Source organism: Mustelus asterias, chromosome 1, assembly GCF_964213995.1.
Source record: "Mustelus asterias chromosome 1, sMusAst1.hap1.1, whole genome shotgun sequence".
In the NCBI taxonomy this organism is placed as follows: Eukaryota; Metazoa; Chordata; class Chondrichthyes; order Carcharhiniformes; family Triakidae; genus Mustelus; species Mustelus asterias.
In genome coordinates, this window is record NC_135801.1 from 72,165,989 (window position 1) to 72,310,167 (window position 144,179).

At 44.9% G+C, this 144,179-nt stretch overlaps 1 protein-coding gene across 2 annotated transcripts; it reads right to left on the reverse strand.

Annotated features, from left to right (window-relative positions):
• Window positions 1-1,496: 1,496 nt before the first annotated feature.
• LOC144494019 (uncharacterized) lies at window positions 1,497-68,193 on the reverse strand. Of its 2 annotated transcripts, none has more exons than XM_078213698.1 (11): window positions 67,893-68,193; window positions 61,820-62,001; window positions 40,673-40,770; window positions 34,851-34,955; window positions 30,735-30,848; window positions 28,176-28,349; window positions 17,968-18,057; window positions 7,584-7,779; window positions 7,153-7,239; window positions 5,026-5,202; window positions 1,497-2,058 (listed from the first exon to the last, which is right to left on the reverse strand). In XM_078213698.1, exons 1-11 carry the CDS (start codon window positions 68,006-68,008, stop codon window positions 2,054-2,056), a joined length of 1,344 nt encoding a protein of 447 aa, XP_078069824.1. In that variant the 5' UTR covers window positions 68,009-68,193; the 3' UTR covers window positions 1,497-2,053. The 2 variants fall into 2 exon arrangements, with proteins under 2 accessions (XP_078069824.1, XP_078069753.1); XM_078213627.1 differs by having other exon boundaries at window positions 30,726-30,848; window positions 67,893-68,084.
• Between the last annotated feature and the right edge of the window lie 75,986 nt (window positions 68,194-144,179).

A 144,179-nucleotide genomic window follows, 5' to 3' on the forward strand; every position in this document is an offset into this window, starting at 1 on the left:
CTCTGTTAAAAGATAACCTTCCTCAGTTCCTCTCTTGGTCCATAGTTTGTTTCGTGGTATTTGCTGTGAATCAGTAAATTTTGACTTGTGCAAGTCATGTTAATTTTAACATGTGTTAGTAACTTTGAATAGTTTTTTTATATAGTCTTTACAATGTAATCAGAATTTTGATTTCACCTGAAAAATTACATGCTATAGTGAAAGCATAATTAAAAAAATAAAGTTATGGTTTCTATTTGCTAGATTTGTGTTCTTTCAAACAAAGAGAGTTCTTTCCATACTCAGTGAACGGGTTTTTAAATGGTCAGCTGCTGACCTTTAAATGGACCAGTGGACAGAAAGATCTGTCAAGGGGTTGAAAAAAAATCATGGAGCCTCAGAACTATACATTCCCTATAATGCAGGAAGAGGCCTTTTGGCTCATCAAAGTTGTACCAACTCCCCAAAAGAGCAGTGTACCCCCCCTCCCCCCCGCCCCCCCACCGCCCCCCCACCGCCCCCCCGCATCCTTGTAACCCTGCATATTTTCCAAGGTGAATCCACCTAAACTGCACATCTTGGGACACTGAGGGGCATGGTTAGTCTAAGGGGCATGTTCAATCCATCTAACCTGCACATCTTTGGACTATGGAAGAAACCGGAGCCACCAACACCCACGCTGACACGGGGAGAACGTGCAAACTCCACATAGACAGTTATCCAGGGCTAGAATCGAACCTGGATCCCTGCTGCTGTGAGGCAGCAATCTAACTATTGTGCCATGCTCATTAAAGAGTTTACATTCGGGTATGAGGGATATACAGAAATGCCTTCAGGATACACGATGGAACTTTTGAGAAGAGTTTGCGGTGCTGCATGGATGGAAATCATGGAATTTTAACTTGGAGAACAGATTGACTGGACAGCCAGCCTGCCTGCCAGCTGCTCTGGCTCCAATTGCAAAATACTCTGCCAAGCGATAAGCCACCCAGGTTGTCGTCTTCAGCATAGCCACTGTACCATTAAATTTCTTTTAGTCTTTCTGGTCTTCCTCTTTACCAACTTAGAAATATCACAAAATATTTCAAACCATAATAAACGTGAGTCTATAAATATAATTTAAAAAGCAATTTCCGGGATTGCTGTGTTCGTTTACTTACATTTTAGTAGTGAACGACAGATAGTTCATGAGGCTACTTGTTGCGCGGTGGATGAGAATTTCTACCTATTTTGGTAACTAAGATCACTGGTTTGTGGTAATTGGTCAAGTTACAATTTTATAACATGGGAGTCCAAAATATTTCATCTTAGAACAAAACTGAGTTGAATTAAGTGTGCTCCAGTCAAAAAGCAAGTCAAAACTCATGAGACATAATTTTAAGGAACTAAGACTTACGCAAATAGGGTGAATGTACTTAACTTTGGTGGTGGACCAGTAGAAAGCTTGGGAAAACAGTGTTTGTGAGGTTTTTCTAGACCAGTGGGAGAACCCCGAAGGAAATACACACACAGGTATTGTGACAATTTCATTGTATGATTTTTTTTTATAACAAACTTTCTGAATAGAACATATAGGCCGTGATTCTCCCATCAGCAGGCCAGTTCGCGGGGTTCGTGCATACATTCGCAAATAAAACTATGATAATACTTTCAAAGGAAGAAGTTTATTTTGTCCCATCTAACAATTATTTTAGATGTCATTACTTCTAAGTTTGGTTACATTTTTGCACTGCATAATTATGAAATAAACTGTTATAACAAAGTGTGCTTTACAAACTAAATATAGGAGTTACTCAACATTTAATATGAGTTAAAATCTGTGACCACAAAAACTGTTGGGTTATTTGTCATCAACTAAAACTTTTTTCCACTCTAAATAACAGTAATTATAGAAAAAGAGATTTATTCCATGTTCTAAGTCTGATAGCAGCATTTCTAGTTTTAAAAAAATCTCTACCACACATTAAATTGTATTGATAGTGTAAAGCATTGATGGAGGTGTTAGCCAGGTTTCGCACAGCAGTAACATATAATTGTGTAGCAATCTGTCCTTGCTCAGGTTGACTTGACAGCTTTATTCTGGAAAATAAAAATGATAAATAAACATCCACATTCCTTGATTGGCTTTTTAAAAAAAAAAGAGTAAATAAAAGTAGACTTTCCCAGCTGTTGGCCTCTTTCCTTTGAAAAATTGAATTGAATCCTACAGTGCAGAAAGAGGCCACTCATCCCATCAAGCCTGCACCAACAACGATCCCACCCAGGCCCTATCCCCATAACCCCACGCTTTTAACCTGCTAATCCCCCTGACATTAAAGGGCAATTTAGCATAGCCAATCAACCTAACCCACACATCTTTGGAGTGTGGGAAGAAACCGGAGCTCCCGGAAGAAACCCACGCAGACACGTGGAGAATGTGCAAACTCCACACAGACTGACCCGAAGCTGGAATTGAACCCAGGTCCCTAGCACTGTAAGGCAGCAGTGCTAATCACTGTGCCACCATGCCATTTCAAATCTTCATTCACAAACAAAATTGGACAATTGTGTTCATAAGTAACACTGCCTATCTCTTCCAAAAATTCTCCCCTGCATCCTCCACCCTTACTTCAGATTCTAGATTTGTGAACCTCATGGTCTACATTTTTTTAAATTGAGAGCTTCTGCCTATTTCCCTCTCCAATCCTCCAATCTGTCTTTTCTCTTATCCTTCACTCAATCAAACTCCATCTCCTTTCCCATACTGCTACTTCTCATTTTTCTTATCTTAGACCAGAAGATGTGGGAGCAGAATAAAGGCCATTTGGCCCATTGAAGTGATTCGTAATTCAATTAGATCATGACATATCTTTGAACGTGCCTTAAGGAATTATTTCTAAACTTTTTAAAGCTGTTGTCTAATCCCAACCCTCATCTCCTCAAGCAATACAGTCTAACAACTTCTTCAACACTTGCCAGCACCCAAATAATATTCGGGCCACACAAATGCCAGGCAATGACCATCACCAATAGGAGACACTAATCACCGCCCATTGACATTCAATGGTGTAACCATCGCTGAATCCCCTACTGTCAACATCCTTGGGGTTACTATTGACCAGAAATTCAACTGGACTCACCACATAAACACAAGAGCAGGTCAGAGGCTAGGAATACTGCGGCGAGTAACTCACCTCCTGACTCCCCAAAGCCTATTCATCAATTACAAGGCACAAGTCAGGAGTGTGATGGAATACTCCCCACTTGCCTGGATGGGTGAAGCTCCAACAGCACTCAAGAAGCTTTACACCATCCAGGAAAAGGCAGCCCGCTTGATTGGCACCACAGCTACAAACACTCAATTCCTCCACCACCGACGCTCAGTGTGTACTATCTGCAAGATGCACTGCAGCAATTTACCAAAGATCCTTAGACAGCATCTTCTAAACCCACACCCACTGCCATTTAGAAGGACAAGGGCAACAGACACATGGGAACATCACCACCTGCAAGTTCCCCTCCAAGCCACTCATCATCATGTCTTGGAAATATCTTGCCGTTCCTTCGCAGTTGCTGGGTCAAATTCCTAGAATTCCCTCCCTAACGGTATTGTGGGTCAACCCATAGAACATGGACTGCAGCGGTTCAAGAAGGCAGCTCACCATCACCTTCTCAAGGGCAACTAGGGATGGGCAACAAATGCTGGCCAGCCAGCGACGCCCATGTCCCACGAATGAATAAACAAAAACTGATGTTGACTCAATCAACCTTGCTGGCCTAACTTCAGTTTGCGTATAGCAGTCTGCAACATTGGATAGAAAGCATACCAAGAGTGTCACCATCTACTTCTGGACTGTTACCTCTGCATAGTCCCATCTCAACCTCTTTACTGCTGAACTTCTGTCATATGTCTTCATTTCCTTGATCAATTTGTCTTATATCATCCCACCTCTTCCCTTCACAAATTGCACACGATCCAGAATTCACAACCCGAGTTATGGTTTTGGATTTGAAGGGAATGTTTTTTCCACAGCTTAGAGCTGATAGATTTATTCATATCTTTGAGTCGTTTTTATTTATTCAAGCAGAATAATTCTTGTAATTTGCACTGCCGAGAATGCCAAATGCCCCAGATACAGGAGCATAAGCATGCAGATTGAGCAAATGGACCGCTCTAAAATTTGGAACACTTCAGTCAACCCATTGTCTATATAGGTCTTGAGTCCAACAGTATCATTCTCAACCTCATGATGAGAAGATAACTGAAAACATGACTGAAGGTGATTAAGCTGAGGACACTTCCCTGAGGAACAGCTGCAATGATGGCCTGGGCAATTCTCATGTTTGAGAGCTCTCCTCAATAGTATACATCAGTTGCTGGTGCAATCAGTGGTAGTTCTGTTTGACGTGTATCCCTAATGTTTCATTATTCTCCCAATCCTAATAATGGAAAACACTTAATTGCACTGTTAAAAATAATTCATCAAAATATTTTAAATATAGAAAACTCACTTCCACGAATGTGCAAACAAGTAGCAGGAGTAGGCCATTCGGCCCCTCGAACCTGCTCCACCATTTAATAAGATCATGGCTCATCTGACAGTAACCTCAAACTTACATCCCGCCTTCCCCCTGATAAGCTATGACCCACTTGCTTATTAAGAATCTATCTCACTCTACTTTTAAAATATTCAAAAACTCTACTTCCACTGCCTTTTAGGAAGACAGTTTCAAAGACTCTCAATCCTCTGAGAGAAAAAAATTGCCTCATCTCCATTTTAAACAGCCAACCCCTTATTTTTAAACAGTGACTCTTAGTTCTAGGTTTTCCCGATGGGGAAAACATTCTTTCCATATTCAGCCTGTCAAGTTTCCTCATGATCTTATACCTTGCAGTCAAGTCACCTTTCACCCTTCTGAAGTCCAGTAGATACAAGCCTAGCTATAGATTTAAAAACATATATAATTTTATACATAGTTCCTGAAATCTTATTTTTGTTCTTGGCAATAGTATTAACGAGTTTTCTTAAAATACAAAATATTTAATCATTGTTTCCTTGTTCTTACCTTGTAGTCCTAAAGCATTTATCATTTCTGTATAGGAGAATCTGTCATCATTATTTTCATCAAACTGTTTAATCTCTTCTTCGGTTGGCGCCCATTGTCCAAGATTGTTCACCAGGTCCCTATATGTCAGGTAACCACGCCCAGTCCAGTCTGCATCATAGAAGAAGGACTGGAGTGCTGTTAGAAAGCAAGGGTGGAGCACATTGATCAAAAATCTGTCTTTCTTATCATGAAGCAATCAAATAATCTCATAGTGATATTAAAAGCAAAAATATTAAAATAAACATAGAGGTCATAGAGTCATAGAGGTTTACATCATGGAAACAAGTCCTTTGGCCCAACTTGTTCATGCCATCCAGTTTTTACCATTAAGCTAGTCCCGATTGCCCGCATTTGGCCCATATCCCTCTATACCAATCTTACCCATGTAACTGTTTAAATGCTTTTTAAAAGGCAAAATTGTACCCACCTCTACTACTACTTCTGGCAGCTTGTTCCAGACACTCGCCACCCTCTGTGTGAAAAAGTTGCTCCTCTGGACCCTTTTGTATCTCTCCCCTCTCACCTTAAATCTATGCCCTCTAGTTTTAGACTCTCCTACCTTTGGGAAAAGATGTTGACTATCTACCTTATCTATGCTTCTCATTATTTTATAAACCTCTATAAGATCACCTCTAAACCACGGATGCTCCAGGGAAAAAAGTTCCAGTCTGTCCAGCCTCTCCTTATAACTTGAAACATCAAGTCCCGGTAGCATCCTAGTAAATCTTTTCTGCACTCTTTTTAGTTTAATAATATCCTTCTATAATAGGGCGACCAGAACTGTACACAGTATTCCAAGTGTGGCCTTACCAATACCTTGTACAACTTCAGCAAGACTTCCCAACTCCTGTATTCAATGTTCTGACCAATGAAACCGAGCATGCCAAATGCCTTCTTCACCACTCTGTCCACTTGTGACTCCACTTTCAAAGAGCGATCTCTTTGTTCTATAACTCTTCCCAATGCCCTACCATTAACTGAGTAAGTTCTACCATGCCTCCTAAATTCTCATCCAAATCATTAATATAAATGACAAATAACAGTGGACTCAGACCGATCCCTGAGGCACATCGCTGGTCACAGGCCTCCAATTTGAAATACAACCCTCTCCAACCACCTTCTTCTTCTGTCATTAAGCCAATTTTGTATCCAATTGGCTACCTCACCCTGGATCCTGTGAGATTTAACCTAATGCAACAACCTATCAAGCGGTACCTCCCATAACACCCTGGGTTACACTTCATCAGATCCCGGGGATTTAACGACCTTGACGCGCTTTAAGACTTCCAGCACCTCCTTCTCTATAACATGTACACTCCCCAAGACATAATCTGAAATATATATTTGTATTTAAACAGTTAATGTTTCATAGAATCTCTACAGTGCGGAAGAGGCCATTCAGCCCATCAAGTCTGCCCCGACACTCTGACAGAGTATTTTACCCAGGCCCTTTCCCTCCATCCTATCCCCGTAATCCCACACCATGGCTAATCCCATCTAACCTACACACCTAGGGACACTAAGGGGTAATTTAGCATGTCCAATCCACCTAACCTGCACATCTTTGCAAATATTTTCACTGCAAAACACTTGAGCTTAAGAAAAACATTGCACCGGGGCTAATTCCCTGTAATTATGGATGAAGTGCTCACAATTTTCTGATGTGTGCTCCTGGAAACTAGAACTCTTCAATGGGAATATAAACTTTAGAATATGTTGTTAAATTCAAAAGATCAATTCTTAGAGTCATTTTGAATTATTTGAAACTATTGATCGTTTTATTGATATGCCAGTGGATCTCCCGTGGCCTTGCTCGCATAAAATGGAGTATTTTTTAGAACCAAGTGTACTATGTGACATATCGCACAATGTCGATGAGGCTCAATCATAACCAAACACAGGAACTTCTGTTTTTTTTACTGTATGGTATTCAGGGAATTATTGTAGTTGCCTGAGGAACAAATTTTCAGTTGCGTACTTGAATACAAGTTCTTACTCTGGTTTGAGACATAACACAATGGAAGTGCTGTGATTCCTAAAGGAGGGGTTATTTTAATCAGAATAAAATACAAATATATTTCTCACCTTTCAGATTTGTTACTGAAGAAATTGAAATGAAATTTTTGACCACAGGTTTATTCATGGTGCCCTCCCTATAAGGCGTCTGGACATCTGAAAATAAAATAATAGATTTCTAGTCTTTGCTGAAATGCAAATTTAAATTGCAATGGTCTGAACAATTAAACGTAAAATGAAAAATTATTTACCATACTGGCATCATGTGTTTTAACCCTTTCTAATATAAAAGTAAGCATTGTAAATTAGGTATGGCATTTGGCATTTAAATGTCATTAAAAACACCATTGGACTTTTATATATTATCCTGATTATTACCTGAAATAAATTTTAGATAATCCGATTATGAAGTGCTATAAGGCATTTTACTGGTGTATTGTCAAATTCTGCAACTCTTTATTATAAGGCAGTTTCTACCACATGCATCCATGAGTGGTTACCTAGTTTTCCATCATCCTCATGGCTCATTAGTGCTGTGACTTTGGTACTCCCCATCTGCTGTGGTGAGTATGGAGTACTATCAACTTGGAACTGTGCCACGGTTGCAGAAGGCTGGCTTGTGTGGTTCAATGCATCTTCTCTTTGATAAACCTCGTCCTTCAACTGGGAGATCTGTCGGTAATTGCTATCCAAATCCTACAAGAGATAACAAGGTGCTAAAAGCTTTGGAAACAAAGGCGATGCATTAATGGACCCAAGCTGCAACAGCAATCACGAGTTTGTATTAATTCACAGCACAAGAGGAATTTAAACAGTTTTCAGTCTAAAATGTCTGATAGTGGTGTAGCATCAGTACTCTGGAGAAATCCTAAGTATGTGCCTGGAGAGTCTTTACCAGATACACTGCTTCCTACTTTAGTTTCTGCAATAAACATAAGTGAGATATATCTATGCATGGGCTCTCCAAATCACCCACTAGAAATTCAACAGAGAGGCAGAAAGAACACTTCAGAAATTTGCCCTTCCCAATATACTTAAACATGGGTGAATGCTTGAATGCTTTAAGCCTATTATAAGGGGAAAACATGTTAGCACAAAGTAGAAGTCTCACTAGGGGTTGTGTTGTGGAACATTATTAGCTCCAGGAGAAAACATTCATGGATAAGTTTATGGAAGGCAATCAATTTCCAGAAACTTAGTGGTGTTTAACTTAGCTTGGATGAATTCATTCATTGCTATCTTACCACAGTGAAAACACTTCCAAATGCACTTGAAAGTGGCTGTAAAACACTATGGGATTCTACATAGCAACACTGATACATGATTGGCTGAGTGACAGGAAACAGAGAGTGGTGGTTAATGGGTGTTTTTGGGCTGGAAGAAGGTTTGTAGTGGTGTTTCTCTGGGTCAATGTTGGGACTGTTGCTCTTCCTGATAATATATTAATGATGTGGAGATGCCGGCGTTGGACTGGGGTAAACACAGTAAGAAGTTTAACAACACCAGGTTAAAGTCCAACAGGTTTATTTGGTAGCAAAAGCCACACAAGCTTTCGGAGCTCTTAGCCCCTTCCTCAGGTGAGCGGGAATTCTGTTCACAAACTGTTTGTGAACAGAATTCCCGCTCACCTGAGGAAGGGGCTAAGAGCTCCGAAAGCTTGTGTGGCTTTTGCTACCAAATAAACCTGTTGGACTTTAACCTGGTGTTGTTAAACTTCTTACTGAATATATTAATGACCTAGACCTTAATGTACAGGGTACAATTTCAAAGTTTGTGGATGATACAAAACATGGAGGGATTGTGAAGCTAGTGTCCCCTTCAAGAGGACATAAACAAGTTGGTGGAATGGCCGAACAGGTGGCAGGTGATGTTCAATGTGGAGAAATGAGAAGCGATTCATTTTGGTGGGAAAAACATAGAAAGACGTCAATGGAATGTGAGAGTTTAGGGAGATGAGTGAGATTTAAATATCTGCCTAAACTCTAACATTGTTTGTATTTAACTGCAAGTGCTGTTTAAATTCTAAGGGTGAGATCTTACCAGCCGTTCACCCCACGCTCCCACTGCAGTGAGGTCGGCGAATTTGGCGCCTAGCCAAATCTCAGTTTACTGCAGCGGGATGGGAAAATTCTGCCGGTGTGAATGGCCATAACATTCTGGCCTAAGACTCAACCAGAGGCCTAAGCAGGGAGATAATAGTTATCAACTGGCAGTAGCTGAAATAGTTAATTAAATAAATTGGCTTGAACTGGTCTTTGCTGTACATGGATTCAGACAGTCCCTTTGTTCTGAACGTATTGGCTCATAACTTCCTGGCTCCCCAACTTCGCAGTTGGGGGTATTTCAATGATGTGCTTGGGAATCCCTCTTGGAAGCGATGGCCTCGTGGTATTATTACTAGACAAGTAATCCTGAAATTCAGCTAACGTTCTGGGGACCCAGGTTTGAATCTCGCCATGGCAGACAATGGAATTTGAATTCAATAAAAGAAAATCTGGAATTAAGAATCTACTGATGACCATGAAACCATTGTCGATTGTCAGAAAAACCCATCTGGTTTACTAATGTCTTTTGGGGATGCAAATCTACCGTCTTTACCTGGTCTGGCCTACATGTGACTCCAGAGCTACAGCAATGTGGTTGACTCTCAATTGCCCCCTCCAAGCGCAACTAGGGATGGGCAATAAATGCTGGCTAGCCAGCAACACCATGTCCCACAAATGCATAAAAAAGGTAAGGGTTTACCCAGCAATTGTCTAGAAGCGCTAACTTCCTCTGGACAATTGCGCTGCATTGTAACCATCTGACAAAGCGATTTAAATTGCTAACTTTGAATGGTTCTTCCAGTTTTACCCTCATAGTTACTCTGAGAACAGCCCCCGGCCCGACACCCTGTACTCACAGCCCAGCCCGACATCAGACACCCAGCGCCCCCAGTCCGACACCCATACCCACTGCAGCCCTACATTTACATTTAGCTAGTGTGTAAAAAGGAGGCGTGTCCTCCTTCATTGCACTCCATGTACATGTCACTGCCGGAGCCTCAGAGCTGATTCACTGTCCCTGTCTCACCCGACCTGAGTGAGGAAGGGACTTTGGAATTCCAGCAAAGGTAAGTCCATAAATTCAGACATTGTCAATGCAACCAACACTGGAGTACGGCCTCAATGAAGTGTGAGAGTTTGGTGAGGTAAGGATTGGAGGGAGATAATGCTTTGCTTTTTCTAACTTTTTCACACTGTGGTTCTTGTTCTAGTCTTCAGCAGTCACGGGCATTCAGCCTTGGATCTTCAGGTAAGCGTTCTCCAAGGCGGCCTTCACGACACACGACAGCGCAGAGTCGCTGAGCAGAAACTGATAGCCAAGTTCCGCACACATGAGGACGGCCTAAACCGGGATGTTGGATTTATGTCACATTATCAGTAACCCCCACAGCTTGCCTCCTGGACTTGCAGAATTTCACTAGCTGTTCTGTCTGGAGACAATACACATCTCTTTAACCTGTGTTGAATGCTCCCTCCACCCACATTGTCTGTACCTTTAAGACCTGGCTGGCTGTAGAGATTTGCATTCTAATCAGTATTCTGTAATTTGATTTCTGTGTCTGTTTGCACTGTTTGAGAACAGATATCCACTCCATCTGACGAAGGAGCTGTGCTCCGAAAGCTTATGGTATTTGCTCCCAAATAAACCTGTTGGACTTTAACCTGGTGTTGTGCGACTTCTTACTGTTCTTGTTCTACTACAGGGGAAGGAGTGAGCTATTTGGTGGAGATCTGGTCAGGGTCTATTCTATTCCTCAGGCTTAGAAGAGTACAGGAATTTATGATAAGGTTAATAAATCTATAAAATAAATAATTGAATTAAGTAATTAATTAAAACACATGGGTCTGGCAGGACAGGTGATGTGTCATGACTGTAGCATGTGGGAGCTCCTGGATACCAATACATGTCTGAAGCTTGAGGAGCTTCGGCTCAGAGTCATTGAGCTGGAGGCTGATCTGCAGACACTGCGACATATGAGGGAGAATTACCTGGACACTTTATATATCTCTTAGGATAGGGTTCTTCTGATTTTAAAGGTGCCCAGGGGCTGGAGGGTATGGCTGCAGCTGAAGCAGGTAAGGGAACCCAGAGGGTAGGAGTGCAGAAGTGCCACCTCTGCAATTGTCCAACAGGTTTGAGGTTCTTCAGCTTGTTTGGATGAGAGTGGGGGCTGCAGGGTGATAAGCTAACTGACCGTGGTGCTGTGGTACAGGAAGCTATTCAAGTGGACGGAGCACAAAATAATGTAGCGGTAGTAGGGAACTGTATAGTGAGGGGAGTGATACTGTTCTCTGTAGCAAAGAGCGAGAGTCCAAATGGCTACATTGCCTGCGCGGTTTCAGGGTTTGGGATATTTGCTCAGGGCTGGAGAGCAACTTGCAGTGGAAGGGGGAGGATTCAGTTGTTATGGTCCATGTAGGCTCAGTGATGTAGACAGGACTAGAAAGGAGTTCTACATTGTCAGTATGAGGCGCAGGACACCAAATTAAGAAGCAGAGCTTCAAAGGTAATAATTTCCGGATTGACATAAAACAAATAAGATGAGAGAAATGAATGCATGGCTCAAAGACTGGTGTGAGAGAAGTGGGTTCTGATTCGTGGGGCAGTGGCACCAGTACTGGGGAAAGTAGGGGCTGTACCATTGGGACAGTCTACAACTGTGCTGGGGCTGATGTTCCAGTGAGCCGCTTAATGAGAAATGTAGAGAGGGTTTTAAATTGAATAGTGTGAGCAAGCAATCAAATCTGGGCAGATGTGGTAAACCAAAAAGTAGAGACAAGGGAAGAACAAAAGGTACTAATATAGGAAATGATAAAATGACATTGACAGGAAGGGACAGAGAGTACAAATCTAAGAGTAATCAGCAGCTTAGACTAGACACTACAAAAATGACAACAGGACAAAACCAAAGGCTCTGTATCTAAATGCACATAGCATTCGAAACAAAACAGGTGAACTGATAGTGCAGATAGAAATTAATAAGTACAGTCTGATAGCTATTACAGAGGTATGGCTACAGGATGACTTGGATTGGGACCTGAATATTGAAGGGTACATGACATTTAGGCAGGACAGGAAGGTGAAGGGATTAATTAACAGAGAGGGATGAGTTACGTTCAGGAAACCAGGATGTCGAAGCATTTTGGGTTGAGATTAAAAATGATAAAGTCAAAAAGTCACTTGTGGGGAGTGGTGCACAGGTCCTCGAATTGTAACTGCATGGTAGGATAGAGTATAATGGGAGCTTGTTCGAAGAATGCAGCAATAATCATTGGGGATTTTAATCTACTTATAGACTGGAAAAAACAGATGGGCAAAGGTAGCATAGATGAGGAGTTCATAAAATGTTTCTTGGATAGTTTCTTCGAACAGCATCTCATGGACCCAACCAAACAGCAGGCTACACTAGACCCGGTATTGCACAATGAGATAGGATTAATTGTTAACCTCATAGTGAAGGCACCCCTGGGAGTAGTGATCATATGATTGAATTTTACATTCAGTTTGAGGGAGAGAGGGGTGTTTCCAAGACTAGCCTTTCAATTTTAAATAAGGGCAATTATGAGGGCATGAAAGTGAAGCTAGCTAAAGTGAACTGGCAAATGAGATTCAGGGATAGGTTAATGGAAGGTCAGTGGCAGACATTTAAAAGGATATTTCAGAATACGCAGAACAGACACATTCCAATGATAAAGAAAAGTTCCAAGGAGAGGGCTCACCATCTGGGGTTAACTAAAAAAGTTAAGGCTTGTATTAAACTTAAAGAAAAGGCATACAATTGTACAAAGATGGTTGGTGGGTCAGAAGATTGGAAAGCATATAAAGAACAACAAAGAATGACAAAAAGATTAATAAGGAGGGAAAAATTGGAATACAAGAGAAAGGAAGCTGTGATATAAAGATGGATAGTAAGATTTTCTATAGATATTTAAATGTGAAAAGAGTTAACAAAGTGAGCATTTGTCCTGTAGAAAGTGTGTCTGGGGAATTGATAATGGAAAGTAGGGAGATGGCGGATGAATTGAACAAATACTTTGCATCAGTATTTCCATAGAGGACACAAGCAGTTTCCCAGAGATAGCTGTAAAACATGAAATGGAAGGGAGAGAGGAACTCAGGAAAATTACAACACCAGGGAAGTGGTATTCAGAAAATTGTTAGGGCTGTGGGCTACAAATCCTCACATCTTGATAGACTTCACCCTAAGATCTTGAAACAATTGCTTTTAATTTTCCAAGATGCCCTAGATTTGGGGAGTGTTCCATTAAATTGGAAAGTAGCAAATGTCGCTCCTTTATTCAAAAAGAGAGAGACAAAATGCAAGACACTACAGGCCAGTTAGTCCAACATCTGTCATAGGGAAAATGTTAGAAGCCATGAATAAAGATGTTATAGCAGGGCACTTCGAAAGATTCAAAACAATCAGGCAAAGTGACATGGTATTGTGAAAGGGAAATCACGTTTAACCAAGTTAGTGGAGTTATTTGAAAAAGTCACATGTGCTGTGGAGAAAGCGGAACCAGTGGATGGACTGTACTTAGATTTCCAGGAGGCATTTGATAAGGTGCCACATCAAAGATTATTGTAGAAAATAAAAACTCATGGAATAGGGCGGGGGGTGGGGAAGGTGTGGACCATGTTAACATGGATAGAAAATTGGCTAGCTGACAGTAAACACAGTTGCCATAAATGGGTCTTTTTTTGGTTGGCAAGATGTAATGAGTCATGTGTCACAGGGATCAATGCTGGGGCCTCAACATTTTACAATTTATATAACTGACTTGGATGAAGGGACTGAAGGGATGCTTATTAAATTTGCTGATGACATAAACATAGGTGGGAATGTAAGTTTTGAAGAGGTCACAAGGAGTCTGCAAACGGAAAGAGATAGGTTAAGTGAATGGGCAAAGATTTGGCAAATGGAGTATAATGTGGGCAAATATGAAATTCTCCATTATGGGCAGGGATAATGAAAAAGCTTATTATCTAAATGGTGAAAGATTGGAGGGGTATGAGATTCAGAGGGATCTGGGTATCCTAGTGCATGAATCACAAAAGGCTAGTATGCAGATACAGCAAGTAATTAGGAAAGCTAATAGAATGTTGTCATTTATTATGAGGGGAATAGATTACAGAGGTAGAGAGGTTATGCTTCAGTTGTGTAGCACATTGGCGAGATAACATCTGGAGCACTATCTAATGGTCTCCTTAATTAAGGAAAAATGTAAATGCGTTGGAAGCAGGTAAGAAAAGGTTTACTAGACTGATATTCGGAAGGGGCGGGTTGTCTTATGAGAAAAGGTTGAAGAGTTTGGATGGTATCCACTAGATTTTAGAAGAATAAGAGACAACTTGATCGAAAACTTGAAGATCCTGAAGGATCTTGATAGGGTGGATGTGAAGAGAATGTTTCCTTTTGTGGAAGAATCTAGAACTAGGGTTCACTCTTTAAAAACAAGGGGTTGCTCATTTAAGGCAGAGATGACGATTTGTTTTATCTCAGAGAGTCGTGAGTCTCTCAAACTTTCTTCTTCAAAAGGCAGTGGAAGCAGAGTCTCTGAATATTTTTAAGGTAGACCTTGATGGATTCTTGATCAACAAGGGGATGAAAGGTTATCAGAGTAAGCAGGAATGTAAGAGTTTATAATCAAATCAGCCAAGGACTTATAAAATATTAGAGCAGGCTCAAGGGGCCGAGTGGCCTACTCCTGCTCCTAATTTGTATGTTCGTTTGAGACAATATAAAATAAAGGTTACAAATACTGAAGGGGATACAGGCGTAGAGGGACCTGGATATACTGTGCATAAGTCATTGAAGGTGGCAGGACAGGTTGAGAGTGTTGTTAGTAAAGTGTACAGTGCCCTAGGCTTTATTAATAGGGACATAGAGTACAAAAGCAAGGCGATTATGTTAAACATTAGTTTGGACTAAGCTGGAGCACTGAATCCAATTCTGGCTGCCGCACATTAAGAAGAATTAAAGGCATTGGGAGGAGTGCAGTAAAGATTCACAAGAATGGTTCCTAGGATGAAGATAGATTGGAGAAGTTAGGACTATTTTCCTTGGAGGAAAAGAGGACTCAGTGGAAATTTGGTAGGGGTATTCAAAATCTTTGTGGACTGGATAGAATAGATAGGGAAAATTTGTTTTCACTCGTGAAAGGATCAAGAATGAGAGGGCACAGATTTAAAGGAACTGGCAAAGGAAGCAAAAGTGATTTGAGAAAAGAATTTCTCATGCAATGAGTGGTTGAAGTGTGGAATGCACTGCACTGTGGTGGAGGCAGGTTTAATCAAAGAGGAATTAGACTATTATCTGAAGAGAAAGAATATGTAGGTTTACCCGGAGAATACGGGAAGAATAGCACTAAGGGAATTGCTCATTGGCGATGGTCTGAATGGCCTCGTTCTGCACTGTAACAATTTTGTGATTCTATGATTCTGGGATGTGAATAGTGTTCTATCATTGCAAGTCTTTCTTTCTTTGATTTCTGCATCTAAAACATCATAACATGCATACAATTGGATAATCACCGAGCCTCTTGACATTATGCTTACATTACAAATGATGCTCTTTCCACAGCTATTTAAAGTTAAGGAACTTTTGTGGTTCTGTCCAACTGAACAAGATGGTTTAGAGAAAAATGGGAAGATTTTAAACTTTATTTGCGAAGAGGTTAAAAACAATGGATAAAGGAGGAGGCTAGAAAAACCAGAAGTAATCATGAGTTACTAAAGTAAAAAAGGGTCAAGATATGAGGCATACGTGCCCGGGTTGTGATTGAATATTATAACCACATGTGCATACCTAATGAAGTAATTTGGTTATGTGTATGTAAACAGACACAATTGGATAGAGATAAGAGAATAAGAATGTGTAACTTAGTGATTAGTAATTGCAAATAAACTATTATCTGTATAATGTATAAGATTGATATATCATAGTTAATCAGAGAGCTTATGCGCCATCTTGTATGGATATAACACCCTGCTTATGGTTGAATAAACAAAGAAGCCTGAGTCTCATCTGGTCTCCGCAGGATCGGAGGGCACTGGATCACCCCACCTTCTCACTTTCAACTTGTTTTTTTGTTATTTTAAGGATTGAAAACATACCTGAAAACCCCAAACCAATTGAAGTCTCTTATCAAATATCAGAACACATTCTCTTTTTCACACCACTCAGCTGTGGAAATTCAACAACTTCAGAGCAAGATTCCTTTTCAGAACCAAAGACTTTTCTGGCTTGACCGGATGGTTGATTCAAACTTCATCTTCTCCCAGCCTAGAGTTGTTTCCAGGAGATCTTCTCCACACATAGTCAATCCCAAATCAGCTCGACAATTTCCTTTTCCCCCTTTCACCTTTGATTCCATTGTTCTCAGTGCTACTTTGAATTTAACTTTTCCAAGATATAAAAATCTTTCGAGTCTTTCCAAAAGCCCCCACTTTTGGAATCAAATAAAATTTAAGAACATTCCCTTGTTTGCTTATGAGAGCTGTAAAAGCCTTTTATTTCCCTTTGAAATTTAACAGCTGAAAAAATGATCCCTATCTATCTCCTAATGCAAATTCATAAACTTTACTTCTTTACTTATAAAACCACTTGACCGTACTTTCATTACAAAGAACAAAGAACAGTACAGCACAGGAACAGGCCCTTCAGCCCTCCAAGCCTGCGCTGATCACATTGTCCTATCTAGACCAATCGCCTGTATCCCTCTATTCCCTGTCTGTTCATATGTCTATCCAGATAAGCTTTAAATGTTGCTAATGTGTCTGCCTCAACCTGTTGTTTATTTGTGACTGTCCCTAAAGTACTTTCATATAGCTCAGTGTGTTTTGTGTGACAATGGATGCTTTTTGATATTTCAGGTCTGCCTCACTTGGCAGTGCATTCCAGACCCCCACCACTCTCTGTGTAAAAAATGTCCCCTGCACATCTCCACTGAACCTTTCCTTCCTTATCTTGAACTTGTGCCCCCTTGTAATTGTCATTTCTGCCCTGGGAAAAAGCTTCCAACTGTTCACCCTATCGATACCCCTAATAATTATATAAACTTCTTTCAGGTCGCCCCTCAGCCTTCGGCTTTCCAGGGAGAACAATCCCAGTTTATTCAATCTCTCCTCATAGCTAATACCCTCCATACCAGGCAATATCCTGGTAAACCTTTTCTGTACTCTCTCCAAAGCCTCCACGTCTTTCTGATAGCGTGGTGACCAGAATTGGGCACAGTATTCCAAATGTGGCCTAACCAATGTTTAATAGAACTGTATATTACAAACATGTGCATTCCTTTTTGTTTAACTCTTCCAGGCGGCACGGTAGCACAGTGGTTAGCACTGCTCAGTGGTTAGCTGCTTCACCCAGGAACCTGGGTTCGATTCCCGGTTTGGGTCACTGTCTGTGTGCAGTTTGCACATTCTCCTCATGTCTGCGTGGGTTTCCTCCGGGTGCTCCGGTTTCCTCCCACAGTCCAAAGATGTGCAGGTTAGGTTGATTGGCCATACTAAAATTGCCCTTAGTGTCCTGAGATGCGTAAACTAGAGGGATTAGTGGGTAAATGTGTAGGGATATGTGGGTAGGGCCTGGGTGGGATTGTGGTCGGTGCAGACTCGATGGGCCGAATGGCCTCTTTCTGTACTGTCGGGATTCTATGATTCAGGCAAATGGTCTCCATCAACCTTTCTCCAGCTTAATTAAATAATTAAATCGTACATACACACACACATATACACAGACACACACATCCATTGTCACACAAACATTACACTGAGCTATCTGAAAGGATCTTAGGGACAGCCCCAAATAAACAACAGCCTGAGAACAATACAAACCTGCTCCAGTTGACTTTGGTGAGATTTCAAGTTTTCTGAGATGTTATGCATTCTTTCGAACGATTCTTCAAACTGGTCCAGTTCAGTAGCCTGAAAAAATAAGAGTGACATACCTTACTGCTTCTGAAAGAAACACAGCTACAGTCTTCTGAACCGTGATAGTATCTACCTCACTTGCACCTTTCACAATGTTATTTTATGTCCGTATGCAATTTTATTCTGTTCAGTTGACATTTTGGAAGTTTCCTGCAGGCTTCCCTGTATCAAGGAGTGATTAACAAGTTCTATGGAAATTGTACTCAGTGATGAGTAGAGGCAGAGTGCAGAGCCAGCCAAAGGTAAGCTAAAAGAATTAAAGATAGCAAATACCTGTATCTGATTTCATAGTTTCCATTACTGAACAAAAGGTAACTTGTATCAAATATCTCACTCCACTATTTTAATGACGGCTGTAATTGTTTTATTTTCTTTCTAACATAGTACTTATGGGATTAAAACCAGGATTATGCACAGAAAATGGCCATTTTTACAATATACAATTTCCCAAACATCGATGATATTTCTGGCGAGATATCTGATGGATAAATAAAAGCGCTTTATGGAAAAGCCTAGTTTCAATATCTCCAATCCAGATTCCACTCTTCTCACAGCACTGTTGATTGGAGCAGAGAAGACTGAGGGGTGACCTGATCAAGGTACACAAGATTATGAGGGACATGGACAGTGTGGATAAGGAGCAGCTGCTCTCCTGAGTTGAAGGGTCAGTCACGAGGGGACATAGGTTCAAGGTGAGGGGTATGTGAGGAAAATCTTTTACCCAGAGGGTGGTGATGGTCTGGAATGCACTGCCTGGGAGAGTGGTAGAGGCAGGTTGCCTCACATCCTTTAAAAAGTACCTGGATGAGCACTTGGCATGTCATAACATGCAAGGCTTCAGGCCAAGTGATGGTAGATGGGATTAGGTGGGAGTTCAGGGGTGGAATTCTCCTGTCCCGCCCAAAATGGGATTCGTAGTGGGTGGGACACGGGCCATGCAAAGGTTCATTTATCTCGGGCGAGATTTGCCGGTCTTGGGGTGAGCGCGGCCAGAAAATCTCGCCCCAGGTGTTTCTCGTGTGTAAGTACAGACTTGATGGGCCGAAGGGTCTCTTCTGCACTGCATGATTCTATGATTCTAAGATTGCCCTGGCCATGGTCAAAAATGACATCCTGTGTGACTGTGACCATCGCTCATTATTCCATTTTATCCTTCCTGAGTTCTCTGCAGCAACTGATTCAGATGACCAAGCCTTCCTTCTCCAACATCTCTCTTCCACAGTCAAACTTCATGAACTTGCCCTTGCATGGTTCTACTCCAATCTGTCTAAAGTAAGAAGTCTCGCAACACCAGGTTAAAATCCAACAGGTTTATTTGGAATCACGAGCTTTCAGAGCTGGTGAAGGAATAGTGCTCCGAGAACTTGTGATTCCAAATAAACCTGTTAGACTTTAACCCGGTGTTGTGAGACTTCTTACTGTGCCCATCCCAGTCCAACGCCAACATCTCCACATCAATCTGTCTAAACACAGCCAACCCATGAGTAGTAACAGCTTCCCCTCCTGCTCGTATTCCATCCTTCCAAAGATCTTTCCCTGATCCCTCCTCATCTTAATCTGTTTGTTGCCCTTGCTGACATCATCTACCAGGATGAACTCAATTTCCACATGTATGCTCAATACTCCAGCTCTACCCCTCCACCACTTCTCTCTGCTCTGTGATCACTCATGTGCTGACAGACTGCCTGGCCCAATATCAAAGCTTTGATAAATCACCACTTGTCTCGAACTGAGCTGGATTTTGTCTTTAATCCCTGATCAATACAAATTAGCTGTTAGACAGGTAGAGGCATGGAAATGAAGGCACAAATATACAAGAGGTTTGAAACACTGGGCTCCAGGAAAATGCCTGGAGTAAAAATCAAAAGAAAATAAGATGTGCATTAAGTAACTTAAAGTAAAATGCTAAGTATTATAGGATATCTTTGTTGAAAGTAATTTATACCCCAATTATGTTCCTTGGCTTGTAAGTATACTTTGTTGTAAATACAGGGGTAGAAATTCTGCATAGGTTCCTTAACTTCTTCTCCATAATTTGGTGGAAAATTGACAAAATCCCCGAAGAAATTGCATAAATGTGTTGGCAGAAATTGGGCAAGTATTCCTGCAGAAATCCTGGGTGGAAAGACTTCTTTATTTGATCAATGACAACTTGACGGTTTAAAGGTATGGTGTGAACGCACAATTATTTTTATCTCTGTTTCCTTTGCAAATGCGACTTATTTCTTACACTGGTCGATGGGTGCTCAAAACAGATCCGCTTGTCAGGAATGTCAGAGAGCTTTGGGTCTGGAATCCATCATACCCGAAATTATTCATTCATGATCACTGTGCCAGGACACACACAATGAAAGCAGTAATTTATTTATCATCAGACCTGATAAGAAATAGAAGCAGGAACAAAGTCATACAGTTCCTCAAGCCTGTTCCACCACTCAATAAGATCCCAGCTCATTTGTGGCAGAATTTTTTGAGATTTTTTCCAAGTGTCCAGCTAACATGAAAACGGGAGAGTTGCTGATCCGCTTTTCGGGCGAGTTTTCAGTCCCAATCATATGCGTTCAGTCTTTGAAAATATGGGCGAGACCATTTCTAGCTGCGAGAGGCAATGGGCGGGGCCTAATTCGTCAGACAGCCAGCAGGTCAGATCAGAGCCCCAAACTACACATGTGCAGGAAAAGTGGAAAAAAAACAGCTCTGATGACAGAACCCCCCCGGGCCAGATACAGCCTCCCCTTCCCTCGCACGGACATTGGAGACCCACCCCCAACATTACTGACCCCTTACCCCCCCTCCTCCACCCCACTCCACCCCCCTCACTCCCACCCAGCACATGGCCCTCTCATCACCTCCCCTGGTCCCGATGGCTGACTGACATGACCTTCTCTTCCCCCTACTCCCGATCATCACAAAGGCACAAATTCTGCCCCCCTCTCTCCATCAGCACATCTCCAAGTGCTGACTTGGCGTCCCCTTCATGGTAACAAGGCAAACTGTACTAAATTCGCTGGAATTCTCTAACGGGTGTGTGACTCACCCAAACTGCCCTAACAAGGGACAGCTCCATTAAATACCCAAGGTTGGACAGACAGGCAGGCAGTGCAGGAAGAAATGGCCTCCAGGAAGACAGCTCCCAGATTCTCTGAATCAGACCTGGACAGGTTGCTGGAGGTGGGAGAGGCAAGACGGGATAGTCTCTTCCCCCAAACAGGACATTGTCCCAGGGGAAGGACGGAAACACAGCCTGGGATGCTGTGGCCATGTGTCTCAGTGTCAGGGCATTGGCCCGGAGAACTGGGAAGCAGGGCCGGAAGAAAATTAATGACCTAATCCAGGCACGAAAGGAAGAGACAGATGGAGAGGTTAAAGAACTCTGCTCACCACCACCCCAGCAACACAGCCCCCCATTCCTCCCCACAGCCTCCCAGCAACACAGACCCCCATTCCTCCCCACAGTCCCCAGCAATACAGACCCCCATTCCTCCCCACAGCCCCCCAGCAATACAGACCCCCATTCCCCCGCACAGCCCCCCAGCAACACAGACTCCCATTCCCCCACACAGTCCCCCAGCAACACAGCCCCCCATTCCTCCCCACAGTCCCCAGCAATACAGACCCCCATTCCTCCCCACAGTCCCCAGCAATACAGACCCCCATTCCTCCCCACAGCCCCCCAGCAACACAGACCCCCATTCCCCCGCACAGCCCCCCAGCAATACAGAGCCCCATTCCTCCCCACAGCCCCCCAGCAACACAGACCCCCATTCCTCCCCACAGTCCCCAGCAATACAGACCCCCATTCCTCCCCACAGCCCCCCAGCAATACAGACCCCCATTCCTCCCCACAGTCCCCAGCAACACAGACCCCCATTCCTCCCCACAGTCCCCAGCAACACAGCCCCCCATTCCTCCCCACAGCCCCCCAGCAACACAGACCCCCATTCCTCCCCACAGCCCCCCAGCAACACAGACCCCCATTCCTCCCCACAGTCCCCAGCAATACAGACCCCCATTCCTCCCCACAGCCCCCCAGCAACACAGACCCCCATTCCCCCGCACAGCCCCCCAGCAATACAGAGCCCCATTCCTCCCCACAGCCCCCCAGCAATACAGACCCCCATTCCTCCCCACAGCCCCCCAGCAACACAGACTCCCATTCCCCCACACAGTCCCCCAGCAACACAGCCCCCCATTCCTCCCCACAGTCCCCAGCAACACAGACCCCCATTCCCCCCCACAGCCTCCCAGCAACACAGACCCCCATTCCCCCCCACAGTCCCCCAGCAACACAGAGCCTCCCCATTCCCCCACTCCACTAACACACACCCAGAATCCATTCAGTAGTGAGCACAGACACTGCTGCTGGACAAGTCCTGAGGCTGCAGCACTGCCATTTCAAAGAGTTTTCAGCACATCCCCCACCTGCAACAGTGCTTGCTGCTGCCTGCACTAGGACCCATAGACATCTCTAAGATCTGAGATCAGCGTTCAGACCCGGGTCTGTGCTGAGAGTCTGAGTTTGGACCCCATGATGAACAACAGCCCCCCACACACTTGCAGCACCCACCCCCCCCCCCGACCTGAAACGCAACATGGCCGCCACGAAACAATGGGGCAGTTTAAACGCGGAGACTTACCTCCTCTCTCACCCACACTGATCAAGTGCCTGAATCCGACTTTTATAAAGGAGGTCTTTTCCACGTCGATCCGGCTGCAGCGAGTGAGGTGGTTACGGAAAGGTGAGCTGGGACGATTAGGAGTGAAGCTCACTAATGACATTGTGATGAATGCAAAAAAATGCAAATTTTTCCTCTGTTTTGGACGGGCTCCCAATTGTGCCGATTTTTTTTGGTAAAATGGGAATGGGTGCAAAAACGGGCACCATTCCCGCTAGTCCCCTCGCGCCCGATTTTACGACATTTTCCTGCTGCAAACGGGCACGAGGAGGTCATAAAATTCCATCCTTGATCTTGGCTTCTACTCCACTTGCCTGCCTGTTCCCAATAACCTTTGACTATCCCCCTTATGATGCAATGTTAATGCGGAAACTAACAAGGTTTGTTAGTTTAATGATGTATCACTGTAACATTGGATTTTAATATATTATGGTATAACCAGTGGTGTTATCCCTCATGAACCTAACAAGAGTAATTTCCACCACCTACAACTGTCGATGCAGCCAACCATTTAGGGGAGAGAAGCACTTTTTTATGAGAAAGACTTAGAAATGTTTGAAGATGAGTTGAACATAATGGATCTTTTTACACCTCGCTGCAAGAATCAACCCAACCCCTAAATCACACGTTTTTTTCTTCCTTTTCATCTAAATTATGCATGCCGTGTATAATTGATTTCAATCCTTGTGTCTGATTCTCACTGTATTGGTATTCCAGTGAAGAAAACTCTTATTAGGAAGGGACTTTTAGAAAATTGTTATGTTTTGTTGTTGCAAGATGTATTTATAAAAGAGATGTGAGAATGAATGCAGTTTGAGGGCAGTTACCTAGGTATAGTTAAGAGCACCAGATTAACCCAAGTGATGAATTGCCTCTTCCACATTACAATGCTGGGCTCACTCATAAATCTGATGGAAGAACGAATCTCCTCATGTTGCTGCTGTGCTGATATTTTCAGGTCATCCACAGCTGTTATCAGCCACGGCTGCAATCTTGCTCCCACAGGATCCAGCGGGTGATCCAGCTGGGTCTAAATCCTGACAGTCCCTTCCTGACAGCACTGCGGGTGTATGACACATGGAATGCAGCGGTTCAAGAAGGTAGCTCACTATCACCTTCTCCAGTGCAATCGGGGATGGACACTAAATGCTGGCCCAGTCAATGATCATATCCCATAAAATATTTTTTTTAAATTGCCTTTCTGATTGAAAGATCAGTCACATAAGTGGACAGCATTAACATACATAGAAAGATACATAGAAAATAGAAGCAGGAATAGGTCATTCGGCTCTTCAAGCCTGCTCCACCATGGCTGATGATCAAATTCAAGCCTCATCTTCCTCCAATATTCCTTGATCCCTTTAGCTCCAAGAGCTATATCTAGCTCCTTCTTGAAATCACACATTCTGGTCTCAACTGCTTCTGTGGTAGTGAATTCCACAGATTCACCACTCTCTGGATGAAGAAATTTCTCCTCACCTCAGTCCTGAAAGGTTTTTCCTCTTATTCTCAAACTATGACCCCTACTTCTGGACTCCCTCACCATCAGGAACATTCTTTCTGAATCTACCCTTTCTAATCCTGTTAGAATTTTATAAGTTTCTAAGAGCTCCCCTCTCACTCTTTTAAACTCCAATGAATGTATTCCTAACCGACATAGTCTCTCCTCATATGACAGACCGGCCATCCCAGGAATCAGCCTGGTAAACCTTCACTGCATTCCCTCTATAACAAGGACATCCTTCCTCATATTAGAAAACCAAACTGCACACAATACTCCAGCTGTGGCCTCACCAACGCCCTATACGATTGCAGTAAAACATCCCTATTCCTATACTCAAATCCTCTCGCTACGAAGGCCAACATACCATTTGCCTTCTTTACTGCCTGCTGTACTTGTACATGAAGGTACCATGGTAGCTGCCATGTGAGCAGTTACTTTTATAATGTGATGCTACAATTTACAAAGAAACTGGAATTCAATGATTGGAAATGATGACTCCTTGCCGCCAGTTTTCTATGGGAGAAGTGGTGATTTGGCCTACATAAGCAAGAATGACACTGTGAACTATAGTCTTGGAAGAGCCACAAGTTCTTTTAGTTAACCATCAAGAAGGCGGTAACCACTGTATTTGGCTCCCACTCCAAATCCATAACTTGTCATGAATCCTGCCTTTGTCAGATACGACTGTTCTGATGATCTTCTACCAACCTCCCATCTGCCATCCTCCAGAAACTTTAACTCATCCAATACTCTGCTGCCGTGGCTTATCATGCTTAAATCTTTTCATGATCTCACTCTTTCCTGTCTGATTTAACCTGGTAAGAAGTTTAACAACACCAGGTTAAAGTCCAACAGGTTTATTTGGTAGCAAAAGCCACACAAGCTTTCGGAGCTCCAAGCCCCTTCTTCATGTGACTCACCTGAAGAAGGGGCTTGGAGCTCCGAAAGCTTGTGTGGCTTTTGCTACCAAATAAACCTGTTGGACTTTAACCTGGTGTTGTTAAACTTCTTACTGTGTTTACCCCAGTCCAACGCCGGCATCTCCACATCATGATTTAACCTGTACATGCATGTGAACTCATAAGGTGTAGTAAATAAGATTGGTGAGCTTCAGGTTGTAGTGACAATAGAGATCTGTTCACAAAGGGACAGGACTGGATATTAAATATTCCTGGACACAAGGGCCGGAATTTTACCGCCCCGCCCGCCACAGGAATCGGAGCGCGCGAGGGGCCGAACATTGAACTTGGGTGGGATTTTTATGGTTTCGGGCCGCACGAGACCATAAAATTCCACCTATGGTGTTTGGGCAAGATGGGGAAGGAAAGCAAGCAGGTGAGGTAATACTCTCCTTAATCAATATTGCCACCCCTCCTGGTTTCCTTCCCCAGCTTAACTGAGGAAAACTAGCATGGATTTGTTAAAGGGAAATCACGTTTAAATAACTTATTTGAGCTTTTTGCTGGGGTGGCAAAGAGGGCTGATGGAAGTAATGCAGTTGACATGGTGTTCAAGGACTTTCAAAAGGCATTCAATAAAGTGCCACATAAAAGGCTTTTCAGCAAAGTAAAAGGGACAATAACAGCATAAATACAAAATTGCGTGAGTGACAGGAAACAGGGAATAATTGTAAACAGTGGTTTATCGGGCTGGACGAAGATACACAATGGAGTTCCCCAAGGGTCAGTGGTTTTAATGACGTAGACTTGGGTATAGAGGCAGAAGTTCAAAATTTTTTGATGATGCATGACTTGCAAGTATTTTAAACTGTGTGAACAGGACAGTGATAAGTTTGAAGAATTCATAGACAGGTTGTTAGAATGGGCAGAGACGTGGCAGATGGAATTGAATCCAGACTAATTGAATCCAGACTAATTGAATCCAGACTAATTGAATAATTGAATACATACTACATTTTGGGAGAAAAATTGAGGAGAGGCAATATAAAGTAAAGGGTACAAAAAGTATATGCACACATCATTAAAGGTAGCAGGGCAGGTTAGGAAAATGGTTGATAAAGCCCATGGGGTCCTGGGCATTATAAATACAGACATAGAATATAAAAGAAGAAAGATGATAGACCTGTACAAGACATGGGTTTGGCAGTATGGGGAGTACTGCATCCATTTCTGGGCACCACATTTTAGGAAGGATGTGAAGGCATTCGCGGGTTGCAGATAGATAAGACTGGAGAAGTTGGAGTTGTTTTCATTAGAGTGAGAAGGTGGAGAGGAGATTTGATAGAGGTGGTCAAAATCATGATGGGTCTGGACAGAATAGAAAGGGAGAAACTGTTCCATTGGCAGAAGGGTCCAGTACTGGTGGACTTCAATTTAAGGTGAATGGCAAAAGAATCGGGGCTGGGGGGTGGGGGGGTTGAATGATCACTAACTTGTAACCTCTATTCCATGATGAATTCACACCATCTTTAGAATTACCTGCCACAACACTTCAGAAGTACAGAAAAAACCTTGAAATTAGGAACTTGCTCCAATTGTCCTTTTATTTGCAAGTGTTCTTATTTTCAAAATGGCCCGTTGTATGCCCAGTAAAATGATGAGTGAAATATCCCTGGATTGCCTGCAGCATTTCTTCTTTTGAATCACTCTCTCCTGGGATCAGGTCTACGTTTTGAGCTCTGGCAGTAGAATATCATTTCAGTTCATTTTCTGTTTGTGGCGTTTCCCCGTTTGTTGCCAACGTCAGGATCTTTCCATTGAAGATCATGATCCTGAGAGCTGGCACTCTGCCAGCCTGCACAGAACAAGGTAGCTGCCTGGGGATTGGAGTGCTTAACAGGTCTCAGGTAAGATTGGGCAGGAGGTTGCGCAGGGATTTTGGGGGGGGGTGGGGGGTGGGGGGGGGGGGGGGGGTTGGAATGTCAGGCTGCATGCCTCAGATATAACCTACCTTCCCATTTTAACCCTGGCTGCCCAGATTTGCCAAGCCTTGTGAAATCCAACAGATAAAGGGAGATGCCAACTGCTTTAAGCAAAAGCTAAGTAACTTGATAACACAACTCTTGGGCCCTTTAGTTTCATATTGAATATTAATTTCTACCTTAAATGCATCATGTATTTAAGGTAGAAGATGGTCTCACCATCTTCAGTTTAACAACACTTTTCTTCCCATCCCCTTGTTTTGTATTGTACTGGCTGCTGAGTGAAGCTCCCACTTAGTTTTATTGAAGGGGATATTCCCAGCAGTCCCACTCCCCCCTGCTTTTTCTTGCTGCCTGTCCCTCTTTTTCTCTTCACCTACTGTTCAATTCATTTTTTGCACAGCAATATTGTGTGCAGTTCTGGTCACCTCACTATAGGAAGGATGTGGAAGCGCTGGAAGGAGTGCAGAGGAGATTTACCAGGATGCTGCCTGGTTTGGAGGGTAGGTCATATGAGGAAAGGTTGAGGGAGCTAGGGCTATTCTCTCTGGAGTGGAGGAGGCTGAGGGGAGACTTAATAGAGGTGTATAAAATGATGAAGGGGATAGATAGAGTGAACGTTCAAAGACTATTTCCTCGGGTGGATGGAGCTATTACAAGGGGGCATAACTATAGGGTTCGTGGTGGGAGATACAGGACGGATATCAGAGGTAGGTTCTTTACGCAGAGAGTGGTTGGGGTGTGGAATGGACTGCCTGCAGTGATAGTGGAGTCAGACACTTTAGAAACATTTAAGCGGTTATTGGATAGGCACATGGAGCACACCAGGATGATAGGGAGTGGGATAGCTTGATCTTGGTTTCAGATAAAGCTCGGCACAACATCGTGGGCCGAAGGGCCTGTTCTGTGCTGTACTGTTCTATGTTCTATGTTCTAACCTATTTGGTCCCATTGTTGGGTCTTTCTGATGCTGTGCTGCAGGCAAACCATAGAAATACAACAATATCATTAGCACCGTCGAAAGAAATGATTGCGAAACATGATACTAAACCTGTGTGTTGGTCAGCTCTGTCAGAGAATGCAGACTTGTTTCCAAAGATTGGAACTTGTGAGTGAGATCAGATGTTAGGTTGCGAAGCTCATGAATTTCATCCTTTATTTCCATGGAGCTAGAGACAGTGGACTCATTCAGTTTCCGCATTAATTTGTACAGCTTGGACAAGTCCTGCAGAAAGTAGAGAAAAGTCAATGTTGGTTTTAGTTTCCACTGACTAAAGGTTTTGAGGTAAAATGCACGTTGAAAAATTAGCGCTGCCTGTATACAAGTCCTGCACTTGTGCAATGTCCATTTGTGAATCAGATTTGAGAATGGATCTGGTTATTCACCAGACAGAATGCATTTTCATCCTGCACCTTTTAACAACCTCTTCTTGTTGCAATTAGAATCATAGAATCCCTACAGTGCAGAAGGAGGTCATTTGGTCCATCAAGCCTGCATTGACAACAATCCCACCCAGACCCTAACACCGTAACCCCATGTATTTACCCTGCTAATTCCCCTCACACTAAGGATGGGATTTTACGACCTCACTCGTCCTGAAACTGTAAAATTCTGCCCGAGGTCAACAGACCTTTCCATGGTCCGCCCCTCGCCCGCTCCGATTCCTGTGGCAGGCGGGACGGTAACATTCCGGCCATACGGTCAATTTAACATGACCAATCAACCTAACTCGCACATCTTTGGAGTGTGGGAGGAAACCAGAGCACCCGGAGGAAACCCCACGTAGACATGGGGAGAATGTGCAAACTCCACACAGACAGTGACCTGAGGCCGGAATTGAACCCGGCTCCCTGGCGCTGTGAGGCAGTAGTGCTAACCACTATGCCACCATGCCACCATAACAATTAGAAAAGCAAATGGTAATGCCACTGATTTAACAACACCCGCGAGAAACCAAAGAAGGAATTAATTGTTCACAGCCTCAGGAATCATACTTGAAGAGTTACCACAAATCATTTAATCTGAATTGGTGACAACGCAATCTAATTTAATTGAAAGCAAAATACTGCGGATGCTCGACATCTGAAATAAAAGCAGAAAATGCTGCATGAACTGACCTGCTGAGTTTTTCCAGCATTTTTGTTTTTATAAACCTAATTTAATTAATAGTAAATATTTACAGCTACATGTTTTGTTACTTTGACTAACTTCCTGGGGGGAATTTTAACTCCCAAAAATTGATGGACTCGGGTCGGGTTGGACATTGCAGGAAGTGCTGGAAATGCTCACCAAGTCTGGCAGCATCTGTGGAGATGCAGAGTTGCTACCAATGACATGGCCAATATTTATCCTTCAATCAATATCACCAAACTATTACTTGACCATTTATTTCACTGCTTTTGGTGGGGACTTTACTGTGCACAATTGGCTGCCATATATCTCTACATTACAATATTGACTATATAATGAATGTAATTCATGGGTCATGAAGTTGTTTTGAGATATCCTGAGGACCTGAAGATCTTTAATTGTTGGCATTAACATTTTTCCAGCCGGTGTCAAATTTACAGTAATTATACAGTCCAAAGATGTGCTGGTTAGATGGATTAGACGCGCTAAAATGCCCCCTTAGGTCCAAAAAACTGTAGTTTCGGTGGAATAGTTATGGTAAATGCACGGGGTTACAAGGATAGGGTGGCAGAAAGAGGGGGGGGGGGGCCTTGGGTAATATGCTCTTCGGAGAGTCAATGCAGACCCGATGGGCTGAATGGCTTCTTACTGCACTGTCGGAATTTTATGATTCTATTCTACGACTCTATATTTCACCGATGCTGCTTGTCTGATTGACGATCACTTAAAGTAATATTTTTTCTTGCTCCTACCATTGGAAATGCATGTCGAATTGCACAGTTGGCATGTACAGGACCAAATCACAACATCACTGTACGTTAACAGTTAATGTTCATACCATTTTTCTTTTATTTGGCAATTCATGTCTTTTAGGTTGAACTAACTTTTTGTTTGCAGATTGGTCTGAAGACAGTGAATAATAAAAGGCACGGACTTGTAAAAGATTAATATTAGTGGTGGTTGATCATCCAATTAAGTATTAGTTGGGGAGAATGTGCAGATCATGTATCTTCTATAAAATGAATGCTTTCTTCACAAGTTGGAGATATTGTTTTGAATTTATGCATTCAATCAGAACACAATCTGTATGGCAGAATGAATTACAATCTGACTGGCTAATGCTGATGTACAGAGTAACCCAGTTAATCTTATACTGCCAACTGTGCCGATTTTAAATAGCATTTTCAAAATATTTAGTGGTCACTTGTTTTGAACAAAAATGAGAAATCTATTTTTCAAAACATTTTCAACAGCCGTGTGACGATCGTTGTATTTAATCACAATGTGAGGTGAAATCCCTGTTTCTAACAGTAGATTACTACAGTGTTGAAAATTTTACTTGCTCGTGTAATGTGCGTAACATTTTTAATGAATTATAAGTGCAGCAAACTGAGTGTTGCAGAGCTTAAAATGCTTCTCATTGTTCTATTCACAATTAGTAATAAAACTAAGAAGCACAAAAATATATACATTTGTTACCTGGTTACCGATTGACTTATCTTCCACATTTTCCTTTAGTTCTTCACATTTCTCCTGCAATAAATTCAGACTCTCTCTGATGTGGACAATGCTTTCTTGCATGATGTTAATCTTCTATAAATGGGTTGAAAAACAGAAGCAAATAGAAATGAAAAATATTCTAATTGCACCAATTAGATGATTACTGATGTGGAAATATAATATAGGTTATGAGATTCCTCTACAACATGTGCTGAAGTAAGGATGTGAAATTGGGTTCCATAGCACTGCTGATAACGGGCCTGCTATACTGGAAGTGTCAAAAGGTGTCCGATCATAACATCATAACTGGCTGATTTGACATTCGCTTCATGAATGTAGTCTATGCACTGAGCCCCTGTGCTAGTTACATAGAGCTGAACAGGTGGCGACAGGAATTGTTGACTCGATTCTGCATGACATATGGGGGCTATGTTTGAAGGTCTCTGGGTCTGAAACAAATGGAGCAAATGAGAGGACACTCTGCAAATACACAGAAGGAAGAGGGCTCTCTGCAGAGCGGCCTGCTCACATGTATTTTTTGAGACCAATTGTTTTCCCTGCACCTGACCAGGAGAAAGGCTTGAGGTGACCAAGTGCTGGCAGATGGGATTAGGTGGGAGTTCAAGTGTTTCTGATGTGTCAGTGCAGACTCAATGGGCCGAAGGGTCTCTTCTGAACTGTATGATACTTTGATTCTATGACTTAGCTTCCATAGAAGGAGATCATAGAACTTTCAACCCTCACTCGCACCAGTGTGATGTCAGCACTTTCAGTGCCTGAAAGTTCATTACAGCCAAATCTCTCCAAGTGGAGGTGGGCTACATTTCCAACATTTCCCATTAGATCATCCATTACTGCATCTGTGCGGTGATGAAGGCTGTCAATCCAAGGCGAGGTGAATACATTGTTTTCTCCCTTAGCAAAGAGAAGCAGGGTGACTGGCTATGTGGATTTGCCAGGATATTGAGATTCCCGATGGTGCAGGATACAATGTCTGCTTGTGAGTGGTTCTGGGAGATCCCAAATTAACAAGGAAAGGTACATGAACCACAAGGACTACCATTTCACCTGTGTGCCATCGGTGTACAGCCATGTATAAAGCATCATGTTAGTGAATGCCCACTATTCTGCAGACAGTCCCATTGCATCATTCTGAGGCAAACTGCCACTCCCATTGTCTTTGGGCCTCCATTCAGAACCACAGGTTGACTTCCGAGACACAAGGCTTACTCTCTGTACATGTAGCTTATGAACTCTTCCCCTATCAGCTGAAAAGGTAAAGACAATGTGCATATAATGAAAGCTATGGAGCCACTAAGAACATTGTGGGGGAATTTTCCGGCTGTTCTTGCCCCGCCGCCGCTGAAAGCGAGGACGGAGAATTTGACACTCAGCCAAATCTCCGCTCACTGCAGCAGGACCAGAGAATCCCGCCAATGTGAACAGCTGGAAAACTGTGGCCTATGGGGTGGACTAACATTGTGTGCACAAGCAATGCTTCCGAATCCCAGACCACTTGAGGGAAAGATCTCCAGTAACAGGCGAGGGAACGCATCAAAGTCCCTTGTGGCTGATAAAACCCCCACACCATATGGCCACTCCCACCAGGAATCCAGAGGCCACCTGAGGCAAAGGAGCCAGAAGCATGTAAACTGAACCCCTACACTCCACATAGGCTGTCCGAGATTGCCACTCAGGCTCCAGTTTCCATAAATTAGTTTCTTTGACCACTATGGATCTACCAGCCCCCACTACTACATGCTTCTGGGATGTCCCATGAGAGCAACACTTTGACTATAGTAATAGAATATAAACCACCCACAGAAACTTTATCAATAACATTTTTACCTTACAACACATCCAATTACACAAACAGGCATGGAGTAATGAAGATAGTGTATGATGACCCTGCCGATCTTTACTGCTGTCTTGTATTTTATGAGTCCTTTACTGCTCTAGGGACTGCTGATGCATGAGTGATAGGATGCGGTGCCAACAAATGGGTGCCGTACAATTTTTAGCCAATCAGCTCTGTAAATGCAAATTCCTTTATGCAATAACACATCATAGGTCAGGCCAATTTCTGATAATTTCCTATGCCCCAAACCATAAAGGGATCTGCTGAATAAGAAATCTGAGAAATACCTCATCAAATTGCCTCAAACTCTGCTAGCGGATTTTAAAAGACATTTCACTCTGAGTTGAAAGTATAATCAGGCACGGTGTACAGTGGATGGATGCAATCAATTTTCTACCTATACCAAGCTAAAAATACCTCTCTTGTTATGTAGAACCCTTGTCTTTGAGTTGTAAGATTGTGGGTTTGAGCTGGACTCTGATTGACACCTCAGTGAAAGTGCTACATTTTCAGAGGTACCAAGGAGAATTCTAACCTCAAAAAACAGGTGGGTTTGGGTCAGGTAGGAAGCAGAAAATTTAAAAATCTCAAAGCCAAACCTCACTGACCTCAAGTTCAGCACTTGCAGTTTTAACTGAGGCTGGATGGGGTTGGGCAACAAAGCATTCCCAGGAAGCAGGTAGCCCATTTAGATTTTTCAATTAGACTGCATACCTCAGATTCCACCCCCCTCTCCTGCCCCACCCCCACTCCCTCAATCATTATATTACCATCCACCCCTTGATCACTGACCATCTGGCTCTGCCTCAATCTGTCTCTGGCCTCCCATGATCATGCTGCAACCCTCCAAACCATACTGTGCCCAACTTCCAAACTTTGTGATGTCTACCCCAACTGCATGGCTAAGGCCCTTAACATGTCTATCCCAACACATGACCAAAGCAGGAAATTTCCTTGTGTCTTTGGCCTTTGCTGCAATATTCCCTCCCCAACAGGGAGCAAAGACTGTCAATCAGGCTGTCTTCTGGGACGGGATCCTCTTGCAAAAGGCAAGCACCACAGCAATCAGGGAAACCCCTGTCCAGAATTCCCACTCCCTGCTTGGCAATCCCATGCCTGAAAAAATAGGGGCTATTGGTTTTCAGCTGAAGGGGATGAACCAAAATTCCATCTGCTTTTTCAGGAGGATATAAAAGATTCTGTGGCACTATTTGAAGATGCGGTCTGACTAAAGCCTTTGTAGAATAAAGATGTAGTTCCTTTTGTTTTGACTGTCCCTGATCTGTTTATGTACACCTAATACCTCTGCCTCCAGTCCCATTCCAGACTTTCATCACATATAACAATACTTTCAAAGATAACATAATGGTTTCAATGGACCAACTTTAACCTCAACTCTAACAGAATGAGCTAATGGTTAACTTAGCACATCTCTATTGCAAAATCAGCTCCAATGTTGCAAAGCTTGAGAAGGATTCGACAGAGCAGTGGATGTAGCACTGAAACAATTGTTCTTTGTGTAAACCAGCTCACGAGTAGCTCTTAAAAGTCTTAGTTACGACTTTAAATTTCTGGCAGTTTAGGGCAGTGAACCTTCCCGATGTCAGTGAGTGTCAAATAAGCCAGCAATATTCAACTTCACAAAGAAAACTTGTAGTAAGGGCAGGCACTCAGGTGATCCGACTTTTGTGCTTTCCCTTCAGAGGGCCCCTGGAAATCCGTCCTATGAGCTAGGTTTCGATGCTACTGGAGGCAATGTTGTCAAATAAACATACTGTTTAACTATATACCTGAACAACCAAGTATGCAAATCAGTGGAATTCAGTACAAAAAGGGTTTGGAAATGTGAAGACACCAATGATTTTTGTTTTCATTTAATATTTGCAGTGCTCGTTTCCATTTTCAAGCTGTTATTATACCAGTATTGTTTTAAAGTTTATTTATTAATGTCACAAGTTGGCCTACATTAACACTGCAATGAAGTTACTATGAAAATCCCCTAGTCGCCACACTCCAGCGCCTGTTCGGGTAAACTGAGGGAGAACTTAGCATGGCCAATGTACCCAACCAGCACGTCTTTTGGACTGTGGGAGGAAACTGGAGCACCCGGAGGAAACCCATGCAGATACGGGGAGAATGTGCAGACTCCGCACACTCAATGACCCAAGCCAGAATTGAACTTGGCGCTGTGAGGTAGCAGAGCTAAAAGTAGTATATATATTTTTTGTCATACGCACCTTATCCAGAGCCTGGATTTCCTGTAAATTATGCACTTTTGCTTCATTTGGGTCTCCATTAATCAAACTTTTGCTTTGGGGAACTGAGGGTCTAATCTCCTCAAACTGTAAAAGAAAGGCACTGCAATCATTAAGAGAAAGTAATATCACTACAACATATCAAACTTGCACGGTTTGTGATTGTGGAAGAGTGTAGTGTAAGTATGTAAACCACACGGTCAGGTTGAGAATACAAAAGACACATTAGACTAAATATCTGATGGTATTGCATCCATTTACAGTCATAAAATGATACCTAAGGAGTATGCCTACCCAGGGTCTGCACTGGAAGCACACTGTCCACCATACTGGTAAAGGCTCCTGTATTGACTTGAAACAGGCAATAGGTCCTTTTCATGCGCAGTTGGAGGGCTAATGCCTGCTTTAGGCCCCCTTTCCAAAATGTGTTAGTAACTGACTGCAGTACAAGTAGTACATGCTTTACTCAGTGTTCTCAGGCACTTGGCAGCCATTACTTTCACAAGATCTTGTATGGGTCTGTTATAGACTAATTATTAGAAGTTGATTAGCATGAATAGTCAACAACAACTCCATTTTCATTGTATCATGCAACAAATAGGATGTTAGAGGATAAACTAGACACTAGAGGGGCCTTGACCATCCAGCTTGCCTTTTATATTAATGTAGATAAAATGATGCTTCAGCTGTTACGTTATTTATGTTTGTAGCAAAATACTTATTTTCCTATAATCCTAACCTGATAGAATCAAAGCACTTTACACAATGAATTTCCTCTTGGAGAATGGTGACTGTAAATGAAGTAGAGTTGCTGTCACCAGAACAAAGAGATTGTCGCCACAAGCCCCTGACACAAGTATAAATAGACTGCAGGTTTGGCACTAGAAACAGCCAAGATTGTCTTGTTGTCAAGAACTGAATGGCTCAACCTATCCATGCAGCCTTTGATACAATTTTATTGTTCTGTCCTTATTTGCCTGGACAGGCACTCCCCAGGCATGCATCATCTGTTATACAGTCGTGAAATATGACTTCAAAAGGAGTGTTAAGGCGGCACCAGCTGCTATAGAAACCTCTCATTACATAAATTGAATAGTTTCAACAGAATTCAATGCTTGAGCTTATATTACAGTATGCCTGCGGCATTGCGATGTATGTACAGTATCCTCAAACTCACTTTCCCTCTCACTCTTGCAATATTTGGTGCTTTATACAAGTCACTGCCTCCAATATCTGTGCCAGCCCTTTGTCCCTCTTCTGGTTGTCCATATTGAACATGGGCGGCATGGTGCCACAGTGGTTAGCATTGCTGCCTCACAACGCCAGGGACCCGGGTTAAATTCCAGCCTCAGGTCACTGTGTGTGTGGCGTTTGAACATTCTCCCCATGTCTGCAAGGATTTCCTCTGGGTGCTCCAGTTTCCTCCCACATTCCAAAGATGTGTGGGTTAGGTTGATTGGTAGTGCTAAATTGCACGTAGTGTCAGGGGGACTAGCAGGGTCAATATGTGGGGTTACAAGGATAGGGCCTGGGTGGGCTTGTTGTCGGTACAGGCTCGATGGGCAGAATGGTCTCCTTCTGCACTGTAGTGATTCTATGATTAATTCATGTCTCAATTCTCTGCTTCTCTCTTACTTCTTAATTTTTCTTCCTTAGCTATGCATTTTTTCTTTCTTGGTATCTGCACTTTGTCTCACTATTTCTTCACCCTCGCTGATTTATTTCTCTTTTCCTTTTCTCTGTTGCTGAATTAAAATGTTTAGTTGACAGGAAGACACCTGATCATCCAGAGAGATTAACAAGAGGAATTTGGGGAAAGACTCCCAGCCTTCCAAATGTGTCTCTGAGGCACATTTGAATGGAGGGTACTTGAGTGGAGCGAGTAAAATAAGTTCACTGACCATTTTAATTGGACAAATTAATGACAGCCCAACTCAAACATTAATTAGTTTTACCTTTTTCCAGTTCATTCACGAGAACTGGCTGTTGACCTGCTTTCTGATCTCTGCCAATGGCACCAGAACCAGCTGTTATAAAGGTTTTGAGCTAATTTATTATTTTTAATTTTAATTTTATTGCCTCAGTTCCATTTCGTATCTTCCTATAATGATCTAATTGAGTTTGGATCCACAAGGATCACAGTGGGCTGCGAGGAAAGTGGAGTTAATGCCACAATCACATCTTACTGAATGGTGAAACAGGTTTAAGAGGCCAAATATGCTTCTCTTGCTCCTATTTTTTATATTCTTCATATGCTCTTACGGGATGTCACTGGATGAGAATGTGCAGGTGCTGGCCTACACCTCTCCAAACTACTCTGCTGTACATAATGCTTTATTGCACAAGGAGGTGGTAAGTAATACAGGGTCAGTCTCTGATAAACCAGTGCTTCCTAGTAAGAAAGTCAATACTGGACAGCAAGACAGATACAACCTTCTGTCAGTCCCAAACTGGACATAGTACAGACAGGACAGATAGGGTGGTGGGTGTTTCACCCCTGTTGAAAATTCAAATAGCACTTGCATCTAAACAGCATCCCTAACACAGTAACTATCTCAAGAAGCTTCTTAGAGGAAAAGTCAATGTAAGGCAAGAATAAGAGAATCATAGAATCCCCACAGTGCAGGAGGAGGCCATTCGGCCCATCAAATCTGCACTGCCGAAAGAGCATCTTACCCAGACCCACCCTTCCCTGCCCCCATAAGACTGCACATTTACCATGGCTAATCAACCAAATCTACACATCTTTGGACACTTTGGAACTATTTAGCATAGAAAGCCACTTAATCTGAACATCTTTAGACTGTGGGAGGAAACGAGGGCACCCAGAGGAAACCCACACAGACTAGGGGAGAATGCGCAAACTCCAGACAGGCAGTCACTCAAGGCTGGAATTGAACCCAGGTTTCTGGCGCTGTGAGGCAGCAGTGCCAACCCCTGTACCACCATGCTGTGCTTTTAGTGGTGAATTCCACCAGGACTCTCCCTAACATCCAGCAGAATTTCATGGGAAGATCTATGGAAAAAGCCTGGAGAAATGGGTTCAGTGTCACTGAAATCACGTTATCGGAGGTTCTGATCCACTTTTAATTTCTTGTTGAATAAGCATTCAGACAGAAAATTGGTGGTTGTCGAATTGAGGTTTATACATGGTAGATGCCTCCATGTCTAATGTGGCTGAGAGGATGTTTGTGGGCAAGAATGGAACTGTGGGACACATCCCAGGTGATGGCAAGGGTGAGAGCAGAGGGTATTACTTGCTGTATTATGCATTGTGACAGTTCAAGGACAAAGTGAATAAGGATAGTGCCATAAGGATAGTGATAAACTGCAGGGGAGAGATGTTAGGCTTCATGCTCTAATTAATGATACACTGAATATTAAAATAGCCATTTTTGTCTTAACTGAGTAAAACATCGCAAAACTTTGACCAATCATAAAGTCATAGAGTCATAGAGGTTATAGCATGGAAACAGGCCCTTTAGCTCAACTTGCCCATGCCACCCAGTTTTACCATTAAGCTAGTCCCAATTGCCCACGTTTGGCCCATATCTCTCTGTACCAATCTTACCCATGTAACTGTCTAAATTCTTTTTAAAAGACAAAATTGTACCCACCTCTACTAGCATCTATGGCAGCTATTTCCAGACACTCACCACCCTCTGTGTGAAATAATTGCCCCTCTGGACCCTTTTGTATCTCTCCCCTCTCACCTTAAACCTATGCCTTCTAGTTTTAGACTTCCCTACCTTTGGGAAAAGATGTTGACTATCTACCTTCTCATTGTTTTATAGACCTCTATAAAATCACCCCTAAACCTCCTACCCTCCAGGGAAAAAAGGCCCAGTCTATCCAGCCTCTCCTTATAACTCAAACCATCAAGTCCCAGTAGCATCCTAGTAAATCTTTTCTGCACGCTTTCTAGTTTAATAATATCCTTTCTATAATAGGGTGCCCAGAACTATACACAGCATTCCAAGTGTGGCCTTACCAATGTCTTCCACAACTTCAACAAGACATCCCAACTCCTGTATTCAATGTTCTGACCAATGAAACCAAGCATGCTGAATGCCTTCTTCCCCATCCTGTCCTCCTGTGACTCTACTTTCATAGAAACATAGAAACTAGAAGGAGGAGTAGGCAATTCAGTCCTTCAAGCCTGCTCCGCCATTCATTTTGATCATGGCCGATCATCGAATTCAATATCCTAATCTCCCCTTTCTCCCATATCCCTGATCCCTTTAGCCACAAGAGCTATATCTAATTTCTTCTGGACATCAGATAACGTTTTGTCCTCAACTACATTCTGTGGTAGTGAATTCCACACATTCACCACCTTCTGGGTGAAGAAATTTCTCCTCACTTCAGTTCTAAAAGGTTTACCCTTATCCTCAAACTATGACCCCTACTTCTGGATCCCCCCATGGGAATATTCTTTCTGAATCTACCCTGTCTAACCCTGTTAGAATTTTATAAGTTTCTATAAGATCCCCTCTCACTCTTCTAAACTCCAGTGAATATAATCCTAACCAACTTAGTCTCTTCTCATATGTTAGACCTGCCATCCCAGGAACCAGCCTGGTCAACCTTTGCTGTACTCCCTCCAATGCAAGGACATCCTTCCTCAGATAACAACACCAAAACTGCACACAATACTCCAGGTGTGGCCTCATCAATGCCCTATACAATTGCAGCAAAATATCCCTATACTCAAATCCTCTCACTATAAAGGCCAACATGTCATTTGCCTTTTTTACTGTCTGCTGTACCTGCGCACTTACTTTCAGCGACTGAAGCATGCAGACTCCAAGGTCTCATTGAGTATGCATCTCCCTCAATTTATACCCATTCAAGTAATAATCTGTCTTCCTATTATTGCTACCAAAGTGGATAACCTCACATTTATTTATACTGCATCTGCCCTGCAGATGCCCACACACTCAACCTGTCCAAATCATGCTGAAGCATCTCTGCATCCTCCTCACAGCTCACCCTCCCATCTTCTATAAATTTGGAGATAATACATTTAGTTCCCTCTTCCAAATCATGAATATATAATGTGAACAGTTGGGGTCCTAGCATAGATCCCTGCGGAACCCCACTAGTCACTGACTGTCAATCAGAAAAAGACTCATTTATGCCAACTCTTTGCTTCCTTTCTGCTAACCAGCTTTCTACCCATCTCAAGACATTACCTGCAATCCTATGTGCTTTAGCTTTATATAGTAGTCTGTTATGTGAGACCTTCTCAAAAGCCTTCCGGAAGTCTAAATAAACCACATTCACTGGTTCTCCTCGATCAACTCTACTAGTTACATCCTCAAAAAATTCCAATAGATTCGTCAAGCATTATTTCCCTTTGTAAATCCAAATGGACCTTGTCTGATTCAAGGAGCGATGAACCTGTACTCCTAGATCTCTTTGTTCTATAACTTTCCCCAATATCCCACCATTGACTGAGTAAGTCCTGCCCTGGTTCAATCTACCAAAATGCATCACCTCACATTTATCTAAATTAAACTCCATCTGCCATTCATGAGCCCACTGGCCAATTGATCAAGATCCCATTGCAATCCTAGATTAGCTTCTTCACTGTCCATTATGCCACCAATCTCGGTGTCATCTGTAAACTTACCCTCCATAACTTACTCTTCACAAATCCCTTCATAATACTTCAGTAAATCTCTTATGAATTCTCTGTCATCTTGAAACCCTTCTGAAAGTGGGGCATGCGAAATGGGAACACAATATTCCAATAGTAGCCTAAGCAACGATTTATATCTGAAATTGTTTGTAGAAATCACCTTCTTATACAGTTCCTCTAGTTTGGATTTCAGATTTGCATTTCCTTCCACTTTGTCCACTTCACTGTTAACTTGCTGGTCAAACTGTTGAATGGGGTCTAATGGACAGCAACATAAAAAGGAGCATATTTAGATTCTTTGAAAAAAATGTGACATGCTTTAAAGTAGCGAAAAAATCAATTATTCAGATTTCATAGTCCAAAGCAATGCAGTGGTAGCAACATTTTAAGAGTCAAAATCCCACCCGAGGCCAACAGAGAATGCCATTCTGTGAGCCTCGCCCGCCGGTAAAACTACGGCAGTCGTGTCTGCATGGGTTTCCTCCGGGTGCTCCGGTTCCTCCCACAGTCCAAACGTGTGCAGGTTTAGGTGGATTGGCCATCCTAAATTGCCCCTTAGTGTCCAGGGATGTGCAGGTTAAGAGGCTTAGCGGGGTAAATATGTGAGGTTACAAGGTTAGGGCATGGGTCGGTGCAGACTCGATGGGCCAAATGGCCTGTTTCTGCACTGTAGGGATTCTATTCTATGTACAGATAAAGGAGATGTCCTTCCCTTTCAGACATAGAAACCCAGATTTCTGCAAGATATGGCAGATTTTTTGATGTGTGGATGAGCAGGATGCAGGAGCTCAGACTTCTGGTCATATGCAAAGAGCAGGGTATTTGATACCTAAACAAAAGTAAATTAATCATCTGACATAGGGACTGTTGCTCAGTGCAGGGCTGTTCTAATGGTCAAAATAACTATGGGAACTTTGCTCTAAGATAAGTCAGGCATTTTATTTTTTAAGAAACCGAATCTGTTAGACACAGATAGTATCTGTGAAGAGAAAAATATAGTAGATGGGCTGAATTTAATGTTTTTGATGGTGGACCCATCCACTGACTGGAGAGCTGGTGGTAATCCTGCCACAGTCATTTGTAGCAGTCCTATCAGGAGTAAATCTCAGCCAGGCAGTTCACTGGCTGCTGTCAAGGTTCTTGTACCCTGACAGTTCCCACAGGAATTTCTCATGCAAGGTGGATGTCCCAACTCCCGAGCTGCCAGCCGATCTGAGGCTGGCAACTCTTCACTGCCGGCAGTCCAAGGCTAGTCAAGGAGGCAAGGTAGGGGGAAGAAGATTGGTGTAAAGTGAAAGGATTGTTTTCCTGCAGGTCCATCCCTTGTCACTGGCAAGTCCCTCCATTAGACGCAGTGTTCCTGAGAAGGAGTGACAGTCAGGCCATAGGCACGCCCACCAAGGTTTACCTGTCAGTTTGCACACATAACATCAGCCCATCTCCTAGTAATCGATCAGCAGTGGTGGAATGAACCCCTTACGTAGCCACTTAAAAACCACAATTGACTTTTGGGCAGAAAGGCCATTCTCGATCCTTTCTGCCTCGACTTAATTGAGAGGAGTCAGGTAGGTGATGGACTCGCTACCCGAGTTTTTCTGTCCTGTTATACAAGCAAATCCTCTTTCCTCCCTCAGAGCTACTGCCTCCCATCCCACTCCTGGGAGAGCATTAAATTCTGCTCAACGTTTCAGTCCATGAGCCTGAAACATTACGATTCTGGCTGACTTGCTGAGTGTTTCCAGCAGTTTGTGTTTTATTTAGATGTTCAGCATCCAGAGTACTTTGCTTTTATTTATTCATTTCAAAGCCATGACAGATATGTGACACTGAGACAATATATGATTTCAGTCGATGTCAGATATCAAAATCAAATGGTCTATCAGAAGGTTGGAAAAGTAGTGTTCAGACCTATTTATTTAAGTCTTCACCATGGTCAATCTCATCATTATCTGTTAGATCATCAAAGTAAAGATAGATCTAAGGTTGAGGTTCCCTGCTGCATACTGCCTTGATTATATGAGAGAAATAACCAGGTATCACAGAAAGTTAATCTTCTACATTGATTTGAGATTTTATTTTCTTGGTAGAAAAAAAGTTGTTCGCTGCATGCCAACTATTTTATGATTAGCTTCTTATATTTATTAACTTCCATGAGATCATCTTGTGAATTTAGAATCGAGTAGTTTTACCCAGAATGTAACAGTGTGGTATTTACTGCTCTTTGGAGGAGACTGAATGTGAACAGCAGACTTCCCACATGCTGTCTATCCAATGTGTTATACTGCCAGCTTATTAAAAATGCCTTTCTTCCGTGCTGCAAAATAAAACTGTTGGGAGGAATCCTAAACTGAAAAATGACTTATATCTAATATACAATTTTTGGATTAACTAATTTTTGGATTAACTATATGGTAGTCGTGATGTGAGGGAGGTTAGTATTGGTTAAATCAATCATATTGTGGCTTTATTTTACCTGTAGTATCATATTGCGTGATAGTAGTTAACTGACGCTCCATCACACAGTGCCCGCCCATTCAAACATGAAAATAGCAATATTTGTGAAAAAAAAGGATGGAGCAGGTGTCCAGATAGAAAAATGAAGTATAATTCAATAAAAAAAATGTATATGTCTTCAAAGAATGCAGTTATGCTTAAGCTACAGTTGTATGTAAATGCGACTGTAGTTACCATGGGGACGATTCTCCCAGCATGCTGTGCTGCTTGAGCAGTGCAACGGGCCGGGAGACGTCAGCAGAAGCCGTTTCGTGGGCTTCCCGCTGGACACCATGGCCTCCATGAGTCTCCCAGCCTAAGATTTCCAGAAATCGGTGCGGAGCTGATTACAACATGGAAATTGCGATTTCCATTTCATTAGCCAGCCCGGGATTGAAGTCTCTAGGCCCACTAGCGTCTCCCCCCCCCCCCCATGCGCCCCCCCTCCCCCCCCCCCACACCCCCCCCCCACCCCCCACCCCTGCCCCCCACCCCCGCTGGGAGCGGTTCACTACAGCGCGGTTTACTATCGCTCCCCACTAACGGGGAGCAGGCGGCTCGCCCCAGCTGGAGGGAAGAGAGACCATTAAGGATGAGGGTAAGGGGGGATGCCCCTTGGTCAGTGCCAGCCTGGCACCCTGGCACTGCCCAAGGGTCAAACTGGTACTGCCCAAGGGGCACCTTGGCATTCCCACCGGGCATTGGGCAGTGCCAAGCGGGTGGGGCCTATTGCGGTGGGGCTTATTGGGGGGGTGATCATTGGGGATGGGGGGGCTCCTGCTGCCACTCTGCAATCGGGATCGCAGGCAGAAAGAGGGAAGAGGTGATCGAGGCTGGCTATCTGGGTGGGGGGGTGGAGTGGGGGTCAGGCTGACAGGGGGTCAAGACTGTTTGGGGGACCCGGCCCGGGGGGGGGGGTCAGGGCAGTTTGGGGTGGGTGATCTCATGATCGGGGCTGGCCGGGTGGGTGGGTTGTTGGGGCTGACCGGGGAGGGTGGGGGGATATCAGGGCTTGCCCAGGAGGGTCCAGGAGGCTAGCAAATTGTGGGTGGGTGGGGGGTTCGCAAGGCCAGCGATGGGTGGGTGGAGAGGTTAGTAGGCCAGTGATGGGGGGTTGCAGGGCCGGCCAACGATCTGGAGGCCTGCAATGTGGGGGGGAGGGGGAGGAGTTGGTGGTGGTGGCGGGGGGCCCTGCGTCTCTGCTGATTACCGCCCTGACAGAGCGGCTCGTGCGCAGCGACCCGCTCAGCGCTATGCTGCCGGCCTCTTGAGTGGGAATAGGCCCAGCTGCCTGGTTTTCAGAGGGAATCTCGTTAGGGCACTCTGTGATGCACAGAGTGTCGGAGATTCATTTTGGAAATCACGTTTAAAAAAAAGTGGGAATGACTCCCATTTTCCCGCAAATTGGAGACTTCACATTTTTTTGGGAGAATCCCAGCCCATGTCTCGCAAACTTAATTTATTAGCAGCATGGTGCTGTTTTACTCTTTTGAAGTAGATGGGTTTCTAATTCATTGAGTTTTTACAGACATCAATCTTCAATCTGTCATCTTGTAATTTAACCTTCACTTTGACGTGATTATTTTCTGTGTTGCATAAAAGACTCTTTGCCTTGTCTAAGAAGTTCATAAAGCTCTATTGACTGATCCAGTACACAGGAACAAGAGGACTCTTCTAGTGAATGTGGCTCTCAGATATCTCCCTGCTCATACCTGGCACACCCTGAGTTCTGTGGGAGCTACAGAAAGCTAATCCCACTCGATTCCCAGCCTCTGCTCTCTGATCAAGCAACAGAGTTAAAATTACAGCTTTTCTGCACCAAACTCTCAGAAGAATGTAGAAAAAAAAGCCAAATTACCTGCAATGTTTTTTTATTTAGGTCCGTAATCAGAATCAATCAGACTTTTCTTATTTGCCTGATAAGAATCCAATAGCAGCATTTTGCTGATAAATCAATTGTCACTTAATGAGACATCATCACTATTGAAGCTACATTCATTCCTATCTTTTGCCAAAGCCACTAATCCCGGTTAGCAACTGCCACATAGAGCTGGCCCCAAGAGCTGCTGGCACTCCGCATGGGTGGCACGGTGGCACAGTAGTTGGCACTGCTGCTTCACAGGGCCAGGAACCCAGGTTCAGTTCCGGCCTCGGGTCACTGTGTGGAGTTTGCATGTCTGCATGGGTTTCCTCCAGTTGCTCCAGTTTCCTCCCACACTCCAAAGATGTGCAGGTTAGGTTGATTAGCCATGTTAAATTAACCCTAGTTTTTTGGGGGGGAATAGCAGGGTAAATATGTGGGGTTAAGGGGATAGGGTGGGATTGTAGTCAGTGCAGTACCGATGGGCCAAATGGCCTCCTTCTGTACTGTAGTGATTCTATGATTCTATTCTATGATTCTAGCGACACCACTAGCAGTGGCCACTGTAGCCCCAGAGAGAACTGACTGGGCATCCTCAAAGTAGGGTAGGGAAAGGCAAGGGCCAGGTAGCCAGACCTCAGTGACCAAGGTGCGGGAGAGAACTGGGCTGCTGAGTGCTGCCAATACCTTTGCCAGTAAGGTGGTTACTCGCATTGGAGGCTTCCTCTGGCCATGGAGTGTCCATGCAAGAAGACACTCCCACCCCCAGAATCATTGCAAAGCCACTAGCTGCCCTGGCAAAGTTGGGGCCTCCCATGTGGGCAAAGTGTCCAAAGCGGCAAGAAGTTGCTCTTGGTCGGCCAATTAAGTGGTTTAATTGGCCTTTCAGTGGCTGTCTGAACTGCTGCCTTTCCCATCACTGTCAATATTGCTTTGCAGCAGGTAGACATCAGACAGCTCTCCCCTGCCACCCCCAACCTGAGACCTGCCTCACCATTTTGGCAAATTTCTGTACACCCAGCCTGTCTCCAGAGCACCTGGAAAATGCCAGCCACGATGTTTGTGCCCTTTGCCTTCAAGGCAGAATGGAAGCAGCTGGCCCGGCAGTTAACACCCAGACTGTCAGTCCAACATGGCAGCAACTCAATGACTTCATCCAGGTGGTGAAGATAAGTGAATGCATCTACGCTTCACATCTCAAACCCAGGACACGCCACACACTCACACTGCTTAATGCAGCACACCTTCATCATTCACCCAGCAACACACTCATTCTTATCCAGCCTCACTAGCTGTAAACACACCACACTTCCACAAATCTACAGCTAATCAGCTGTGGTAGGCACATTTCTCCACAGTCACCGACATTCTCCTCTCTCTTGCAGGGTAAGGTGACCCATATCAGGAGGACAAGCCAGAGGACCAGCTGAGGACCAGTTGAGGATCAACATGCCTGCATCCCCTCAGTGCCATGGAGAAAATGATGCGACAAATGATTCGGACGGATGCCATTGAGCCAACAGCAGCTGGCGCCTCTGGGGGCATAGAGGTTGATGCTACATTGCTGCCTTAAGCACCTTCTCCGCTCACTCCTCACCCTCACCCTGAAAAGTGCCACAAAATTGAAGCTGCAAATAATGTGGCCGTAAAACTCCACCAACCTGTTTCCTCACCCCAATCCTCCACTTCTACTTTTGTGCTTTCAGGAAACCAAGAATCAGTTTCTCAAAACCATGAGGAAGAGGAAGAACAAACCCACGCGAGCAAAGAGGAGCGACCATCACCAACACTTGAATTGAAAGCTAGTCTCAGTAATGGTGACCATGGAACTATCATTGTTTGCTGTTTAAAAATTCCTTTGGTTCACTGATGCCCTGGAGAGAAGGAAATCCGCCACCTTTGCCTGGTCTCGATGTGATTCCAGACCCACATAAATGTGGTGGACTCATAACTGTCTTTTGAACTGGCTCAGCAAGGGAACACTCAGTTCAAAGGAAATGGGGTGGGAAACACATTTTCCAGCATGGAAGAATAAAGGAACGATCCCGGCACAGACACAATGGGCCAAAGGGCCTCTCTCTGTGTTGTATGACTCCACGTTCCTCCAAAAAGTGGGGGTAGACCTCCATATATGAAACAGCAAAACATTTCTAGTCCAAAATCTCCAGTCTCTTCCAAATTTCCAAACAAAAGGTTACCGTTATTTTTTAATAACCCAATGTTATTGCTGTAAGTAGAATGAAGACTCCTGTTTGAAGCTCAGTCTTTCATTATATCGCCCAAATCAATAACAAAAAAATCCCTGACAAAGTACATTTCATCACCTCAACACACATTTGTGATAAAAGTTTGAACAATAGTTGTGAATGTTCTACACTCTCCATAACAATTGCTTCCCAAATGAATTTAAAGTTTATTTATTAGTCACAAGTAGACTTACATTAACACTGCAATGAAGTTACTGTGAAAATCCTCTATTTGCCACACTCCGGCGCCTGTTTGGATACACTGAGGGAGAATTTAGCATGGCCAATGCACCTAACCAGCACATCTTTCGGACTGTGGGAGGAAACCGGAGTATCTGGAGGAAACCCATGCAGACACGGGGAGAATGTACAGACTCTGCACAGACAGTGATTGACCCAAGCTGAGAATTGAACCCAGGTCCCTGGCGCTGTGAGGTAGCAGTGCTAACCACTGTGCCACCGTGCCGTCCCACAAATCCAAATTAGCACAAATCCAAATGAATAACTTATTAATAATAAACAAAGAAGGCAATGAAATAGCTAAACCTTATGAAACACAGATATCTAGAAAGTAAAAGTATAACCTAGACTAGCATCTGTAAGCTTAAGGATGGGATTTTCCGGCCCCACTGCAGTGTGTTTTCTGAGAGTGGATGTGGCTCACCTTTGACCTCTGGCAGGAGAAGTCCAGGATGTTTTGCGTGGCTCTCCCGTCCCACTGCCGGAGTACCCACCACAGGGTGGGGGGTGTCACCTTCAGCAAGAGCGGAAGATTCAGCTGATGGGAATGGCTGGAAAATCCTGCTCTAAGTGTTTAGAAATACCATGGTATGTATATGGAAAGTTTACGGGCTTAGATGCTTGCCACATTACCATTGCCTGCGAAGGCTTTACTGACACAACACTACTGTCCAGTTCTTCTGGGATCCGCTGGCCTTCCACTCCCTCCCAAACAGGCCGTGGAGTTTTTCCCGTCTAACCCAGCAAGTGGAGTAGAGTTAGAAGAAGAAGACAACACACCCTCTTACTACAGCACTAACTGTCGCATTCAGGTAAGCTTAAAGGTCCCCTCTTTGAGTATTAGTTATGAATGAATGAGTGGGTAGGTGAGTGAGGTGGGTGAGATGGTGAGGTCAGGAGATGGGTAAGTGGATGAGTAAATAGTTGGTAATTTGTGGGGGGAGGTGTGAAGGTGGTCAAGGATGTGCTGGATCGCCAGGGGAAGTCGGGTAGGGAGGTAGCTGGGGTGATAAGTCGAGTCAGGTCAGTCGTCGGTGGCTGAGGGGGATGCGTTCAGGTTAGGGGGTAGTCAGGTGATCAGGAGTGTATGGTCGGGTGGGCGAGGAGGTTAGTCAGGTAATAGTGAGGCTAGTCAGGGGGTAGTTGGGTCGGTTATGTGAGCAGTCAGGTGCTTGGGGGGGTAGTCAGGTAGTGGTTGGGGTGATCAGTGTTAGTTTGGTTGGGTCAGGGTAGGGGGTAATTAGTTGGGTCAAGGATTGTTGGGTCAGGTTGGTGGGTAGTTCTATCAGATTGGTGGGTGATCAGGTCAGGGGAGTAGTTTGGTGGTCAGGGAGATAGTCAGCTGGTCATGGGGAGATAGTTGGCAGGAGAATATGATGGGTGGGCGAGGAGGTTAGTTGTGGAGTTCCCAGCTGTTAGACCAGGTATTAATACCTCCAGGCAAATTCCATGGCTCTCGTCTGAGTCTGTGAACTGAGTTCAGGGTCAGAGACATTGTGGAGGATCCCAAGCAGCAGGGATTTAGCCCTCGGCGGCACGGTGGCACAGTGGGTAGCACTGCTGCCTCACAGCTCCAAGGACATGAGTTCAATTCCCGGCTTGGTCACTGTCAGTGTGGAGGCTGCACGTTCTCCCCGAGTCTGCATGGGTTTCCTCCGAGTGCTCTGGTTTCCTCCCACAGTCCGAAAGGTGCATTAGTTAGGTGCATTGGCCATGCTAAATTCTCCCTCAGTGTACCCTAACAGGTGCCGGAGTGTGGCTACTAGGGGATTTTCACAGTAACTTCATTGCAGTGTTAAGGTAAGCTTACTTGTGACAATAATAACTAAACATTGAAAGTTTAAACTTTCTAGGAAATTCCCATGTTTGTCTGCATGTCAGCACTTCCACAGGATCCTGTCATGCATCTCTTTTTAACTGTTTAGTATTAAAAGTTCAGAGCTCAGCTTCACACTGTGGGTGGTAAAATAGCAGAAAAGGTCAAAGCTCATAGGGATCACTTTGAAATCCACTGCTTGAGCAATCACCCAACAGAGCAAATCCTCCTCCATTGCTGAACCCACCCGTTCAAAGCAAGGGTTTGAAATCTGGGTGGATTCCATAATGGGTGGAGCATCCACTCTGCAAATTGACATTGAAAATGACCCACCACATCTGTCTGCCGGCCTCAGGCTGCAAAAAAAAATCAAAAACACATCTTCGGCAGAGTCACAAAAATGTCAATGAAACATGATCACATTATTCCCTGTTAAAGAATGCACTGGTAATATTTAAAAGAAAGGTTTTACTCTTGTACTCATTAAGTTTCCATGACATTATTAAACTGTAACTCCATTCCCATTTCTACCCAGAAAGGGAAACAATAGCTGATCAAATGATCTATTACATTTCCATAAACAATACAGTTAAATAGTAAGCAAATAATAAAAAATGTCAGGGGCCATTTTGAGCCTGCATTCTCCGTCTGCGGGAATGGCGGTGTGTGCGCAAAATCCGGAGAGACTTGGAAAACGTGATTTACGCTGGCAAGTTTCCGAGTTCCAATCTTCCAGCCTCCTCGGTGGCAGAGTAGTGAGAAACATACCGTGGGACCCAGGAAGCTCATGCATGCAGTTGGCGAGCACTCTCTCTAGGACTTCCCCCTTCACCGGATATTCAGCGGGCGTTGGCGTGATGTCACGCCAGCGCCATTTACAGCAGGTTTAGATAAGCACAAACCTGGCGCCTTCACCTTCGAGGGGGATTTAGGAAGTGAGCGCTCAGGCAGCCAGCACCCTCCAGGATGTCCCCTGCTCTGGGGACACCAGAGGGGACTGGGGGCAGAGATAAATTCAACTTGGGGTGAGGGTCACTGAATCGCCATTTTGGGAGAGGGGTCAGGAAAGGTCACTTGCAGGCCTTACCTTCCCTTTATGTCCCTTGCTCTAAAGGGGTTGTGAAGGTTCATATGCAGGCAGCGCTTTCTGTATCCTCCATCCTGGGCTCCTGTCCATATCACAGCTGAGGGAGTGCCCTTCCTTAGCGGAGGCTGGCAAGAGGGTGCCCTCCATGAATGCATTGGACATGCTACTTGCCCGCCTCAGACAATTCAGTTGTTCCTCGCCTGCCACAAGAGGAAGATATCTAGCTGAACAGACACCACAGCCTACCCTTACAAGTGGTTATACCAATAAATGTTGTGCAGCCAAACAGCACAGCCATTTAGTGGAGGCCACCTTTTAATCCTTTGCAAGTTTATGTCCCAAGCATTGAGCTGGCATTCTCAGTCAGTCTGCAACACCATACAGACAACACAGATGTGCCCCCTATGCAAGGCGTGATGGTGATGTCTATCATCACGCAACCCAATCGCGGTCATGACGGGGTGCATTGGTGACGTCCCCCATCAGGGTGCAAACACTGGTCACATGCAGCCACTCGACTGCCCTTTAACATGACGCCAGGTTTCTCTGGGGGGAGCTTGGGGAATGCGGACGTTTGGTGCCACTGAGACCATGGTGGGTCCACACGCTGCATCCTGCAGGAGTTGACAGAGACCAATGTGGAGATGTGGATAGTGTCTGAGTGGAGGGTGTGAGGGATGGCGTTGAGGCACCTAGTGAGTGTGCTATGACTGGATGATAGTCCCAGTGAAATTAAGGGATGAGGGTCAGGCCTCTCTCAAGAACCCTTATAGCTCACGGTGGTCTTCTTTACGATGCATGGTCTGGAGGATCATGGAGCCTGTCGAGTTGACTATCTTACCTATTGCCATAGAGCAGTGGCAGAGAAACCCATGTGCCATGGCACCTGACCAGGACCAGTACCCTGTGGAAGAGGGAGAGGCTAGGCCTGTCGATGGTCTGGGAGTGCCACCACAAATGCATGAGCCTCATAGGTACCGGCCAAGGGTATTCCGATGTCAGTCCTTGTACCTGCAAATGTCAGAGATTCAGTGCATTTGAAGGCTGCATCCCAGGGGATGGTGGACCACCTCTGCCAGGCCCTGCAGGAGCTGGCTGCACATGGAATGAGAGGACACCCACTGCCTGTGACCCTTAAACTCACAGCTGCTCTGAATTTCTATGCGAGGGGCTCATTTCAGAGCAGCACGGGTGACCTGTGTGGCATCTCTCAGTCAGCCACACACAAATGTATCCGGGAACTTACAGATGCCTTTTATATGAAGGCTCACCTGTGTATTAACTTGGATCGGGACCAGGTGAGCCAGGAAGTCTTTATCCTGGAATTGGGATTTCGCCTCTGCTCCACTCCTTCCAGCAGTTTGGTCCGGGCCCTTCCAAAAAGTGAGGTGTCAATTTCTTAGCTGCCATCCCCTGCAGTCGTTCTGGAACAAGTGCTGGGGAGCCGTTTATAAATGGGGCGGGATGAATCAGAGGGAAAATGCTGCAAGTGCGGCGTGATTCTCGTGGACATAAAAATTATTACTAATGAGGCATAAGATTCAGCGTGAATCACTCTGTTTTCTGGCTGGAACCAACACTCTGCCATTTTTTAGTAAGATTTTGCTCATCTAAAAAATATTAGATTCTCTGAAAGCAGGCAAAGTATCTCACCGAGGTAATTTATACTCAAAAGTCTCACAATAAGTGAACAATTACACCGGTGAAGCTTTAACTGAAATATTAAACAAATCTTTATAAACTTTGGAAAGTTTCATGAGGATTTCAAAGCAGTTAGTAAAACATCATTATTAAAAAGAGGCCTGAGAGGAGACTAGAAGTTTTGGATCTTGAGAAAAGATTCATGAGAACGGTTCCTGGTATGAGGAGCTTCAGTTATGAAGATTGGAGAAGTTAGGACTGTTTTCCTTAAAGAAAACAAGGCTGAGCAGAGATTTGTTTGAGGTATTCAAAATCTTGAGGAATAGGTAAGATACGGGGTAGATAGGGAGAAACTATTCCCAATGGCTAAAGGATCAAGAATGAGAGGACACGGATTAAAAGTAATTGGGTAAAGAAATAGAAGTGACATGATGAAAAACGTTTTCATACAGCGAATGGTTAGGTTCTGGAGTGCGCAGCCTGGGAGTGTGATGAAGGCAGCTTTCAACTGAAGCATTCACAAGGGAATTAGTCCATTATCTGAAAAAGAAGAATGCATGCACAAAACAAATTGCTCATTTGGAGTGCTGGTGCAGACATGATGGGCCAAATGGCCTCCTTCTGTGCTGTAACAATTCTGAGATTCTGAGATCTAATGAGAAAACTGAAAAATAAACAATGTATTCAGGCAGGAAAGGTCAAGTTTTAATAACTTTCGATATGCTACTAACATGGTGGGCGGTTGCTGCAGTTAATTATACACTTGGATCTTCAGACAGATTTTTACAAGTTGCAATTAATGTATATATTTACGTATATGGCAAGCCTGATAATAAATCTCTTCTTTCTAGGTAGAAATCTGATCTTGTATAAAGTGAAGAGTTGTACAGAGTGGAGGGTGAGTACTATGCTCACCCAGTGTATTTGTAACTTCGGACCTGTTCCAGATAGACCAAGTTTAACTGTTTACGGATGGGATAAATCTTTCATTTTGTGTGTAAATGTGGCTAAATGGCTAAAAGAAGAAATCATAGAATGGAAATTAAGGCTTTGCAACGCATAGTAAACTGTCTTAAAAACAGGCAACAGTATCATAAATTTTAAGTTACAAAGAGATTATGGTGGGAATTTTCCTGCCCCAACCACCATGGGAATCGTAGCGGGCGGGACAGGACCATGCACCTTTTCTGGAAACTTCCATGAGGATTTCAAAGCAGTTAGAATAACATCATTATTAAAAAAAGGCCTGAGAGGTAGCTAGAAGTTTTGGATCTTGAGGAAAGATTCATGAGGACAGTTCCTGGGATGAGGTGCTTCAGTTATGAATATTGGAGAAGTTAGGATTGTTTTCCTTGGAGGAAGAAGGCTGAGCAGAGATTTGTCCCGCCCTATGAGTGGGATATCATATGGATCCATCTTGAGATACTTTTTGTTTCTAATATGACAGCAGATCCCCATGGTGGGCCAGATGAAATGCTGTTTTATAGCAATAGGAAATTATGCAAAGTAGGGCTGGCCAAAATCCTCCTTCCATTATGGCATCAGATTGCGTTTCAAGAACCAAGGTAAATTTAAAATGGAGCACAGTGAGAATAAGAGAATGGTTATTATTTCCGGTTGTCACCTGAGGCAACTTAAATCATTTTAATAAAAGTGTCAAAAAGCAAACATAATTGGTAAAAAATACTATGGGCTTTTGCCTCCTGGAGAAGAGGTGACTAGGTTTTGTCAAAATTGAGTTTGTTTTTATTGGAGGAGCAAAAACGTTGAGGTGATACAATTGGACCTCTCAAGATTATTAAGCGAACTGACAAAATTGTTTAAAGCATTCAAATACAAATTAAAACTGAGCAGGAAGGGAGGTCAAGTGAAACTTTTTTTTTTAATCAAAAGGTAATAAGAGTTGCAAAATAGGTTACAAAGGAGGTCACTGAAGTGGATCGATTAGCGATTCAAATGGCAATTGCATGCTTTTTTTGTGGAAAGATGAGAGATTGAATGATATGGTGAACATAGAGTAAGTGGGAATGAAAAGGTGATGGGTTTGTATGAGCTTATGTTTATAAGAATTCATATAACAGAATAACTAAATCATACAAGAGGTCATTCATCCCACTGCATCTGTGCCAAATCCTTGAAAGAGCCATTGGTCCCAGACCCAGCTCTTCGGTAAATGTGTGGGGTACAAAGTTTTAAGCATTCAATGTTGGATTTTGTTTCATGTCATAGGAACCTAACACTTGGTGCAGGGGGAATTGCATGGATTTGTCATTTGCAAATACTGTTTGAATGAATGCTGAATTGAGGTATATGAAATATTAAGGATTTTCTAGCCAAAGGTAGGAGGTCAACTTTTATACAAGATCGACTATTACTCGAGTTTATAAGTTACTTCTAACTTGTGCAGATAAATGAATATTCAACATCTATGCCTGACTAAAACTCAAATCAATCTTTAAAACATTCTGATTCATAGTCCAATTTTATTCAGAACAAGAATGGGATAGGGCGGGGGAGAGGGCCTGGGTAAGATATCTCTGTCAGAGACTCAGTGCAGACTTGATGGGCTGAATGGCCTCCTTCTGCACTGTAAGGATTCTATGATTCTATCATTATTTCCCTATAGCCATTTCCAAGTATATATCCAATTCCAATATCTAATTATGTTTAATTCCCAGACAGGAGAATTAAAAAGAGAATAAGTTTTCAAATTAGTCTTGTTCTGAGTAAAATTGGACTTTGAATCAGAATGTTTTAAAGATTGATTTGAAATTTAGTCAGGCATAGATGTTGAAGATTCATTTATCTGCACAAGTTAGAAGTAACTTATAAACTCGAGTAATTGTCGATCTTGTATAAAAGTTGACCTCCTACCTTTGGCTAAAAAATCCTTAATATTTCATATACCTCAATTCAGCATTCATTCAAACAGTATTTGCAAATGACAAATCCATGCAATTCCCCCTGCACCAAGTGTTAGGTTCCTATGACGTGAAACTAAATCCACCATTGTATGCTCAAAACTTTGTCCTTATTGCTATTTTTCTTTACAAAATGGACTTTCTGTTGAACCTAAAAAGATGGCTGCCATGTCACACGATCCCTTTATCTGGGACCAAGTCCCCGAAGTTACAAAAAAAAATCTGCTCTCAGTGTCTGGGATCCCACACATTGTACAGGCTCCTTGTGATCACAAAAGACCAGGAGACTCATGCATCAGAACTTGCTATGACGACAGTTTAGTTTATTTATTAGTGTCACAAGTAGGCGTGCATTAACACTTCAATGAAGTTACTGTGAAAATCCCTTAGTCGCCACACTCCAGCGCCTGTTCGAATACACTGAGGGGCTAGCATGGCCAAAGCACCTAACCAGCACACCTTTTGGTCTATGGGTGGAAACCGGAGCCCCGGAGGAAACCCATGCAGACACGGGGAGAACGTGCAGACTTCACGCACACAGTGACCCAAGTCGGGAATCGAACCCGGGTCCCTGGCGCTGTGAAACAGCAGTGCTAACCATTATGCCACCGTGCTGCCTAACAGACTCATTTCACACCTGGGATTGTTCACACCCATTTATTAAGGGAATCAAAGGAACGTCATCTGCATCTGATAAGCTCACCTTGCCAGCAGAATCAGTAGGTGTCTGCCTAGACCCACAGTAGGTTTACCCAACATAAAACCCTCTATATGGATGGTAAGTCTTTCAACAACTAATGACTGGGACATTATCAGTCCTGAACTCAAAGTCAGTTCCAGATATTGGATAAACATCCTTTTTGAAGTCATTGTGGAGAAAGAAGGTCATTCGATTAAAATGACCATTTGGGAACTGGGAAATCCTCGGACTGCTGTTTTAGCATCAACCAGACAAAACTCCAGCAATCTGGCTGAGTAAGCAAACAGTTAGGGCCTGTCAACTCTACGAAGCCTGCTTGATTTCAACAGTCTCTGATCAATGTCTGCCGATTGGTCTAAATACAGAAAGCCCATCATGTTGCAGCATCATTTGTTTCAAAAATTTACACCTTTTTATTCCAACTAGAAACTCATCAGAACTGAACCCTGCCACAAAGGAAACTCCCTCTGGACTCTAACTTCTCAGACTCTGAAACTCACATGAACTAACATTAATTTCTATGGCTCTTGTAATATAAAAATCTTTTTTTCCATCCCCTCCCCCCTTTACCATATGTATCTGTGTGTGTGTGTGTCAGTGTGTGTGTGTCTGTGTGTGTCAGTGTGTGTGTGTATCGGTGTGTGTGTGTGTCTGTGTGTGTGTGTGTGTGTCAGTGTGTGTGTGTGTGTGTCAGGGTGTGTATGTGTGTGTCTATGTGTGTGTGTGTGCCAGTGTGTGTGTCTGTGCGTGTGTGTGTGTGTGTCAGTGTGTCTGTGTGTGTGTGTCAGTGTGTGTGTGTGTCAGTGTGTGTGTGTCAGTGTGTGTGTGTGTGTCTGTGTGTCAGTGTGTGTGTGTGTCTGTGTGTGTGTGTGTCTGTGTGTGTGTGTGTGTGTGTGAGATGTTGTGAACACTCCTCCTCTGGGTTTTCTTTGAATGTGAAATAAAGTAACCTTCTGAGTGAATCATAAAGTATGTGTTTGCTGCGAATTATTAATAAATTGGATCACACAAACTGAGGGATTGGGAAACCACGCTACTGCATCCTTTAAAAGTAATTCAAAGACACCTTCTGCTTTCAGACAGGTTCTAAGAGGAAATAGGTACAGTTTACCCTTCTCTCTCTCCATAACAAGGGCTCAGAGCCCAATGATGGGACCCTTCCCTTTTCTTTCCTTCCCCTGACCCTGAGCAGCATTGAAACTGATGCACCATCAATTACGAGGACTCCAGCCAGTGAGTGAAAATAACAGGCTTTTAATCGCAAAGAACTGGAACACACCCTTGTAGCTAACCTGGCCCAGACTGAGGCAGGGGGGAGGAACCATCACCTTTATACCTCGTTCAGGTGGAAAGGGAGGAGTCTCAGGTAGAAAGGGAGGAGTCTCGGGCCAGGTGCAGCAGGGTGTGTGTCCAGGCATACAACATGTAATTACAGTGGGTCACCACATTCACCCCCTCTTTAAAAAAAGAGTCCGGCGGGGGTGAGATGGGTGGAACAATATATACAGAGGCATGAATATATATATACAAGAGTCACGAAGCTGAAGTAAGACGTCGACCCCTCACAGGTTCAGCCTGTCGGGCGGTTTGATCCGTCGCTGCGACCGCCGTAGTGCTGATTGAGGTGTTGTTTCAGATGGCAGGGTGAAACCGCTTGAGTCCGTCGTCGTCCCTTCTGGTCGGGTACTGTGCGGTGACTCCGGGGGCTCAGGCGAGCTGCATACCGGGGACAAAGAAGTAAGCGGACCTGGTGCTACCTGAGCAACATAGGGGTCTAGGCATGTGGGATGGGAGGTCATAGTGGGCTCCGGGGCACCCGCAGGCGCCAGGTCCCAGATAGAGACCGTGTCCTCCCGCCCATCGGGGTACACCACATAGGCATATTGGGGGTTGGCGTGGAGGAGCTGGACCTTTTCGACCAGGGGGTCCGACTAATGGGGCCGCCCATGCCTCCAGAGCAGAACAGGGCCTGGGTACGTCAGCCACGATGGTAGTGAGATTCCAGAGGAGGACTTCCTAGGGAGAGCAAACATCCGCTCATGGGGGGTGGCATTGGTAGCCGTACACAGGAGGGACCTAATTGAGTGCAGTGCATCAGGGAGGACTTCTTGCCAGCGGGTGACTGGAAGGCCTTTAGACCGTAGCGCTAGTAAAACGGCCTTCCAGACTGTCGCATTCTCCCTCTCTACCTGTCCATTTCCCCTGGGGTTGTAGCTGGTAGTCCTACTCGAGGCTATGCCTTTAGAGAGCAGGTACTGACGCAGCTCATCACTCATGAAGGAGGATCCCCGGTCACTATGGATGTAGCTAGGGAAACTGAACAGGGTGAAGAGGCTGTGCAGGGCCCTGACGACCATGGCTGAAGTCATATCCGAGCAGGGAATGGCAAAAGGGAATCGAGAGTATTCATCTATAACGTTGAGGAAATAGATGTTGCGGTCAGAAGAGGGGAGGGGCCCTTTGAAATCAATGCTGAGGCGTTCAAAGGGGCAGGTGGCTTTTATGAGGTGTGCCCTGTCCGGACGATAGAAGTGCGGCTTACACTCCGCGCAGACCGGGCAGTGTCTGGTTATAGACCGGATGTCCTCAACAGAATAGGGCAGGTTATGGACCTTAATAAAATGGTAGAGCCTGGTGACCCCCGGGTGACAGAGGTCATTGTGGAGAGCCTGTAGCTGGTTCACTTGTGCGCTGGCACATGTTCCGTGAGACAGAGCGTCCGGAGGCTCATTGAGCTTCCCGGGCCGGTATAAGATATCATAATTGTAGGTGGAGAGCTCAATCCTCCACCTCAGTATCTTATCGTTCTTAATCTTGCCCCTCTGCACGTTGTTGATAAAAGCCGGATCAAACTGCCCGACATAAAAGCCACCGAACGTTGGTCCGTGCGCAAAGTGAACCGTCGGCAAGCTAAGCAGTGGCGCCAGTGTCGCACTGCTTCGACGATGACCTGAGCCTCCTTCTCGACAGAGGAGTGTCGAATTTCCGAGCCTTGGAGGGTTCGTGAGAAGAAGGCCACAGGTCTGCCCGCCTGGTTAAGGGTGGCGGCCAGGGCGAAGTCAGACGCATCACTCTCCACCTGGAAGGGGATTGACTCATCCACAGCATGCATCGTGGCCTTCGCGATGTCCGCTTTGATGCGGTCAAAGGCCAAATGGGCCTCTCCCGACAGGGGAAAAAGGGTGGATTTGATAAGCGGACGGGCCTTATCCGCGTAATTAGGGACCCACTGGGCGTAGTAGGAGAAGAAGCCCAGGCATCTCCTCAGTGCTTTGAGATTGGTGGGAAGGGGAAGTTCCATGAAGGGGCGCATGCGGTCAGGATCGGGGCCGATGACCCCGTTCTCCACTACATACCCCAGGATGGCGAGGCGGTGAGTGCGGAAGACACACTTTTCCTTATTGTAGGTCAGGTTTAGGAGAGCGGCCGTGTGAAGGAATTTATTGAGGTTTGGTCGTGGTCCTGCTGATCATGGCCGCAGATGGTGACGTTATCCAGGTACGGGAAGGTGGCCCGCAGCCCGTTCTGGTCCACCATTCGGTCCATCTCACGCTGGAAGACCGAGAATCCATTGGTGATGCCGAAGGGGACCCTAAGGAAGTGATAGAGGCGGCCATCCGCCTCGAAAGCAGTATATTTGCGGTCCTCCGGGCGGATGGGGAGCTGGTGGTAGGCCGATTTGAGGTCAATAGTGGAGAACACCCGGTATTGCGCAATCCGATTGACCATGTCGGATATGCGCGGAAGGGGATACGCGTCCAGCTGTGTGTACCGATTGAGGGTCTGACTGTAATCGATGACCATACGGTGTTTCTCCCCTGTTTTGACCACCACCACTTGCGCTCTCCAGGGGCGAGTACTAGCCTCAATGATCCCTTCCTTCAGGAGCCGCTGGACCTCGGACCTAATGAAGGTCCTGTCTCCCGCACTGTACCGTCTGCTCTTGGTGGCAATAGGCTTACACTCGGGGGTGAGGTGTTCGAATATTAAGGGTGGGGTGACTTGAAGGGTCGAAAGGCTGCAAGTGGTGCACGGTGGGCAGTCTAGGAACTGTGGGTTGCAGACAGAGAACAGGGGTAGAGGCCCGTTGTACTGCAACGTGACACTCCTAAGATGGGTCAGGAAATCGAGCCCCAGGAGTACGGGAGCGCAGAGGTGTGGCAGCACCAGGAGCTTGAAACTTTCGTACTTGGTCCCCCGAACCGTAAGGGTCATCACACAGTACCTGAGGACATCCACCGAGCGGGACCTTGAGGCCAAGGAAAAGGTTTGTTTGACTGGCCGCACAGAAAGGGCGTAACGGCGCACTGTATCAGGGTGGATGAAACTCTCCGTACTTCCGCAGTCAAACAAACAATTTCCCACGTGGTCATTTACCTGGATGTCCATCATGGACCTGGCGAGTTGATGCGGACGGGATTGGTCTAGCTGGACCGCTGCCACCGTGGATCCTGGAGGATGATCGACCGGTGTCCAAAATGGCGGCTCCCTTGTCTCACACGCGGCCGATGGCGTCCAAAATGGCGGCTCCCTTGACTCACATGCGGCCGATGGCATCCAAAATGGCGATTCCCTTGACTCACACGCGGCCGATGGCGTCCGAAATGGCAGCTCCCTCGGGTCGCACGCTCCACTGTTTGGCTTCAAGGACGATTTTGCCCTGCAGACTTTAGCATAGTGGCCTTTCTTCCCGCACCCAGAGCAGAACACCTCCCTTGCCGGGCAGCGTTGTCGGGGGTGCTTCCCCAGGCCGCAAAAATAGCACTTCGGACCTGCAACAGCCGTAGCAGTCGAGTCGTTGGTGGGGCGTGGTGTGGCGTAAGTCTGTGGCCCTCCTAGATACTGGGGTGGTAGCGGCCGTGGTGCCCACGATGTAACCGCGTGGTCGGGTGTGTACGCCTCGAGGTTACGGGAGGCTACCTCTAAAGATTCAGCGAGCGTCACAGTTTTTGGTAGGTCCAGCCCACCTTGCTCCAGCAGTCGCTGCCGAATGTAGTTGGACGCGATGCCCGTAACATAGGCATCGCAGATTAAGTCCTCCGTGTACTGCGCGGCGGATACAGCCTTGCAATTACAGGTCCTGCCGAGTACCCGTAGTTCGCGGAGAAATTGTGCGCTCGATTCTCCCAGCCGTTGTCTTCGAGTAGCCAGAAGATGTCTGGCGTAGACTTCATTCGTCCGTTTACTATACTGGCTCCTTTGGAGCTCTAGCGCGTCCCTGTACGTCTCAGCGTCACGGATGGTGGAATATACCACGTCGCTTACCCGGGCGTGGAGCACGTGCAGCTTGTCTGATTCGGACTGGACGACAGCGGAGGCTTCGAGGAAGGCTTCAAAGTACTTCAGCCAGTGATCGAAGCTGTTGGCAGCTCCCACAGCTTGCGGATCCAGGTTTAATTTATCGGGCTTTAAAATTTGCTCCATCCTACGAGTTCTGTTTTTTTTCTTTGCGATTAAAATTGATGCACCATCAATTACGAGGACTCCAGCGAGTGAGTGAAAGTAACAGGCTTTTAATCGCAAAGAACTGGAACACACCCTTGTAGCTAACCTGGCCCAGACTGAGGCAGGGGGGAGGAACCGTCACCTTTATACCTCATTCAGGTGGAAAGGGAGGAGTCTCAGGTGGAAAGGGAGGAGTCTCAGGTGGAAAGGGAGGAGTCTCGGGCCAGGTGCAGCAGGGGTGTGTCCAGGCATACAACATATAATTACAGTGGGTCACCACAGAAACCACAAGCTCAGTCGCTGTCACTGCTTCCACACCTGGTCAGTGGGGGAATTGCGGGGAGGGCTCCTTAATAAAAGCAACAGAGAGAGAGCTATAAATGCCTAGTGTGGGCATCACTTCCTCCATTGCTTTGTGGATTATTTTGACAACCATATAGGACAACAAAGGACAACAAAAAGAATTAAGAGATTTTTTAGCACTCTTGAGAAGAAGAGGTGGCTGCAGATACAACCAGAGGAGTTAAGAGGCAAACATCAGCTGTGGCTGCATGATGAGGGAAGTTAGAATATGGAACAGGAATGTCCGCTAACAGTGACAAAACTCCTTAATAAAACACAGAGAGACAATAAGGGGCTGGTGTGGGCATAGCTATAGCCAGGTAGATTTGTTTGAAAGCCATATTAGGTGTGTCTGGAGGATGTATTTTAGTTGAAAGCCCCTTGAAACATTACCCATGTAAGGGTCCACCTTGGAACGTTTCCATAAAAAATGGGTCTGAAAAATTTAACTTTACACAAATATGTTAACTGATTTGTAGCATCCATCAATCTTGATGCAATGTTGTCATTCTTACCTTCTTGCTTCCCCGGTGTGCGCTCCAGTTTTATTATTTCTAGTTCCCAGTGTTGCTTCAGTACATACAGAAACAAAAATACTTGGGACATGAGGAGGATCAAGATGAAGAAACTATGACAAATCCACTGTGGCTGACACCAGGCAGGACACCTGCCAGCTTTGCCTGTAGTATATTTTTTCCTATAATATAAAAGAAGATTTTGATTACAATATATTCACATCAATCACGCTGTGCACCCGATGTACCATACATGAGACATTAGGTGATGAGTTTTATTGATTGGTTTAGATTCCTAACATTCTTGAAGATTACTTGTGAGAGAGGGCAGCACGGTGGCACAGTGGTCAGCACTGCTGCCTCACAGCACCAGGGACCTGGATTCGATTCCTGGCTTGGGTCACTGTCTGTGTGGAGTTTGCACATTCTCCCCATGTCTGCGTGGGTTTCCTCCGGGTACTCCGGTTTCCTCCCACAGTCCATAGGTGGATCGGCCATGCTAAATTACCCCTTAGTGTCAGGGAGACTAGCTAGGGTAAATGCATGGGGTTATGGGGATCGGGCCTGGGTGGGATTGTGGTCGGTGCAGACTCAATGGGCCGAATGGCCTCCTTCTGCACTCTAGGATTCTATGTTGAAGTGTATTGCTACACTTGCCCAGTGTGTCAGTATATGGTGGTACACACCAACATCACAACCAGTGGCCAGGAATGTTGACAATGCAAGTGTAAGTGAAACATTAAATGCAGGAATTGTGCAAGATTCGTGTACACTCCTGGTCAACCTCCCATCTTCTCTGTTTCATAAACTTGTGGTTGTGTAAAACCTTTGCTGTCTGGGTTCTAATCTTCACCAAATCCCATTCACTCATCACCCCCCTCTTGGTTTCCAGGTCACCAAAAGTCTTGATTTGAAAATTCTCATCCTTGTGTTCAAATCCCTCCATAACCTGAGCTCTCCCTATATTTGTTTCCTCCCAAAAGACGTGCTGGTTAGGTGCGCTGGCCATGCTAAATTCTTCCTCAGTGTACCCGAACAGGTGATGGAGTGTGGCGACTAGGGGATTTTCACAATAACTTAATTGCAGTGTTAATGTAAGCCTACTTGTGACACTAATAAATATATTTTTAAACTTTAACTTGTAGTCCCCTCCAGCCCGACAGCCTTCTAATGACTTTGCATTCCTCCAATTCAAATCTCTTGTGCATTCCTCACATGCTTTGCTGTGCTTTGAGCTGTCTTGGCCCTAAACTCTAAATTTCCTTTCCTAAAACTCTCTTTCCCTTATCATGTTCCTCTCCTTCTTGAATACACACCTTAATTTCTATCACTTTGACCAAGCTTTTAATGACACATCCTAAATTTTCCTTTGACTCAGTATCTGAATGTACTACTATGAAGTGTTTGGGGTGTTTTATTAATTGAAAGACTCTGTACAAATGCAAGTTGTTACTATAATGAAGTAATTGGAATTGCATAATCTGGCTAGTCCTATTATTCTTTTTTAAATTCTAGATTCTAAGTACGCTATTTCAATTTTAAACATAAGAAGATGGTTTCCGAAGAATGACATGTAATTAACTAACTATTAATCACCACAATGCTGAAAAGCACTTACAATTCTCTTCTTGTGGAGGAATCTTTGAGATGATTAAAGCAATTTTTATTAGAATTAATTACAGTACGTCGGGTCATTTGGCTTATTAAATCTGCAACAATATTTTTCTTTACAATGAACTGCCAAGCTTGATGGGACTTCCCTGCTCTTGCCTCATAACCTTTAATATTCTTCTTTCTGAAACAATTATCAAATTATCTTGAGAAATAATTAATGGGCTCTGCTTCAACAGCGGTCTGCTTCAGAGAATTACGTATTCTTCACTACCCTCTGCTAACATGCATCGCTGAGAAGTTCTGGGGAGTGTCAGGGCTTGCTGATAAATGTCAGCAGTGGCTGCGATACGAACATACAAATTAGGAGCAGGAATAGGCCATTTGGCCCCTTGATTCTGCTCCGCCACTCAACAAAATCATTAAGATCTTGTCCCATAGTCTGGTTCTTAACTGAATCTGATAGCCATGGCACTGAACCCTATCCCCCATACCCTCAATGTCACTCTCTTCATTAATGGGAAGGAATAAAAGTTCCGGACCTCTCGCCAACTTTACAACTTCAATAGTTAAATGTCTTGTTTTAGGTATTTTTGTTTTCTTTGCCTGTTAAAAGTGAGGTACGCCCATAGCTTAAATTACAAAACACATATAACTACTTATTTTCACATGAGAGGGTTATTCATAATTTACCAGCTTTTTTGAAGCTATTGACAAGACATTGCTAGGTTGGCATTACGGTATTGTGACTGTTTTTATATCCTTCCCTTTCATTCCCTTGTACTGTGTGTAGTAAGATTACAGAATTCAGCAAAATTCTGCACTTACGCAAGATAAAGTATGGAATAAGATCTTTCGCCTCATTGTTAATATGGATGTGGTAATCTACTGTAAAAGTGATAGGCAACTTCGGAGAGTGAGTGGATGCATGACAGAGAGATGGTCAGTATTGAAGGAGTGGTGCAGTGTCATCTGGTCAGTCCGAAGGAGTGTTGCAGTGTTGAAAGGTCAGTATGGAGGGAGTGCTACAGTATTAGAGGGTCAGTACCTAGGGAGTGCTGCAGTGTTGGAGAGTCACTACTAGGGAGTGCTGCTGTGTCAAAGGAAAGTACTTAGTGAGTGCTGCATGTTGGAGGGTCAGTCCTGAGGGAGTGCTGCAGTGTTGGAAGGTCAATACTGTGGGAGTGCTGCAGTGTCAGTGGGTCAGTGCTGACGGAGTGCTGCCATGTTGGAGGGTCAGTATTGTGGGAATGCTGCAGTGTTGGAGGGTCAGTCCTGAATGGTTGCTGTAGTGTCAAAGAGGAGGAGTGAGAAAGCGCTACAGTGTTGGAGCGTCAGTACTGATTGAGTTATTTTTATTCATTTGTGGGATGTTTATGGGATTTATGGGATTTTTATTCATTTATGGCATTGCTGGTTAGACCAACATTTTTGCCCATCCCTAGATGCCCTTCAGGTGGTGGTGAGCTGCCTTCTTGAACCACTGCAGCCCCTCAGGTGTAGGTACACCCACAGTGATGTTATGGAGGAAGTTCCAGGATTTTGATCCAGTGACAATAAAGGAACAGCAATATATTTCCAAGTCAGGGTGGGCTAATTTTCCACATTGGCGGGTAAATGCCAGTGTTGTAATTGTACTGATAGAGGTTGGCTTGGGGCATGACAAAGTTCTGGAGCACAAGTCTTCAGTACATTGCTGGAATATTATCAAGGCCCATAGCCTTTGCAGTATTCAGTGCCTTCAGACATTTCCTGATATCACATGGAGTGAATTGAATTGGCTGAAGTCTGATATCTGTGATGCTGGGGACCACTGGAGGAGGCTGAGATGGATCATCCACTTGGCACTTCTGGCTGAAGATTGTTGCGATGCTTCATCCTTATCTTTTGCACTGATGTGCTGAGCTCCTCTATCATTTAGGATGGGGATATTTGTGGAGCTTCCTCCTCCATGAGTTGTTTAATTGTCCACCACCATTCACAACTGGATGTGGTAGGATTGCAGAACTTAGATCCGATCATTAGTTGTGGAATCGCTTAGCTCCGTCTTTCACTTGTGCTTTTACTGTTTGGCACACAATTAGTCCTGCTTTGTAGCTCCACCAAGTTGGCACCTCATTTTTAGCTAGAACTGGTGTTGCTCCTGGCCTACCTTCCTGCATTCTTCATTGAACCAGGGTTGAGCCCCTGACTTGGTGGTAACGGTAGAATGGGGGATATGCTAGGCTATGAGGTTACAGATTGTGGTTGAATACAATTCTGCTGCTGTTGATGGCCCATAGCGCCTCATGGATGCCCAGTCTTGAGCTGCTTGATCTTTTCCATACCTATCCCATTTAGCACGGTGGTAGTGCCACATAATGGAGGGTATCCTCAATGTGAACAGATCTTTGTCTCCACAAGCTGTATGGTGGTCACTCCTACTGATACTGTCATGTTCAGAGGCATTTACAGCAGACAGGTTGGTGAGGATGTGGTCAAATATGTTTCCCCCTCTTGTTGGTTCCCTCATCAGTTGTCACAGTTCCAGTCTAGTAGCTATGTCCTTTAGAACCTGACCGGTTTGGTTTGTGGTGATACTACTGAGCTACTTTTGGTGATGGACATTGAAGTCCTCCATTCAGAGTACATTCTGCGCCCTTGCCATCCTCAGTGCTTCCTCCAAGTGTTGTTCAACATGGAGGAATACTGATTTATCAGCTGAGGGGGACAGTATGCAGTAATCAGCAGGGCATTTCCTTGCTCATGTTTGACCTGGTGCCACGAGAGTCGATGATCATAAATCCCTCCCAACTGTTTACCACTGTGTCCTCTCCTCTACTAGGTCTGTCCTGCCAGTGACACAATACATATCCAGGGATGGTAATGGTGGTGTCTGGGGCATTATCTGTAAGAGTACAATGACTATGTCAGGCGATTGTTTGACTAGTCTGTGAGACAGCTTCCCCAATGTTGGCACAAGCCTCCAGGTGTTAGTGAGGAGGACTTTGCAGAGTCGACAGGGCTGGATTTGCCACTGTCATTTCCAATGCCGAGATCAATGCTGGGTGGTCCATTTCACTCCTTTTTGTTCCATTCGTAGCAGTTGAATACAACCGAATGGCTTGCTAGACCATTTCAGAGGTTATTTAAGAGTCAACAACATTGCTGTGGGTCTAGAGTCACATGCAGACCAGTCCAGGTAAGGATGGCAGATTTCCTTCCCTAAAGGACATTAGTGAACCAATGGGTTTTTATGACAATTGACAATTGTTCCATTTCATCGTCATCATTAAACTTTTAATTCCAATATTTTATTGAGTTTTGGATTTGAACCCGGGTCCCCAAGCATTACCCTGAATCTCTGAATTATTAGTACTATGCCACCCTGTCGAAGGGTCAGTATTGAGGGAGTGCTGCAGTGTCAAAGTTGGGATGAGGTATTATACTAAGGTCATCACAGAATCCCTACAATGTAGAAGGAGGCCATTTGGTCCATCCAGTCTGCACTGACTCTCTGGCAGAGCCCCTTACCCAAGCCGTATTCCTATAACCCCAAGTATTTACCTGGCCAATCCCCCTAACCTACATGTCTTGGGACACTAAGGATTTAGCATGGCCAATCCTCCTAACCCACGCATCTTTGGAGTGTGGGAGTGAACAGGGACACCCGGAGGAAACCCACGCAGACACGAGTAGAATGTGCAAACTCCACACAGAAAGTCACCCAGGGCTGGAATCAAACCTGGTCTCTGGCGCTTTGAGGCAGCATTGTTAACCACTGTACCGTCGTGCCACCCCTGGTGGTAGCTGCCCTCTCGGGTGGTGTAAAAGATCCCACGTCACTACTTCAAAGAAAATCTGGGGAGTTATGTCCAGGTCTCTTGGCCAATATTGATCACTCAATCACAAAAAAAGAGATATCTAGCCATTGTGACATTGCTGTTTCTGGGAGCTTGCTGTGGGCAAATCGGTTGCCATGTTTCTGACATTCCAGCACTGAATACCCTTCCAAAATACTTGATTTGCTGCGAAGTGCTTTGAGGCAGAGTAATGGATATCTTCCTTTTACTCTACACCTGCTGCCTGAGCTGCTGACTAGTTAGCCAGCATTTCCAGTCAAATTGCAGCGACAGCAGCAAGATTTTGGCTGTTCATGGAGTGAGCCCGGTTAGTTTGGAGCCAGTGTTTGTGTTCACTTTTTGGTCTTGCATTTCCTTGGGTGATTGGGGAAATAAATCTCCCCACCCCTCAGTGCAGTAAATCCTGCATCAGATCTATCGTTACACAAGACTCCAGCAAACAAAAAGGAATGAGACTGGGAGCAATGAACACCATTACAATTCACTGAAGGTTCCGCTGTTCAGTATAAGAACTGAGCTGCCTGGGCAAACTCAAGTTTTATTCGAACAAGACAACTGATATGATCGCTGGCGATTCCACTTGTAGGCTGCAGTGAAATCTCTTGTCCATCCTTACTCACCCTTCCTTGGCTGAGCGAGTGTCCATTAAAGACATCTTCATCTTACTAAACTCCTCCGTTTCGCAGTCCGAATCGTCGTCCAGAAGGACATACTTCTCTTTCTTCGCTTCGGGCATTTTTTGGGGGGGTTTCGGAAGACCCAGAAATTCCTCTCTCGATCGCAAAATGAACCTCCGAGCAGCCGCCAGCCGCAGTCACAGCGAGTTTTTGCCCCCAGGCCGGTTAGTGGGAGGGCAGGGAGGGGAGGGAGGGGAAGAAAAGTTTTGTAAAGGCTAGCTGAAGTTCTGCTTCAATTACCTGCAGACTCCACCCATTCCCCAGGCTCTGAGAGGCTGCAGTCAGTCACAGGCTGGCTGGCTGTACCGTACAGTTGGGGGCATCCCTGACCTATTTTAATGGAATAGATTTATTGTCTTTATTGTCAGTGAGATTTTCACTTGAACCGACTCACGTTTCAAAGAGGGAGTACAATTTTAATTTATTGCCTTTCTTTATTTTACTCCCCCCCCTTGCCCTTTTCCTCCCTTTCCTTACCCTTTCTCCCCTTTTGCTTCCCCTTCCCCCTTTTTCTCAATTTAACCTCTCCCGCACCCACCCCCCCCCCCCCCCATCTTCTTCTGTTGCAGCTTACCCTCTGATTTCAGCTTCTCTGCCGTTTGGCCATTCACACCCTTTATTCTCTCTATGGAACGCCATTAGTTGTCTTTTCCCCTTGTTTTTGTGGCTATGACTCATCTTTCATTCCCTCACCCTGCAGTATAAATATCTCCTACTTTCTATGCCTTTTAGCTTTGACAAAGGGTCATCTGGACTCGAGACATCAGCACTTTTCTTTCCTGCTGCCAGACCTTTAAGGAAGGTGCAAACTCCACATGGACAGTGACCCAAGCTGGGAATTGAATAGGGATCCCTGGTGCTGTGAGACAGCAATGCTAACTATTGTGCCACCGTGCCACCCACTGTATGGAATTTATTCACAGGAGAGAGAGCCCCATGGGTTCTTAATTGAGGTCTGAGCAGGGAAGCAATGGCTTTCCAGCCAAGCTCAAGGACACAAGAGGCCTTCCATAACACAGGTAAACTTCCTCTGTGAGGCCAGGAGGAGCAGGAATGTTCTTCCAGTCCCCCATGAGGAATGTTGCCGTCTACCCTGCTTCAGACCTTCCAATTTTATTTGTGCAATTCCTTGCCACTCTCCCAGCCATTTAACTGTAAGCTGACAGCAAGCAAATGTTTGTACCTGAGGAGTGGACCCCACTGGTTTTTAAATTGAGGCTGGCAGTTAAAATAACCAGAAACTATAGATGACAACCGGGAATTCATTTGGGAATAAAATAGACACCAGTGGGGGAGAATAATTCAACATGCACCCCTTTGGTTTGCACCTGCAAAGGGGGTGGCACAGTGGTTAGTACTGCTGCCTCATAGCACTAGGGACCAGGGTTCAATTCTGGCCTTGGGTCACTGTCTGTGTGGAGTTTGCACATTCTCCCAGTGTCTGTGTGAGTTTCCTCTGGGTGCTCCAGTTTCCTCCCAGAATCCAAAGATGTGCAGGTTAGGTTGTTTGGCCATGCTAAATTGACCCTTGTGTCAGGGGGATTGGCAGGGTAAATGTGCGGGGTTACGGGAATAGGGCCTGTGGGGGAGTGGTCAGTACAGACTCGATGGGTTGAATGGCCTCCTTCTGCACTGTAGGGATTCTATGACCCTATGAAAGCAGAATTCCAGAGTCATCTCTTTGGTGCCCAAAGCCTGCCTGATGCCATTTGCCACAAAGAAGAGTGTAGCAAATTGGGATTCCGGCCTGTTTTAGCAGGTGGGGTGCTTGCCCATTTACAGACCACCTACATATTGAATCAGAGGTGCAGCCAAACTGATGCCTCCAGTCAATTTTTAATAGCTGCTGAGAAACAAGCAGCTGTGAGTTGAATTTTTCCCCCGTGGTGTCTAAATGAATTTTAGACCAAGAAAATAATTTGCCCTCAAGATTTGGGTGCAGCCTAAAATGATGCAAACCACATTGACTCAGATCTGATGGTGAACATTGACTCACAAAGGACTTATCATCAGTCATACATGAGACCAGTTGGTACACGTTTGACAGAATGTACAACGCCCTCATCTGAATTCATACTCCATTCTCTGCAAATGTGTTTTTATTTTGATCAGGTTGTGGGGAACTAAGTGGATAACCTGATTTGTGAAATTAAAAATCCACAATGTTTGCACAAACATTCATGAACGTGAACCAGCCAACCTTCTGTGGAAGGGAGCATTACAACAGTCTAATTATTGTGGTTTAACAACAGCGTTGATTTTGCAACAAAATAGAATCAGAGATTTAAGCATTGGAAGCCTATTCATGCCTTTACTACTGTGAGTTTTAATTTTACTTTACTGCCTTCGACTATGTTAAAAAAACATTTTCTTTACAACAGCAAGTTTCATTACTGCAGTTTTTAAAGTAGTTAAATGTCTGAAAGATCTTTCTAGGAGTGTTATTAAACAAAAAAAATTGACACTGAGCTACATAGAATCATAAAATCGTACAGTGCAGAAGAGGCCCTTCGGCCCATCGAATCTGCACTGACAGATGTGGAACACCTCAAATTCCACCTAATCCCACCTACCAGCACTTGGCCCATAGCCTTGAATGTTATGACGTGCCAAGTGCTCATCCAGGTGGCCCTTTCAAACAATGTGAGGCAACTTACCAATACCAACCTCCCAGGCAGCACATTCCAGAGCGTCACCACCTTCTGGGTAAAAAAGTTTTTCCTCAAATCCCCCCTAGACCTCCTGCCTCTCACCTTGAACTTGTGTCCTCTCAAACATAAGAAGATATTAGGGCAGATGGGCAAAGGTTTGGTGATGCTTTAAGGAGCATCTGACAAAATTCTTTGTGAAAGGCTCTTGTTCAAACTCCACTACTATGGAATCGGAAAATGTTGTTAAATTGGATTTGGCGGAAGATAAAGAGTGGTGTGTGATGCAGAGTCTGCCATTCTGAGAGTTGTTCTTTCCAGAGTTTCCTAGGGAACGCTGTTGCGGACCTTTACTCTTCTTGACATACATAAACTCCAACAAGTTAAACAAGAAACACGATGTGACTATTTGTGGATGATTGCATGGTTTATACATAAGGGAAAACTCAAGATCATATCAATTCATGGTAAGATGATCTTCTGAAATTGGAAAATTGGCAGGACCACGGGAGATGCCATTCAACACCAAAGAAATGCTGTGTAATGTGTATCAGAAACAAAAAAAGATCCACCAACAGATAGTTTTAAGTTCTGTAATAACATTTTCCAACAGGTTGATAGACAACCACCTACCTAGGGTTTCATCTTCAAAAAAACCTTCAACAGGATTCCTCATTCAGCAGATAACATTCAAAACAAACACGGTCTTGGATTTCGGAGAAGGAATATTTGGTACTGCAACAAAAGTATCTAGCTTACCAAACACTTGTTCATCCATGGCTGGAGTATACAAGTTGCGTGCGGGATATATGGTAAGAAATATATATGTAAGAATGAAGCAATCTAAAGGCATTCTGCACAATTCTGCATGAATCAGTATAGGAAATATGCCAGCTTGATTAAAGATTTGGAATGGGAATCACTACAAGTGAGGGGAAAAATTGACTGTGTTCTATAAAATATAGAATGAATTGGTGGAAATTGACAGAGACAAGTAACTAATGCTGTCCGGAATAACAAAATGGCCTTCCTACAAAGACCATTTGTTTCCAAGATGGGTATATCAACACTCTTTCTTCCCAATTCCATAATGGAACAAGCTACCAAAGGAAATAGTCACAGCCCCATCACTTGAAATCATCTAAACTCATCTTTAGATTATTCCCATTTAATGTTTTTCATTATCAGGATTCCCGTTTCAGCAGGGACATGCCTGTTTTAGTTAGTTCTGTCCATACCACTGAAAACAGAAAAGCTCAGCAGGACTGGCAGTAGCTGTGTAGAGAGAACAGAGTCAACATTGTGACTGTAATAGGACTCTTCATCAGAACCACCCGAATCAGTGTTGGCAGAATGTGACAGAAGATTAGTCGTGATGCCGACACAACTAAAACAAATGGAGAAGAAGAAAGGAAGGGGGAGATGCAGAGAGCATAGGGAGAGGGTTCGGGAGCTTAATGCCATGGCAGCTGAAGGTATGGCTACCAGTGAGGGAGAGATTAAAATCAGAGATGCTCAAGAGGACAGAATAGAAGCAGCACAGATATTTTAGAGGCTTGTAGGACTGAAGGAGATTACAAAGATAGGGAGGATTAGATATTAAGTGTATATCTCACTTTCTTTGAAATGTTGTGATTGATTGGCTTTCAAAAGAAAAGTTGCTGGTGGCAGTGAAGTTTGTCGTGCTGCCTATTATCATGGTTCCTGTCGTCAGCGAATACTGAACAAGTTATTCACCAGAGTCACTTGTGAAAGTGCATTCCATCTATTAATTTGCATGAAAGTGCTCTATCCTTTCATGCCTCCAGTTGTAATCCTAAATTTATCACTCGTTACAGATTCACTAGCCAGTGGAAATAATCATTTACTATTTACCTCCCCAAATTCTAATATCTTTTTTGCACATTTTTATTAGATCTCTCAATCTTCCGTGCTTCAGTGAATGAAGCTTTAGTTTATCATGTCCCTCAGTCAGGCTATGTCGTACTATCCCTGACATTCCCCGAGTGAATTTGCACAGCAATTTTCCATGGCTGCTTTCTATAAAAGTTGGCACTCTGTACCAACCCAAACCCATTATTACTTGTACATTTGAGGCAATATGATGCACAATAAAACTAATCACTATTGACAGTACAATCACATATGTATGAGATTCACTTCACCCCATACAAAACAAGGGACATAATTTTTGGAACATTCCACCATATGTATTGAGATGATACAGAACTCACTCTCAGTCACAGTGCTGTTCATAAAAGCACAGTGAGATTAACATAGCAAAGTGATTTCTTCTGCGTGTGCAAATTTCCTCCGACAACCTGGGAGCCAATCCTTCTCAGCAGCAGCTGCATCCCTGTATAAATGATGTGGAGATGCCGGCGTTGGACTGGGGTGAACACAGTAAGAGTTTTAACAACACCAGGTTAAAGTCCAACAGGTTTATTTGGTAGCAAATACCACTAGCTTTCGGAGCGCTGCTCCTTCGTCAGATGGAGTGGAAATCTGCTCTCAAACAGGGCACAGAGACACAAAATCAAGTTGCAGAATACTGATTAAAATGCAAATCCCTACAACCAACCAGATCTTAAAGATACAGACAATGTGAGTGGAGGGAGCATTAAGCACAGGTTAAAGAGATGTGTATTGTCTCCAGACAGGACAGCCAGCAAGTCCAGGAGGCAAGCTGTGGGGGTTACTGATAATTCTAATCATTCTAATCAGTATAATCACTATTCTGTAACTTGGTTTTGTGTCTCTGTGCCCTGTTTGAGAGCAGATTTCCACTCCGTCTGACGAAGGAGCAGCGCTCCGAAAGCTAATGGTATTTGCTACCAAATAAACCTGTTGGACTTTAACCTGGTGTTGTTAAAACTTTCCCTGTATAAATGCCAGGATGCATTTACCAGGAACCTTTGCTGCTGACTGACTGTTTTTTTAAATTATTACTGTCACAAGTAGGCTTACATTAACACTGCAATGAAGTTACTGTGAAAATCCCCTAGTTGCCACACTCCAGCGCCTGTTCAGGTACACTATGGGAGAATTTAGCATGGCCAATGCACCTAACCTGCATGTCTTTTGGACTGTGAGTGGAAACTGGAGCACCTGGAGGAAATCCATGCAGACAGAGGGAGAACATGCAGACTCCATACAGACAGTGACCCAAGCCGGGAATTGAACCCAGGTTCCTGGCGCTGTGAGGCAGCAGGTTCCCTTCCTTATATCCAATTAGTGGCTGTTCATGCCACCAAAAGTGCTTCTAAAACAGCTAACTATCCTCTGAACTTGGAAAATTGGCTAATTATTACTGTGTCCAGGAGTTATCAACACCTCCCCCGGAAGAAAGCCAAAGTGCATCCCATCTGACCCTTTCGTAAGAAGAATTTGCCTTTTTTAAAAAAGTTTTTTCTCTTGAAGCAACTTTAAAATAGGCCAGAGAACCCAAATTTTTCTCTCTCTGCCTAACAAAGAGTTTCATATTCATTCAGGAGAGGTGCCTCAATTCTTATTAGATATATAATTTATCTCCAGAGAAAGCAGTGACCCAGTCTTTTGACTCAGTGGGGGAAGTTTTTGTTCAATGATTAAGTGAAATGCTTTTTGCCAATTCTAGTGCCGTAAGCAAAGCACGTACAATGGAGAGCGGTGTTTTATTCATAAATCAGCCACAATAATGTTACCTTGAGTAACTATATTGCACCCAAGCATGAGTTTGCTCAAATCTTGATTCATTAAGTTGTTTATCTCAATAAACTACCATTTCCTGCTCATATATCACACGTGTGCTATGCATGTTTAAACAATAGTAGAACTTTCCTTTCATGTTGTGTCTCGTTGCACCATTTTTACATGGGGACAGGAGTAGGGCATTTCACCCCTTGAGCTTATCCCACCATTCAATGAGATCATGGCTGATCTATATCTTGACTCCATTGCCCATAGAGAGCCGTAACTTTTAGAAATATATTTGAATATTTGGTGTCTGACTGGAAAGATCTAACAACAAGATTTAAAGTTGATTTTGTATTGTAAAAACAAACTAAAAACAATATTGTCTAAACTATGCAGTATACTGCTTACACTCTAAATGACAGAAGATATCCTCATTCAATGTTTAAAGCAAAGACACCCCCCCCCCCCCCTCCCTCCATGGTTATACTATAACTCTCTTCCTTAAAGGTACACTTAATTGTCCAGGAACCTGTCCAAAGCTATTCTTAGCTCCTGAAGGCTTGCCTCCTTTTCCCTTTTCTGAACAGATAGATTCTAATCCCTGAAATGATTCTAGGCAAAGCTAGGTTAATCTTCCAGCCTTGTTCCAATGAATTTGGTCTCTTCAATCTGAGCATGAGTTCTCAGTTGTATTCTATGCAGTGAACACTAGAGACAGACAGTCTCTATCTCTCTGTTCTCTCTCTCAGACACTTGCAGACTGACCTGTCCTGGAGCTTCAGGGCTAACTTAAAAAGAACTCTGTAACCCAATACTCCAATGGCTTGCCATGGACTCATCCTCTTTAAAGCCCACCTATATGGCAATGTGAATCATGTGAGCCTTGAGTCCAGGGAGAAACACTAATTCACTATCCTCTAGATCCGTAACTCCATTACAACTTGGAATTCAAAGCAGGTCACATGACTCCCTTCATCCCTCCATTACTACAGAGGCAGTCCCAGAATGTAACAATCTTATAAACTTTGATTTTAAGACGATCCAGCCACATTTGTTCCATTGCCCTTAATACACTTGGTTAACAAAGATATATCTATCCCAGATTTTAAAATATTCATTGAGCTAACACCTTAATGGGAGACACGGTGGCACAGTGATTAGCACTGCTGCCTCACAGCACCAGGGACCCAGGTTCAATCCTGGCCTCGGGTGACTGTGTGGAGTTTGCACGTTCTCCCTGTGTCTGTGTGCGTTTCCTCCCACAGTCCAAAGATGTGTGGGTTAGGGTTGATTGGCCATGCTAAACTGCCCCTTACAGTCACCACATGTGGCTGGATCGTCTTAAAGGGAGATTAGCAGGATTAATGCGTGGGGTTACAGGGAAAAGGCCTGGGTGGGATTGTTGTCGGTGCAGATTCGATGGGCCAAATGGCCTCCTTCTGCACTGTAGAGATTCTATGATTCTTTTGCTTTTTAAAGGAGAAAGTTTCATGCCTTATGTGAAAAATAACTTTCCTAATTTCTTTTCGGACTAGCCTACCTCTGATATTAGGTTACCTTGTATGAGGCTCCTAACCAACAGAAACAGTTTCTAGCTATCCTATCAATTCAAGCAAATCACTTCTGAACCTTCTATGTTCTAGGCAATGCAAGCCGAGGTAATTTTGACTCATTTATTAACCCAGCCCTGGTAACATTCTTGTGAACCTATGCCATGCCACTTCTAAAGTCAATTTATCCTTTCTAAGATGTGGTGCCCAGAATTGTAGACAGTACTGTGGACTTTATATGGAATTTAGAATGTTAAGGAGTGATTTGATCAAAGTTTTCTAGATATTAAAGATAGGGCAGATAGATTAAAACCACTCCCACTCGTTGGGGGGTCTAGTACTGAGGGATATAGTTTAAAAATTAGAGCTAGACTGTTCAGGAGTGAAATTTGGAAATATTTGTACATACAAAGGTTGCAAAAGTTTGGAGCACTATTCCGCCAACAAAGATTGAGCTAGATTGATTCAGATATATTTTTGTTATGCAGTGGAATTAAGGAATACGGAGCAAAGGTGGGAATATGAAGTTATATCGTAGATCAGCCACAATAACCTCGGAAGAACTGCACAGTTTGAATTGTGACCATATAGTCAGAATAGACTGCCTACAACAATCATGAGATAGCCTTTGGGATACCTGCTATTCCATGTGTAATTTATAATTGATACTGACCATAATTTACCTGTGAATTCATGTTTAATTTGCATTGATTCTGATTCATGTTAAAGTTACAAAAGGTGAAATCTTATCCAGTAATTTCTTCACTTGGGGGACGTTTAGTAAATTTAGTTATTTTGATTTATGCATCCCCATGAGGATTATATCGCCCCAAAATATGTTCGGACCTCCTCTGTCCTAGCTTTCCACCATTTAAAACATTTTTGGATCTATCCCTTCTTGGTCTAAAATGGATGCCCTCAAGTTTAGTGGCACTGAATCTGTCATATTTTTGCCCATACTCTGCTTGTGTAAAAATATTGAATACGTGGGGGCGGCACGGTGGCACAGTGGTTAGCACTGCTGCCTCACAGCGGCAGGGACCCGGGTTCAATTCCCGGCTTGGGTCACCGTTTGTACTGAGCATGCACATTCTCCCTGAGTCTGTGTGGGTTTCCTCCAGGTGCTCCGGTTTCCTCCCACAGGTCTGAAAGATGTGCTGGCTAAGTGCATTGGCCATGCTAAATTCTCCCTCGGCCGGAGTGCGGCGACAAGGGGATTTTCACAGTAACTTCATTGCAGTGTTAATGTAAGCCTGCTTGTGACACTAATAAATAAACTTTAGAACATAACCCATTTTGGCAAAAGTGTTGAGCAAAATGAATCATTAAACTGTATCAATACGCCTCAACTTTAAGAAAAACTATTCAAATTTGCAGTTGTTTGAAATAAATGTGGTTGATGTTTTTTTTAAAAAGCAACAGTGTTAACAATAATGTACCATTTTTCACATGGCATTTTTAAATATCAGTGTTATGTAGTTTTTTTCCAATATTAATAATTTTCCTCAAAGGCAAGAAACCTAAATCCCCAATGGCTAAAGTTAAACTTGCTGTTAGCGTTTAATGTTTAGTCTTTGATCACTTCTCACAGATACAGTTGTAATTCCCGTCAGATTCATCTCTCAAGAGACTGTAGACCATGCTAATAATTCCGAACAACTGATCAGTCTGTCAGAACACATCTGTTACATTGTTTTGATGCTGACCTGCAGATCAGATTTCAACTGCTTGCATGCAGTGCATGATCCCATCTCTGCTGGAAGGATTTCCCCGCGCAATGTTCCACATTGCAGCATAGTATTCATCTTTAGATTAATTTATTAATTTCTTAAAAATAAATTTACATCCAAAAATGCATTATGAAAACTATCGCCAATGAAATGGAGGGATTTTGCCTGAAATATGGCTTCAATTTTTGACAATTAATGTACTTGTCAATAGCTCAATTGAGATCGAGCCATCGGGCGGGCTCTTGAGCCCGTGTTTACTGTCCGCGGGAATTTTGGCGGGGTCTCAATATCCATGATGTGGAGATGCCGGCGTTGGACTTGGGTAAACACAGCAAGAAGTCCAACAACACCAGGTTAAAGTCCAACAGGTTTATTTGGTAGCAAAAGCCACTAGCTTTCGGAACAGGCTGTCCCTTCGTCAGGTGGGTGGGAGTTCTCCCACTTCCACCCACCTGATGAAGAGACAGCCTGTTCCGAAAGCTAGTGGCTTTTGCTACCAAAAAAACCTGTTGGACTTTAACCTGGTGTTGTTAGACTTCTTACTGTCTCAATATCCAGCCAAACACGGAAGTCATGAATCTCACCAGAGACATCATCAGATCCACCCCCTCAAAGGGCGTGAACTTGATTTACATATATTACACTACATTACCATATTATTGAAGACCCTCCCCAACAGATGTTGAGCCCTCGCCGTATTTTCAAACCATGCCGATGTGCTGCACAACAAGTTCACCCGGACATAAACCCGTCGTGGAAATTCCTTCTATTCTACCCGGGGCCGTAAAGGTGAATATAGACCCCAGGGGAGAAGAATATGGCCAGGCAGTAGTCTGGCAATGCCCCCGGCACAGATTGGCACTGCTAAATTGGCACTGCCGGGTTGGCACCATGTCCATGCCAACTTGTGCCGGAGGCAGTGCCAGGGCAGACCCCTGTGGGAGCCTCATGGGGGAGGAGGATTCATTTATATGTGGCAATGGGTAGGAGCGGACTTGGGAGCTGGGGTTGCTGGTGATGGCATCTTTCTGTTATGTAAAAGTTGATGGATGAAAATTAACCCTAAAATGGCAGAGTTGGTTCTGGCGAGAAACCTGGGGCGGGCAGGGGGGGGGATGGGTTGCCAGCAATGGCTGTCTGAGTGGGGAGTTGTGGGAATGGAGTCCAATGTTCAGGGGAAAGTGGTGGGGGATTTCCGACACTGACTACTGGGACAGGGGGTGGGAGGTGGTGGGTGAATGTCAGCTCTGATCACAGGCAGGGTGAATGGGGAGGTGCCCCTGAGACCTCCGTGGTGGAGTGGGGGTGGAGGTTACCTTTTGCTTTGATCCCTTTAAACATGGTACCCTGATCTCAGTGCAACTGGGCTTTGCCGACATGTTGAGGTCCCACCCCTTACTTGATGATGTGAAACACGCCCACCTGTGGCAGAGTGTGGAAAGATCTGGAGAGAAACACACCAGGTTTCTCGCCGGAACCAGCTCTGCCATTTTAGGGTTAGTTTTTGCCCATCAACTTTTCCATCACAGAAAGATGCCCTTTGGCCCAGCGTGTCTGTGCTGCCCATTAAGCACCTATCTATTCTAATCCCATTGTCTAGAATTTGACCCAAAACCTTGTAAGCTCTGGCATTTCAAGTGTTTATCTAAATGCTTCTTGAATATTGTGAGGGTTTCCACCTCTACCACCATTTCAGGCAGTGAGTTCCAGATTTCCATAACCCTGTGGGTGAAAAGTTTTTCCTCAGATCCCCTCTACATCTTTTGCTCCTTACCTTGAATCTATGCCTCTTGGTTATTGACTCTTCTACCGAGAGGAAAAGATTCTTCCTATCGACATTATTTATATCCCTCATAGTATTGTACACCATGACGAGGACTCCACCCCCCCCTCCCCCCCAGCCTTCTTTGCTCTAAGGAAAACAACCCCAGCCTATCCAGCCTCTCTTCATAACCAAAACACTCCAGTCCAGGAAACATCCTGGTGAATCTCCTCTGCACCCTTTCTAATGCAATCACATCCTTCCTACAGTGTGGCAAACTGAACTGCACACGGTTCTCCAGCTGTGGCCCAGCAAACATTTTATACAGCTTCATCATAACCTGTTCTCTGTTCTGACATTCTATGCCTTGGTAAATTCAGGCAAGTTTCTCATATGCCTTCTTAACCGTAGAATCATAGAATGCCTACTGTGCAGAAGGAGGCCATTTGGCCCACCGAACCTGCACCGATAACAATCCCACCCAGGCCCTATCCCCTTGACCCCATGTATTTACCCTGCCAATCCCCCTAACACTACGGGACAATTTAACAAGGCCCATCAACCTAAGCCACACATCTTTGGACTGTGGAAGGAAACCGGAGCACCCAAAGGAAAACTGCGCAGACACGGGAAGAATGTACAAACTTCACATAGTTACCCAAAACCAGAATTGAACCCAGGTCCACAGCGCTATGAGGCAGCAGTGCTAACCACTGTGCCACCGTGCTGCCCACCTTATTTACCTGTCCTGCTGTCTTCAATGATCCTTGAACATGCACCCCAAGGTTCCTCTTGTCCTCTGTACTCCCTAGCATCCTACCATTCATTGTGTATTCCCTCACCTTGTTAGTCCTTTCAAAATGCATCAACTTCACACTTTAACAATAGAATCCCTACAGTGCAGTGCCATTTGGCCCATCAAGTTTGCACCAAATCCCTGAAATAGCATCTCATCCAGACCCACACCCTTTGCCCTATCCCCGCATCCCTACGCATTCTACTATGGATAATCTATCTAACCCACACATCCTGGACACTGAGAGGCAGTTTAGCATGGCCAATCCACCTAACCTGCACATGGTTGGACTGTGGGTGGAAACCGGAATACCGGGAGGAAGCCCAGGTAAACACAGGGAGAACGTGCAAGCTCCACCCAGTCACCCAAGGCCAGATCAAAGTCCATTTGCAACTGTTCTGCCCATCTGACCACCTGTCTATATCACCCTGTAATCTAAACCTTTCCTCCTCATTATTTACCACATCACCAATTTTCATGTCCAAATATTTGCATGAAATGTAACACCCATTCTTATAAAGAATTGCCATTACAAATATGGAAATTTTCATTTAAATTGCATTTCCAAAATGAGGCACATGTTAGCCTAGAAGTGATTGATTCTGTATAACACTGACCCAAAAATTGCTGTCAAGATAATAGCGAGGCTAATGGCGTTTGCTGTTACTAAGGGTCTGATTTTACCATTTTCATTCTAAGTGCTGAATCTGGGCGTATTTCAGATCCGACTTGGAAATCTGCTCTCAGGCACCCCCATACGCATTCAGCCTGAAAAAAAAATTGCGGGTCCCATTCGCGCTGTGGGCGGGGCTTAGCGCGTCCGAAACGATCGGAGCTCTGAACTGCACATGCGCAGTTAGAAAAAGCATTTGAAAACGTGCGCCCGTGTCAGATCGCTCGCAGGCTGCAGAAAGCGGAGAAAGCGGCCTGGGAGTGAAAAGCGGGAGCGATAGCCCCCACAGACATCACTGTCCCCCTTATCCACCCCACCCCCCCCACTACCCAGACTGATAGCGACTCCCTGCCCCTTCCCCCCCCACTGATTGCCCGCAGAGTGGCAGTGGACCCCCCTGCCGCCCCCCTCCCCTCCCCCAACCAGAGATCCATCTGTCCCCCCCCCCCCACAGTGAGCGATCGGGCCTCCCCCCCCACCAGAGATCCATTTGCCCCCCCCCCCCACCAGTGAGCGATCGGGCCTCCCCCCCCACCATACCAGAGATACATCTTACCCGCTCCCTCCTCTCCCCCAGCCCCCAGAGAATGATCTGGCCTCACTCACCCCCCCCCCCCCCCCAAGACAATGGTCTGGCCTCACTCACCCCCCCCCCCCCCTCAGAGAATGATCTGGCCTCACTCTCCCCTCCCCCAGAGAATGATCTGGCCTCACTCACCCCCCCCCCCCCCCCCCACTTCAGAGAATGATCTGGCCTCACTCACCCCTCCCCCAGAGAATGGTCTGGCCTCACTCAACAGCGCCCCCCCTCCACCTCAGCGAACAATCTGGCCTCACTCTGCCCCCCCCTCCAGAGAACGATCTGATCTCACTCACCACCCGCCCCCCCCCCCCTTCCAGAGAATGGTCTGGCCTCACTCATTCCCTTCCCCCCCTCAGAGAACGATCTGGCCTCACTCCCCATCCCCCCCAGAGGAACATTTGACCCGCCTCCTCCCCCCCCCACCACCAGACAACACTCAGCCCTCCCCCACCACCAGATAATGATCGCCCCCACCCCCCCCATCCCCCAGACAACGATCAGCCCTCCCCGCCACCGGACAATGATCATGCCTCTCTCTCTCCCTCTCCCCCCTCCCCGCCGGCTCCCCACCAGAGATACATCTAACTTGCCTCCTCCTCCTCCCCCACCCCAACCAGACAACGATCTGGCCTCACTCCCCTCCTCCCCCTCCCCCCCCCCCCCCCCCCCCCCCCCCCCACAACCAGAGAATAATCTGACCCCCGTCTCTCCTCCCCCCCGCACCACCGATCTGAGTCAGAGAGCCGTTGGAAGCTCTGAACTCTCTCTTCAGCAGCTGGAGCGCCCGATTCAGACTTTTATTCAGAAGGTTCATTTTGGCACGATTCCGGGTCGGTGAACGTGGTGGTAAAGGGGGAAATGCTGATAAAGTTGGGCGGGCGGTTCATTCATTCAATTGGAATACATGCAAATACATTTAAATCGCCGTTGCGCCCCTTTCGGGCGCAAAGCGGATCGCAGCCATTCCCGGGTTTCGGTAAAGTGGCCATCTGCGCGGACGTGGGCGCGGATCGCGTTAATGGCCTCACACCCGACTTTACCACATTTTCGCGCCCGAAAACGGCACGACGCAATGGTAAAATAGGGCCGTAAGTGTAAATTCTATAGCGAGTCATGGTCAGGGAAGATATATAATTAAAGATAGAAATCCAAAATCTGCTGTCTGGATGTGCCACTCCACTGTTAATTTTGCAAATGTCTGTATCTTTATTGAAATTCATTTAGGGGTGTGAGGTTCGCGTATCTGCACAATTGATAGAGACTAAGTTTATCACAGGAAGTTAGGATTTGTCCATGTCAGTAGTGTACCCTATTAATGGTGGGATATGTGTTAATTACTGACAATCAATCTGGCAGTCAACCAGCCAACTACAAATTGGGTAGAATCTCAGGCCAGCAGAGTTTAACTAATGTTAGAGATTCAAATATGAAACTATTTTAAATTAAAAATGTTTAACTTCCTCTTTCTGGGTGAGATTTTATGGTCTCGCTTGTTCCGAAGCCATAAAATCCCATCCAAGGTCAATAGACCTTTCCATGGTCCGCCCCTCACCCGCTCTGATTCCCGTGGCAGGTGGGGCGGTAAAATTCCAGCCTCTGTCTTCTTTTCTCACTCGCTTATGTGAATCTTTCTATCCCTCTTATTTGTTTTTCTGTATCTGACTTGACATTGTACTCACCATTATAAATTCCACTTCCTCGTTCAGACCTCGTGTGCTTAATTTCAGAATCCTTCCATCGAATTGATTAAGGATCTAACTTACCCGGTTCCCTGAGATCCCAATGCTCTTGTACAGGACACTGCACTGAGCTCGTCTTGCATTAGCAACAATTTGCAGGGTTAAGTACCATCAACATTGAACGGCAAATCTAATAGCAGGCACTATTCATTGACCTGTTCATTAACAGCAATATTTGGATCATTTTATTGAAGCATAGAATCACAGAACGCCTACAGTGCAGAAGGTGGCCATTTGGCCCATTGAGCCTAACTGACAACAATCCCACTCAGGTCCCATCCCCATAACCCCACATAGTTATTTTGTCAGTGGAAATTAGATAATATTGACTGCAAAATATTTGGGGATTCCAATGCTCATGCAATTGTCAGCTGTTTGGAGTCTGTCAGAACATTGCTACAGGGCTTTACACACATGTGACACATTAATCTCAGCAAATGATATGAATGTTAGGGCTTTTCATGTTTCCATATTATAATCTCTATGCATTAATCTCTCTCCGGTTGGGCATTAGAATGTAAGTGCCGTAGTCGCAATGTTCCTGAATTTCATTGGAGTTGTCCCAGTTTCTTTCCATTTTTAATCAAGGAATTAATTCTTCAAAGATTCTGTTGGATTCCCAGTGAGGTTATGGCAGGAGAGTGGGAGAATCCCAGCAAAATTCAGCACCAATCATTTTAAACAGGTAGGCAGTTCACATCCAATGGAATTTTTATTCTGGTTGTTTCCATGTCACTTGACATGTTGGTGGAAGATGAACAGAGGCAGAGATGGCTTGTCAGTCATGCCAGGTGGCACCAGAGATATAACTCATCAGTCACCATTATACCATATTTGCATGTCTAGACACAGTTACATCAAACCCACCCACTGAAGGCCCAGATTCAACAGGAGTTAGTCACAAAATTGTTCCAATAAGATGAAGCAGTTCTGTCGCCCACCTCACACATAACAACAGCACAGGCAGTTAATGTGACCATGTTCTCAGTTTTTATATCTTCATCTTTTCCCTGGCTAGTGTAGGTCACATTGGAGTATCAGTCAAATTATTGTGCAAAGGTATATCAAATAAATGGTCTCACTGAACAGCAACACAGCTAGATGGGGCTACCCCTTTTCACCAGACTGCTAATTTTTCAAAAGCACAAGGGATAATTGATGGTAACTCTGAGGCTGTCTGAGTATTAATTGCATTATAATGGTAAGTGTCTAAGGTAAGTGGATGGGATGTAAGTGGTTTGGGGGTGTCGGAGGGGAAGTTGGGGAGTGGTGATGTGGGAGGTCAGGGATGGGGTTGTGGGGGCATGGGGATAAGGGGGGGTTTGGGTCCACAGGTCGGGGGTATAGGTTTGTGGGGAGTGGGGCATTCAGAGTTTGGGTAGGCTGTATTGGAGTTTGGGGGACAGGGGGTGGGGGGGCTGGATGTTGAAGGGTCTACAGCTTGGGGAACTGGGTTGGGGAGGTCGGGTTTGCAGGTCAGGCAGTTGTGTTTGATCAGCGGGCTGGGGGTAGGGATGGGAGCGGTGCGGTGGGGGTGGTGGGGGTGGTTGGGTCAGGTCCGGCAGTTAGTTTGGGTTTGTGCATTGGTGGCAGGTGTTTGGGTCAACGGATTGGGTTGGGTGGGTTGGGAGAGTTGTCGTGTTGGGTGGGACCCACTTGTTTTGGGGGGGGAAGGAGCATCGGGTCTGTGGTGGGGGAAGTCCTTGGGGGGATTGGGGTGATGGGGCAAAGCCTGGGGTGTAGTCGGGTGTGGGAGGAGTCCTCTGGGAGGAGTCCTCTAGGAAGATTGGCTGGCTGTTTACAATAGTTATCTAGAATTTAGAAGAAGTTTTAATTTTTCTACCTTTTCCAGAGTGACCATTAGTGTAACTATGGTTGAACCATCTGAAGTTAACAGTATAAATCACATTTTCAGATGGTTCCCAGTGCAGTGCAATTGCTCAGAGCAAGCCTGCATTTCTGGGCAATTGCCATGCCCTTCCCTGCAAAGTTCCAAACAAAATTCCCCAGTGCATCTTTGAGGTACTCCCAAATCCGACACTGGAGACCTTGGAGGTTATGGCTCGATATTGCACATCCTGAGGGATGTTGAAAAAGGTAGCTGGACAGATAGTGGATGTGTTAGTGATCACCTTCCAAAATTCCATAGATTCTAGAATGGAGGCAAATGTAACTCCATTATTTAAGAAGGGAGACAGAGAGAAATCAGGGAACTACAGACTGGTTAGCCTGACATCAGTGTTAAGGAAAATGTTGGAGTCTATAATAAAGGATGTGATAACTGGACAATTAGAACTTAATGGTAGAATTGGGCAGCATCAACATGGATTTACGAAAAGGGAAATATGTTTGACAAATTTGTTTGAGGTTTTTGTGAATGTAACTAGCGGAACAGATAACAGGAACTGACAGAATTGATGTGTGTGGATTTTCAGAAGGCTTTCAACAAGGTCCCACACAGGAGGCTTGTCAGCAAAAATAAAGCTCAAGGGATTGGGGAGAATCTGGTGGGGAAACTATTGGAAGCAATTCTGAGAAACAGAATTAATCTGCATTTGGAGAGGCAGGGATTAATCAAGACCAGTCAGTGTGGTTTTGTTAAGGGGAGGTCATGTCTGACCAAATTAATTGAATTTTTCAAAGAGGTGACCGGGTGTGTAGCTGAGGGCAATGCATTTAATGTAGTCTTCTTGGACTTCGGCAAGGCTTGTGGTGAGGTGAGACTGATAGTAAAGGTAAGAGCCCATGGGAACCAAGGAAATTTGGCAAATCGGATCCAGAATTGGAAGAATGGCAGGAGGCAGAGAGGGTGATGGTCAAGAGGTGGTTTTCTTTCTGGAAGACTTTGTCCAGTTGGGTCCTGCAGAGATCAGTTGGGGCCCTTGCTCTTTGTGGCTTATATAAATGGTTTACACTTGAATGTAGGAGGGTTGATCAGTAAGTTTGTGGATGATATGAAAATTGGTGAGGTGGTAAATAGTGAGGAGGATAGCCTTAGATTACAGGAGGACATAAACGAGATGGTCAGATGGACTAACTAGTCACAAATGGAATTCAATCTGGATAAGAATGAGGTGATGCATTTGCGCAGGACAGCCAAATGGCCTCTTTCTGCACTGTGCACTTTCAGTGATTCCAACAGGCAGACTTCTTTTCATTCAGAGGCTTGTGACTCTTTGAAATTCTCTATCTCAGAGGGACGTGAAGGCTCGAATTGATGGATTCTTAGATATTGAAGGTAGTTAGGGATAGGGGATAGTGCAGGGAAATGGTATTGCGGTTGAAGATCAGCCATGATCTTGCTGAATGGTGGGACAGGCTTGAGGCCTCTGCCTGCTCCTAGCTCTGATGTTCCTATGTTCAAACCACGTATTAGCAATCCTGCTTAGTGAATTCTCTGCAGAGAAATTTATGTTTCTTGCCAGCAACAAACTTTGAGCTGACTCTGTATCCAGAAGAATAACTGCTGCTTTGCCTCCATTATCACACACTCAAATATAAAACTTCCAAAATCTCTTATGTCCTGATTCATACTCACTGTAAATACATTAGATGCTATCTGTTTTTTACCAGCACCACCAACTGGTATTGCATTCCCTGGAGGTACACCACACTTGCCTACAAAAGCTACTGGCTTGGTCTTAACTTATAATTTAGTTTAGGTAACCTTTATTTATCCAGGTAAGACAATTGAAAACCAACTCTCATTTATGATAAAGACCCAGCCAAGAGGCTAACATCACAGCAACAGAAAAGCACAATACAGTTGTCAATTAGCTTGTACTTCATTCCTGTCATTCGCAGCCACAAACGGAAATGTATCCTGTCCATTATTAAATAATCTCTCCGGCCTCTGTGTGGCTTTGCGAAGAAATGTTTGGGGCCGCCTATGTGTTTGTGGGATAAATTGTAGCGATCAGCTAAAACAGCTGCTTCTCTTTTCTTATAAACTTTATACCTTCTAGATAGACTTGATTCTTAAAGGAATACTATTTCTAAAGTCCTCTTTGAACAACACCTCTCTAAGATTTTCAAGCTCCAGTTCAAACTTCATTGATCTACACTGTTCATTTTTTTTTGTTCCACAAAATTCCACAAATGTCTGATTCTGCCTCTTCCTCAAATTTCTAAATTTGTACCTCTAAGCTTCTGGAACTAGCTCATACGCATTGAGAACAGCAGTCTTAATCATATCATAACCTGGATTGTTCATGTGAAAGGATTGAATAAATCCCCATTGCTTTTATACTAAAACATTTTCTAATAGAATTGTCCAAACTTCTTTTGACCACGGTAGCTTTGTGCCAATTTTCTCAAATGAGACAAAATACATTTTCTCCTTGCTCACTGAATTTAGGCACTAGGGGGAGGGTTTTCTGCCCCGCCATGGCATGTTTTGTGGTGGCGGAGGTGGTCTGCCACTGGCCAGCGGTGGGATCTTCTGCTTCCGCCGTTGTTGACGGGTTTTCCCATTGTTCACACCCTCCACCACCAGCAAGCAGTCACCATTCGTGGGACTGGAAAATTCGCCAGTGGAAATAGCTGGAGAATTTCAGCCTGGGTGTATATTCCTTGTCAAATCAAAGCCTGGAGTTAAATCTGACCCATTATCAAATCTGCCTGCTGACGTCTGTTCACTGAATCAAAGCCTTTATCTGTCCAATTCAAATTTCCTAGCTTCCCTCTTTCTTTGCAATGCAAGCTTTTTCCATTTTTCCTGCTCTATGAAACTCCAAGTTTTTATATTTCTATCTCTCTTTTACCTCTCAAGTTCAAGTTTCTTCATTTGGAACTGAGTCTTAGCCAATCTAATCTGTGCTTGAGATAGATCACCTTTTTCTTCCTTAAATGTTGAGCCAATACCTCAACTATTTTGTCATTTGTCATGCCTATTTTTAATTGCATTTGATATTTCTCTGCCATTGCTTTTAAATTAATCTTTGTAAACTGTTTCAAGGCACCCAAAGCTAAATCCTCTCCTTTGAAGAAAATTTCAGCAATAGCCATAGTCATTTTTGACTTTTCAATTAATACAGCAAAAGTTGCTGTGAAACCTTGCTTGTGTAGACTCTGGCCAAATACACTTTATGTGCCTTAGCCTGTGGAATCCCGGACAAGCCCCAATTTTGTTACGATTTTGTTAAAAACTGATAACTGTTAACAAGAAATTTGAACTTCCAAGTATTAGCTGGCAGAATGGCACAAGACTTCACATTTTAAAACTTTTACTGCAACAAATAACTACAAAACACTTATGACTAAACACAATTTGATCTCAAGAAATGGAACTTGAAGAAATGCAGTGAAGGGACTGGGGCAGTAATGAAATGTTACTGTGTTTCTGCTTTGCTCAGAAGGTGACATATATCTTGTAGGATCGCTTGTACCGCTACTGGTATGAGATCAAGGAGGTAAATTTTGAGGATTCTAGATTTCCAATTCTCTTCCCGTACCCAGTGGTGCATTAAAGCAAATTTTTGTCTGTTTCCATAGCTAGTAATTCCCAGAACAGGTCACTAGTCTGTGGCTAGAAGCATATAGTTTGAGGAGGCACCACTCCACATCAAGCATGGCTGACCAGGAGTCTCTCCCTCTCCTACTGCCAGCTATTGATGTGTTGGAAGAATTTGCAGTTTGACACTCACACTGTTTGACCGCATTATGAATGCTCCTTCCTTGGCCATCAGGTCCTGGGGTGGGACTCATGCCCAGGGATTCTGGCGCAGAGGCAGGGACACTACCTACTGTGCCACAAGATCTCCTCTGAGTATGAGTTTAGATGTTCGGTAATTCCTTTTTTAAGTTAGTTTCCTACAATAAGACATTTCAATGTTAAATCCATGGATTGGTTCAAGGGCAACAAGTATCTGGGGGCACTCCCGCACCTCTCCAGGTCACACAATATCCTGATTTGGTAATATATCACCATTCCTTTGCCGTTTCTGGGTCAAACTTCTGGAACTTGATACCTAACAGCACTGTGAAAAAAACCTTCACCGCATGGACTACACCGGTTAAAGAAGACGGCTCACCAATATCTTCTCAAAGGTCATCATGATTGGGCAATTATGCTGGTCTTGCCTGCAGTGTTCACATCCTCTGAACAAACAAAACAATATCTGTAGCCTTATCAAATGCTTTTAAACTACGTAGCATGTAAACCAATGAAAACTTGCAGTAAACTTTTATCGGCGATCCATGGGTTGAGAAGGAGTCCTTAAAGCTAGAGGATGAATTTAAATAGGATATACTGATGTGGGTGGGGCCTGTACATATTCGAAGGCACAACAATCAGATAGTCTGAAGTTATATTGACACAGCTCTGTCTTTTAAGCAACAAACCAGCTGTTTCTCTGGGGGCCTCAGGCCATAAGCATACCATCGCTGTTGGTGTCATGAGGCACATACACATTCATGATTGTTCACATGCGAGGTTGGAGTTCTGTTTGAATTTGCAGAGAAAGCAGTCAACTTAGCTTTTTTCAACAGGACAGCAAGATTCTATGAAGGGAAACAAAATCTGGTAAGCTGAGCCTTACAAACAATTCTGCTTCGTACCCATGCACTTTAAAACAGTTGTGATACTCCTGACTGGAGGGCCTTTCAATTGTTTTTTAAAATGGTGCAGTCAGATTTGCTCCTGAGGTTTACCTTGTGCATATATTCAAAAGGTCACATTATAATTTGATCCTATGAATATGGCCCAGCAATATTAATATATAAGCCTAGTCTAATCACTGTGGAACACTTTGAGCAGACCCAGAGAATAAATCTAAACGTTTGTTTAACAGGTGGAGTTATTTTAACACTGGTGCTTGACAGAAACTCTAGATCATGTGGAAAGGATGGATTTCCATTGTGTGGGCAGGATCATCACGGGTAGCAACTATACCCATCGCAGAGGTCAAGCACAAATCACTGGGTAGAATTATGCAGCCCCCTGCCAGCGGGTTTGCAAGAAGGGTGACCTGTAAAATTTCCAGGTAGCCTTGCCACCGCCCTGCTACCCACTTCTGACCTGTCTGCAATTTTATTGGAGGTGGGTGAGGCCTAGGTTGGCCACTTAAAACCTGCTCTGAGCAAGCTTAATTTTGAAGCTGACTGGAGGAGTTTGGAGGTCAGCAGGGAAATTTGGCAGGGCATCCTATTGAGTCCCCAATAGGAAGTGGGAAAGTGTGGGGTGGGGGGTGGCGGGGTGGGTGGTGTTGGGGGGTACCTCCCTTAATTGCCCCCTTTCCACATCGGGTACCCACTCTCCTGATCAACCCTTTGTGGTCCTCTCCACGCCCCTGCTGGGCCCTCACACTCCCTCCCCCTCGCCCCCCCCACACACACAATCCACCCATCCTCCCACCACCAACCTCACTCCCGCCCCCTATATTCACTCGGCGTGGATTCCAGGACTCAGAATCTGGGGACTGTTTGTCGCCCCAGTCCTGGCCCCTGGTGCAGCCTGGACCACGGAGCTGCTGTCCAATCAGCCCTATGAGGTGTGACTTCCACCTGAGTGAAGGATGGAAACATTGGGCCCGATTATCCCACCGCGACCCGCAACTTTTCTGGCGGGTGCAGTCGGGTGAATCGCACGGTCAGTCTTTTTCCGGGATTTGCACATGCGCCGGGACCACGCTGGAAACCGGCTGGAAGACAGGTAAGTCATTTGAATATTTTTTTAATGTAGTTTCAATATGTTTTGCATGACATTATCGGGAACTTGCTGGTCCCGATAGAATCTCCCACCCCACCAGGAATACTTCATTCTGGCAGGGTTTAGAGTGGCTCCCCACATTCGGGGAACTGGCAGGAGACCCCACTGGAATGAAGGGGGCAATCGGTGCTCCCTGGGGGTCGGGCGGTGGGGGTGTACCCCCTGGGCATGGACACGCTGGCACTGCCCAAGGGGCAAAGTGCCCATGCCCAGGGGGCACCTTGGCACTGTCCACTGGGCAATACCATGGCCTATTGTGGGCAGGGCCTAGGTCTGGGTGGGGGGTTCCGCTGCCACTCTGCATTGGGATCGGCCTGGGCTAGAGGGAGGGCAGCGGATTGGGGCGGGCTGCTGGGGGGGGGGGGGGGTGGGGGTGGGGGGGGGGGCAGGGGGGAGAAGGGGGTGCGCAGGTGGTCTGCCGAGGGAGGGGCCTGCCTCCCGAGTGGAGTCTGCCTCCCATGGGGGGGTGGTCTGATCCCAGAGGGGGTCAGCGGGGACTGGGGGTCTGCCGGGGTGAGGAGGATGGGGGAATCGCCTCTGCTGGGGGGGTAAGCTGGACATCGGGGCACTCCGAGATGGGGGTGGGGGTTGGGGCTGGCCCGGAAATTGTTGTGGGGGCCACGTTTGGGCCGTGGGGGGTGCTGGGGGGGCAGCACTGCGTGGGTCCCTGGCTGGCCAGCAATTGAGCTGGCCAGCAAATAGGCAGACTGACAGACCGGGATCACTGCGCATGCATGGATCTCCAGAACTGTCAGACTCTGGTGTGAATAGGCCCCACCCCCTGGGTTTTTAATGATATTCACGATTGTGACCTCTACATTGCAGAGTGGGAAGATTCGAGTGTGAATCTTCACTGAAAAAACAGTCGTGATCTAGAATAGTTTTCCCATCAATTCAGCACTTTTGGGAGAATCACGCCCCCCCCTTGTCTCCAGTCAACTACGCTCCACAGATTAGTGTGTAGCCAGTGGGCTATTGTCTGATACAAAAATGGCCGAGCAAGAAACAGACACTGCTATGGCCTGATGGAAAATATGGTCAACTTGAGGACAAGAGTTTTTTAAACTCCAGGCAGAATATGTGGACTGCTCTGTTTACTGGCAACAAAAGGCTTTGGTTTTACGATGAGTAACAAGGTCATTCTAATCGATCAAATGGACAGAAACCAAATACAAATGGAGCCAGAAGTCTGATTTTAAATGTTAAAATAACTTAGGACACTGCCCTAAGTTGAAGCAGCTGCAATAAACCCATTTGGATGATATGCCTATGGCCAGTGCACATGTGCAAAGCTGCATGGGTTCGAGTCAGAGTCAAGGAATAAGTCTTGGAGTTTTAGAGAAGTGAAGGACCACGGAACAGAAGAAAGGAACCTCAAGCTGTAAGTTTGATGAAGTCTGATCCCTCTCCATGTCTGGCCAGCATGAGTGAAAAAAGACACACCTACAGTCCATTAATTAAGTATAAATGGTTAAAATCTATATATACTCATTATAGTAAATTTATAGGGAAATAAAAGCATTTAATTGTGATATAGTGTGAGAGAGTCAGCCTTCAAGCAGGCATAAACATTTAAAGTTTTGTTACATTTTCCTAATAAAGTTGTGATCTGATTTAAAGATGAAGGGCTAAATCTTCCGGCTCTTCACACCAGTGGGATTTTCTGGTTCCACCAATCCCCGCCGTGGGTTTCCCAGCAGCGAGGGGTGGAATCAATGGGAAACCCCATTGATAGCAGAATTTCCTGCTGCCGGCCAATGGTGCGCCGCCTCCTGCCACCAAGAAAAACTCCTCAGGGAGGCCAGAGAATCTCGCCCGAAGTTTTTGTGTCCATCAATTAACTGGAGCAAGGGTGTCAGTTAACAGGTGGGGATGTGCCCCCCCGCCCCCCCCCCCCCCCCCCCCCCCCGCCCCCCCCACCACATCACCACCACTGACTCTTTGAGTGCCAGGACAGAGAAACCTGTTATCCGAAGAATCCTGCCCCTGAAATACTCTCCTTGAGAATCCTCAGCACTCTTCCACATCTCCTTCAAGATTGGTGACATTGTCCTAATGTGATTCAACTCCTATTTGTCCCAACAAAACTAGCAGATCTCCAGTCATGCCATACATCCATGAATTGCCCTAATCTCCTCCACCTTATCTTGTTGCTCTCCTTCAAAAGACTGTGCCAATGCTCTTTAACCATGTCTTGAACCATCAATTCTTCTCCCACCACTGCTCATTATCCAATTCTTTTCATCTTCAAAAAAAGTCTTAGCATGTTTTATTCTAATAAAGGTGCTATATGAATGCCAGCTGTTGTAATATACATGTTATAGTGCAGAGACACTAGAATTCTGCCATCAAACTTGGAATGCAGAGCAGAAGATACTTACAGGCAAATCATCCAAACCTTTTCAGCACCGAACGGTGCTTCCTGGAAGAACATATTTGGAGGAATGTTTCTAATAAATTTCTGTCTAAAATTAAGAGATAGAAAATTATAGGGAGAACACTTGCATTTTTTACTTTTGCACTTGTAGTGGCCAAGTCTGTGCATCAGATGCATGTATTGGTAACATTTACATCAGTAAGTGTATGTGTGAGATGCAGAGAACTTTATGAGGGCCACTAGTTCACTTCCTGACACATATGAATTGATAACAGAAACCAACCCTCAGGACAGCAAACTCATGAAAGGGTGCAATGAATGAGCCCCTTCAGATGCAGAACGAAGCAATATATGATTATTATTCTTATTTATTTTTCAAATAATATTTCTGTTTATTAGCGTGTATGAAAGGGAAATGTAGTTGGATGTCACTAAAACATTTATAGGCTACAATCTGATTGCATGTATTTGGCTGCATGTGATTCTTTGGGGTAATGGTGTGATTCAGTGCTTTCAGTGGGGAATTGTGCTCACTGTGTGTGCATGTCAAGAAATTATAAGCACCAAGCTTTTGATTTTTATTTGTTAATTGTAGTGGAGTCTCTACAACACCACTGTGTTAGACAATGAATTGATGGAGGGGGTGACTAATGGAAGGACTTACATTATCCAGTTTTCAGGAAACATTGCTTAAACAAAATCCTTTTACTCAGCAGAGACTGTTTAAATAGACTCTTCCAAAGAGTCACATTTGGCTTGAAACATTAACTCTGTCTCTCTCCGTAGATTCTGCCAGACCAGCAGAGTTCTTCCAACACTTTCGGTTTTTATTTGATTTGATTTATTATTGTCACATGTATTAACATACAGTGAAAAGTATTGTTTCTTGCATGCTATACAGACAAAGCATACCATTCATAGAGAAAGAAAGGAGAGAGTGCAGAATGTAGTGTTACAGTCATAACTAGGGTGTAGAGAAAGATCAACTTAGCGTAAGGTAGGTCCATTCAAAAGTCTGATGGCAGCAGGGAAGAAGATGTTCTTCAGTCGGTTTGTACTTGACCTCAGACTTTTGTATATTTTTCCTGATGGAAGAAGGTGGAAGAGAGAATGTTCGGGGTGTATGGGGTCCTTAATTATGCTGGCTGCTTTGCCAAGGCAGCGGGAAGTGTAGACTGAGTCAATGAATGGGAGGCTGGTTTGCCTGATGGATTGGGCTACATTCACGACCCTTTGTAGTTCCTTGTGGTCTTGGGCAGAGCAGGAGCCATACCAAGCTGTGATACAACCAGAAAGAATGCTTTCTATGGTGCATCTATAAAAGTTGGTGAGAGTCATAGCTGACATGCCAAATTTCTTTCGTCTTCTGAGAAAGTAGATTTCAGATTTCCAGGATACACATTATTTTGCTTCTATTTAATTACACTGAGTCTTGATGAGAAACAGGAAACAGAACTCAAGAGTGAAACTACTGCAAAGTTTCCTGATAAAAGCTGGATTATTTCAGGATAATGCAGTGATTGGAGGATAGTAATATAATATGGATTATGTATGTAAAATTAATCCCAGCCATTCACAGCAGAGATTGAAGGGAGAATTACCCAATCATCTTCAATCGGGCTGGAATTTGTGCTTTTGTACTTGAAGATTTATTTTAATAGAGTGGGAATCACATGCTGTAAGGTTGTGATTTTCTACCAAGCATTCTCAGTGATTACTGCCTCCTGCTGGGAGCATCAGATCATCCACTTCATTTATCTCATTGACTGCTTGCTTATTTCTTTACTTTTGATTCAATTGAGAGAAATAAAACGATTCATGAAAAGATGCTATTAGAGTGACATTAGTTCTGTTCCATGTACACTTTATGTGCAAAGCAATCCTTTTATCTCATTAATGTTCTCCTTGTCTTTCCTAAGGTTGTTTGTTGAGCTTCCACCCGATATGTATTCATCACCCTTCAGTAGGTTGCTAAAGTGGCATTATTTATGTATAAGCCTTGACAGTGGGTATTGGCTGGTTATCCCTGTATGCAAACATCCACACATGCACACTTATCTAAGGAAGTCAGTAGACCGTGATCAGGGATGAGAAATGGTATTGATTGCATTAGTACCACTAGGGTTCTGGTTGGGGTCAAATTGACTGTGAGATAGCACATCTGGAAATGGACTGGAGCTGAGCTGATCCTCTGACATTGACTTGTTATTCTGGTACCTGAAGCATGGATGTCTGTGCTCACTATTCCATTGTTGATAACTGACCAGCCAAATTGACTTATTGATGGAAATACTCAGCATGCCTGGCAGCATATTGGAGAGAGACAAACTTGCCCACAAGTGGTTTTAGATGGTTAAATCTGAGCAGTTCCCAGCTTATGTTCAGGAGCCTTTGCCAACCTGTATAAATTAGCTGGTTTAGAATGGGGATGCATTCCTACAGGAAGAGCATGTGCATTTCAATGAGGCAAATCAGACTGACGAAACTTAAAGTTATTTTCTTAAATTTATTTATTAGTATCACAAGTAGCTTACATTAATACTAGAATGAAGTTACTGTGAAAATCCCCCAGTCATCACACTCTGGCACCTGTTCAGATACACTGAGGGAGAATTTAGCATGGCCAATGCACCTAACTAGCACGTCTTTCGGACTGTGGGAGGAAACCAGAGCACCTGGAGGAAACCCATGCAGACACGGAGAGAACATGCAAACTCCACCCAGTGACCCAAGCCCAGAATTGAACCCAGATCCCTGGCACTGTGAGGCAGCAGTGTTAACCACTGTGCCAAACTTGTCCAACACTAGGAAAGTGAAGTAAACAGACTGGCCATCTGACTTCCACCCAGCCTGAAGTCAGGGTGAGGTAAAATCAGATGGTGTGTAACAAAAGAGCAGCTGATCTGATTGTGCCAGTTAGTCTTGGAGTGGATTAGGTTAGAACCATAGAATAGAATCCCTACAGTATAGAAGGAGGCCATTTGGCCCATTGAGCCTGCACTGATAACAAACCCACCCTATCCCGGTAACCCCACATGTATTTACTCTGCTAATCCTTCCAAAACTAGAGTCAATTTAGCCTGGCCAATCAACCTAACCCACACATCTTTGGACTGTGGGAGGAAACCGGAGCACCTGGAGGAAACCCATGCGGACACAGGGAGAACAACAAACTCCACATAGACAGTGACCCGAGGCCAGAATTGAACACAGATCCTTGGCAATGTGAGGCAGCAGTGCTAACCACTATGCCCCCCCAATGTTCCTGTTTCTGTAGCCTGCTCGGCCATACTTTAGTGCAGTGAAGAGTTCACACATGTCACTACTCAAACATCTAGCTGACCAGAATAAGAAGAATGCTGATGATTGTTGTCTGTCATTGCAAACAGACACAACAAGACTGTGAATAGCCTCTATGACAGGAAAACATAAATCTGCTAGTCAGAAACTTTTCACCAATCACCAAGGCAACAAGAATAGGTTGATGCCATCTTAATTTGTTTGTTGGGAGTTATAATCATGTTTTACAGACATTTCTTCTTAATTGCCCACTTAACCTGGTCACTGCCATCCACACAGTGTGAGCACATCTTGCAAGCCTGTTGTTGAAGAAAAGTAAGGTGTCTAACAACACCAGATTAAAGTCCAACAGGTTTATTTAGTAGCAAACGCCACTAGCTTTCAGAGCGCGGCTCCTTCGTCAGGTCAGTGGGAGATCTGCTCATAAACAGCAAACAGGGCATATAAAGACACAAACTCAATTTACAGAATAATGAATGGAATGCGAGCCTTTACAGCTAAACAAGTCTTAAAGGTACAGACAATGTGAGTGGAGAGAGCATTAGCACAGGTTAAAGAGATGTGCATTGTCTCCAGACAGGACAGCCAGTGAGACTTTGCAAGTCCAGGCAAGTTATGGGAGTTACAGATAGTGTAACATGACCCCAAGATCCCGGTTGAGGCCATCCTCATGTGTGCGGAACCTGGCTATCAGTCTCTGCTCAGCGACTCTGCGCTGTCGTGTGTTGTGAAGGCCGCCTTGGAGAATGCTTTCCCGAATATCAGAGGCCGAATGCCCGTGACCGCTGAAGTGCTCCCCAACAGGAAGAGAACAGTCTCGCCTGGTGATTGTCGAGCGGTGTTCATCCATCCGTTGTCGTAGCGTCTGCATGGTTTCCCCAATGTACCATGCCTTGGGACATCCTTTCCTGCGGCGTATCAGGTCGACAATGTTGGCCGAGTTGCAAGAGTATGTACCGTGTACCTGGTGGATGGTGTTCTCACGTGAGATGATGGCATCCGTGTCGATGATCCGGCACGTCTTGCAGCGGTTGCTGTGGCAGGGTTGTGTGGTGTCGTGGTTGCTGTTCTCCTGAAGGCTGGGTAGTTTGCTGCGGACAATGGTCTGTTTGAGGTTGTGCAGTTGTTAGAAGGCAAGAAGTGGGGGTGTGGGGATGGCCTTGGCGAGATGTTTGTCTTCATCAATGACATGTTGAAGGCTCCGGAGGAGATGTCGTAGCTTCTCCGCTCTGGGGAAGTACTGGACGATGAAGGGTACTCTGTCCACCGTGTCCCGTGTTTGTCTTCTGAGGAGGTCGGTGCGGTTTTTCGCTGTGGTGCGTCGGAACTGTCAATTGATGAGTCGAGCGCCATATCCTGTTGAAGAAAAGAGCATTTGAAGAATGAGTGGAACCATTGTTAATTCCTTTAGCACGTGTTATTCTCATTAAAATCATCAGACCATCATCAGAAGAAACATGGAAACAATGCATAACTGTTGTACAATGGCTGTACGATATGAATGCATGCAATGCATTACTTTCCAAATCACTGTTGCTTGAGTCCTAGCTGGATATTTGGTGTCATTTTAATTGGTTTGGAGGATGCGGCTGAGAAGAAATCCACAGAAACTGACTTTGAGGTTTCTTTCAGAGTGACAGGAATATCTTTCCTTGAGTTCACCGAGTGTGTGGACGGACCTTCCGTACTCTGCCAAAGCAAATATATATGTCAGAGATCTATGTTCATGGAGAATGCATTCATTTCTTGTGTTTTTTTTTTAAAAAACCAAATGATTCCACAGCAAGTATTTTGGAATGGTTGCATTCAGAATTAGGGAATCAAAGAGCCAAAGGATATTTATGAAACTTAAATGTCCTTTTAATGAAGTAGATCTGCTGTCTTTAACTGATCTGGCTGTATGTAATTCCACTAAGAAGTTTAACAACACCAGGTTAAAGTCCAACAGGTTTATTTGGTAGCAAAAGCCACACAAGCTTTCGGAGCTCCAAGCCCCTTCTTCAGGTCAGTGGGAATTCTGTTCACAAACAGGGCATATAAAGACACAGACTCAATTTACATGAATAATGGTTGGAATGTGAATACTTACAGCTCATCAAGTCTTTAAGATACAAACAACGTGAGTGGAGAGAGCATCAAGACAGGCTAAAAAGATGTGTATTGTCTCCAGACAAGACAGCCAGTGAAATTCTGCAGGTCCAGGCAGGCTGTGTGGGTTACAAATAGTGTGACATGAACCCAATATCCCAGTTGAGGCCGTCCTCGTGTGTGCGGAACTTGGCTATCAGTTTCTGCTCAGCGATTCTGCGCCGTCGTGTGTCGTGAAGGCCGCCTTGGAGAACGCTTACCCGAATATCAGGCATTCAGCCTCTGATATGAGGCTGAGGGAGTTCTTCCACAAACCCCAAGAGGCCAACAGCGAACACAATGAGACAGCCAAAGAACCGGAACAGCCGACAGAGAGATCTGCAGTGCATCCGAAGAGGAAAGAGTCGAATTGGACCCCTCCGGAAGGCCGCTGCCCTCAACTTGACATGTATGCCCAAGCCATCAGGAGGTGCGTCAACACCAAATTCATCAGCCGCACTCACAAGACAGCCCCGAACATCACCCAAGCACAACGCAACGCCATCCACGCTCTCAAGACCAACCGCAACATTGTCATCAAACCAGCAGACAAAGGAGGGGCCATCGTCATAGTGAACAGAACGGATTACTGCAAAGAAGTGTACCGACAACTAAACAACGAGGAACACTACAGACAGTTACCTGCAGATCCGACCAAAGAACACACCCGTCAACTCAACACTCTGATCAAGACCTTTGATCCGGACCTTCAGAGCACCCTCCGTGCTCTCATCCCACGTACTCCACGCGTTGGAGATCTCTACTGCCTCCCAAAAATACACGAGGCAAACACACCCGGCCGTCCCACTGTATCGGGCAATGGGACCCTGTGCGAGAACCTCTCCGGCTATGTCTAGGGCATCCTGAAACCCATTGTACAAAGAAGCCCCATCTTTTGTCGCGACACTACGGGCTTCTTACAGAAACTCGGCACACATGGAGCAGTTGAACCAGGAGCGCTCCTCGTCACAATGGATGTCTCGGCACTCTACAACAGCATCCCCCATGACGATGGCATTGATGCAACGGCCTCAGTGCTCAGCGCTGACAACTGCCAGTTTCCAGATGCAATTTTACAACTCATCCGCTTCATTCTGGACCACAATGTCTTCACCTTCAACAACCAGTTCTTCATCCAGACACATGGAACAGCCATGGGGACCAAATTCGCACCTCAATATGCCAACATCTTCATGCACAGGTTTGAACAAGACTTCTTCACCGCACAGGACCTTCAACCGATGCTATACACTAGATACATCGATGACACTTTCTTCCTTTGGAGTCATGGTGAACAATCACTGAAACAACTATATGATGACATCAACAAGTTCCATCCCACCATTAGACTCACCATGGACTACTCTCCGGAATCGGTTGCATTCTTGGACACATGCATCTCCATTAAGGACGGTCACCTCAGCACCTCACTGTACCGCAAGCCCACGGATAACCTCACGATGCTCCACTTCTCCAGCTTCCACCCTAAACACGTTAAAGAAGCCATCCCCTACGGACAAGCCCTCCGTATACACAGGATCTGCTCGGATGAGGAGGATCGCAACAGACACCTCCAGACACTGAAAGATGCCCTCATAAGAACAGGATATAGCGCTCGACTCATTGATCAACAGTTCTGACGCGCCACAGCGAAAAACCGCACCGACCTCCTCAGAAGGCAAACATGGGACACGGTGGACAGAGTACCCTTCGTTGTCCAGTACTTCCCCAGAGCGGAGAAGCTACGGCATCTCCTCCGGAGCCTTCAACATGTCATTGATGAAGACGAATATCTCGCCAAGGCCATCCCCACACCCCCACTTCTTGCCTTCAAACAACCGCACAACCTCAAACAGACCATTGTCCACAGCAAACTACCCAGCCTTCAGGAGAACAGTGACAATGACACCACACAACCCTGCCACCGCAACCTCTGCAAGACGTGCCGGATCATCGACACAGATGCCATCATCTCACGTGAGAACACCATCCACCAGGTACACGGTACATACTCTTGCAACTCGGCCAACATTGTCTACCTGATACGCTGCAGAAAAGGATGTCCTGAGGCATGGTACATTGGGGAAACTATGCAGACGCTGCGACAATGGATGAATGAACACCGCTCGACAATCACCAGGCGAGACTGTTCTCTTCCTGTTGGGGAGCACTTCAGCGGTCACGGGCATTCGGCCTCTGATATTTGGGAAAGCATTCTCCAAGGTGGCCTTCGCGACACACGACAGCGCAGAGTCGCTGAGCAGAAACTGATAGCCAAGTTCCGCACACACGAGGATGGCCTCACCCGGGATATTGGGTTCATGTCACACTATTTGTAACCCCCACAGCCTGCCTGGACCTGCAGAGTTTCACTGGCTGTCTTGTCTGGAGACAATACACATCTTTTTAGCCTGTCTTGATGCTCTCTCCACTCACGTTGTTTGTATCTTAAAGACTTGATTAGCTGTAAGTATTCGCATTCCAACCATTATTCATGTAAATTGAGTCTGTGTCTTTATATGCCCTGTTTGTGAACAGAATTCCCACTCACCTGAAGAAGAGGCTTGGAGCTCCGAAAGCTTGTGTGGCTTTTGCTACCAAATAAACCTGTTGGACTTTAACCTGGTGTTGTTAAACTTCTTACTGTGTTTACCCCAGTCCAACGCCGGCATCTCCACATCATGTTATTCCAGTGCCAAACCTAGAAAATGACCCCGCTGTGTTGAAGCAGGAGGAATAAGTGTCCATTGTGCCAGTGGCGCTCACATTCTGATAATGGGCAAGTTTCTCCGGCCTCCCAGTTGCGTGTTTCCCGACAGTGGGAGGTGGCACTTTGTTTGCTAGCGGCGGGATTCTCGTCAATGGGAATTCTCATTGACATCACTGCACGCCGGCAGGAAACCTGCGGGCAGCGGGTGCATTGCCGGCGGGACTGGAGAATCCTGCTGGCATGAACGGCTGGAGAATTCTGGCCAATGAGTTCCTAACAATCAGACAAGACAACAGGTATTAAATGAAATCTTGTCCGAGGGAAAGTTAATTGAATAGTTTTACAAACTGGGCTGCCGGATGTCTCCCTTCAGGCCAATGCTCGGGCTGCTGATGTCCTCAAATGGGCCTTCTGCTGCGTGCTCCAGCATTGGGCCTTTCTAATATGTAAGTTTGTGTTCCATGATTAAACAGAACCCTGACCGCAACTTCTGAACAAACAAACAAACCGGGCAGAGTGTGCGACATCCGGTCACCGTCCAGTTTTACCAGCTGATACTGGGGAAGAGGCACCAGTATAAAAGGGGCTAGATGCAGTAGGAGTACTCTTCCAGGCTCCACAAGAATAAGGTGGGTCTCTGCAGCCCAGGCTCCCCTGCTTCCCCAGTTACTCTCTATACCATCCATGACCATTCCCCCTCCCCCTCTCCTGCTGCCAGCAGCCTTCTAACTGGTTGGCCATTGGGCTGCCTGATATTGTGCCAGTACCAGGGCTGTAGTCAGCGAATTGCAATTGGGCGTTCAGTTGTACCTACAGCATAGTAATAAAGCTCAAGCCTCATAATGGACTTCTGCGGGCAGAATGGGGTGGTAGATAGGATGACCTAGGAGAATTAATTCTACCCCAATGATTCACAGTGATATCTTTCAACTATGGGACTGCTGACACAGACACGGTTCAACCAGCCGCACCCTTTGACCATGTTAACAAGACTGTAAGCCATTTGTTGGGGTTGCTGACTGGCTGCATACACGGGCTGTTCCAAGTTAAAATCTACTCCACATACTAAGGTATGCCATGACTGATACAAGCAACATTTGTAGGTTTTCTCACCAAGCACAAGAGGGCAGCAAGACACAAATATTGCATAAATCAATCCTGCATTATCTGTACATAAAAGCCCGATGTGTGCTTGTCAAATAAATATTTTACAGGTTTCCTGTCATTCCCTTTTATCATATGTGAACTGACACATGATTTTTTACCCCTGATTAACTATGACAATCAGTGCTGAAAAAGCTAATTTGCTGCATGATATTCAAAGTCTTAAAATATATAGGCTGCAAAAATCTGGCTCTGTAGTTCACTGGCTTCAGCGTTACAGGAGCTGGGAAGGGAATAAAATAGTGGGGACACCATTCCCAAGGACATTTAATGTGGCCCACGCTAATTACCATGTTGTGGGGTTGTTTTGGGGGGGGCGGTGGTTTAGCTCAGAATGGGGGAAACAAAACAAAAAAAACAGGCAATAGGAGCAGCAGTCCAAACTTGTTTTGTACACCTTAAAATGGAATGGCAGTTTGGACCAGTTACCTTATTCCCAAGTTTTCACTGTGTTTTTCCCATTTGGGAATATGCCAGAGGCATTCAGATTGGGCAGATCATAAAATCATAGAATCCTACAGTGCAGAAGGAGGCCATTCAACCCATTGTGTCTGCACTGTTAACAATCCCACCCAGGCCCTATCCCCATATATTTACCCTAGCTAGGCCCTCTGACACTAAGTGGCAATTTATCATGGCCAATCCACCTAATCCGCACATCTTTGGAGTGTGGGAGGAAACTGGAGCAGCCGGAGGAAACCCACGCAGACATGGGGAGAACCTGCAAACTCCACACAGACAGTGACCCAAGTCGGGAATCAAACCTGGGTCCCTGGTGCTGTGAGGCAGCAGTGCTAACCACTGTGCCACCATGTTGCCCACTGACTTCAGTCAGTGTCTAGTGCTGATTTGACACCCAACCTGCCATTTTTGACGCCATTTTTGGGCCCCACAACTCAGGAAGGACATACTGGCACTGGAGCGGGTCCAGCGGAGATTCACACGGATGATCCCGGGAATGGTAGGCCTGACATACGATGAACGTCTGAGGATCGTGGGATTGTATTCATTGGAGTTTAGGAGGTTGAGGGGAGATCTAATAGAAACTTACAAGATAATGAATGGCTTAGATAGGATGGACGTAGGGAAGTTGTTTCCATTAGCAGGGGAGACTAGGACGCGGGGGCACAGCCTTAGAATAAAAGGGAGTCACTTTAGAACAGAGATGAGGAGAAATTTCTTCAGCCAGAGAGTGGTAGGTCTGTGGAATTCATTGCCACAGAGGGCTGTGGAGGCCGAGACGTTAAGCGTCTTCAAGACAGAAATTGATAAATTCTTGATTTCTCGAGGAATTAAGGGCTATGGGGAGAGAGCGGGTAAATGGAGTTGAAATCAACCATGATTGAATGGTGGAGTGGACTCGATGGGCCGAATGGCCTTACTTCCGCTCCTATGTTTTATGGTCTTATGGTCCCTGCTCTTGTTAACATCCTATCTTAAACACACAGGCTGGAGGTGTATTCAGCTGTGTCAGGGACACCCACACCACTGCCTGCATCTGCCTCCCCCCCCCCCCCCCCCCACCTCCACATACTCCAAGATTATTTAAATATATCATCGTTTAATTTGTAGATGAAGTGCTTTTGACTATTGACTTGCTGCTGCAGGGTTACATAAGAACTAGAAGTAGGAATAGTCTATTCAGCCCCTCGAGCCTGCTCTGCCATTCATTAGTGGAAGTATTTTGTTGTTGGAGGAGATAGTAGAAGAAGAGGGTGAAATGGAGTATTGTGGATTTTGAAAAGCCTTGAGTTTGAAAGGTCTCTGAGTGCACCACCCTCTCCTCACCATCGGGTCGACAGATGCAGTTTCCCTCGGGCTGCAGCATCACAGGGATGAAGCAGAGGCAGCAGAAACAATTGCAGGGTTGGGGGGGGGGGGGGGGGGTGCTGGGCGGGTGAGGTGGTAGGGCAGAGGGCTCTCTGCAGGAAACCTTGCAACTCCAACACTGGCAACACTTCTACCTGCTCCTCTTACTTCACTGCTCTGACAGAGAACACAACAAAATCTTCTCTCCTGGCTTACAGGGCATCCGTGGCCTCTCCAATGCAACATTAATACTTACAAAAGCTGAAGTAATCAACTTTGTGCATCCTTTTATTATCGGCCTTCCACATGCCTTTGCCTTGTCTAGTGCTCCTACAAAGTGCTACCCCAGTAGCTGCTGCGTGTCTGGTGCAAAACTGTTGACATTTACTGGGGGTGACTGCAGATGGCCTTGCGGGGAGACCTCAAGCAGTTCCAGGCCATGGGACCCTGACTGTGGACTGCACCACCTTGGCGTGCAAGGTAGCAGTCTAGACTGGCTGGCAGAGAGGCAACAGCAAGGGCCCTGGCAAGTGGTAGTAGTTGAAGGACAACAGGATTATGCTACAGCGAGTCACCGTCACTCGCTCGGAATATTCCCTCAGCACTCCTACTAATCTGTTGGAAACTCTGAAAGCTGCTTTGTGCACTGGTATTTGCAACCGTGATGACACCAGTCTGAGCCTGCAAGGCACCAAGCTGGGTTTACGCAGCAACAAACACAGATCTCATAATCATAGATAATAAATAAAAGCAGAAAATGCTGGAAAATCTCAGCAGGTTTGGCAGCAATCTGTGAAAAGAGAAACAGAGTTAATGTTTCGAGTCTGTCTGACACTTCTTCAGAGCCTCAGCAACATGATTCTATGATTCTATAATAACATAGCCTCAGCCGCTACAGCAGCACTGCGACATTGGGGGGCTTCTGCTTGTGCTGCAGTGCAAGTCAAGAGCTCGTCTCTTGGACACTGTGTCTGGTTCAGCAAATGTTCCCATGGAGTTAGCCACCATTTCACACTGGATAGGATAGGCACCAAGCTCCACACAAAGCCCTGTGCTAAGTTGGAGCTGGACTCCTCCATGCTCCTTAATAGTAACTGCAGGCACTCTGGAAAACCAGCCGATGAGCCAACATTATTGTGTGCACGCCTGCATTTTTTACTGTGTGTCGTCCCATCAAAGTCCTCAACTGAGTTCCTTGCAAGAGAATATGTCTGCAATCTTGCCCTCTGCAGAGTTGGCACCTACACTCTCTTTTCCCCCTCACTGATGCCCAGTTACTCATCACATGCAGTCCATGCCTTTATGCCGCCTCTACAGTAAGTACTGTGCAGTATCTGAGCTGGTGGCTGCAAGTGTCAGAGAAAGTGACGGTGTTTCTTCCTTAGATGTTGGCTCTTCCTCTGGGTCTTCAAGTTCAGCCACCACTGGCCTGCCAGGTGACAGTTTTCAGATATCTGGAACAAAAGGTATGAGGTGTGGATTAGGCAGAAGGAACTGGGGTGTGTGGCTGCAAAGCAAGAGATACAGATAAAAAATATCAGGCTGTAAATTTCTGAGCTCCAGGAGTGTGGGGGCATCTGGGGGGCACCCCAAAGATGTGCTGGGTAATCTGTGCCCCGGAAGTTCACAGGTAAGGTTTACACAGCAAACCTCCAATGGCCAATTGCCCTGCACTGGGAACCATCTGAAGATCTGATTTAAGTTACTTGGGATGGTTCCAGTTGTGTTAAACACATAGGGCGGGATTTCACTGGCTCACCATGCTGATTAAACAGCGTGGCGAGCCGGTAAGCTAGGGCGAGAGGCAAAAAATCGGGTTCGCGCCGATTTCTGGCCATCTTGCCGGCCCCGTTCTGCCGGTGAAATGTCCTCACTGCCAAGAATCACAGGTGGTCCCCACCAACGGGGACCAGTGTCCACAGTACACTGGGAGATTGGGGCGCCTGTGCAATAGTGCCCCCTAGAGTTCAGGAACTGTCCTCACAGGCGAGCTGAGATTCCACCCCGCCCCCTACTGGCAAAATTCACATGATGGCCTTTGTCTTGCACAGAGTGCCATAAATTACATTTACTTACCTCGCTGAAAACACCGGCAAGAAAGCCTCTCCCTTTCTCCCCCATTTTACACTTCGAATTTCTTTGAGAAAATTCTGTCCATGTTTACCCAGAAAATGTTTGAAGAATTAAAGCCACTTCTACCAATCACCCTGGGACTCCCCTCCACACCACAATTCCCCTGTGACTACTCTCTGACCTCCCATCACCCTCCCTAATACCCCCCCAAAATAACCAGCCATCCCCCACACCTGCCGCAATGGTAAGTGTGAGGGTGAAATGGAGCAGATTAATGTTAGCATGAGTGCTGATTGTTGGAGTGATCATTGATCGATGTGTTAGGCATTGAACAGTATGTGAGGTTGTTGGTATGTTTGGTAGAAGATGGGCATTAAAGATGCATTATTGACCTTTATTGCCCATGTGAGGTCAATGAACTGTATTTGACACTGCACAGTAAGAAGTCTCACAACACCAGGTTCTTCTTACTGTGCTTCTTACTGTGCTTACCCCAGTCCAACGCCGGCATCTCCACATTTTGACACTGCAGCCATGATGTGGAGATGCCGGCGTTGGACTGGGGTAAACACAGTAAGAAGTCTCACAACACCAGGTTAAAGTCCAATAGGTTTATTTGGTAACACAAGCCACTGGCTTTCGGAGCGCTGCTCCTTCATCAGGTGAGTGGTATTTCAGTTCACAAACAGGGCATATAGAGACACAAACTCAATTTACAAAATAATGGTTGGAATGCGAGTCTTTACAGGTAATCAAGTCTAATCAAGTTTAAGACTTGATTACCTGTAAAGACTCGCATTCCAACCATTATTTGGTAAATTGAGTTTGTGTCTTTATATGCCCTGTTTGTGAACTGAAATCCCACTCACCTGATGAAGGAGCTGCGCTCCGAAAGCTAGTGGCTTGTGCTACCAAATAAACCTGTTGGACTTTAACCTGGTGTTGTGAGACTTCTTACTGTGTTTGACACTGCAACCAGGCCCTCAGGAACAGACTCTCAGCACTGACCTCCAGGATTATCTGCTCCCTCTGCTTTCACAGTGTATGGTTGGAGGGTCTCCTGGCCCACTTTGGAAGATGATCTCTGTCCTCCTTTCCACCACCTGTGCTAAGGTTTCCATCTCTGAAAAGCTGGAGTCCTCTCTGGCCTGCTGCCTCATTGCTCTGGTCTCCTTCTGCTCAAGATCTGTTTCCCAGCCATTTCCAATGCCCGCTCCAGCCAGAATGCATGTCCCCCTCAAGAGGCACAGGATGGTTTAAGTAGCGCAGGCCTGCTTTAGCTGGTGCTAGCCTTGTCTAAAGCCGGGCTCCATGTAAATGTGTAGCCACTCAGCAGTGCATTGAACATTGGGCTGCAGACAACAATCGTGGAGATGAGCAGGCAGCATGAAGTTTATTTATTGCTTGTATCACTTCCATTGGTGATTCACAAGGATTGAATATTTCCTGGAATACCTTAATGCTTGTGTTACCAATAATTCCATGGAATTAATGTGAATCATAGAATCCCGACAAGTACAGAAGGAGGCCATTCAGCCCATCAAATTTGTACTGACCACAATGCCACCCAACCCCTATTCCCATAGCACCACACATTTACCCTGCTAATCCTCCTGACACTAAGAGGCAATTTAGCATGGCCAATCAAACCTAACCTGCACACCTTTGGACTGTGGGAGAAAACCGGAGCACCCAGAGGAAACTCACACAGACACGGGGAGAATGTGTAAACTCCACACAGTGACCCGAGGCCAGAGTTGAACCCGGGTCCTTGGCGCTGTGAGGCCACAGTGCTGCCCAATCATTGGTGAAACTACAAGGTTTCACTAATCCGGCCATTCATGGAATGAATTACAGATAGCAATTCATTTGAGAAGAAACTAACAAACATGGCAGATAATTGCAATCAGTGCAACATGTATTCAGATCTGCAATAAACATGGAAACGTATGTATTATATACGTTGGGCATAGCCACTTTAATGGGTCATGTGACCTCAGGTGTTGGGTGAGCTGTTGGGATCCGCCCAGAGTGGGCAGTCAATGTTTGGAGTGTTCAGCCAATTGACCTAAGGGCTATGTTCCCTGCGTCTGCTTGTGGAATAGATATTCAGGAGAAGCTTCAGCGCAACAGGATTTAACAGTATGTGTTTTGTTTTTAAATTACAATTTATCCAAACTCTCGGTACTCCTAAAAAGCCAATAGGTAGTTTGCTAGAGCAAGAATTTAGTTCAAAAAATGTTTTGTAGATATTTCAATTGTCTTTCTGGAATATTGTAAATGGCTTAATGATGGCAATGTTTTCAGGACTAATTTAGAACATATATTAGTCAGACATGAAGGGTCAACAGGATTGAAGCTAACCTGTGGATGCCAGTATTAGAACAACTGCAGAGAGTGTGCAGCAAGTCTGCTTTAGCCCAGTCGCTGAACCATTTAAATAATAGAGAATGATCACAAAGTCATCTATGTTTGGGGCAGCATGGTGGCACAGTGGTTAGCACTGCTGTTTCACAGCACCAGGGACCTGGGTTTGATTCTAGCCTTGGGTGACTGTCTGTGTGGAGTTTGCATGTTCCCCCCGTGTCTGCGTGGGTTTTCTCTGGGTGCTCCTGTTTCCTCCCACAGTCCAAAGATATGCAGGTTAGGTGGATTAGCCATGCTAAATTGCCCCTTAGGAGGAGTGGTGGAGTAAGTGGTGGGGTTATGGGGATAGGACTCTGTCGACGAATCAGTGCAGACTCGATGGGCCGAATGGCCCCCTTCGGCACTGTGAGAATTCTATTCTGTTCTATGTTTTTGAAATTAGGAAATTGAGGCATAAACAAATGTTTAGCCCACAATGTAAAGATGAGGCCAGTCTATGGAAGTCCTTATGGCCCTGAAGTTTCATAGATGTTCAGTGATAACCTTTAACTTACAAGAAATTGGGAACATGAGCGAAATATGTCATTGCCTCTAGCTTGATTTATCACCACAGCTACTAATCTGAACATTAGCAAATAAGCAGAAGATGGGAGTAATGTTTTGCACAATTGCTGATGACTATGTAGCCATTATAGTCCCATTTTCACTTGAGGGAACCTTGGCTACGAAAAAGAATCTATCTCTGTAATGAGCTCTCTTTAGGGATGTGATTTTTCCCTTGGCAAAGATCACCAGTCCTGATAAAAAAAATAGCAAATGCAATTACAGAGTACAGATAATTTTGAACATCTGTTTTGTTTTACATTTCTAACCAACAAATAAAGAGCACAACAAAACTATAGTAAGATCAAGACATGCTGAGGCCAACATTAGGTCAAATAGACACAATAGTACACAAACCCGAAGAGAAAGAAAGAGAACTGTGGTTACAGATTCTCTCAAGTATGGGTGGCACGGTGGCACAGTGGTTAGCATTGCTGCCTCACAGTGCCAGGGACCCAGGTTCAATTCCGGCCTCGGGTCACTGTCTGTGGAGAGTTTGCACATTCTCCCCTTGTCTGCGTGGGTTTCCTCCAGGTGCTCCGGTTTCCTCCAACAGTTGAAAAGTGTGCAGATTAGGTTGATTGGCCATTCTAAATTAACCCTAGTGTCGGGGGAGTTGGCAGGGTAAATATGAGGGGTATGGGAATAGGGCCTGGGTGGAATTGTTGTTGGTGCAGGCTCGATGGGCCAAATGGCCTCCTTCTGCACTGTAGAGGTTCTAAAGTTTAAAGTCTATTTATTAATCACAAGTAAGGCTTACATTAACACTGCAGTGAAGTTATTGTGCAATTCTCCTAGTCGCCACAGTCCGGCACCTGTTCGGGTCAATGCACCTAACCAGCACATCTTTCAGACTGCGGGAAGAAACCCAGAGCACCCGGAGGAAACCCGCACAGACACGGGGAGAATGTGCAAACTCCACACAGACAATGACCCAAGCTGGGAATCGAACCTGGGTCCCTGGCACTGCGAGGCAGCAGTGCTTGCCACCGTGCCGCTATGAAAACTAAGTGGTTATTTTTCAAAGAGAAATGGAGTGAATTTTGAGCTCTTTGAGATGATGGATGTCAATGTTGGCAGTGGAACACTTCTCCACTTCTCTGGATCAGTTTTGGTATCAGGTTGCCAACAGGTAGAAAGACTTCAATTTCATTAATCTAGGCTGGATGGACTTCAATGGAAAGGAAAATGGGGAAGACCTTGGAGCAAGTGGTAAATCTGTTAACCACCTGTTAGATGCCCATGCCAAGGTTGAAGTGCCTCTGTTTTACAGCTTCAGTGGTGTGATATGATTAATACCTTTACAACTCAAACTGACTAAATAATGCACAATCAGTAACCATTATAACTCTGTGCAGTGAATGGGTTTTGAGTGGGTTAAAATTGGGCACATACATAAATGGGTCATGGCCAACCTCACAAGAAGATGATGAATTTATGGGGTATGCTACAAAAAATTATATGTCTGTATCTTAGTTTCAATACCGCAATAGAAATCTTTAAAAAGTGCAAATTTACACAGTTGGGTTGAATTCCATGTCAGTAGTGATGGGCCTGACACTAGGCCAACAGTCCAGGAACAAGCCGGTTCTGTGCCCATCAAATAATTCAGCAGCAAAATGGGTGCTATGCTGGAATGCAGGTGAGTGGGATCAGGTTTACAGCGGCCTGTAAGACTGGCCTGCTGGGGGAAGGGGTCATGTCTTTGGTGAGGACAGGGGTATATTTCCATGGCAGCGTTCCTTGTCAACAGTGAGGCCCTCCATGGTCCACATGGTGCCAGATCAGGAAGGCCCCACCCCAAGCCCAGATGGAGGCTGCCAACTTTTACAGTGTGATCTCCCCATGTGGCAAAGGGCTGCTTTGCCAGTTGCAGAATGCCAGTGCGAGTGGGATGAGGGAAAGTGAGAAATTGTGACTGTAGTGAACCATAGATGGTTACCACTATGGGTACTGGTACATATGTTACTCTTGTTACTGTTGGGGTTAGGGTTTGGGTGTTCCACCTGTTATTACTGTTTATGTGGTACACTCCGTTCGGCTCCGCCTTCTTACAGGAGTATAAAGGTCACTGCTACTTCCTAGTAGTCTTTAGTCTGGGATAATATTGTTGAGTAGTGTGCTCCTATTTGTCGTGAATAAAAGCCTTTATTCCCGGGTACGTCCTAGCCTCCCGTGTGAATCAATCGTGCATCAGTGACCCAGTGCCTTTCTATTCTTCCTGCCAACGTGGACAAATTCACATTTCCCCATATTATACTCCATCAGCCACATTTCTGCCCACTCACTTCACCCTTGTGGGCTTGTTATGTCCTCTTGAAAACTTACTTTTCTAACTATCCTTGTGGCATCTGGAAAATTAGTTACCATGCATTCAGTTCTTTCAGCCAAATAATTTATACAGATTGAAAATAGTTTGGCCCCAGAACTGACCCCTGTGGCATTCCGCTAGTTCCAGCTTACCAAACTGAAAATTACCCATTTATCTTGACCCTCTGCTTCCTGTTAACAAACCAATACTCTATCAATGTTATCACAGTGTTATTACAGCATGAGCATTTATTTTGTGTAGCAACCTTTGATGTGGCACCTTATCAAATGACTTTTGGTAATCCAAAGTGCTCTACATCAAGCATGATTTCTCTTCCACGAAACCATGTTGACTCTGCCTGATTGTATGATGGTTTTTCTAAATGTCCTGTTATTATCTCCTCAATAATAAATTCTACCATTTTTGCTCGAACCGATATTAGGTTAACTGGTCTATAGTTTCCTGCTTTCTGTATCTCCCCTTACTGGAACGGAGGTGTCACATGTGTGATTTTCCAATCCACTGGGGCATTTCCGAATTCTAGGGAATTTTGGAAGGTCACAATCAACACATCCACTCTCTCTGCTGCCACCTCTTTTAAGAGCCTAGGATTCAGTCCATCAGACTTGTCAACCTTTAAACCCACAATTCAGAGTTGAAAGCATTAGTGACCGAGGCACAAAACATGATACATTAAATTAAAGGATTAATGGTCCAGCTATTGCATTGAATGATGAAACTATGGCTTCAGCTTGACTGCTTGCTGGCCCAAACTTTCTTTTAACTCTTTTTTCATGGGTTGTGGGCATTGTTGGCAAAGCTAGCAATCATTGTCCATCTCTAGTTGTCCTTGAGAAGGACAACTGTGGCAGGTACACCTGTGTACAGTTCTGGTCACCCTATTATAGAAAGGATATTATTAAACCAGAAAGAGTGCAGAAAAGATTTACCAGGATGCTACCAGGACTTGATGGTTTTAGTTATAAGGAGAGGCTGGATAGACTGGGACTTTTTTCTCTGGAGCGTAGGAGGCTTAGGGGTGATCTTATAGAGGAGAAAAAAATAATGAGGGGCATAGATCAGCTAGAGAGTCAAGATCTTTTCCCAAAGGTAGGGGAGTCTAAAACTAGAGGGCATGGGTTTAAGGTCAGAGGGGAGCGAAACAAAACAGTCCAGAGGGGCAATTGTTTCATACAGAGGGTGGTGAGTGTCTGGAACAAACTGCCAGAGATAGTAGTAGAGGCCGGTACAATATGTCTTTTAAAAAGCATTTAGACAGTTGCATGGGTAAGATGGGTATAGAGGGATATGGGCCAAACGCGGGCAATTGGGACTAACTTAGGGGTTAAAAAAGGGGCGGCATGGACAAGTTGGGCCGAAGGGCCTGTGTCCATGCTGTAAACCTCTATGACTCTAGGTACACCCTCAGTACTATTAGTAAGGGAGCTCCAGATGTTTGGCTTAGTGACAGTGAAGGGACAGCAATGCAGTTCCAACTCAAGATAATGTGTGGCTTGGATGGGAACTTACTGCTCTTGTTCTTTTAGATGGCACAGGTGGCTGGTTTGGAAGTTGCTGTCTACAAAGCCTTGTTGAATTGCTGCAGTGCATCTTGCAGATGGTACACACTGCTGGCAGTGTGCATTGGTGATGCTGAAAGTGCCTGCTATCGAAGGGATGCCAATCAAGCAAGCTGATTTCTCCTGGATGGTTGAGTTTCTTCAGTGTTAGAGCTGCACTCAACCAGGCAAATAGAATCTATTCCATCACACTCCTGACTTCTGCCTTGTAGATGGTGGAATCAGGAGGTGAGTTACTCACTGCAGAATTCTCAGCCTCTGATCTGTTCTTATAGTCACATTGTTTATATGACCAGTCCAATTCAGTTTCTGGTCAATAGTAACCCCAGGATGTTGATAGTGGGGATTCAGTGATAGTATTGCTATTGAATATCCAAGGGATATGGTTAGATTCTCTCTTGTAGGAATTGGTCTTTGCCTGCCACATGTGTGGCATGAATGTAATTTGCCATTTATCATTCCAAGCTCGGACATTGCCAAGTTGTGCAAGATGTGGACACAAATTGCCTTCAGCCTTGATAAAAGAGATTGTTAGTAACCTGCTGTCTGATCCAATGCAGTGCTTTCTACAGAGCATTTGTTGTGACTGAGTAGAAACTGGCAGAAAGACTCTTCAACTAGTCAGATTGAAGAATTCTCACTGTGTTGTTTGGTCTACAAAGTATGAAGTAAAATATAAATTACATTTTAATCATATGCAGGAAGAAAAATAGAGGTAATGACATACATACACATGAGATTAATGGTGAGGTACAAAAGCAAAAAAGCAGAAACATGATAGAAATGGAACCATATCTACAATATCGGGCTGGATTTTACACTGAGGGTGAACTCCTCATACCCCAGGATAAATTTCAGAGGCACGCCTGTCTCCGCTTAACCTGCTCTGGTGGAGGTGCTTTAATTAAATGGGGACTGCAGGAGGGCATGTCAGGAGCAGCACCAGGCATACCTAAAAATGAGGTGTCAACCTGGTGTGCCAAACGGCAAAAACAGCAAGTGATAGACAGAGCTAAGCAATCCCACAACCAACGGATCAGATGTAAGTTCTGCAGTCCTTCCACATCCAGTCGTGAATAGTAGTGGACAATTAAACAAATCACTGGAGGATGAGGCTCCACAAATATCCCCGTCCCAAATGATGGAGGAGCCCAGCACATCAATGCAAAAGGTAAGGCTGAAGCATTTGCAGCAATCTTCAGCCAGAAATGCCGAGTGAATGATCCATCTCGGCCTCCTCCAGTGGTCCCCAGCATCTCAGATGCCAGTCTCCAGCCAAGTCGATTCACTCCATGTGATATCAAGAAATGGTTGGAGGCATTGGTTACTGCAAAGGCAATGGGCTCTGATAACATTCCGGCAAACTTCTGCTCCAGAACTTGCTGCTCCCCTAGCCAAGCCCTTCCAGTATAATTACAACGCTGGCATCTACCCAACAATGTGGAAAATTGCCCAGGTATGTCCTGTACACAAAAAGCAGGACAAATCCAACCGAACCAATTACTGCACAATCAGTCTATTTTTGATCATCAGTAAAGTGATGGAAGGGGTCATTAACAGTGCTATCAAGCTCAGCAACAACCTGCTCAGTGATGCCCAGCTTGGCTCTCAACTCCTGACCTCATTACAGCCTTGGTTCAAACATGGACAAAAGAGCTGAATTCCAGAGGTGAGATGAGAGTGACAGCCCTTGACATCAAGGCTGCATTTGACCGAGTGTGGCATCAAGGATCCCAAGGACCTTCCATCCGTCGTAAGGTCAGAAGTGGGGATGTTCGCCGATGATTGCACAATGTTCAGCACCATTCGCAACACTTCAGATACTGAAGCAGTCCATGTTCAACTGCAACAAGATCTGGACAATATCCAGGCTTGGGCTGACAAGTGGCAAGTAACATTCGCGCCACACAAATGCCAGGCAATGACCATCACCAATAAGAGACACTCTAACCACCACCCCTTCAATGGTATTGCCATCACCGAATCCTCCACTGTCAACATCCTTGGGGTCACCATTGACCAGAAACTCAACTGGACTCACCACATAAACACAGTGGCTGCAAGAGCAGGTCAGAGGCTAGGAATACTGCAGCGAGTAACTCACCTCCTGACTCCCCAGAGCCTGTCCACCATCTACAAGGCACAAGAGAGGAGTGTGATGGAACACTCCCCAATTGCCTGGATGGGTGCAGCTCCAACAACACTCAAGAAGCTTGACACCATGCAGGCAGCCCGCTTGATTGACACCACATCTACAAACATTCAATCCCTCCACCACCGATGCTCAGTAGCAGCAGTGTGTACTATCTACAAGATGCACTGCAGCAATTCACCAAAGATCCTTAGACAGCACCTTCCAAATCCACGATCACTTCCATCTAGAAGGACAAGGGCAGCAGATACATGGGAACAACACCACCTGCAAGTTCTACTCCAAGCCACTCACCATCCTGACTTGGAAATATATCGCCGTTCCTTCACAGTCGCTGGGTCAAAATCCTGGAATTTCCTCCCTAACGGCATTGTGGGTCAACTCACAGCACATGGACTGCAGTGATTCAGGAAGGCAGCTCACCACCACCTTCTCAAGGGCAACTAGGAATAGGCAATAAATGCTGGCCAGCCAGCAACACCCATGTCCCACAAATGAATAATAATAAAAAAATAGTGTAAGGTGGCGCTTCTGCCCTTCTCCAGGAGGGCTCTATCTCCAGCTTCACAGGGCTGTTGACCAGTGAGAGCCCGACGGATCTACGCTTCACCAATTCCGGCAGGAGACCTGATTGAAGCCTTTAAGTTTACAAATAAATTTTATACGGTGGAGAAAATTGTGTGAAAGTTCAATACCAGAGTTCATAACTATAGGATGGTCGCAAATACATTCTCCCTCTTTAGTAAAAGAGGAGTTATTATCATAGAGTCTCTAAAGTGGAGAAGGAAGCCATTCGGCCCATCGAGTTTACACTGACTCTCTGAAAGAGCATCTTATGCAGCCCAAATCCCGCCCTATCCCCGTAACCCTACACATTTACCATGGCTAATCCATCTAACCTGCACAGGTTATTGAGGCTCATAGCGCAGATATGTTTCTGGAAAAGCTGGATATGCACTTGAGGGAGAAAGGAATAATTAGTTATGCTGATAGGGTTGGATCAAAATGAGTGGGAGTAGGCTCTTTTGGAGAATAAATGCTAGAATAGAGCATTCAAATGGTTATTGGATAAACATATGGATGATATTGGAATAGTGTAGATTAGAGGGGCTTTAGATTGGTTCCACTGGTTGGCGCAACATCGAGGGCCAAAGGGCCTGTACTGCGCTGTAATGTTCTATGTTCTATGTTCTATGTTCTAGGTCAATTGGATCAAATGGCCAGTTTCTGTTCTGTGGTCTTGATGTAATTCAAACCTACGATCTCTACCAGCTTGAAGGACAAGGATAGCAGATGCATGGGAATACCACCACCTGCATCTTCCTCTCAAAGACACACACCATCCTGATTTGGAACTATATCACTCCCTTCACTGTCACTGGATCAAGATCCAGGAATGCCCTCCTTAATAACGCTGTGGATGTACCTACATCATGTGGATTACAGCGGTTCAAGAAGGTGGCCCACCACTGTCTTCACAAGGGCAATGAGGGATGGACAATAAAAATGCTGTCCTAGCCAGTGATGCCCATGCCCCGTTAAAGTTTAAAAACAAAGGTAGTAAAATCAAACAATGTCAGAAGGCAATGCAAAAATACCTCAAGATACATAATATATGCTGGAAACTTTAGCATTAGTGAATGGTTGGAATTGAGCCTGGGTGGGGTTTCCAAAGAGCAAAAAAAAGAGAAGGATGTCAGGAAGCCAGCTACAACTCACTGACTTTGGGACTTCACTCAGATGGGAATAGGGGAAGGCAGTAAGGCTGCTCCAAAAGGGCTAGTTGGCAATTCCAATGTTTGTGTGAGACTGGAAGCCCAGGATCAAGCTCAGAGGTTTAACTGTTATTGACAGGGCTTCCCGGGCATCAGGAGATCCAACAGCTGCAAGTGAGGTGAGGACAGCTTCAGGGAGTGGATAGGTATCTTCACAGTGCTTCTTGTGGGTTTGGAGGAGCAGGAGTTCTTCCCCCCTACCCCCCGCAGCATCATTGGGTAAACTGCCGCATACAGACCCCTTCCCATCCCGGAATAGATCTGCTCCAGATCACAGAGCGGACATCCCTCCCCTCCACCTGAGTCAGCATCAGCGTTTAGACACTGTTATGCTAGGACAACCAGACGATTGGACCCCTCCCTAGGACTGGGGATCAAACCTCCATCGGGATCAGCCTCCCTCAGAGCCAGGGATCAAATTGCTGCTCTTGGGGCCAGGGATTGAGTCTACCCAGTCCTGCAGCCTTCTCTAGAGTGCTCCTCTCCTGTCAGATCCCAAGCCTTTCAATCAACGGACTCCCAGACAAAGAACCTGATAAAGACAAATGTTGCACACCGTGGATTTAAACTCCGCAACTTGCAGCAAAACCCAGACTTCCTACGTATCATTAGAATCCCTACAGTACAGAAGGAGCCCATTTGGCCCATCGAGTTTACACCGACCACAATCCCACCCAGGCCCTATTCCCATAACCCCACATATTTACCCTGCTAATCCCCCTAACACTAGGGTCAATTTAGCATGGTCAATCAACCTAATCTGCACATCTTTGGAGTGCGAGAGGAAACTGGAGCACCTGGAGGAAACCCACGCAGACACAGGGAAAATGTGCAAACTCCACATAGACAGTGACTTGAGGCCGGAAATGAACCCGGATCCCTGGCGCTGTGAGGCAGCAGTGCTAACCACTGTGCCACCATGCTGCCTATTAGGATTGCCAGCTTCCAATGCTTCACAATGTTAATGCCTCCCCATCCTTGTGAAAGTGGATTCAAGAAGTCAAAGCAAATTAATGAAAAATACCAATAGAATGGAAGCTGTTTATGAAAAAAAAACACATTTTCCTTTCCAGTTGACATCTTGGATGAAACATACCACTGATTATCACAATGATGATGTGATGATTCTATACTTATCAAAAATATTTTGGAAAATATCAAGAGGCTAATATGGTATGTTAGCAGTCTTCAATCTTGCTTTCATGAATAATGAATCCGGATCACTACCAGTTCCCAAAGAGTGATTATGTTTTGTGAGTAAGTATGAAAGATTGGCGACAATGATGCTGACAAATGCCATGAATTACACTGTGCGCTTCTTGATCTAGAAGTGGCAAATTTACTCCACAAGATGCTGGATAAATAATTAGAATATACTGCAGCAGGTATAGTGCTGAATTGAGAGAATGTTGGCTAATGGTCTCAGTATTAATGAATTGGCATGCTGTGCGAGCTATTTAAATTGGATGTTTGAAGGGTGAACTGATGGGTAGGAACAGGAAGAAATTCACATTATAGAGAGCTGATCAGCCTTAAGAACACAGAGAATAGAGCTACAGCAAACGGTATAAAGAGATTATTTAAAAAACTCTATTACAAATTACAGCATAGAGAACTCATGCTTAAAACTACAACAAAATCTCTCGATAGGAGCAATGTGGGTTCTCCAGCAAAATGCAGTGAGAGCAAAATTGTAACATACAAATTAAGTGTATAAATTGATCCCAGTCACTTAGAACTGTGTGGTGTTCTGGTGTGATTGATGAGGGAAGTACCCAATTATCTATATTCTAGCTGGGAGTGGATGTGTCACTACATGCAACCTAATTTTTGTTACTTTGCATTTCGTACCAGTGGTCCCAGATATTGTCCGGACACTGCGATGCTGAATAATTAAAAATAAGCATTGAATGAGGGGAACACAATTGTTTCCTAATCTAAAACGGTAAACTATAAACTTGTGACTGCATCAAATACACTGACTCCGCCTGTGTTGTGATACAATAGTCTCAGTGCCTGTGGCATTCACAGCACCATTAATTCAGCAAACTCAATTGTGGTATTGATATTAATAGGGGACAGCTCTAGTAAATACCTATTCATCTTTTTCACTGAGCATTTCTGTTGAGCAGCATAAATGTTCCAGCAAATTATGGTATGGTATAAATAATGGCATTAATCTCTTGCTATAATTCTTTAGAATTTCTGTACCAAAAGAATGGTGTATGCCATAAATATGTCCCTGTATTGATCTAGGTTCTCTGCAATTCCTTGTTTTGACAGGATATAATGTTAGGCTGGTCAGTTTGAGATCAGTGGATTTCTCTACCACCCACATTAGATCACTCATAAAATGTTAATGTACATAGAGAAGAACGAAAGAGTTAATGGTGTTCAGCTGTAGTGTAACCATTAAAATATTGTAACTTACTTTGCAATGATTACTGTCAAAGAGAAAGAATCTTGAAATAGTTAATGGTAGCATTTGAACAGGCATTTACAGATGCACTAAGCATGTGTTTTGCCACCGGCTGTGACATTTTCCAGATAGAATAACCTTTTCCTCTATGCAGACATTAGGCTGTATTCTGCCAAAAGGTTTAGTCGGAGAAATGCCTTTGTTCATGTTTTAAAATGTGTCATTTTGTGTCTAAACTGTAATCCTCACAGAAAAAGGTAATGTTAGAAAAATAGCAGATCATTTGGAATTGTTCAAGTGGGTTGGTAGTATGGACTTCCCGGTATTTACAAATTGACTTCTCTCACAATGCTCCAGTTTTCCCCATTTCCCTGGATGGGATTTAATAAGAAGGGTGCTGCTCCTGATTGCAGGTCAGAGAATGGGCACCGCTTTCACTCACTGCCACGCACCTAATTACAATGTAAGTTGGAAGTGTGCGTGGCGGGCACATGCCCCATGTGCAATCATGAGGCGGTGGTGGACATGAAGTATCCACCTCACCATCGGCTTTCAGGTTAGGGAGGCGGCAATAAAAGGTCCATCTGGCGCCGCTTAGGAGGAGTAAGTGACCATCTGCAGGGCCATCTGGAAAATTCGTGACTTGTGGTCTCCATCCGCCTTTGACACTCTTCATCAGTTGACCCCCCAACTCCACTCCTCCTCCCCTCCTGTGCCCCAACACTCCTCCCCATTCATCTGTCAATTAAAGTTCTTGGATACCCATCGCTGCTTCCTTTCATTTACATAGTTATCTCCTTGACCGCCCCCTCCCCCCATCACTCCTCCCCATTCACAAAGATGTTTTGCCACGAAGAGCTCAGAAATGGCTCAGCAATGCCTTCTTGCAGGTTCTCCTCCATGCTGTTTGGGAAAGGGTAGAAATTCTTTTCCTTAGGGATGGTGAGAGAATACTGTTCCACTTGACCAAGGTGGCCTGGATTGAGATCACAGAGGAGTGAGCAGTCAAGGATCCACTCAAGATCCTAGGTCCAGTGCTGCAAATGGATGAATGACCTTCGCTGATCAGCCAGGGTAAGTGACAATCCATAGAGTCTCTACACTGCAGAAAGAGGCTATTAAGTCTGGGTAAGATGCTCTGTTCGAGAGTTGGTGCAGCAGAGTGAGAATGCCATCGTGCACTGAGAGGGAAGAGGTGCCCTCAAGCAGGAATCTTCCAGTAGGTTTTCAAGGCCTTGAACCACCAGAAGATGTACGCCAAAGACATTGCAAGCAATGGGGCATTGCTTTTAGCATCCTGCCTCCTCATCATTTGCAGGTGTCAAGGTTAACTAAGGTGTCGTGATTATAAAAGAAAAACTAAGACATATGGGGGGCAGTGTTAAGTTGTGCAGGACACAGCTGCTGAGGACCACCGAGACACTCATTGTGGAATGCTTTGCAATCCTCGGCAGGAAAAGTAAAGGCAGTAGAATTGCATTTTGAGCAATCTTATGGTCTACTCTATGATTGCCCTGGTTAATCTATGCGCTGCATTGTAGCACTTCTCCACGGGTCTGAGGGGATGATGCATGATACATGTTCTCAGAGGAATGCCCTTGTCATCCAGGATCCAACTCTGCAGTTGAGCAGGGGCGTTGAATAGCTGTTACCTTGAATAGTTCCTTAGATGTATGAATCATCAGAGTTCTCTGTGAATTGAACAATGGTGTCACCATCACTGAATCCCCCACTGTCAACATCCTTGGGGTTACCATTGACCAGAACCTCAACTGGACTCACCACATAAACACAGTGGTGACAAGAGCAGGTCAGAGGCTATGAATACTGCGGCGAGTAACTCACCTCCTGACTCCCCAAAGCTCACCCACCATCTATAAGGCGCAAATCAGGTGTGTGATGGAATACTCCCCACTTGCCTGGATGGGTGCAGCTCCAACAACACTCAAGAAGCTTGACACCATCCAGGACAAAGCAGCCCGCTTGATTGACATCATATCCACAAACATCCACTCCCTCCACCACCGACACTCAGTAACAGCAGTGTGTACTATCCACAAGATGCACTGCAGCAATTCACCAAAGATCCTTAGACAGCATCTTCCAAACCCACGACCACTTCCATCTCGAAGGACAAGGGCAGCAGATACGTGGAAACATCACCACCTGCAAGTTCCCCTCCAAGCCACTCACCACCCTGACATGAAAATATATCACTGTTTCTTCACTGGGGTCGCTGGGTCAAAATCCAGGAATTTCCTCCCTAATAGCATTGTGCGTCAACCCACAGAACATGGACTGCAGCGATTCAAGAAGGCAGCTCACTACCACCTTCTCAAGGGCAACTAGGGAAGGGCAATAAATGCTGGCCAGCCAGCAACGCCCATGTCCCACAAATGAATTAAAAAAGAACTCCATGCTGCTTAATTCTTCTCCAGTGATCATGGACAACTTGAGCTCTAAAGGAGTGAAACTCCTTCAGTTTTACAAATCCTTTTGGCTATTTTCCAGGGAACCTTAATGGCCACAGATGTGCAGTCAATTACACCCCGTATCTGTGGGAACTGAGCAATGGTCATGAAGTTCACTGTTCAGCCCTGGCTATAAGTATCTGTTGTGAATTTAATAAATTTGTTGGCCCTTCTGAACATGGTATTGGTCATTGTAGTTATGCACCTGTGTATTGCAGCCTGAGAAATGCTAAACATGTCCCCCATGGAGTCTTGAAATGAGTCACTGATGTAGAGGTTTAGGGCCATAGTCAGCTTGAGGGGACTGGAAAGGAGTTCTCTCCAAAGTCATGGCTGCATGCTGTTGTGAGAGTGTACATAGTAGGTAACTGCTTCCCATGTTATCACTGGCATTGCCTCTCAGATATCTGGAGATAGTTGGTGTGTGTTCTGAACATGCATCGATGCACCAATGCTCTTTGGCAATGAAAACAATCCTGGTTGGGTTCCTCCTGACCTCCCCCCTCTGCTCTCTTGGCTGGTGCCAGCTGATTTCTTTGTGACTTATGGTGTTCTGCAATCAAAGTCCTTCTCTGGAAAATCCTCTTCTCTACTCAAAAGGTTTCAAATATATGGGTTTATGAGATTCATTGTGAATCCACAAAGTGAACTTTTGAAGAAGGCAAGCAATGACATCAACACCTCTATTGATTGCCTTTTATTCTTAGAGTGGCTGCAGTTGACCATTGAGAATGCTTAACCCTACCATTGGTTACACCCAGAACTCCTCCCATCCCACAGTGGCTTCCTCCCACAACAATCGACCTCCCGCAGGTAAATGTTTCCTAGCAGCACCTGATCTCCAGTGAGGTAACAGTTTACTGGCAACCATGCTGATGAACACATGCACCCTGAAGCTGCAGCTTCAACCCATCCACCTCTATTCTTCCTCTATCACCCTCAAACTTCCTTCCATCTGCCTTGACCCTCCCAGCATACGCTGCATCTTTCCCCCATTCTTCCTGGAGGATCCAACCATCACCTTTGTCCTGAAGGCATTGACCCTCGACCTTCCTTCTCTCATGCTTGGCCCTCCCACCTGCACCATTGGCCTTCCTGCCACCATCCAGGAGCTTCCTTCCATCATCCTGATCCTGCCTTTGTTTTCCCATGACCCTCCTGTTACATATTCATGACTCGGAACTCTGTGAATTTCTTCACATGCTGAGTTCCGGACCTCAGTTGCTCGGCAGTGGGCAGGTGCAACAGGATTACAGCCTGTAATCCACCTTAGGCCGGAAGGAACATCTGAGAGAGTTATCCCTGTGTAGCATTCTACAAACCCGAGCAGCACATTACATTTTTGTTATAAGATGCATTTCAGCGCAGCACAAACTGTAAAGTGTGGTGGAAGCAGATTTAATCTTGGCTTTTGAAAGGGAATTGATTAAACACCTGAAGAGAAAAGGGCCGGAATCTTCCAGTTGTTCACTTCCCGCTGCCACTGCAAGTGAGGACGGAGAATTTGGTACTCAGCCAAATCTCCATTCATTGCAGCTGGAGCAGAGAATCCCACTGGTGTGAAGGGCCAGAAAATTCCAGCCAAGTACCCACTCTCGGGAAAGGGTGGGGGAGGGGCGCCAGCTGAATGACTCTTGCAGAGAGCTGGCATGGACGTGATGGACCCAAAGGTCTCCTTCTCTGTGACCATTCTCTGGTATTATGACTGTGGGCCTACTGACCACTAAACAATAGAGGCTTTGTGGATGCTCTCGCCATGTGTAGTGGTCCCTGCCACAAGTGTGAAGAAGAACCTTGTGAGAAGGGAGAAAAGAAGGATTGGGAAGCAGACACCATGGGAGAGATCAAAGGAGAATGCACTGATAAATATTGATAGGCAGAGAGAAACCAAGAAAGTTTGATGTATTTATAGCTATTTTGGAAAGTTTTTGGTGCAAGAAAATGATGCTAACAAATAAAATAAAAAAACCAAGGGAATAAACCGCTTAAATTAATCCATTAGTGTGCAATGACATTTTTACTGTAACATCTTTAATAATAAAACTGCAGTTCTCCTTGTTCTTTTTTATTGAGACAAAGTTGACTTTTCACAAATGAGGATAAATTAATTGTTGATTTGCCAAGAATATAATGTCAATCAGTAGAATGATATAGCCAGGCAATTTCCCACAGGATGGTTAAATAAGCAAAGAAATCCATGTCACATATGTGATACTGTATACTTATAATTCTTAAGGATAAGTTTGCACCTGGCTTTCTGCATAGAGCTGAATGCAACAAATATTTCAAAGCTGTCCTCACTGCTTATCTTCTGAGGAATTGCTGCTACATTTTGACATCTCCCCAAACTCCTCGTACTGTAACAATGAAGAAAAGCAGAGCTGGAAGGAGAAAAAAAAGACTTTGAATTAAAATTTTAAAAAGTATCAAAAATCTATTGTATAAGCCACGGAGACAGCGGTGCAAAGATAGAAGGTAATGGAATTATGAAATGTCAAGTTTGGAATTAATTTCAAAACAACTGAAAAAAAATGTGAACAGTACAGCAAGTAGGTAATAGGCAGCAGTATTAAATTAAGAAGGTAAGTTGTTATGTGAGGAAAGAAAGTTTTCGACATAACAGAAAAGCAACAAGAATGAAATGATTGAGGGACCATTGTTATGGCTGTGAATTAATGCATGGCAAAAAATGTTTTGCTTTCCAATGCTACTTGTTGCTGTTTGCTTTTTGTTTGTAAGGATTAAATCTTCGAATCATAGAATCCCTGCAGTGCAGAAGGAGGCCATTTGGCCCATCAAGCCTGGACTGACCACAATCCCACCCAGTCCCTATCGCCGTTTCACTACATGATCACTGTAAAGTCTGTATATTGATATGCTGTACTTACACTATATCATCACTGTAAAGTCTGTATATTGATATGCTGTACTTACACTATATCATTACTGTAAAGTCTGTATATTGATACACTGTATTTACACTATATCATTACTGTAAAGTCATCCTAAATTTTCCAGTTGTTACATACAGGATGGAAAATTTAATGGACCAGCAAAAGGTCAGCTGACTTTGGGCAATGAACAATACAAATGGCCATTCACTTTGGTGGGACTGGAAGATTCTGCTGGTGGTCAATGGCAAGCTGCGAGAAAGGTGCATTGGAGCAGTGGGGGGAGAGTCAGTGGTTGAATCCCAGCCAAAAAAAAAGGCTTCAGTCTTCCAAAGTTTAACGGAAGGGATTTGCAGCTTATTCAAGGCTGAATGTTGGTCAAGCAGTCTGCTAACACAGTGACTGTGAATTGGTAGAGATAGATAGCAATGACCGTAAGGTGGAGGTCATCAGTATACGTGAGCAACTTGATGTTGTGTCTTGCGAAGGAGAAAATTATCATTGAGGACCATACTTTTAGACAAAATCTGTATCCTGAAAGCAATAGCAACTCAGAGTGACACAGCATATTAATCTCCCAGTATAATGTGCCAGAGAATGGTAAGTTTGGATCTGTAGCATACTGAATTAGCTAACTCAGTTGTACAATCTTGGTGTAATGCCAAGCTGTGACCATGAGATATCCTACAGGCAGGGAAGGAAAATAGAAGTTAATGCTTGCCCATTTTCACTGGCTTCCTAGCAGTTGAGTTCATTGTGCCGTTCACAGGGGCCTGGGGAACCGTCTGTGCATTTTCCCAGCTGCATGGGTAGTGGGTGCAGCTAAATAACTCAGGAAAAGGATAATGGAGCAAAATGTCTCAGAGAAGAAGGGAATAACAAAGATATTCAGAAACGTGCGACACTTGTGGAAAGAACCAAATTTCAGATAACTAATTGGCTTGAAGCTATTATCACAGAATGGGTAGTGTAACATTTCTTTGATTTCAAGGAAACAAAAAGCTGAATGTTTGTGCAGCGTAAACACAGCAAATGTTACATTAGTATAGATATTTCTAATGGTATAATAATTGAAAATAAAAAAGTCAGAACTTGTAGAAATTATGCTGCCAAAGTCAAACCATTAGAAACTGGAAATTTAATTGGCTTGGATTTTGCGTTCAGCACTTGCCTCCAACCTTGAAGAAAACAGCCCATTTGGGGTGGCATGGTGGCACAGTGGTTAGTACTGCTGCCTCACAGCACTCACCTGATGAAGGAGCAGCGCTCCGAAAGCTCGTGATACCAAATAAATCTGTTGGACTTTAACCTGGTGTTGTTAGAATTCTTACTGTGCCTCACAGGGCCAGGGACCCGGGTTCAATTCTAGCCTCAGGTCACTGTCTGTGTGGAGTTTGCACATTCTTCATGTGTCTGCGTGGGTTTCTTCCAGGTGCTCCGGTTTCTTCCCACACTCCAAAAATGTACGGGTTAGGTTGATTGGCCATGCTAAAGTGTCCCTTAGTGTCAGGGGGATTAGCAGGGTAAATATATTGGATTACGCGGATAGGGCCTAGGTGGAATTGTTGTTGGTGCAAATTAAATAGGCCAAATGGCCTCTTTCTGCACTGTAGGGATTCTATGATAGAGATCCAGTGATCAATTTGGATTTTATCTTTTCCAAACATTCATTTAATTCTTTTATCAGCTATAGGAGATTTCCAGCATCCAACAATCATGATGTCATCAAGCAGCCTAAAAGTCCAATCAGATTGAAGACTTCTCAGCTAGCAAACCAGAAGTAAAGTCCAATGACTATTCCTCACATTTTAATGCAGTTACAGAGAACAAAATAAAGATTGGGGTATACACAAAGGATTAAGATAGAAACCAACATATCACAAATGATTTAAAAAAATAAAATATTAATTATTTTATTATGATGGAGAAATATGACATTCCACAAATGTAAAATTATTGTTTTAGGGCCAGAGAGGTTGTCAGCAGTAATTATCATTTAGTATGCTATAGAAAGCCCAGTTACACCAAATTCTGCAAGGCGTAATTTTTTCCAAACGTTTTTATAATGAGAATAATAGTCTAAAAAGTGGAAGTTCATATCAGTTCAAGTAAGATTTTCATCTGTAAAGATGTCCACAGTGGAGCCCATGTAGGAGCAGGGAATCATTGACAACAGCTTCTGGATTTCTGCATTTAATTGCAGAATGCAAGACCAGAAGTTGTTGTCAGTCTCGCAGAACAATGAAGGCAAATGCTGACAGTCTCCCCATCATAACAACCACAGAATCTGTGCCATTATATTTTGAAAAAGGCTCCACTGTTGCAAATGAATAGAATCCATTTATTTTTCTTACAGTAAAAATCACAAAAAGCTTCAATTTTTCATAAAATACAGGAACTGTCATTGAAAATCAGTCAGTTCTACAATAGTCACCCACTGAGTTTAATCTCCAGATTTATTCATCCGTACCAAAATATAAATTCCACATCCCAAGCACAACAGGAAACTTATTCAGGATGTATTTCCCTTCAGTGAGTAAAAAAATAACTTTTAATTTAACTTTGCTCAATTACAGTGCAGAATAATTGTGTACTCCACGCCAGCTTAGTTTAATGCTGCCTTTGCCCACTGATCGCAGTTCCAAAGTCGTGTCTGTAGTGATGTGAGCAACAGATCATGGTCACACCACCTTTTCCATGACTGCATAGGGGAGCAGCCAATGCTCTGTATATGCAAACTGAAATACATGCTCATAGCATTGCTTAAAGGGCTGGTACTCGGGTCACCTATTTCCAATTGACAAGAGCAACCAGAACAGTTGGTTGCCACAATTTGATTTTGCTTTGTAACATTCTTGTTCTTACTGCACTTGTTCAAGAGCACTGAGTTGCTAGGACTGGTTTCAATTCTGCTGCAATAAATCAGCTCTCAGTGGTTAAATAATGTTCAATCTGCCTGATCTGGAATAGCATTCCAATATCAAGGGTAACCCATTTGCATAGTTATTCACAGATCCAAGTGCTTACTTGGTTCGTTATAGCGAGGGGCACCTTTATGGAGCATTAATGTAAATCTATGTCCAGTTCTTTTACAAATTTTTTTACTCTAGGATTGTAAAAAAAAGTCTCTAATTCCAGATCATTTCTAAATTCAATCTATTGTTCAAATTTTTGTATTCATCCATAGGATGAGTAGCTTACAATATTGGGCAGCACGGCGGCACAGTGGTTAGCACTACTGCCTCACATTGCCAGGGACCCAGTTTCGATTCCCAGTTTGGGCCACTGTCTGTGTGGAGTTTGCACGTTCTCCCCGTGTCTGCGTGGGTTTCCGCCGGGTGCTCAGATTTCCTCTCACATTCCATTTCATCCTTGACCCTCTTTTGACCTTCAAAGAATCCTTTACCCTCCCCTCCCCTTGACCAATGCCATTTACGTCACACCAGTTCTCTGCACCTAGTCCCAGGCATGGCCCTGCAGTTGGTTGGAGAACTGCCAGCCATTAGATTGGCCAGCAGCTCTCCAAGGTGGTACCTCCTTTCAAATGCAGAAGGACATCCCACCTGCTGTCACACAATGCTTATTTGAGCGTGAAACAGCAGCAGGTCTGTCAGAGTTGGCAGTGATGCATTTAGGCTTAGGTATGATGTGAGCTGAGAAGGATCTGGAGAAAATGCACCATTTTGTTTAAGGTTGTACCTTTGGAACTGAGTTGAGTGGGAACTACTGTTGGATGAAGATCGTTGACCAAATTCTTGAGGAAAAAAGCTGGAATTCTACCTGAGGAAGTTCAGAGTCTTGAGGAATTTTGTGGCTGAAATTGGTACCATATACGCTGAGTGGACTGCCTGATAAATTGATGAGATCCTCTTTGTTGTATCTGCTATTCAAGGTGTGATTTATAATTGATGTTGGCTGTGATTATCCTGTTCATTTATGTTTCATTTAAGTTGATTTTGCGAAAGCAAACTTATGAAAAACTTAAATCTTGGCCATTATTTTTTTCATTGGAGTTTCTCAGTTTTTTGTTGATTTGTTATCTCCACAGGTGAATAAGCTTTCCTTACTTTTATATTCCATCCACCTTGCAATAAAGACTAACATTCTGTTTTCATTCAGAATTATTTTGTTGTACCTACATGTTAACTGTGATCCGTGTACAAGGACACCCAAATCCCATCATACTGCAGTATTCAGAAGTCTCTCTCATTTACAATAATATCCTGTATATATTCAGCCAAAGTGGACTGCTTCACATTTTCCGACATTATACTGAATTTAAAAATGTTTTGCCCAGTCACTTAACCTATCTCTGCAGACCCTTTATAACCCGTCACAACTTGCTTTCCTACCTACCTTTGTATTTTCAGCAAATTTGGTCCCATCATTTAAAACATTAATCTAGATTGTAAATAGTTGAGGTCCCATCATTGATTGCTCTGCCACTCCACTATTTACAGTTTGTCAACCTGAATGTTTCCCATTTCTCCCAACTGTCTCCTGTTCACAGAATCACAGAAGTGATGCAGTGCATAAGGAGGCCATTCAGTCCCTCTTGTCTGCACTGATTCTCTGAATGAGCAATTTACTTTGTGCCATTCTCCATCTTCTCCCTGCAAATTCTTCCTTTTTAGATAACTGTCTAATTTCCTTTTGAATAATTGAACCTCCCTCTATCACACTATCACACAATGCATTTCAAACCTTAACCAGTTGCCTGAAAATGTTTTTCTCATGTTGCTTGTTTTACCAATTACTCTAAATCTGTGCTCTCTCATTCTCAACCCTTTCACAAGTGGGAACAGTTTCTCTCTATCTCCTTTGTCCAGACCCCTCATGATTTTAAGTACCTCTATCAAACTTCCTCTCAGCCTTCTTTTCTCCCAGGAAACAATCCTAACTTCTGCAGTCTGTCTTCATAACTGAAGTTCCTCATCTCTGGAATCAGTCTCATGAATCGTTTTTGCACTCTCTCCAATGCTTTCACATCTTTCCCAAAACAGATTGCAATACCCCAGCTGAGAATGAACCAGTATCCTATAGATTTCAGCATAACCTCTTTGCTCTTGTATTCTATTAGCAAAGACTAAGGCACTGTGCGCTTTATAAACAGCTCCCTCAAACTAACCTGTCACCTTCAATGACTTATGCACATATCTCCCCAGGTGTCTCTGCTCCTGCATCCCGTTGTCTCTCCACATTCTTCTTACCAAAATGAATCACTTCACGTTTCTCCGCTTTGAACTTCATCTTCCATTTGTCTGCTCATTTCACCAATTTGACTGTGCCCTTTTGAAATTCCACACTATGACCCTCACAGTTCACAATGCAACCAGGTTTTGTATTGTGCACAAACTTCAGAATTGTGCCATGTACATCAATGTCTAGGTCATTAATATATATCATGAAAAGCAAAAATCCCAACACTGACTCCTGGGGAACTCCACTACAAACCTTCTTCTAGCTGAAAAAACATCCATTAACCACTACACCTTGTTCCCTGTCAATCAGCTAATTCTGTATCCATGTTGCTACTGTTCCACCTTCTGTGTTCAGTGGTGAGTCAGTGATGTCAGATATCTTTTCAATATGGCATCTGAATATGATGGCGGGACGCGTGCCATCAAGCCTGCCCCGCCACAGAAGATGGTGCAAAACCTCTGAATGCACAATTAATTACACCAAGGATGGAAGACATGGTGTGGTTTTCCGTTAAGCTCCGCAGCGGGAAACATATCCCGTCCCCACGACTTAGTTTGGATGGGAGATTTTGTCCATTGTTCTGTATTTTATTGCTTTGCAATATGTAAAAAAAGTATTATCTGATCTATGCTAAAGTGTATTCGATATGAGATACAGGAGATACCGGTGCTGGATGATACAAGAAATGAAAAATGAATTATTTTAGACAAGCTTAATACCTTTGATAAAGTAGCAGTAAAGTTCGATACAATATTTTCGTTCATTCATTACTCATATCAAATAAGCAGATGTCACCATGAGAAAAAAGCTTCCATAGAACATAGAACAGTACAGCACAGAACAGGCCCTTCGGCCCACGATGTTGTGCCGAGCTTTATCTGAAACCAAGATCAAGCTATCCCACTCCCTATCATCCTGGTGTGCTCCATGTGCCTATCCAATAACCGCTTAAATGTTCCCAAAGTGTCTGACTCCACTATCACTGCAGGCAGTCCATTCCACACCCCAACCACTCTCTGAGTAAAGAACCTACCTCTGATATCCTTCCTATATCTCCCACCACGAACCCTATAGTTATGCCCCCTTGTAATAGCTCCATCCACCCAAGGAAATAGTCTTTGAACGTTCACTCTATCTATCCCCTTCATCATTTTATAAACATCTATTAAGTCTCCCCTCAACCTCCTCCGCTCCAGAGAGAACAGCCCTAGTTCCCTCAACCTTTCCTCATAAGACCTACCCTCTAAACCAGGCAGCATCCTGGTAAATCTCCTTTGCACTCTTTCCAGTGCTTCCACATCCTTCTTATAGTGAGGTGACCAGAACTGCACACAATATTCCAAATGTGGTCTCACCAAGGTCCTGTACAGTTGCAGCATAACCCCACGGCTCTTAAACTCCAACCCCCTGTTAATAAAAGCTAGCACACTATAGGCCTTCTTCACAGCTCTATCCACTTGAGTGGCAACCTTCAGAGATCTGTGGATATGGACCCCAAGATCTCTCTGTTCCTCCACATTCCTCAGAACCCTACCTTTGACCCTGTAATCCACATTTAAATTTGTCCTACCAAAATGAATCACCTCACATTTATCAGGGTTAAACTCCATCTGCCATTTTTCAGCCCAGCTTTGCATCCTATCTATGTCTCTTTGCAGCCTACAACAGCCCTCCACCTCATCCACTACTCCACCAATCTTGGTGTCATCAGCAAATTTACTGATCCACCCTTCAGCCCCCTCTTTTAAGTCATTAATAAAAATCACAAATAGCAGAGGACCAAGCACTGATCCCTCTGGCACTCCACTAGCAACCTGCCTCCAGTCCGAAAATTTTCCATCCACCACCACCCTCTGTCTTCGATCAGATAGCCAGTTACCTATCCAATCGGCCAATTTTCCCTCTATCCCACACCCCCTTACTTTCATCATAAGCCACCCATGGGGGACCTTATCAAACGCCTTACTAAAATCCATGTATATGACATCAACTGCCCTACCTTCATCAACACACTTAGTTACCTCCTCAAAAAATTCTATCTAATTTGTGAGGCAGAACTTGCCCTTCACAAATCCGTGCTGACTATCCCGGATTAATCCGCATCTTTCTAAATGGTCATAAATCCCATCCCTAAGGACCTTTTCCATCAATTTACCAACCACCGAAGTAAGACTAACTGGCCTATAATTACCAGGTTCATTTCGATTCCCTTTCTTAAACAGAGGAACAACATTCGCCACTCTCCAGTCCTCTGGCACTATCCCCGTGGACAGTGAGGACCCAAAGATCAAAGCCAAAGGCTCTCAACCCTTGCCTCCCAAAGAATCCTAGGATATATTTCATCAGGCCCAGGGAACTTATCGACCTTCAGTTTATTCAAAACTGCTAGTACATCCTCCCTCCGAACATCTATTTCCTCCAGCCTATTAGCCTGTAACACCTTCTCTTCCTCAAAAACATGGCCCCTCTCCTTGGTGAACACTGAAGAAAAGTATTCATTCATCACCTCTCCTATCTCTACTGACTCCATACACAAGTTCCCACTACTGTCCTTGACCGGCCCTAACCTCACCCTGGTCATTCTTTTATTCCTCACATAAGAGTAAAAAGCCTTGGGATTTTCCTTGATCCGACCAGCCAAGGACTTGTCATGCCCCCTCCTAGCTCTCTAAAGCCCCTTTTTCAGCTCATTCCTTGCTAACTTGTAACTCTCAATCGAGCCATCTGAACCTTGTTTCCTCATCCCTACATAAGCTTCCCTCTTCTTTCTTACAAGACATTCCACCTCTTTTGTGAACCATGGTTCCCTCACTCGGCCATTTCCTCCCTGCCTGACAGGGACATACCTATCAAGGACACCCAGTATTTGTTCCTTGAAAAAGTTCCACTGCCTTTCCCTGACAGTTTCTGTTCCCATCTTATGCCCCCTAATTCTTGCCTAATCGCATCATAATTACCTCTCCCCCTGTTATAAATCTTCCCTGCCGTACTGTCCTATCCCTCTCCATTGCAATAACAAAAGACACCGAATTGTGGTCACTATCTGCATAGTGCTCTCCCACAACCAAATCTATCACTTCCCAGTACCAAATCCAATGTGGCCCCACCTCTTGTCAGCCTATCCACATATTGTGTCAGGAAACCCTCCTGCACACACTGCACAAAAACTGCCCCATCCGAACTATTCGACCTACAAAGGTTCCAATCAATATTTGGAAAGTTAAAGTCCACCATGACAACTACCCTGTGACCCCCACACCTATCCATTATCTGCTTAGCAATTTCTTCCTCCACATCTCTATTACTATTTGGGGGCCTATAGTAAACTCCTAACAATGTGACCGCTCCTTTCCTATTTCTAACTTCAGCCCATATTACCTCAGTATGCAGATCCCCCTCAAAGTGCCTTTCCGCAGCCGTTAAACTATCCTTGATTAACAATGCCACTCCTCCACCTCTTTTACCAGCTTCCCTACACTTACTGAAACATCTATACCCCGGAACGTCCAACAACCATTCCTGTCCTTGTTCTACCCATGTCTCCGTAATGGCCACAATATCGTAGTCCCAAGTACCAATCCACGCCCCAAGTTCATCTACCTTGTTCCGGATGCTCCTTGCATTGAAGTAGACACACTTCAACCCACCTTCCTGTCTACTGGTATCCACTCTTGACCCTGATACCTTCCCCAATACCTCACTACCCTCAACACTGACTTCCATGACAGACCTTCAGTTTAGAAATATTTGTATAGGAAGGTACTTGGTTGTAATTGTTATTGGCATTTTAATTTCCCAAATATAAACCTGTTATGTTGGTAATATTTGATGGACCATGTTTTCCAACATAATGGCTGAATATATACAAGAGACCACTTTCAAATCAAAAATCCACCTTACTTAGTATTGTACGTCTTGTCCTCGCTTCCTCCCTTTCTAGTACTTAGGTTTCCAAATCCTTTCTGCTACCTTCCCACATTGTTTTTCAAGATCTCATAAACAACATATTTTAATCTTCTTAGGTTAAGTGTGGCTGCATTATTCTAATGATTTAATTAATATAAAACTAGGTGGATGAGAAAGCAGAAGCAGGTAGTTGGTGACCTGAGCATTCCCTGGAAATGATCTGAGGGCAAGTGACTGGCTGCGAAAGAAATCGTCAGAAAATTCTATTGTGTGGTCTAATTATGACCAGTGTTTATTCTTTCCGTGTATGTGTAAAGATAGTATGGGTTCAGGTTATCATAATGACCACAATTCCATATATTCCTACCTGGCTGCAATTCTGTTTTAAGCATTCATACATGCTCTGGGGAACAATTTTATTTCTCTCAATGTATCACCTTTTTTTTTTTGCCAATATCCCACCTGTCATTTAATCATTTCCTATTCTCTGCCTAAACACTTATATGTCATTCTTTCCTGGTGTATGTGATACTTTTATCCTTTGCGCTGTTCCTCCTCATAAGCTGTTCATCTGTAACATTTCCTTGTTCTGAGAAATGGCCATTGACGTGTGTAAATGGTCAAGACATGTATCATGAACGATTTTCCTTTCTGCAGATACTCCCGACATGTTTAGCAAGAATATATTTAGAATGGAGGATAGAAGAGAACAATTTAAAATGTTTCAATATATTTAACTTTGCAAGTAACTTCCATAGCATATTGATTTGATTGAGCATATTGATCTGATTAAATACTAAATGGGATTGATAAAGTAAACGTAGACCAAATGTTTCCCCTTGCAGAGTAATCTAGAACAAAAGGTCACAGGCATAGATTGAGAGGTGGTAATGTTAAAATTGAGATGAGGAGGAACTACTCGCAGAGGGTGGTGAATTGTGGAACTCACTGCCCCATAGCGTGGTGGAATCTGAACCATTAAATGGTTTCAGGAAGGAGATAGGTATATTTCTGATTAAAAAATGGGTTAAAGGGAAATGAGGAACAAGTAGGAAGAGATCTGCCATGATCTGGTTGAATGGCGGAGCAGGCTCGAAGGGTCGAAATGCCTACTTCTTTTCCTAATTCCTATGTTCCTATGTCCTATTTCCTATGTTCCTATGTACAAAGATTTCGATGATAGCCCCTTTTAGCATTGGAAATTCAAATCATTACACAGTTTAGCCAGTCCCAATCTATGTTGACTCCCGGTCCAGCAATGCCTCAAATATAGAATTCCCCCTTAATACCTACAACCCTCCCTATCTTTGTAACCTCAACAACCTTCTCGGAACTATCCTCCAATTCTAGTCTCTTGCACTTTCAAATGTTCTTTGCCCCACCACCATGCCTCAAGCTTCCTAGGCCTTAAACACTGGAATTCCCTCCATCAAGCTATCCACCTCCGTATCTCACTCTCTTTTCTTAAGACATGCCTTTAACCTATTTCCTTGACCAAGCATTTTGGACACGTGTCCTCACATCTTCTTATGTGGCTTGCTGTTAAGCTTTGTCTCATAATAATCCTGTGAAATGCCTTGAGACATTTTACTGCATAAATGGTGTTATACAGTTTCTGATTGTTGTCAGATTATGAAGCTGCAAGATTACTCGGCAGAGTTCTACCTGCACAAATAGTTCAGATTTTAGTGTTCAGGCAATACAAAACAGAGGGGACAACATTTTTCTTATTCTTTTATAGGATACGGGCATCGTTGGCTAGGCCAGCATTTATTGCCCATCCTGAATTAGAATCATAGAATCCCTACAGTACAGAAGGAGGCCATTCAGCCCATTGAGTCCAGCAATGCCTCAATGGCCACAATCCCACCCAAGCCCTATTCCTGTAACCCCACGCATTTACTCTGCTAATCCCCCTGACACTAGGGTCAATTTAGCATGGCCAATTAATATAACCCGCACATCTTTGGATAATGGGAGGAAACCAGAGCACCTGGAGGAAACCCATGCGGACACGGGGAGAAAGTGCAAACTCCACACAGACAGTGACCGAGGTAGGAATTGAACCTGAGTCCCTGGCGCTGTGAGTCAGCTAGCCACCGTGTCCTTGAGAAGGTGCTGGCGAGTCATCCTTTTGAACCACTGAAGCCCATGTGGTGTAGGTACACCCACAGTTCTGTTAGTTCCAGGATCTTGACCCAGCGACAGTGAAGGAACTGTGATATATTTCCAGGCCAGAATGGTGCATGGCTCGGAGGGAAGCTTGCAGGTAGTGGTGTTCCCATGTATCTGCTTCCCTTGATCTTCTTGGTGGTAGAGGTGATAGGATTTGGAAGATGCTGTCTTTGGTGAGTTGATGCTTCTTCTCAATTGTGCACACACTGATACCACTGTGTCAAGTTGTTGCTTGACTAGTCTGTGGTCTGTCAGCTTTCATTCTTTCTTGTAGGCAGTTTGTTATAATGGAATGGCTTACTAGGCCATTTCAGAGGGCATTTAAGAGTCAACCACATTGATGTGGATCTGGTGTCACATATAGGTCAGACCAGATAAGGAGAGCAGATTTCTTTCCCTAAAGGGCCCTAGTGAATCAATGGGTTTTTATGATAATCGGCAATAGTTTCATGGTCACCATTACTGAGACTAACTTTTAATTCCAGATTTATTGAAATTCCATCTGCTGTCATGGTGAGATTTGAACCTGTGTCCCCCAGGGCATTAGCCTGGGCCGTTGGATTACGAGATCATTGACATTACCACTACGCCACCAGATCCCCCTATTTTTTGCAGCTTTAACTCATTTTGGAATACAAATGATCCTTAAGAGACTGTTTTATCAGGATTTTCTGATGGACTGGCAAATCTGATATCCTGATTTACAATAACTCAAGCGTAGGATTTCACTTCAGACAGCAGGCAGACTTAGGGTAGCAATCTTTTATTCGCAATACACGCAGTCCTTTTCAAGTCACGGAGGCAGCCAAGAGAGCCAAATGCAGAGCATGCTTTCGGTTTGCAAGCCTTTAAATCAGCGTGGAGAATGCAAGCAATTCCAAGCTATGCTGGTCATTTATTGTAACCGAACTTGAATTTGCTGCTTTTTCATTAAACTGTCACTCAGGCGGCTCCAGACACATGACTTTTCTTTTTGTGGCAAATGAGATTTCATGTTAAAAAGGTCCCACTGTATATATTGTAAGAGGTGGTCAAAAATAAGTAAATTACGGAGGTGTATTTAGCTCCAGCTTGAGGACACATAGACTCCAGGGACAGCTGCAATTCATTTACACCATGTATATAAGATACTTTTGTTTTCTTTGCCACTTTTCATGAAAAGTGGTTGGTGGGTCTGAATGGGAGTAATAATGAAAAATGTGTTGTGCGGCTTTGCAGCTCTAGGAGTGTAATGGATATCAGAAGTGGAAAGGGCAGGCTTACAGAAAAGTAATCTGTCTTCTGACAGACAGACAGACCTGTCGCTTTGAAACAGACAAGAGATTAAGGTTGAGGTTTTATACGTGCCTATTATCCATTTCCCTTTCAGATTAAAACAAGTGACCTCTGTGACAGTTAATCAAGATCACCACCTATAGATGCCACTATTCCCTCCTAATTAAATAATCAGAGAGTAGATTTTGTCCCTCGCAGGCTGCAGGCGGCAATGCAGGTAGTCCCAGCGGGAGCGCTGGTCAATTTTGAGGCCCACGCCTTGTTAGAATTTGGCCTGCAGTCTGGTGTAGAAATCATGCAGAAAGAGGGCATGGTAGCTTCAGGCCACTGGAGTAGTGAATGGTCCAGGAAGTCTCCAGGCCACAATGAAGTCAGCTGGAGTGGGACAAGGTGGAGGCAGGGCAGGGAGAGGGCATGCAAGGGATTGGAGATCTGATGCAATTTCAAACGAGGCTACTTTTGTGGACCCTGGAAGAGTGTTCCTGTACCTCCAGGTCCTATAAAAATATCGTAAAATGTAACTGTGGGCTATTCTTTGGCTGGATCACCAGCTGAACTGGGTGGAGAATGTTGGTTGATTAAAATGGCAAACCGGGTCCTGTGTACATCTCTGAAGGGTGCTTCAGCCACTCAATGATCAGCCTAGGGGAAGATAATGGCAGTTAAGACAATGTTTGGAATGGGACAGTAAGTCACTTCCCACTATTTGCAGGGTCCTATTGTCCTGTTCCCCACCAGACAGGAAGCCTCAAAATGTCAGGTGTAGAATTTTACCAGACAGAAAGCTGCAATTTTTTCCATTGCACCCTTGACAACTCCCTGCAAGACCTTTGAACTAGTTCTCATTCTCCTCCTCCTCCCCCCCACATCTGCCCATCTGTTGTAATAAAGTACAGTATGGGGAAAAATCATTGCATATGTGGAAATAAATAATGTTTGGAAGTGGAGAAACTACTTTTTCTGTATTCTAAAAAAGTCACATTAAAGTTTCCTTGTTCCACACTTTAACTTTAAATATTCACTGTCTACTTGCATCCTGGCTGCAACATGCAGTATAAGAATCATAGAATAGAATCCATAGGATCATAGAATCCCTACAGTGCAGAAGGAGGCCATTTGGCCTATCAAGTCTGCACCAACCACAATCCCACCCAGGCCCTATCCCCATAATTCAACATATTTACTCTGCAAGTCCCCCTTACACTAAGGGACAATTTAGCATAACCAATCGACCTAACCTGCACATCTTTGGAGGTGGGAGGAAACTGGAGCATCCGGAGGAAACCCACGCAGACATGGGAGAATGTGCAAACTCTACCCAGAGAGTGACCCGAGGCCAGAATTGAACCCGAGTCCTTGGTGCTGTGAGGCAGCAGTGCTAACCACTGTGTCACCGTGGCGCCATAAAGGGTGCACTGCAGCAATTTCCCAAGGTTTCTTCAACAACGCTGCCCATAGCTCTGATCTTCACCACCTAGAGGAACAAGGACAGCAGGCATACAAGAACACCACCACCTCCAAGTCACTCACCGTGCCAAAGATGATTTCAATCAACATTCCTTCGCTATCCCTGATTCACAATTCTGGGAACTCCCTACCTTACAGTACTGAGCAGTGTCTTCACTGAAGGGTATTATGGTTAATGTTAAATATGTAGACAAAGTCCATTATCAGTGATGTAAGATCACACGACAACAGATCCCACTGACGGATGGCTGTTTGCAGCCTCATGTTAACTCTTGTCCTGTATAGAGATGAATCTTTCATAATAGGTAATATTCACCAACAGCCTTGCCTCCAGCAATCTCCAGCAATCCTAGCCAAGGATAATCTAAGACCCACAACAGGTAACAGATCACCATCTGTACTGCAGCAGTTCAAGAAGAAGGCTCACTATCATTTCCTCAAAAGCAAGTGTGGTTGGACAATAACTGCTCGCCTTGTTAGCGATGCCAATGTGCTGAGAATGAATAATAAAAGTGTCTTCTTTCTTACAAGGAGCCTGAAACAATCAAAAACTTCTGAACAATCCAAGCAGTAACTATTGCCCATTGCTCTGCTGTTCCTTGGAGCGTCCAGCCACTTGCGCATTTTCTCACTGTGGGTCCCCTGATTTTGCTGATACGTTTATTTAGAAGGCATCTTACATTTTATTATCTAAAATATACAAGTGTTCATACGTGGATTTTGTCCCAATGTTTGAAATTATTTAGTGAGAACAAGGCTTCATTCAATATCATGGCCCCAAACCCCGGTCACCAGGGTGCCATACCCAGCAGGTACCATAGAGGATGTGCTTGGGAATCGCTCCCCCCCCCCCCACCTGGCCCTCCCAGAGATCTCCATGCAAGGACTGCACGGGAATTGCCCAGTGTGGTGAACCATCGTTGGTTCCCACTAGATAGTACTGAGCCAGGGTCTGGCCAGTACTACAAGTATGTATATATGTTGCTGTTGGGGTTAGGGATGGGTTGTTCTACTTGTTGCTGTTGGGGTTAGGGTTGGGTTGTTACACCTTTGTATTGTAGTATTGTGGTACATCCCAGTCGGGCTCCGCCTCCTGGGAGAGGTATAAAGGTCTCTGCTCTGTCTGGGACCCCTCAGTCTGGGATCGTGTATATAATTAGTAGCTGCCTTGTTACAGCAAATAAAAGCCTTTATTTCCTGAGCATCAAGCCTCGTGTGTGATAACGCGCAACAATTTTATTTGCTGTAAATAAACTCTCGTCGAAGAAGAAAAAAAAAGAGAGAATGGAGCAGATACTGAAGCCTGAACGCCTTACACTAGATCCACGTGCGGTGGGCGCCTCTAACACCTTCGACCACTGGTTGAAGTGTTTTGAGGACTACCTGGCAGCCTCCGCAGCGGTCACCACAGATGATGACAGACTCCGGGGCCTCCATGCGAGGGTAAGCGACACTGTCTACCTCGCGATCCGTGCGGCCACCGATTACACAAAGGCCCTCGAGCTTCTGAAGAAGCGTTATATTAAACCGCCCAACGAAATACACGCTCGTTACCTCTTAGCCACTCGACGACGGCAGTCCGGCGAAACGATGGAGGAATACGCGAACGAGCTCCTACAGCTAGCCAGGGGCTGTAACTGCAAAGCTGTGTCGGCTGAGCAGAATATGAACGACCTCGCTCAAGATGCGTTTGTGGCGGGAGTCGGATCGTCGTACATTCGACTCAAACTACTGGAGAAAGGTAACCTTGACCTTACCCAGGCAATAGAACTAGCGGAGATGCTGGAGACGGCCTCCAAAAGCCTAGTATTGTATCCTGAAGACCACGTGGAGACAACGTGGCAGGAGCAGTCGCCAATCCCTCCTCGTCCCTCGGGTTCGAAATGCTGTGTAATGGCGTGCTCACACTCGGGCCAGGCGACGGCAGCAGCTCCGGGCGGCCCGCGGTGTTACTTCTGTGGGGGAGCGAAACATACTCGGCAACGGTGTCCCGCTAAAGCTGTGTTGTGCTCCGCCTGCGGTAAGAAGGGGCATGATTCGAAAGTGTGCCGATCTAAATCTGCTTCTCGGAACAACAGTGCGGCCTGCGATTCCTCAGAGCCCGGTTCTTCGTCGTCGAAATCGTCGAGGGTTTTGTCCACGTGCGAGGCCAGGACAACGCCATTACGGTCGACGGAGTCAGAGATGTGTGACCACCAGGGGTCGCTGTGTTTGGCGCCATCATCCACGTGCGACCTATGGGAGCGGCCATGTTGGTCGGCACCGACCGCGAACGACCAGCAGGGGTCATCCTCGTCAATTTCAGCTGCCTGCAGTGGCGCTCATGAACCAACGGTGGCGTCGATCATCCTGGACCAGGCCAAGCCTCATAGACTTGACAAGTCTATGATGGACATTCAGGTAAACGACCACTTGATTTATTGTCTGTTTGACAGCGGGAGCACTGAGAGCTTTATCCACCCAGATGCTGTGAAGCGGTGTGGACTCTGGATTCAACCTGTCAAACAGACAATTTCTATGGCATGAAGGTCCCGGTCTGTCACCGTGCTAGGGAGTTGCGTGGTAACTTTAACGGTGCAAGGCACAGTTTACGAGCGTTTCAAGCTCCTAGTGTTGCTGCACCTTTGCGCGCCAATACTTCTCGGACTAAACTTCATGGTCCACTTGAGGAGTGTAATCCTACAGTACGATGGGCCACTCCCTTCGCTTTCAGTGGGAGAACAGCAGCCTCCAAATTGCCCAACGCGCCCCGCCTGTAGCCTCTCGACGCTGAAGATCACCACACACTCCCTGTTCCAGAATCTTGTGCCAGGCTGCAAGCCCATTGCGACTAAGAGTAGGCGTTACAGCGCTGATGATCGGATCTTCATTCGATCTGAAGTTCAGCGGCTCCTCAAGGAAAGGATCATACAACCCAGCGCTAGTCCGTGGAGAGCGCAGGTCGTGGTGGTCAAGAGTGGGAACAAACCCCGGATGGTCATTGACTATAGTCAGACCATTAATAGATACACGCAGCTGGATGCGTATCCCCTCCTGCGCATATCTGACATGGTCAATCAGATTGCGCAGTACCGGGTGTTCTCCACCATAGACCTCAAGTCTGCCTACCACCAACTCCCCATTCGCCCAGAAGACCGACAATACATGGCTTTTGAGGTGGATGGTCGCTTGTATCACTTTCTCAGCGTTCCCTTTGGTGTCACCAATGGGGTCTCGGTCTTCCAGCGTGCTATGGACCGAATGGTGGACCAGAACGGGCTGCGGGCTACCTTCCCGTACCTGGATAATGTCACCATCTGCGGCCATGACCAGCAGGACCACGACACAAATCTCCTGAATTTCCTACGCACTGCATCTTGCCTGAACCTGACCTACAACCTCCAAGTGCAGGTCAGTGGGACTAGGCATAAAATGGTTCGGCACAGACAAGAAGGGCCAAAAGGCCTGTTTCTGAGCTGTAATTTTCTATGGTTCTATGGTTCTACAACAGGGAGAAGTGTGTGTTTCGTACGCGCCGTTTAGCCATCCTAGGATACGTGGTGGAAAACGGGGTCATTGGCCCTGATCCAGACCGCATGCGCCCCCTCTCTGAACCTCCCCTGCCCACTAGTGCAAAAGCACTGAGAAGATGCTTAGGCTTCTTCTCTTATTATGCACAGTGGGTTCCCAATTACGCGGACAAAGCCCGTCCGCTCATCAAGTCCACTTCTTTTCCCCTAACACCAGAGGCCCGATTAGCCTTTGATAAATTAAAAGCCGACATCGCGAAAGCTACGATGCACGCCGTTGATGAGTCCATCCCCTTTCAGGTGGAGAGCGATGCATCTGATTTCGCCCTGCCCGCCACACTTAACCAGGCGGGCAGGCCCGTCGCATTTTTTTCCCGCACCCTCCAAGGCCCCGAAATTCGGCATTCAGCGGTGGAAAAGGAGGCCCAGGCCATTGTGGAGGCCGTCAGGCACTAGCGCCATTACTTGGCGGGAAAACGGTTCACCCTGATCACGGACCAGCGGTCCGTGGCGTTCATGTTTAATAACACGCTGAGGGGCAAGATCAAGAACGACAAGATCTTGCAGTGGAGAATTGAACTCTCCACCTATAACTATGACATCATGTATCGTCCAGGGAAACTCAATGAGCCCTCGGATGCCCTCTCGAGTGGAACATGTGCCAGTATACAGGAGGACCGTTTGCAGGCTCTCCATAATGACCTATGCCATCCTGGGGTCACTCGGCTCTACCATTTTGTAAAAGCCCGCAATCTGCCCTACTCGGTGGAGGACGTCAGGTCCATAACAAGAAGCTGTCGGGTATGCGCGGAATGCAAACCGCACTTTTACCGACCTGACCGGGCACAGTTAGTCAAGGCCACTCGTCCCTTCGAGAGACTGAGTGTCGATTTTAAGGGCCCCCTTCCCTCAACAGATCGGAATGTGTACTTCCTCAACATCATTGACGAGTACTCTAGATTCCCTTTTGTTATTCCCTGCTCTGATACATCCGCTGCCACGGTTATCAAGGCATTCCGTGATCTTTTCACCCTGTTCGGGTACCCCAGCTACATTCATAGCGACAGGGGCTCGTCGTTCATGAGCGATGACTTGAGGCAATACCTGCTCTCATACGGGATTGCCTCTAGTAGAACCACGAGCTACAACCCTCGGGGTAACGGACAGGTGGAACGTGAGAATGCTACAGTCTGGAAGGCTGTCTTACTGGCGTTGAAGTCAAAAAGCCTTCCAGTCTCCCGTTGGCAAGAGGTGCTCCCTGATGCGCTCCATTCCATACGCTCACTCCTGTGTACGGCAACCAACGCTTCTCCCCATGAGAGGATGTTTTCATTCCCTCGGAAGTCTTCCTCTGGGACCTCATTACCGTCTTGGTTGACGTACTCAGGACCCGTCCTCCTGCGGCGACATGTAAGGGCCCGCAAGTCCGACCCGTTGGTCGAACAGGTCCATCTCCTCCACGCCAACCCTCAGTATGCCTATGTGGCATACCCTGACGGGCGAGAGGACACGGTCTCGATCCGAGACCTGGCGCCAGCAGGGGACGTAGCAACCCCCGTCGCTCCCATACCCCCTGTTACAAACCCCATAACTCTTGTTTCCCCTCCGGACACGGCGCGGGCAGCATCGGGACCATTACTTAACCCTTTTACTCCCGTGTACAGCTTGCCTGAGTCCAGAGGATGGTCGCCACTTCAGGGCGT

Bases quoted from the DNA above. Each gene is read 5' to 3' on its own strand.
- LOC144494019 (XM_078213627.1), bottom strand. From the start codon at position 68,008: ATGCCCGAAGCGAAGAAAGAGAAGTATGTCCTTCTGGACGACGATTCG. The intron at 7,780-17,967 runs GTTTGTATTGTT...TATCTCTTGTAG, and splicing joins ACCAAAGTCAACTGGAGCAG to GATTTGGATAGCAATTACCG. The intron at 5,203-7,152 runs GTGAGAAATATA...GCTTTCTAACAG, and splicing joins TTCAGTAACAAATCTGAAAG to CACTCCAGTCCTTCTTCTAT.